General features: G+C 38.1%; 1 protein-coding gene across 3 annotated transcripts; it reads left to right on the forward strand.

Moving 5' to 3' along the window:
* Positions 1–12,072: 12,072 nt before the first annotated feature.
* Positions 12,073–107,307, forward strand: LOC127658764 (zinc finger protein GLI2-like). Of its 3 annotated transcripts, none has more exons than XM_052148255.1 (14): positions 12,073–12,171; positions 29,152–29,273; positions 65,932–66,034; positions 75,652–75,854; positions 80,116–80,295; positions 92,871–93,072; positions 93,207–93,393; positions 94,252–94,362; positions 96,980–97,108; positions 100,296–100,445; positions 101,894–102,058; positions 102,188–102,460; positions 103,177–103,513; positions 103,885–107,307. In XM_052148255.1, the coding sequence occupies exons 2-14, from the start codon at positions 29,159–29,161 to the stop codon at positions 105,984–105,986; spliced, it is 4,257 nt and encodes a 1,418-aa protein (XP_052004215.1). In that variant the 5' UTR covers positions 12,073–12,171; positions 29,152–29,158; the 3' UTR covers positions 105,987–107,307. The 3 variants fall into 3 exon arrangements, with proteins under 3 accessions (XP_052004215.1, XP_052004214.1, XP_052004216.1); XM_052148254.1 differs by having other exon boundaries at positions 12,086–12,485; XM_052148256.1 differs by having other exon boundaries at positions 12,086–12,485; positions 80,119–80,295.
* The last annotated feature ends 12,669 nt before the right edge of the window (positions 107,308–119,976 follow it).

The raw sequence follows: 119,976 nt of genomic DNA on the forward strand, positions 1-119,976 counted from the left end.
ATTAAATTACAAATACATAAAAAATGCAATTCACACAAACCGTTTACTTGAAATGAGACCTGTTCTATGATGAGTATATTTTCAATTTCTGAGTTTAATTCATGTTGATATATTTACTTAAAGTAAACAATGTCATGTGGTGTCCAGAGACAGTAAAAAAAGCAGCATAATATTTAATTGTTATTTCTTAAAAAATAAACAGTGAAACAATTGTTTTAAAATATGATTCATATTTTAAAATGCTTTTGTCCACCAAATCAAAATCATTGAGTGTAACAACATGTAGGTAGCGATTTTGTTGTTTATATTGACCATAAAATCTACAAAACATAGTCAAATAGTGTTTTATCAGTATTTAGTTTGCTGAGATAAACATTGTTACTGAGACTGTTTGGTATAGATGGGCTACTTCTATTAAAATAAAGGGGAGAAATTGTAACGACCAGCAGTCAACAGATGTAGAAAGGAAGATGCCTAAAAAACATCTGATATTTATTTTGACATGTTTCTGAAAAGGCACATGTGGTGTACCACATGTCTAAAAAAAATCAAGGTATTTATATAAAAAAAAACATATATATATATATATATATATATATATATATATATATATATATATATATATATATAATTTTTTTATTTATATAAATATCATGATTTTTTGAGACAGGTTTTTTTTAAAGGTTTTTCAAAATTTTATGAAAACAAATTGGACAAACATTACATTTCTGAGAATATGACATTAGTGTTTTAAACATAAATCGTTAATCAATTGTTCTAAATTGGAGCCAGAGTTTGTCTACCACTAGATGGCGTTATCTTCACTTCAAACTGCAGCATTTGAATTGTCAGATCGTCGGTTCATTTCAAATTTAAACTTCATAAGAACATGAAGAACACTTTTACTACGGTAGGTACCTCTACCACCAACATTTTAGATCAATCTGGTAGAAAGTTATCAAAAAATAAAATATTTTAATTCCTCTGAGATGTATTTTACGACAAGCACATAGGCTACACGTAATTGTACTTTGCTTGAGAAAATATTTGATGCAGAACTCTCAATGGCATAATCATAATTAATTTTATAAAGTTACAAAGGACATAGGCAGTGTCCCCATCTGTTTGACATCCAAACGTCATAATGATGCCTTCGGAGGGCACTTTGAAGTGAGATCAATCATGTAGATCCGTTTCAAATTGTTTCAATCAGAATTTTCCATTAAAATGACTTTAAAGGTGAGATCAGAATGGCCGTTATTTTTGAGACCACATGCCTTTCACGAGGCTAAGTCCAGCTCTTTATTCTATCACAGTGGACAGTAAATTCTTCGAAGGGAATTGGTCATTTGTATGATCACTTGTGAACGGAACGCACCCTCCACACCACCACAAATATAAACCCATTAAGAAAACAATGCCTGCTAACAACACCCTTGGCATACTACTACTTAAATAATATAACTTACGTTATATGCGTACAGATACAAACCTTTGCTTAACTTTTTGAATGTGACGGTTGAGCCAGTTTGTGCGAGCACATCATGCCAATCTGTGGTTCAGTCCCCGTCCAACAAAGCAAATCATCCTCGATCCAACTTGAGCAATAGGCCTACTTGCTTTTAAAGCAAATGTTCACCCAAAAATTCAAATTCTGTCATCATTACTCACCCTCATGCCATCCCCGATTTGTATGTCTTTCTTTCTTCTGTAAACACAAACGTAGATTTTTAGAAAAATATCTCAGCTCTGTAGGTCCACACAATTCAAATTAATGGTGCCCAGAACTTTGAAGCTTCCAAAAACACATAAAGGCAGCATAAAAGTAATCCTTACGACCCCAGTAGGTAAATCCATACCTTCAGATGCTATATTATAGGTGTGGGTGAGAAATAGATAAATATTGAAGTCTTTTTTTTTTTTTACAGTAAAGTGTCCTCCCTGCTCAGTAGATGTCAATATGCATGACAAATGTGATTCAACAAAACAAAAGAAGACTGTTGAAGTGAAAGTGTCTCATTAGTTTCACAGGATTTTACATGTTAATTTGCAAGCACTTCTGAACATTCAACATTCTGTGGATGTGGTTTGTTATTTAACGGTGCACTCAGTAACTTTTTGCTCGTGTGATCTTGGATTTACAGTGACACCTAGTGGTGTGGATGCAGCATCATTCAAAATTAGTATTTTTAAGTTACAGATGCCACAGTTGAACGTCACCATTCACAGTTAGCCATGATTAATTTAATCCAAGAGTAAACGTGTCCAATAACAAGATGGTTACTGAGATTAGGCGAGTAATGTTCAGCTGGTCATGCGATTTTAAAATGGTAGGGCCAATGAGGGTGCCCCTGCCCCATGTAGAATACAACAGCTTTTAAAAGGTTACTGACATGACTGGAGTCCTCATAACATGTGAGTGGTCATAAGTTTATACATATATTTCAAAATTACAATTTCTTTAGTAGTAAAAGTCTTTTAATATAGAACATTTCTTTAACTTGGTGCATGTGAATCCATATTTAATGTATTGTTTGTCATATTCCCATAGATTTTACCTTCACGTAGCAGTTCTTCATTCATGAACGAAACGCTGGTTTTGAATAAATATTTTTAGTAACAAATCGTTCTTGTTCCCTGTTGTTTTTGCTCATGAATGACTCAATGCTTTATTACGAATCAGTTGCATCTATGATTCACTGATTCTCTCAACTCATTACATTTGTTACAAAATTACGTAACGATGTGATCTAGAAATGATTACTGAACGCATCCATGAACAAAACTTTATTTATTTATTTATTTATTTTTATTACATTTTTTATTATTATTTATGTCTTGTTGCTGTTTTGTAGTGTTGTGGACTGGAAGCTCCTGTCACCAAGACAAATTCCTTGTATGTGTAAGTATACCTGGCAATAAAGCTGATTCTGATTTTTGGAGAACAAATTTAAAACACTTGAGTCAATATCACGCCCCCCACAGGTTGAAAATCCCTGTTGTACTGTACAGAGTTGCAACACTGCCATAGTCTTCTCTTGTAATTGGAGAATGTGGAAGTGATGTTTGTCGAGGGGCAATAGATAGTTCCAAACACTGAATAGTTCCAGCACTGAACCCCATTAATTTCAGTATTTCTCAAGCACACTCACTGGATGTTGATGAAATGACTGCATTTTATGACCTCTCATTAATCTTGTCAATAGTGGTATTTTATGTAGCCAGCTTTAGTTAATAGCTAGTTAGATTCTAAATGCAGTTAGCTAACGTGAGTGTGACGGTCCTGTTCTACCCGCTCTGTACGGGACTCAAACTGGTGTCTCTGGCATGGGAGGTGGGTGTGCTAACAAGGAGGCTAAAGGCTACAGCCTCTGGCGTCAGTCGCTAGTGCACCTCTTGAGGTCAGGAGAGTGAGGTTTATACTCAGTGCACAGCTATCTACCAGCTGGCCACTGTTACTCTCACCCCCCTAAACCTCATTCCCATCCAGGTCGCAGCACCATTGTCACTCTCCTGTTCTACGCGCTCTATACGGGACTCAAACCAGCTCCTAACAAGGAGGCTAAAGGCTAGTGCACCTCTTGAGGTCAGGAGAGTGAGGAGAGCTATCCATCAGCTGGCCACCATTACATGAGCAACACTTCACTAGCTACCATAACCAGATGTCAGGTGGCCTACATTTTACCTCAAATTAATTGCAGGTATTGGTGGTCATTAACAAACAAAATTTATCTTCAGTGATTAGATTCGTTGTTAAAGTTAGCATTTCTTAGTACAAGACCGTACCATATTAGTACACCTAATTTCAATGAATGGTAGCAAGCTCAACAAGATAACATGGCTAGCTTGTATCTGGCAAGGTTGTTCCTTGGTTAATTCAGTCATTACACGCATTGTTTATTAGACAGTGAATCAGTGATGGGTGATAAGATCAGCATCATAAAAGCGGATAATCATAGTAAAAAGAAAGTATAACTGCAGATAGCTAAATATTTCACATATTTTTCTGTTGAAGATCTGACATGTGAAACCATGGGAGACTGACTTTGATGACCTAGCAAGCCAGTTACCTACAAATGATCCAAAAAGTAATAAGGTATTAAATTGTCAGAAACAGCTCTCTGTATCCTCCAAAATAATCATAGAGTTGAATCAATGCCTCTAAACAACAAAAACGGAACATTAAAACCTTCATTAAGGTAGGATTTATTGCATGACTGTTAGACTATTAGTTTTTGCTCAGTGTACCTAATAAACTGACAGCTATATATGCATATAGGCTTTATAGAAACACCAAAATTGTATATTGTAAGAGTAGTGGAGTGCAAATACAAAACCCCACCAACAATAACCCAGACAAGCTGTCTTCCACATTATTTTTGCAAATATGTAAATAGTGTACATGGGACATACAATTAATTTGAGTTACAGAGGCATTTACACATCTTTGGGTTTGGGTGGTTTACGAGGAACTTTTTTAGGTTACAAACAGGTAATTACAAGGGTATTATGCTATAATTGTGGTTTACGAGCACAATTCTAGTGTCCCCATAATACAAGGGTTAGGTTTAGGGGTAGGGTTAGGGTATAGAATCTATAGTTAGTACAGTATATAATTATTATGTCTATGGAGAGTCCTCAAATGGATAGCCGCACCAGCATATGTGTGTGTGTGTGTGTGCACGCGTGTGGGTGTGGGCAGGTTTAAGTGGTTTACGAGGACTTTTTATAGGTTACAAATTGGTAATTACAAGGGTAAATGTACATTTCTAGTGTCCCCGTAATTCAAATTGATTAAAAAAACATATTAAACGATGTTTTATTGAAAATGTAAAAATGTAGAAAGTTTTTTGTGATGGTTAGGTTTAGGGGTAGGGTTAGGGGATAGAATCTATAGTTAGTACAGTTTAAATCTGTATCATTATGTCTATGGAGAGTCCTCATAATGATAGATGCACCAACAACGTAACATAAAGAACAAGTAGGCTTTTAGGGTTTATATGTTTATTCCCATTTCTATTTAATTGTTCTGTTCATTCTAATTTATATATTTCTTTATTTGATTTGGCAATGGTTTATTTACTGAAATTAAACTGCTCGTTTCCATTAATTGTAAAGTTTGACATGGAAAATGCTTGTTGGCAAAGTTTGTTTTTTCTTGGGGATCTTTGGTTTGATTTTCTGTGGCATTTGGACTTTTACTTCCCGACAGGATCATGTTCCGTTGCTTTCTGTCTTTTGCCGAAGGTGCCCAGTAGCATCTCAGGCTTGTTTAGCAATTTTGACATGATCTGCCTGCTCTCCAGCACTGCCTCTGACAATATTTGAACTGCGGTGCTTCTCAGGGAATGGTTGGTGTATCTTTTTGATAACCCAACTACCTCGCTGATGCGTGGAAGCATGTTTCCAAGATAGTTCACACCCATCAGATCGTGGGAGTACCAGTACGCTCTACTGTCAAGCTCCTCCTGTGGGACTCTCAGTGAATGAAGGGAGAAGGATGTGGCATCAGGTGGGCATTTTGTGATGTACTTTTTCAAACTTTTAACTGGGTAAAGAGGGTCACCTGGATTGGAAAACATGAATCCTCTGTATCAGTCTTTGTTGGGATCACAGGCCTTTTTGTGGTTTACATTCTGCAATATGAGACGAGCAAACGTATTCAACACCATCTTCGTCTTTTTTAATGATGAATGAATGTTTTCTTAACTCTCGATTTCCTTCTCGCCCCCTCCTCACCAGGTTCAGCTGAATGTCAAACCAGACTTTTCGAACCAGCACGGTTGCGGTGTTTTGTGACAGACTATGGAGAGTTACGAATGTGCTCTGTTTCAGCAGTGGCGATTGGAGGATGATGAGAGCTGACATCATTCCCTGCCTCACAAAATTTTTGAGAATGGCCCTGAATACATCGTTGGATGATTTGAATTCCGTTTGCCCAATTATGTAATATTTAGAAATATGTGGTTCTGTCCAGCTCTTTGGGAGAGAAAACTTGACACTGAATACTCTGTGCCGTTGTGCTTCTGACTGTGGCGTGGAAAGCTCGCAGCTGGGTATTTAGAACATATTTCATCTGGCCTGTCCAATTCAGCTGCCGCCCAGTTGTTGAAATTCTCATGCTTTCCATAAATATTAAAAGTTATATCTGTAAAATCGAAATTATCTGTCATTTTGTTTGATCTTTTTGTTTTTTGTTTAATGCTGTGGTGTACTGTAGGCTAGCCTATAACTTTTCCATTATTTCAGTTAACTTGGCGGAGTGAGATGGAACCGTTATGTGGTCAAAACCTGGAACTACTTCCTAGCCGTGTGTTTCCTTGAAAAAAAATTGCATACCGTAGAACCTCCGTCAACCAATCAGAATCAAGCATTCAAAAGCCCTGTGGTATAATGCAACACAACCACAAACTCACCTCTACAAACATCAGACTGGTCTGTTATTATAAGCAGGTATTGTGCTGTTTATGAAGGAGATTAAAATTACCAGGGCTCATTAATTCTTCCCTTTATTTCTTAAACAAAAGTGGCTTTTGTGAGTGTGTGTGTGTGTGTGTGGGGGGTTGGGGGGCATGATTATGTGGTTTACGAGGACAATTTTCTAGGTTACAAACTGATAATTACAAGGGTATTATGCTATAAATGTAGTTTATGAGGATATTTCTAGTGTCCCCATAATTTAAATGGCTAAAAAAACTTATTAAACAATGTTTTTTGAAAATTTTAAAATGCTGAAAGTTTTTTGTGAGGGTTAGGGTTAGGGTTAGGGGATAGAATATATGGTTTGTACAGTATAAAAACCATTATGACTATGGAAAGTCCCCATAAAACATGGAAACACAACATGCGTGTGTGTGTGTGTGTGTGTGTGTGTGTGTGTGTGTGTGTGTTTTCTTCAACAAGATGGCTTATGAGTGGAGAATGGAGTGATGATCAGGCTGGTAGAGCTTGCCATCCCTGTAAGCGTTGGAGTGATGAAGAAGGTGGTTAGTGGAGCTATTGGAATGGTGGCCTGCTAGAGCTGGTGGGGTGATGATGACACAATTTTTGGTTATTTGAGCTCTGTCCTTCAGCACATTTTATTTGAAATGATACAATGATTAGGTGTTTAAAATGCAGACTTTCAGCTTTAGTATGAGGGTATTATTTGGTCATCAAATTCAAAGAATCTGCAACCAAGTACTAAATATGATCATTTTATTTAGGTTTATAGGAACTTGCAATAACGTTTGGTCCTCTGAAATTGGTAGTTTGTCAAATGGTTATAATTACTACATGGTAAACTTGATACATCTGAAAATACTCACAAATTTAAGCTGAGAGTTTGCACTTGAAGTCCATAGTCATTATTTAATTTCAGATTCAATGTACTGGACAGAAATCCTGCCAATGTCCAAATACGTATGGACCTAATTGTAGGTGTGCACTCTCAATTTTGTAATCTTTACCTCATTAAAATCTTTGGCAAAACATTGGCTTTCGATGTGTATTTAATTTATTTCCTTCAATGTATTAACCTTAACACAGTTTCATCTTTCTTTACTACTCAAAATTCTCTCCAGCAGCAACAAGCTCAACTCGACACAAGGTCTCCTCTGGGGCCTATGACATGATCTGCTTCCAGTAGTGGAATGTAACTAAGTATATTTACTCAAGTACTGTATTTACATATTTGAGCTACTTGTTCTTTACTTGAGTATTACTTTTATATATAAATTAACTTTATACTATATACTCCACTACATTTGTCTGACAACTTTAGTTACTACAGTAGTTACTTTTCAGTTTACAGTTTTTCATACCCTTCCTGTCCAGTGAAAACTGTGTGTCTCCAAATGTGGTGATTTTGAATGTTTGTGATAAACTGAAAGATTAAGTGTTCCTTTATGGGTTGAGAAAAAACCAGCAGCGACACTACAAACATATACTGATAGAATATGATGCATTGCTTTTAACTACCCAACAGTACATAAAGTAGTTAAAATGAGCTCAACCTTAAACATCTACAGCAGTAAAATGCAACATACACATTAACGCATTAATTAGTACTTAAGTAAAAGATATGAATACATCTTCCACCATTGTCTAATTCTGGGATTGGAATGTAAGTAACTGTAGCATTACTTGTGGTGTGGAGTTTGAATGTTTTTGCTATCATTGTATGGATAAGAATTTGACAAATCTATGACAAATCAAAAGGGAGGGAGAAGCGTCAGTTGGTGCTGGACGAGGTGCGGGCAGAGGTGGAGGAGGACCGCATGACCAAGATGGTCGGTATGAAACAGCAAGGCGCCTGGACTAGGTGGGAGAACGCCGAGCAGCGCAAGATCGGGCAGAGCTGTGGAGCTCTGAACCACAGCGCATCAAGTTCCAGATCTGTTCGGTGTACGATCTTCTACCTAGCCCATCCAACCTACACCGCTGGGGCCTGGTAGACTTACCAACATGCCAACTGTGCCAAAGGAGTGGCACACTGGAGCACATCCTCAGCTGCTGTCCAAAGGCTTTGGGGGATGGGCGGTATCGCTGACCAGGTCCTCAGGGCTCTTGCGGATATTATCACCACAGCAATTCAGAGCAGTAAGAGTCAGCAGCCCTCCAAGCAAACCATAGCCTTTGTCAGAGCTGGAGAGAAGGCACATCAGCAGCCACGCTCCCCAGGCGGGCTCCTGGCCAATGCAAGAGACTGGCACCTTCAAGTGGACCTGGGAAGGCAGCTCAAGTTCCCGAATCACATCACGGCCACTTCACTCCGCCCAGGCGTGGTGATTACATCGGAGTAGACCAGGCAGGTGGTCATAGTGGAGCTTACTGTCCCCTGGGAAGACAGATTGGAGGAGGCAAATGAGTGCAAGAGAGCCAAATATGCAGAGCTGGTGGAGGAGTGCAGGAGCGGCGGCTGGAAAACACGCAATGAGCCAGTGGAGGTCGGTTGCCGGGGCTTTGCAGGACAGTCGTTACCCCGAACACTCAAACTCCTTGGAGTTAAAGGACAACTGTGCAGGCGAGCCATAAAGAACATCTCTGAGGCTGCCGAAAAAGCCTCACGATGGTTGTGGATCAGGAGGGGGGAACCGTGGAGTAGCACGCCACTTGGACACAGGCCGGGGACTGATCACCCCCGGCTGGGTCGCCCGGGTGAGGGTGTCTGTTGATTAAAGACCCGAAACACCTTTTGACCCCGGGTTTATCACTGATGACGTGTCCAAGTAGCACCAGAAGGTGTATGTTAGAACTGACTCTGGTTCTTGCATGTGTGTCTGGTTCTTGCATGTGTGTCTGGAGATGTTTTGAGCAGTCATCATCCAGTGAAGTTTATTGAGCGATCATGGCCAGGTATCCAGATCTCCATTTTTTTCCTACTTTTGTGGTTAAACAAGGAATGCAATGGCTATTTTGAACACTTTCATGCCTTTCCTGGCCTGCTTTCTGCCATCATTCTCTCCCTGTAGGAGGCTGAATGAGTTTCTATGAACCCTGTCTTTCTTGGGTTAAATGGAGCATTTGCTTGCCTTCATTGAAATTCACTTGTTGTGCATGCTTATGTGAATGCCTTAACATAAGAAAACATTAGGATGTGAGTAATTATGACCATCGAATCATGAAAAAAATATGAATACATACATACTGTAAATGTATTCTACGTTGTGGGAGCAATCCCCCTTCCCTCCAAAATGAAACACAGAAAAACTTAAATGTTGTCAGCGTAGTAATCAGTGCACATTATCTGTTAATTTTTAGCGAAACATTAACTGATATAAATATAGTCACTGATGCTGTCTGTCCTGCTTAAACCCATTCAAACAGGTTGACAGTGTGGAATTGTTTGGATCTATTGAGAGCAACATGAACCACGTAGTGGCGAAATCAAATAGTGTAGCAACTCTTTTTCAACGGCTCTGGGCATAACGTAGTAACTAGCCTGCAGTCTCAGATAAGATCTGAGACTGAAGGGTTTGGCTATGCTCACGTTCAGAGAAAACAAGTCTACATCTACATGTATGCTGGAAAATACAACAACAACAAAAACTTAAGGCATTTTACCTTTCAGTGTGTGGTTATTGTGTTTTTGTAGCCCAGTATAGTTGGGGCTATGTGAGTCAATAGACTAATGTTTGACTAAAAGACATTTTAAGATGGCTAGATATCAATTTTAAGCCATCTTTACACTGCAAAGGTGGCACAAAAGCTGCATCTGAAGTGGTCATGTTTTAAATATACAATTATGAACATTGAAATATGACTTGAATAATCTTGAAGTATGAAATTATATTTTTAAATATGAAACTCTAAAATAAAATATATGCTCTGTCATGACAACAACAATGAAGCTAATGCTGCATTTCATTCATACAGAAGCAAAGCAGGGGCTGAGATGGGTCAGAGGCCCGGCATAACTTAGTCTTGCTTTTATGTGTCATGGTGTCTTACACCAAATTTTGAGCAGGCACTGTATAGCCGTAACTCAGCTGTGTAAAGATGCTGAGTAGTAACTCTTAAAACAACATTTTGTATGTATTTCAGGATAGTCCCTTGATTAGAGCTGCCTTTTCAGTGGTATGTTATAGTATGCAATTGGAGGAGAAAGAAGAAGAATTATAAACATCTCTAAGCAAGGCCATAACCATCATGGATGTTGGGGTGTATCAATGACTCATTTCTAAAGGGAGAGTTTAAGAATCACCCCCCAATCCTTAATCTTGAATTTTGTCATGCATGCTTTTTGGAATTTCCTGAATTTCTGTACAACATCTTAAGAGGTCCTTTGTCTACTCAGTGAGAGTGATGTTCAGAGAGGACCAACTTGCTCATTAACATTCCTGCCCTTAGGGCATGCTAGCACAGGAACAAGGCAAATGGCTTGTGTGCAAGCAAAGCAATGAGCTGGCTACACTCTAGCACTCAAGCATGGCACACAATAGTGACAATAGCTTGCCTTTTTTTGACCTCAGTCTATATTATATGTCTTTTCTGGCTGTAGGTAATGGTGAAACAGATATAACAGTTCTTCTGACTGATAGGCCTGCTGATCACTGCATAATTGTTTTAAAGGACGCCACTGCGGATTTAACCCAAATGATAAGAGGTATAATTTTTTTTTAGACTGCTTACTACAATTACGTTAATACAGAAACATTTGTTATAGCTAAATTACAGATGATTTGGAATAATTTGAGAAGTGTCTCATCCTAAATAGCTGCTTTAAGTAGTACTATTTTTCATCCTTTTATCATATAGTTTTTGGTTTTAGCTTTTTAGACAATATACTTTACACAATAAACTATTGCAAAGATGCTGTTAATACCAGGACCTAAAAATGTCAAAGATTAAACGTTTTGTGTGTGACATTTTTAAAATTCCACCAAAATTGGAGACAGAAACCTTCCACTCTCCACTAGATGTCGTTGTATTGCGTGTATCTCCAGAGATTGTTATCATGGGTGATTTAGAAGCCAATGATTGCGTACAGAATATTGTGCTATGAGAGAAAGTTTACATAAAACGACAAACAAATAAACACATTTTTTTTATTTAATTTGATTTAAGATAGTTAAATAAAAGGGACGCAGTAATAAAATAAATTCGTTATTCCAGAAAAAAAGGCTATAGAATTACTGAATTCGAATCATCATTGTATTATTTTATTTTCAGAAACAACCTAAAGTGTGAATATTAACATTTGTTGCTTTGATGAATTTCATTATTTTTGTTTGTTTTTCTAAATAATAATAAAAAAAGTTGTCGATTTCGTTTCTTTTTATTTATTTTTTATTCTGTTTTGCAGTAACCTCAATAGTTGCATTGTCCATGAGGTACTAGAAGCTGCATATTTACTTGAAGCTGCATATTGCCAGATTACTAATGTAAACTTAACCAACTTTAACTTCAACATTTTAAACTGCTTCATGATTTAAACGAAGCCATATAAAATGTTCTTATGCAAAAGTTTTGCTCGGTGAAACTTGAAATCAAACTCCTCGTGAGCCTGCCCTATACCTTTGCTTTTTTTTTTTTTTTTTTTAACCCGGCCCATCTGGTGAAGAGAGTGGGCCAAAACTGAAAGAACTGGGGGGAGAAGTGAAGATACAGGGGAGGGCAGATCGTATTGAAAACAACTCAACAGATCTCCAACCGCACATCACAACTGACGACTGAAGAAACTTGCTTTGGGTAAATTCTGAAGTTTGATCTGCCGTGTAGACAGCAAAACTGCGTTTTAATGTTAGAATAACTCAACTCGTTGCAAGTCAGCGCGCGCGTGATGGATCGCTTAAGTTCGCGAGATGCAACTGTAGGCTATAGCTTCATAACAGTCAGTGATGCAGTTTGCATCTAGTTCCTCTGGTAATGTAAACATCTGCTTGTGCTTAAGAAAATAAGACACTTATGGAGTTTTCGAGCGTTATTTTAAGTAAAATTGCGTTGTTTTTCGGGTGCACGTTGTTGGACGACTGATCAACAAACTTTACAACACCATCGAAAAGGTAAATACGTGTTCCGTTATGGTTTACTGTAAAGTTCACGTTAAGTAACATTAGCTAGTTTGTATATTTCACCAGGGATACTTTTTATGAAGGAAGTCTTTTTAGTGTTTACATTTTCCGGTTGTTTCAGGCGAAATGTTGTATTTGAACGGTGTATAGGCTAAAATATAATACGATTTTCTGACGAGAGGAGGTTTTGTCACTTCACTGTACTTAGCTTGGTCGTATATTTAAGTGACACTGGCATTTTCAAACTTTTGCCGTGTCCCAGGTAAAGAGTCATGCCAGCTTGAGCATACAGGTGGCGTTGCAACTATGAGCAACTCTGGATTTGGACTATTTTGTGACTTTGTGATTCATATTGGCTGCTTTAAAACTTTAAAGTGCGTAAGTGATGCACAGTTCAAGCAAACTTTCCAAAGAACCATTTTTTTTGACCAATTGCTTTAGGCTATTATACAACTTTGTAATTTACTAAAAGCAACATCAATAATCATGGACAACCGTATATGTATTGTAGTTTTTCTTTGTTTTTCTGTTGACATACTTAACAGCCCAAGTACTCAATCCTAACTTCTAAGAAGTCTATCTGAACTATTTTAGATGTCCTAACAAACAGGAAAGATCTTTCTTGTTGTTGTTGTTGTTGTTGTTTTTTTTTTTTTTTTTGTTGTTGTTGCTTTTATTATTGGTTTTACTGGCTAATGGAAATGGGTTTTTATGTTTAGTCACTGGTTGTTTACAAAAATCAAAATATTCAAACTTTGTCCTAAATGCACAAATTGTCCATAGCTTTTTATGCAAACGTTTACATTTAGTGATTTAGCTGACACTTTTATCCAAAGCGACTTGCAAAATGGGGAAGGATACAGCATAAGCAATCCATCTTATGGAGACAGTAACACTAAAAGTGCTGCATTACAAAGTTTCAATTGTATCAGGAAAGTACTAGCCAAGACAGAGATTAGAGTGCAACAAGGTTTAAACAAAATACATTTAAAAAAAAAAAATAACATCATTGCAACCAATTTAAGGTGCTGTGAAAATTACATTTAAAGGATTGGCAAAAAGTGCTGCAAGAGTGTGCCTTGTTTTCCCGAAAAACAGAAAAGTGTGTGTGTTCAATTTAATGTGATGCCCAGTCAAGGGCATTAGCATAAGAATAAAAGGTCTTACTGAGTTTGCCATTGTGTGCAATGAGAAGCGCCAGCAGTCAGGCAAAGCGAGTGAAAGGATTCCAAAAAGAAAAAAAAATACAGGCCATTCAGATTATTCAGCCTGGTTTGGGCCACGGTCATCAGCTTCTGAAACATGGGTCGATCGTGTCACTTTCATCTTCCTGTCCTGCTGTTCACCACCATTTTCACACATTTCCCTCTTGTCCCACTGCCTAAATCAGGATTCTTCAGCCTTGGAATTCCACGGGACACTTTAACAAACACTCTCAAAAGGGGACCTTGAATGACATTGAGCATGGACTGGACAAGGAGGAGATGAAAACCCAATCGGGAAAACGTATTAATGAGAGTACTACTACAGTTAGGACAGAATGTGTAATTCTGTTAAACCTAGCAGGATGAATATACATGTTTTAAAGTAATTCTTCAAAGCTGGAGTTCGAGATAACCCCAGATGGACTGAGGACCACTACTGCAATGCGGTTGTGTGTGGTCAGATCAGATAAACTAGTTCTCCAAAATTGAAGATTTTTTCATTTTATCACCTTTATGATGTTCTAAACCCATGTGATTTTTCTTTCTTCCATGGAACACAAAATATGGCTGTCAGTCTGACAACCTCACTCACCATTTACTCAGCCTTTTTTCTGTACAATGACAGTGAATGATAACTGAAACTGCAAGTCCCTAACATTCTGCCTAAAATCTCTTCCATGGTTCCAGGGTGGATAGAAAGTTACAATGGATTGAAACAACACAAGGGTGATTAAATTACAATAGAATGTTAGTTTTTTGGGAGAACTATCGATTAAGAAATGTAAGAAATTACAATTCTGATGCACAGCCTCTGAACTAGAACTAAACTTGAACTAACATGGTATGTCAGCCAGGCATTGAATCTCTTAGACAAGGAAGAGCCGTGAGGAGTGTCTGAAGTACACTTGTGCCTCAAAGTGAATTGATTTGATTTTAATGGTCGTTAAAAGTGCTATGAAAGAACAAGATGTGTGTCGAGTTTCTAGTGTGAGATGGAGTGGTGTGAAAACAGTGAGAATGTGAAAAGTGGTAGCTGCTTACATTCATTTGGCCCTCTAAAAGGCTGTTCTTTGAATCTCATCTCCTCAGCTTTGGCCTTTAGGATGCGGGACAATCCCTCCATTTTAGTAGCTGGTGTTGGACACCCCTCCAGACATCCGCCTTATTCTCTCACAAGTGTCTGGGGTTAATTAGGATCACATCACATCCAGTTTATGAGTGTGGATGGGGTCCTTAAAAGTTCTCTCTCTCATGCAGCTATGGAGGGCATTGTTAAAGTCTATCGATGTCATCAAAGAAAACCATGAAACCACACACTCATCTATGTAAAAAAAAAGTATTTAATAAGCTATTACAGAGCTTTTGGCAAATCAGTGAAAGGCATTTGATTGATTGACCTCATTAGTCATTGGAAACTGTTTCCTGGTGTTGAGGAAATATGGCCCATTACAAACGGTTCTAGTGCCTTAGATGAAATGGCAAGTTTTTAATTTGAGGGAGTTATAGAACTTTTACATTTGCTGGAGACTATTTTTAATAATGAAGAAATGCTTGAGTGATTTTATATGAATTCCAGATCCCTGTGGATTTAGGATAAAGAAAGTGAGATGCATGTTCATGTAATACATACATGGCACAGCATATATGTGTGCCTTATGTGTAGTATGTATTCATTTGAATTTATATACACCAATATAACAATGCTTATTATTAAACAGCAATATTTACTCACATATTTTTGCACAAAATCATATTTTTTATATATGAAAAATGCCACAAATGCTTCTGTGAACATTTTTGAGCCATGATGCAAGCAAATCATGCAAATGGTATCTTTCACATTTAAGTCGTAAGACAAGGAAACATCACAAAACAAGTCTGATGATCTGATGAGACTTTAAGGAAGCTTATTGGCAATGAAAAGCACATTAAAATTATTGTGATATTCACAGTGTAGCTTAATCTTATATTGTCAGCAAAATCAGGAATATATCATGAATTTTCAATATATTGCATAATATGTTCAACTTCTTCAGATATAAGATGTAAGCCTTTAACTCTGTTCTCTTTCTGTTATTCTTTCTCTCTCGCATGGACGGACACTTTCTTCATTCCTTTCTGCTGTAGGCCAGTAGGCCACCATTTAAAGACAGCTGGAAAATGAACAGTTGAAATGTCTTTTGCTTACATTAAGTTATATTTGACTTGTCATAACTGTGCAGGGACTTTGTACACAGTGTACTCCTAACATTTCCCAAACCACACGTCCACCTGTGATTCATGCAAACCACCAGACAGAGTGTACGGAGAATGGACCTAAATTTATTTTATTAGCTGGCCAGGAGTAAACATTGTACTCAACCAAAATTATACGTTTGTATTTGAATTTTAGATGAGGTGTAGTGACAGCTGCTAAGAGCAAAGAATTCCTTGGAATATCCAAAAATAAAAATAGTGCTGGGAACTAACGAGGAAACTAAATGAGTTAGTATAGTGGTTATCAAACAAGTAAAAAAAAAAGGCTGTTATAGGTATCGGCAAGTACAGAAATGGAATTATCGGTTCTCAGCCTACTCGTTCTCCAAAAAATTATCAGGGCATCCCAAATTTTGTGTATGGCATCAATAATGTAACCATTCCGACAGTGAGTGTTCCAAGTGTTTTATTTTACAGATAGAACATTGAGACTATTTACAATATTGCAAACTATGTCACTCACTGACAGTCATTTACTTTACAGTTTGCTCAATGCTAAAATGGGAAACATTGTTGTGATGATATGGAATTTTGATGTTCTGATTTGATCTAAAGTGGCCTCAAACATTTGAGAAGTTTGAGAAGATCGTTTCACCTGGCATCCTTCTCAATGAGAGAGAGAATGTAAACCCATCTGTGACTGGATAGGTATTATGTGCAGCTTACTATCAAATTATTATCAACTGTAAAACATCATAATTCGACAGTCACCATTAAATCAAAGTACCACGTGACAACTGTGCTCTCTGAGGGTAATCTTTGATGTGCTTGTTAATTAATTCCCGAAGGGCTAGTGACAGGCTATCCAATGCTACATTAGGGGAATCTCTTCACTCATCATTATTACATTTACTGTATCATCTTCACAGCTTGCAAGTCACCTCGCAGTTTACCCTCTCCCTGTCAGACAATAGCACAGTGTTCCAAGTGTTTGTTGTCAGAGCTAATCAGATGCAGAAACCGAGTTTGCACTGCTTCGAGGCCACAGGCAGTTCGTCAGAGTCGCCGACATAGTTTTCTGTTTCCGCTTCCAAGACGGGGTTATTTGAAACTGAGAAGTCCATGCAAAGGAGTTGTGATTTATCAGACAGCCTCCATGCTCCTGACCGGGCTTGCCAGGAATGGAGTGGGCAGATTGATTGTTTCATGGCATTCCATAGGACGAACAGTAAGATCCAATGAGGAGCACTGCATCCCTGCCAGGCCACAGACTCCTCTCAAACAGACTGGAAGAAGAGCTGGGTGTGTTGAGCAAGGAGAAGCCATGTGATAATCTTTAGCAATCAGCTAGCTCCATTCTCTGACACACATGTCCACGCCCAGCTGTGGCCTCTCCCTGAACGCCGTGCTGACCCTTGGCCAGGCTGAACTGTGCTCACTGTGGAATTCTCTCTCTACGCTGTGCTGAATAAGGATCATGTGTGTCCCTGTCATCATCTCGTAATTCCTGGTGTAGATTAAATATATGACTCCCCACATTATGATGTGCAGAACAGCAACACGTGCCTCAAAGAGGTAACACAATGGGGGGGCCTGTGTAGCTCAGCGAGTAAACACAGTTGACAGCAATCTGTTTTGCATTGAGTTCATCAGTGATTCCAGTTCTCACAGTACGCGTTCTTGAGTTCCGTCTGCGCAAATTTTCCATGTACACTTGAATGCCTCAGACGAACACGTTTGGAGCGTCTCACTGGTATTCAGCATCATCAACGCCACATTTTTAGGATGCTATTTAAAGTGAAAAATTACAAAATCATGTCTTGGGGCCTGGGTAGCTCGGCAAGTAAAGGAGCTGACTACCACGCTGAGCCTGCTACTGTACACCCTGTTCACCCATGACGTGTTGCCAGATTCAGCTCCATTTCCATCTTAAAGTTTGTTGATGACACCACCGTAGTAGGCTTGATCACAAACAGTGATGAAACAGCCTACAGGGAGGAAGTGAGGCTCCTGGCAGAGTGGTACCAAAGTAAAAACCTTGCAATATCAGCAAAACAAAGGAGCTGGTAATTGACTTCTGGAAACAGGGAACAGTGCATGCACACATCTACATAGGAGACTATGCTGTTGTTGGGGGTGAACATTTTTAAATTTCTTCGGGTCACACTCACTTCTACCCTCAAGTGGACTGAATATGTAAAGACTGCCATCAGAAAAGCTCACCAATGTCTTCACTTCTTTAGACGTCTGAGGAAAACTGACTTCCACAGGAGTCATGACCAGTTTCTACATGTGTGCTGCTATATCTATTATCACCAGAGGCATTACATCCTGGTACAGCAGCTGCTCGTCACAGGACAAGACTGCTCTGCAAAGGGTAGTGAAAACAGCTCAAGATAAATAGGCACACGTCTGTCCGCAATCAAGGCAATACACTCTAAACGATGTCTCAGTAAAGCTGAACACATCATGAAGGTCTCTAGTCACCCTGCATGACCATTTTCCTCCTTCCTCCCTTCTGGGATGCAGATCAGGTGCATCAGCACATGCATATCAAGATGCAGGAACAACCAACTGCCATAAGACTGGTCAATCATACTGTTACATCAAATACATAACTTTTTAGACCCCTTCACATACACACTTAATATAAATTAGCACTCGTTTCAGAACACTTACATCAACCTTTCTGCACTATTATTTCTGTTCAGCCTGCAACTGCGTTTTTTTGAATATATGTAACATTGCTCAACTGCTGCTATTTATAATTATTTATTACACTCTTATATACATATATACATATTTACATTGCACATTAATATATGAATGCATGTATGCATACTCATTTTACATATACATTACACTACATATTCTCCAGGGGCGGGGTTGGCTAGCCCTGCTCTATACATGTTTGCACTACACATTTTCTATACACATTGCTTTATTGTGTAAACTTATGTACATTTGTTGTCTGTCACTCCCTGATGTCTTACTTTCTTTGCACATACCTGTTGTCTCAGTTTTGCAAGAAGCACCTAAGTAAGAATTTCATTGTACTTAGTACTTTGTACACACGGCAATAAAAAGCTTTGACTTTGACTTTAATACAACGAAGGGGAACTGGAGCTTTCATTCTGCGAAAAGTTCACAATTCAAGAGAGGTTGTCAATATGACTTGTGCACTAGATTTCAAGTCTTCTGAACTCTTACAATAACTTTGTGTGAAGAACGGACAGACAATTAAATTCTTATTCACTGATAATATTACCCTCAAGTAACCTGTTGAACCTTACTTGAGAACTTCGAATCATTGTTGAGTTGAACTTGATTACTTTTATGATAATTTTATGTTGCTTTTGTGTCATTTTTGAAGCTTGAAAGCTCCGAGCTGCATATATTGTAACTGCATGGAAGAAAAGTAAGCAATACATTCTTCAAAATCTCTGCTTTTGTGTCCCACAGAAGAAAGTAAATCTAATGGGTTTGGAATGACATGACCATTACTAAATGACATTTGTGGGCAAACTACTCTATTAACATGATTTCGTAACTGTCAACTAGTCATACACTGTAAGTGCTGATTGATAAACAGAATGTGTCTAATTGGCCTGTAGTTTATCACTTACAGTTGGAGTAAGTGTCAGCATGTAAAGCAGCTGATAAAGTCATTAAATCCTCACAAACACAGCAGCAAGTTACAGATAACAGTGTGTATCTGTCCACCAGACCTCTGGACAACTGACTTGCAAAATAGACAGCAGAAAAAGCAGTAAAAAAGCTCACACATCCTGACACCATGAAGAAATCATGACAGAAACCAATATGAGTAAGAAAACGGAGCCTTACACTTTGAATTTAGGAGATTGATGTGAAGGGATCAAAGATGGCTTGCTCTGTGAGCATGATACTGTTCTGATCTTGGAGTTTAGAATGTGAATGTAGAACATAAACCAAACAATTAATTGGTATAATAAAACTGATAAATCTGACTCAAAATGTTAATTGGATAAGTTGCATTCGAAGCCATGCAACATGCCGATAAACTTTCTATATTAATGCGGCAAGTTGCTATATTGCTTGAAAACCGTAAACTTCTTAAAGTTAGGCTTGGTTAAAGATTGTTTATTCCAATGAATTTAACAGTTTATTGAAAATTAGTGTCTTGTATGATAGCCAAGTCATCACCATCAGTTTGTAATTGTAAAAAGCCATTAGAGGCTGTACATTACAGTGATGTTTCCACTGTTAATGGGTTTCAGGCTCTCCACTTTGTGTTGTGCTTATTCACCCCTTATACCTGATGTGAAATCACTGTAACATAGCCTTTAGTGGCTTAAAGGGATAGTTCACCCATAAATGTATCATTTACTCACCCGCATGCCATCCCAGATGTGTATGACTTTCTTTCTTAAGCAGAACTCAAAAGTGGAGAAAAAAATACTTTAATTTTTGTCTCTGTCTCACCCACACCTATTATATTGCTTCTGAAGATATGGATTTAAACACTGGAGTCTTATGGATTACTTCTAAGTTTCCTTTATGCAATTTTTTGGAGCTACATAGGTCTGATCACATTCACTTGCATTGAATGGACCTACAGAGCTGAGATACTCATCTAAAAGTCTTTGTTTGCATTCTGCTGAAGGAATAAAGTCATCCACATCTGGTATGGCATGAGGGTGATTAAATGATGAGAGAATTTTCATTTTTGGGTGAACTACCCCTTTAATGCTTTTATAAAATGACAGCAAAATATGCGGTAATAGATAGCATTTGTGGTTTAGGAAAACACGTTGTACTATAGATGAGAGCTGCAAATGTAACAATCAATGCATTTGTACATGAAAATTTATTTGTGTAGATGACCCTTGTTCCATTAGGTTGGAGGTTTAAAAACATTCAGTACATAAACTGCACCAAATCTACATCTTTGAACCACAAAATCTATGCAGTGTGCTGGTTTTGCGGTTGGTTTCATTAGCCTAAATGATATTTACTCTTACTGATACACTACACCCCTGAGCTACTGAGCCAAACTGAACAATAAAATACATCCTATTCAGTAAATACTAATTTCGTTGAAACTACATTACACCACAACTATAATTGCCATCAGAGGCGTGTAATTAACATTTGTGTCTGTTTCTCTTTGGGAGGACAGACAGAGGCATGACAGCTGGGTCTGTAGCGAGAGAGTGGCATTTGGTTTAGTGACCCGAGCAAATGGTGTGCAGAGAGAGCAAATTCTTTCATGAGCTCTGTGATGTGACAGGCAACAGCTGTGCCACACTCTGTTAAAGTATCCTCTCAGTAAGCCTCACCTTATTTATAAACACTTGTAGTATAAACACAGCTCTCATAATGATTTAATTAGGTGCACAAACATATACAGCTACATTTTCTGTGTGTTCAACGGAGCTTCGCTTTGACCCTCACTGAGTGAGTTCTTCAAATGATAGACTGAGGATTGTTCAAATGGTTATGTGTTGGTTGTAAAGTCAACATCTGTTTCAGATTTTGAGGAGGATAAATAGATGAACCACAGGATATTGCATGTATGTGTGGGGTTTTGGGTAGGGGGGAATGGAAGGTCAAACTTTGGTCTGTGAGGCATTTTCCCTCCTGGTAAATGGTGTGCATAGCTATGCCTGTAGTCAACTGCTAGCTCATCAGGTTTGTCAGTGTAGAGAGGAGGATGTTATAGTGTTACTGCTTAGGACTGAAACATCTGACCTCTATGGCCATTCATAATTTTGAGTGTCAGTTTGTTATGGACTTCACCAGTGCGAAATTATGACTCCGGCATTAAAGCAGTGTAGCAACATCATCTTAAGAAAAAAACAAAAACAAGCTCCATTTGTGTTTGACAGAAAATATATGCACAAAAAAAAAAAAGAAAATGCATTTTTGCTCCTTGTTGAATTTAGTTACTTAAAATAAAGTAAAATAACACAGTTCTTGAATTTTTGTCACAACTTAATTTCATTGTGTGCAATCAGTTTAATCCTTTTTTGTTGGGACAACTTAAATAAATTTAGTCGACCATAACAACATGTACATGTGAAGTCAGTTTCCCAGCATGCACTGCAGCATATGTATAAACCTCAAGGACTCTGCATGCCCGTTTGGAAGGCTTGACGTAAAACTCATCGACAAGATGCTATTCTCTATTGCTAAGATCACAAGCTCACAGCTTACTAAAACAAATGTTTGACAAAAATAACAAAGTTGTATAAATGAAGTTGCCTCAACTTAATTAACATTGTGATTTTGACTAATTTTTATCAAGCATATGCGACATAATGAATTTAAGTTCAAGTTTAAGTACAACAAAAAATGTAATAGAATTCACTCAAATAAATTAGTCTTTGATGAAATTTTTTTTATTTAACTGCATGGAACATTTTTCCTTAACTTTATTAAGATCATTGAATGTTTTTATTTTTTGAGTGAAGGAGCATCTGAATTACTTCTAAATAGTACTAAATGTAAATACTAAATATACTAAAAAATTAAAATACATTTGAATATTTCTGTCAGGCAGGCAAAACTGTCAGAGATTAAGAGAACAACTAAATTAAAAATCTCTCAATCCATAGTGAATTTAGTGTCCTCAAGGAGAAGGTTTTTAGAGTAATTCACACTGTCTCAACAATCTGCCAACAAACACCAATATCCAACACTTGTTGGGTTTTGTCGGATTAGTGTGAACGCACTGTTGCCGTTTGGTGGCATTTGTTGGCATTTGTTTTTACCGATTCAACGTGTTTAATCACTTATGTTGGGTTTTGGAATGTTTGAGCAGTGTGGTATGATTTTCCAACAAACTCTGACGTAATCTGACTTGATCGTGAACCGTCGCCATGACAATGAGGTAAGCGTCCTTGTCAACTCGCAGAAAATTAATGCACGCGACCACCTGCATTGATAGAACAGGAGAAACAGTCAGTCACGAATAATCACGTTTTTATTGCAAACTAGATAAAGAATTCCATTTCTTTCTAAAGAAAGCATAATTGTATGTTAGTGTTAGGTTTATAGCTGTTTGTGTGGATGACACGTGAAGGAATATGTACAAATAGGCAAGACACGGATGGAGATTAATTTGTGCTGAAGCGCTCTTTTTACTCCCATGAAAAACACAGATCCTTTACTTCTCAAAATAATGTTAACTTATATCTACGTAATATAAAATATTAACTTTCCCCACAGTTTGTGGACAAACCTTGTGTGTAAATGTTGTTATTATTATTTTTTATGTATTTTTTTGGCTCTGGATTGTCGTCCTCCGACTGAACTCTTTCAGAATGAATAAGTTCACAGCAAACACAAAACGTTTTAAATATTTTGTTGTGTTTAATAGTTTATAGCATAATGTGTCTACATGCAGAACATATAATCAAATGCACATTTATATATATATATATATATATATATATATATATATATATATATATATATATATATATATATATATATATATGTGTGTATGTATTGTTGTTGTTCACATTTGCAGATGACTGACAAGGAAGAGGTTGCATGATAAGCAAATCATGCACGATTATATATATATATATATGTGTGTATGTATTGTTGTTGTTCACATTTGCAGATGACTGACAAGGAAGAGGTTATGTATTAAGCAAATCATGCACGATTATATATATATATATATGTGTGTATGTATTGTTGTTGTTCACATTTGCAGATGACTGACAAGGAAGAGGTTACGTATTAAGCAAATCATGCACGATTATATATATATATATATGTGTGTATGTATTGTTGTTGTTCACATTTGCAGATGACTGACAAGGAAGAGGTTACGTATTAAGCAAATCATGCACGATTATATATATATATATATATGTGTGTATGTATTGTTGTTGTTCACATTTGCAGATGACTGACAAGGAAGAGGTTATGATTAAGCAAATCATGCACGATTATATATATATATATATATATATATATATATATATATATAATACGTGCATGATTTGTTTGCTTAATTCGCAACCTCTTCCTTGTCAGTTGTCTTCAAATGTGAACAACAACATGCAAAGACACAAGTTTGTTGGTGTTTGTTGGATCAGTGTGAGCACGACAGTTTAGTTTCTGGACATTCTAAATACAACAGCCAACTTTAGAATGTTGGAAGTATTGGCGTCTTTTGCCGTTTGTTGGGCAGTGTGAACTGGCATACATAGTGTATTGTTGTCTAACAATTCCATAAAATAGTGTTTCTAAGAACTGTTTTGACTTTAAATTACCAAGATCAAGGCAGTAGATTACTGAACTGTGTCCTGAACATTTTATTTATTGGGGAAATTTACTTTTAGGTTTTAGATTGTTTAGTTGAGAAGATTTCACCCTCCTGATTGTACAGAGACCTCCAGTGTTAGGGGTTGATGCTTGACTTGTTTAAAAAATTACTTGTTACTGTACAGTATAAATTGATTATTCTTTCCTCGTAACAAATTAATGTAAGATATATTGTACATGCTCGAACAGTGTGGAAAACAATAAAGCTTAACCACTGAGAAATTAGCTTTGCAAATGAAATATGAAATGGCATAAAAGTTTCAAAATCGATGGCATAAAATCTGACGCATTGTCTGTTGCTGTTACGTTACTAAATGACTAAATAAATATACCTTACTCAATATACTAAATATCTAAATAGACTTTTGTAACTACAGTTACTAAATATACTCAAAGTGATGTAATGAGTAGTGTAAGTATTGCTCACTTGGTGTAATTTGTAAAGGAAACCCATTATAATCTGGAGAAAGAAATTAGTAATTTGTTATTGATTGCCTTTTTAGAGTATCTTCCACAAGACTGCTGACCTCACATTATTGACATTAGAACTAGTCCAAAATTTCATGTTTATAATATTATCTGTTCATATATATAAGACAGCAAATCACACGCAAACTTACACTTAAAGCAAGATTAAGATTGTGATTAGATCATGTAAATAGATAAGGAGAAGAGCTGCAACGATTTAAGGCGTATTCACTTTGCTCTACATTGTAAACATTCTATCTGACCTTGAAAGTAACCTAATGTGGACTTTAGTTGATTTAGTCATATTGCAGGAAATGTTTGAATCCAACTAGATAATTTAGATGTTACAGGTACCTTTTAGGTTACCTGACATATAGCATTTTATGCTGTATGAACACATTTGTATTGTCCTCTTAGAAACTACTGAAAAGAAGATAATTTGAAAGCTATTTGAAAGAGGTGAAGACAACAGTTTAAAAAGACAAATGAACATGGTATGCAAGAGATAGTCCTAAAGAAAACTAGACAGATCAGACGTCTTCAAATAAGCGGAAGTTTTGAACTATGTTTGCATTCCATTGTGTTGTGTGAAAGGCAAGCCTTAACACAGTATTGGCAAAGAGGATCACTTGAAATGGAATGAGGCTCCAAGGCAAACACATGTTAGTTTTCATGTCATTAACAGTCTGGAAAGTGATTATTTGTTAATTTAGCATTTTGTTTATTAATCAGTTTTCTGCTTAGAGCCAATATGACCTTACCGGTGGACTAGAACTGGAGAAACACTTCTTGACTTCTTGAATGATCATGTGTTGATAGAATATATTCAGTACTATTAGATTGTATAATGTGATTTTTTTTCAGCATCCATTTGATTGTTCAGTCTCTCTTTTTTATCTCTGGTTTTTGTCATTGTGCCCCTATTTTCAGCCTCGTTGTCCTGTGGGGTGGATGGTCCTTTTCACGCCTGTTGCGTCCTTTCAAATGATTACAGGCACAAAAGGAAACAGTCAAAACTGTCATGCATTAATGGAAGAAGTTTCCCGGAAGAAAAACACTTAACACTTTGTGAGTCCACATAATTGCTGGTAGTCGGAATAATTACATTCTTTAAAATGGAAGGAAAGTTGCATAGAACACCAGATAAAGTGGATTGTGTCCAGCTGTATTGCTTGACAAACTACTGGCTGCAAGGGAAATCAAATTTAGAGCATGTATGAAGGGAATGAAATGGGCTTCATCTAGTCTATTCTTGCATGCCCATCTTAGTAGAAATGGTCAGGCCCGTTCATTATCTTTGTAAAATATTGGTCTGCATGGTCATTCTTTGAGCTGGATTGTTCAGAAGGGGAATTTGATGAGAAGTCATGGCTGAACTGGTTATGGAGGATTAGCACACAAGCCCTGCATGATCCCGTACCCCTCGGTCATGTGGACCTGAGATTCTGATCCGTTTCACACGCTGCACTTGTCAGAGCAGCCACGCAGAAGAACAGAATTGCTTTCTCGTCGTATTTCACCCTCACATCCACCTGTCCATTTGGTTCCTCACACCTGCACGGTCCCATCGGTTGTTCTTGTCAAAGGGTCAGTGCTAGGCTTGGTCTACAGATCTCGACAAGAAAGGGCATGCACTTTCATTGAAATGATCCTGTTTGACAGACATTTATGAGTCATTGTTACTATGCTTCTGTTCCAAGACAGATTTGGCTGTAGTAATAAGTGTTACTGGCAAATTAAGATGACCAGTGCCAGTATAAGCATGTGTGAGTGTGACTAATTTCCTCAACAGGGATTAATTTAATTTAGTATTCATTTAACACTCTGTTCTACAATTGTGGTAATGATTTGGAACAAGAAAAACCTTGAATGGGTTAAGACCTGGATGGTGGTTTCCATATGAGAAGTATAGAAATGTCCCATTTGTTTCAGGATTGGAATCAGAATGAACTTTATTGCCAAGTATGCAGACACATACAATGAATTTGTCTTGGTGACAGAAGCTTCCAGTGCACAAACAATACAACAACAAGACAGAGATAAAAATAAATAAAAACTGAATAGAAATTCAGTATATATAGATATATATATATATATATAGACACAATAAGAGAATATATATACACATGTGTACAAATACATTTCAAATCTACTACTTTTAGTTATATCTCCAAACAAATTCTGAAGATGTGTCAGTGAGACAAGATAGCAACTAGCAAATGGATTATTTTGGCTAAACACTGAGACAGATGCTGGCCAACTCCAACAGTCCACCTCTAATCGGCTTAAGTTGGCATTGAGGCGTTTGTCTGGCACAACCAAACGGTGATGAATTTGTCCACAGGTAGTCTTACCAGATGCTGAATATAAGAAAAATTATATTTTAGACTAACATGTTAAAACAATAATCAAAAGGATAAAGGTGAAGTGTCATTTAGCTTGCATGAAAAATTGTCCTATTAAGTTAAATGCTTTAAGTAAAAGTTATTTTCCATAATTGGTACATAGGCATTAATGTAGGCATTTGGTGTAATTTGAATGGGTATTTCTGGTTCTTTAAATTTTAAAACCAGAAATAAAAATAGCTACTGTCAATTTTATAGAACCCATTACCTTTTATGCAAGAAATCATCATAAAAATATGGCAGGGTCCTGGGTAGCCCAGCGAGTATTGACACTGACTACCATCCCTGGAGTCGCAAGTTCAAATGCAGGGCATGCTGAGTGACTCCAGCCAGGTCTCTTAAGCAACCAAATTGGCCTGGTTGCTAGGGAAGTTAGAGTCACATGGGGTAACCACCTCGTGGTCACTATAATGTGGTTCTCGCTCTCGGTGGTGCGTGTGGTGAGTGGTGCGTGGATGCCGCGGAGAATAGCGTGGGCCTCCACACGTGCTACGTCTCCACGGTAACATGCGCAACAAGCCACGAGATAAGATGCGCAGATTGACGGTCTCGGACGCGGAGACGTGGATATTAATTTTGCTTATCAGATAAGCCACATTGTCAAGCTGAAAGTATAGTTGCCCCCATCTATGTGTTTTTCATCAAGACAAAATTTAAACCTGATTGCATACTTAGTGCAACCTGACTGCATGCAAAGCAGAACAGAACAATTACATTTGGTTGAAATATAGACCATCATACTGTAATTTAAAGGGATAACTCACCCGTAAATGAGAAATGCCATCCCAGATGTGTATGACTTTCTTTCTTCAGCAGAACACATATAAAGATTTTTAGGAGAATATTTCAGCTCTATAGGTCCATACAGTGCAAGTGAATGGTGATCAGACTTTTGTAGCTTGAAAAATGTCATAAAGGAAACATAGAAGTAATCCATAAGACTCCAGTGGTTAAATCCATATCTTTAGAAGCGATATTATAGATGTAGGTGAGCAATAGATCAAAATGTAAGTCTTTTTTTACTCTTAATCTCCACTTCCACTTTTCCACTTAAACATTTACATTTAAAGTCATGTGGTGCCTGTATAATTTGTTGAATTGGATATTATGCTAAAAATGTACTTAAATATTTTTCTGTTTCTCACTCACACTTATTATATTGTTTCTGAAGATATGGATTTAAACACCGGAGTCATATGGATTACTTCTATGTTTCTTTTACGTGATTTTCGGAGCTACAAAGGTCTGATCATTTTGTTTGTGTTCCACTGAAATAAAAAGACATGCACATCCGGGATGGCATGAAGGTGAGTATATGATAAGAGAATTGGAATTTTTGGGTGAACTATTACTTAAAGTCTGTGTTAAACAGACTAGTTCATCTGCTGAAGAACAAACAACATGGGCAGCCACAATCAGAGTCCGAAGGGCCTCAATTTGGACCTCCTTTCAATCCTAAACCACTTGCTGTTTGCTCTGAACCAAGGATAATCTTGTAGGTTACACAAAGTTAAACAAGCAGCGTGCTGCCAAGTCATCTGCCTTCAGTGCAGGCCCTTGAGTGCTCTGACAGAGCTGCCGTAGAGGAGGTACTCTGCACGCTCTCTGCTTTGTTTCTTCTGGTAACATGGCATTTCTGCAATGGCTCTTCTAAGCTCTCAAAACAAACAGACAAGTCACGAAACGGGGCAGGGGGAAGTGAAGGATTTTCTTTAGAATAAAAGTTTATATAATGTAAACATTTCAACCACCCGTCCCAGTTGCCATTTGGAAGATGTTATGCATTTACAACAAGGACATTTGAGGGGCGCATTAATAATATGAAAGAAATTTAAACTTGATGTTGTAATTATCACATTTTGTGTGTAATTTGTTTTGTGTAATAATTTTGAAAACCTTTCAATATTAGTTTGTGATATCAGGGTGTAAGTTTATCATGATGCCACTTTTTGAATGCTTGTGTACTGCGCAGCATGTTAATGTTCTTAGACATAATTTTTTTTTGACCTTCCACAAATTTGAATTCATTGTTATTCTTTCTTTTAATGGCTTGATTAGTCTCATCATGGAGACCACAAGTCCAACCACCACAGAGAAGAAGGAGTGCAAGAGACCCACCCTGGATGGCAGTAGTTTTACAGACCTCCCCAAAAAGCCTTCACCGACCACAGCAACTCGAGGTAAGACACACTCCTCAAAAGTAAAGAAATGCAATAGATATTTTAAACCCTTCCCTCCTACCCAATTACATTATAAAGGTGAAGTGTGTATATTTTTGCTGTTCTGTTTTGTGCTGTCTAGTGGCACAAAAATTACACACTTCAAATTATTCAAATGCTTTTGTAATTACTTGCTTCAGACATTATTATCTATATAAGTTCCAGCTCCATAGTACACTAAACAGTGTTGCACTAAACAGTTTTTAACTGTTTAGCCAGATAATATAAAAATAATGTTCTTAGCGCCATCAATTACATGATATTACGAGATCGGACTTGTTAAAATTTTGGTTGAGCTATGTAAAGCCATTTAGTATAAGAAATAAAGTCAGGTTCACTCTCATATCACTTGTTGACTGAAGGATGCAAAAGAACGAGAAAAGAATGGAAGAGAAGCTCCCCATGTTTAAAAGATGTCAGTGAATGTGTGATGAAAACCCTTCTCTAACTAGGTTGAAAGTCCTTGTTCTTTCCTCCAGAGTGTAAATGTTATAAATTTCTTAAAGCTTCGGGGAGAGTAGTGGACCGCGCTGTCCATCGGAGTCCTCAGACAAACATGAAGATGGTAAAAGACCTTTGAAATGCTAATAACCCTCTCACATTATGGCATTTTACTGTTTAATGAGGGGTTTGGTGGCCTGCCATAAGAAAGCAACCATCATGAATTGTTTAAGAAAAAAGCAAAAATAGAGCATCTGGGTGCACAATGTCTAAAAAGGTTTTAAATTTGTTCTTTATGGTGATTAAACAAAAATGATGTGCATATATAGAAAGGTGGATAAAAGTTTGGAATGTGGATTCACATTGTTGTGCTGTGTTGTTTATCAGTTGTTGCAATGGATTTTGAATACAAACCTCAATAATGGCGAAAGACCTTGTTCTCACCACTGCGGCTAGAAGATATGTATTACTAATCATAGCTATCTGAGTTTGTTGCCTTCTTTGGCTATCAGGGCCTTGGCTGATATGGTAATGTGGTTTACCATTGTAGAACATAACTGAGTTGGGTAACACCAATAGAGTTTGTTGGCCTGCCATAGAGAGCTAACGTAAACATAATTGTTTATTTATATATTAATTTTTTCATTTGAGTCTTCGAAAGTAGACCCTTGTCACCACATAAAACGTATCTTTTCTAATAATACATTCTGGTAATTGTTGGAACTGTAATTCTATGTGTAATCATATCCCCTAAACATGAATAAATCAACAAATCTGTGTATTCATTATGTATTAATTAAATTATGAATGTATGTATTAGGGGTGTAATGGTACATTTCTCACGGTTCGGTTTGTATCATGGTTTTAGGGTCATGGTTTTTGTATGGTTCGGTATTTGTTATGTTCAGGGAAAAAGTAATATTACTGCCAAATCCAAAATAAAATATTCTAATTGGTAACAAACATTTCAAGAGATTTGCCCTCACTACAAATCACCAGGATTTTACTACATTAACCATAGGATATACCATAGTTTTGTATTTGTAGTAAAATCATAGTAACCACAAAATTAACATGGTTACTGTCATGGTTACAATACTATAGTCAAATGAAGGTTACTATATGGTAACTACAGTATTACTGTATCAAAACTATGATTTCTGCCAAGAAAACAATGTTGACAGCAGTCATTGCTACTTCAGTCATGGTAACTACAATATTACTATAGTAAAACCATGGTTAATTTTTGTTAGGGTCCTTAACTAAAAAAAAAAAAAAACTTTCTCTAATTACTAAATCAACGTTTTAACGTAATACCTGCATTATTACGGCACATGCATCAACATAAAGTGCATTTCAAACTCAACTCAACGTATATTCAACATTCAGAATCTGTACATCACTATAGATGAAATAAACTTAAAAAATTTAAGCTATTAAAATGTATATAAGAATGGCTGTTGTAACGCGACTCGAGTATTTTAATCATATGCGGAAATCCCACATCTTCATCAACGCAGTAAGGGCAACATAACTTTGGCTATGAACACCCCAAATGCTTTAGTTCTTGTTTCATGTCTGTCTGAACTACCACCAAGTGCCTGCATAAAGATGTAAGGGAGTGTGTCTGTGTGCCGTTTCGGGCTCACCTGCAGCTCTGTGTGAACCAGGTGCCATATATATTCTCGAGTGATGTCAGCATAAATAGCTAATCAAATATCTATGTATTACCAGTATACGGCACTCGCTTCGAACAATGTCTGCAAACAGTGGGCCTGTTTTGTAAAGGTTTTTTGACCATCGCTGTTGTAATTGACTGCAAAATGGATAAAGTTCCCAGACAGGAGACTTAAATGACGCAGAGGCTTCTCTCTTGCAGCTTGTTTTCTCCGCTTGCAATTTTGCCAACTAACACGTGCAGAACTGTGATGTCATCAACTGATTTAACATACTAACAGTTAATAGGACAGCTTCTCTCTGTAGTAAGTTGACCCACTTGAAACACAAGTGTGGTGTGTCCATCTACAGAGCCATACAGGTGCATTAGCGGAGGTTACAACTGCACATGTCTATTTGCCGCTTTACTTTCTTCGCCAAACTGTATGATCCAGATGCGTTATTAAACTAGAGATGAACCGCGGAGCAAATGCTTACTGAATCGTGGTTGGCGAACGGTATGGTTCTGTGTTTTACCAAGAACCGTTACACCCCTAGTATGTATGGTCCACTAAAGCAGAAAGGTTGACTGCTTGGTAATTATTACCTTAGAACTAAATTTTCTGTAGAATTAGCCTGTTAATTTAGTTTTACTTGCCTAATAATTAGCATTAACTTATGTTTTGATAAAGGAGATCTAGACATGGTTCTAGATCTAGACTTTGAGTGCAACTTAAAAGTTTACACTCAATTTGTTGATCTGTGGAAAAGCCATGGAAATGTAAAAAAGAAATGTTCTAGTTATGCTCAGTGCTAATATATTTCACTAGAAATTGCTGTTTGTGGGTGCAGTATCTATAAAATCCTTATTCCGTAATTATAAATGATAGTAAAAGTCTTGGAAATTTATTGGCCAAAAGGTGCCAGAACCCTGTACTGTATATATGAACAAATTATTTGTCTGCTATAAAAATGTTTGGACATGTACCCATATTTTCCTCTCTATTTAGAAAGTGTAGAGCAGGTGTGCACCATCCTGTTTCTTGTGATCTGCTTTCCTGCATGTGGTTGTCAATGAACCTTAAGACCTTGAATTGTTCATTCAAGTGTGTTTGATTGGAGTTGGATCTAAACTCTGCTGGAAGGTAGACTTGCAGGAGACCACGTTGAGCATGGTCTGGTGAACTTATTTAAAGTGTTTCTGAGCCATTCCATGCCTTTTGTTACATCTCACTTTTAGGTCTATTTACAGCTTTTGTTCAGATTTTATGGTGCTGAATTAGTTTTTATTGAGGTCAGTATAGTTACAGGAGATCTGGAGGATTTATTAGCCATTTGGCCCAACTTTTTGTTCAGTACCCATTCCGAGACAACATGTGCTTAGTGTAGGTACATGATACAGACCAGGAGTAGTGAAAAGTGTCCGCATTTCAAAGGAAAATCTGAAATTCTTCCGATCACAACACATTTTTTCCTCCAATTTAGGCCAAATTTGAAACAGGCGTTCTCGTCATTAATGTGTCCTTACATGATCCCTACCAAAATCCTTTTTAAGCCAGTCAGTCAACTCGGCAGCCAACTTTGTAATCACCAATAAAATCTGACAAACGTGATTAACAAAATTTTTTGGTTAAGTGATACAAATTTGGCTAAAATATATTTGCTTTGCCAGCAAGGCTGTTGGCAATTTTAATTAAAATGTGCAACTAGGGATATAATAGTATCAAATTTTCATAGCACGATAATTGCTGAAACATTTGTCATGGGATACGGAATTGTACTAACTTACGAAATGGGTTGAAAGATAAATAAACTTTATTGTTGTTCTTAATTACAAGATTTAGTTTCTTGTTTTGTACTTTTTAAATTAAACGATCACAAAGAAAATAATTTTGCAAACATCAAACCATATATGATTCAAAGAGACATGGTGGCTTTCAAAAGTCTTAGTCCAATGCTTCTATTTTGCATTTAGGCCGATCTAATATATTATGGTTTATTTTAATTGCAAATGAACAAGTAACGTCAGTGGTAACATTTGGAGGGAAACGTTTAATTGAAAAAGAGTAATTTTGTATGCCTGAGTGTTTGAAATGTTGATTTATTGATGGAAATGCTAAAGTGCATTCAGAAAAATCTAAACAATTTGGTTAATGGGTTATCTAGAAATTTTCACTGTAGTTTGAAGTGCTCATGATAACAATATTGTGCATGTAAATTATCACTGTATACCTTATTATTGAATATCGACAAATGTCTAGGCGCAACATCCTTTCCTACAACCGCACTAATGAGCAGTGCGATCTGTCCCATTCATTTATAAACAAGTGGCCTGTTTCTTCCTTATACCAAGCATGTTTACTTGCACAATGTTACACCGATTATGCATAATAAGACAACAACATCTGTTGTCATGCAAACACATTATAAGGCTTTACTTTATTGGAGTAAGATAATAAACAGTTCAAGCAAAAACGATTGGCACATGTAGATTTTTGCCCAGCATCCCCAATTTCACATTGCATGTAAACACCTTTACCAGTGTTCTTACTGGCTTATCCAATGAGCACATGAGTGTTTACGTTTTGATGTTAAAAGCAGAGAATAATGATTAAATTATTTTTAAGATGCTTATGTTTGGTAGTTTCAGCATATTAGTGTCTCTGGAGACTTGTCCCACTCAAAAGCTGAAAATGCTATTGATGATAAAAAATTCACATAAAGTTAAACCTAAATGAGTTCATAGACAGCAGTGAACATCACATATGTTTTCAATGGTGGTGGGTTGTGCTCTACAAGTGCTTTCAGTTAGCAGTGAAGACACTTCCTCCTGAGTAGGTCTCTGTAGAGATGGTGAAGAATGGGTAAGGAGGTTAGGTAGGAGGGGCAGAGAACAGTACAGCAGACAGCCCGAGGGAGAGAGGGAATGCACCATGGGTCAAGCCACTGGCAGAGAAAAATGTGGCTTAAAAAGCCGCTCCATCCTCAGCCCATTCTAAAGGGACAGCCACTAATCTTCCTGAGAAAGGGATTTATTCTCTTTTTTTTTTCTTCTCCACCATGCCTTTCTGTTTCTTTAAATGAGGCCCTACCGCTGCAGTGGGTTTTTTTTTGGCCCAGTGAAAAGTAGTCAGAGAATGGCGATCTCTGTCAGTTTAGTCTGAACAGGCCATATTCATATTGGTGGTGGTGTTGTTGTTTTTTTGAAACCGCAGGTTGTAGTGTATTTGAACGAAAGAGATGATACAAACTTATTCCCCCTTAACTTCAATTGAATCAAACAGTGAAGGAATAGATCACCCAAAAATGAAAATTCTGTCATTATTTAGAGGCTGTTCACACAGAATGCATTTTAACAACCTTCTGCCCTGTTTTTCAATTGTAATCCTATGTAAACAGGCTCTAGATGGACATCTTAGACTGTTGCACCACTTCTTGCTGATGTTGTCGCACAATTTTTGGATGCCTTATCAGGTCTAAAAGAATGGCAATCTCAGACACCTGTGCTCTGTTATTTTCATTCTGCTGTCTAGCTTTGTTAGCACTCTACAATTCATTCTGAATGGCCCCTTACCCTTGTGTCACTCCATACTCCTATGACTTTCTTTCTTCTGTGGAACACAAGTTTTTTTTTTATTAGAAATTCCTGGCTGATCTTTTCCATATAATGAAAGTGAATGGGGATTGGTGCTGTCACACATCTAAAGGCACTATATTTTATTTCAAAGCTACAGCAGAGGGCAAGGTAAATAGCTAGATAAATAGCAACTTAAAGAATTTGTTTGCCCAAAAATGAAAATTCTCTCATAATTTACTCGCCCTCATGCCATACAGATGTGTATGACTTTCTTTCTTCAGCAGAACACAAATAAAGATTGTTAGAAGATTTTTTCAGCTCTGTAGGTCCATAAAATGCAAGTGAATGTGTGCCAAATTTTTGAAGCTCCAAAAAAATCACAAATAGCCATTATAAAAGTACTCCATTTGACTCCAGTGGATTAATTAATGTCATCTGAAGCGAAACACTATGTGTGTGTAAGAAATAGATAAATATTTAAAACTTTTTTTTGCTAAAAATTCACGAGGGCCGAGGTTAAGCGCGTTTGCAAGTTCACGCGAGATCTGACACGTGAAAGACTAAAAAACAGAAGCACAGAGTTGTTTACAGCAGAGGAGTATAGAGAATCACATTTATGCCTCATTCGGCTAGTTAGATACATCAACTGCGGCGCCATCTTGGAACAGTGGGAATGGAGAGCTGTTTGAATCGGTTTTAATATAAGTGAGTGAGTAGAGGAGATGCCTCAGACTGAGCTCCTTGCTCGGACTGCTGCATAAACTCCTTTTGTGTCAAAAACAAAATGTGGTCTATAGAAACAGCTGTTAATAAGGGATCTATGATCTACGTGCTGAAGAAAGAAAGGCATACACACTTTGGATTGCATGAGGGTGAGTAAATTATGAGAGAATTTACATTTTTGGGTGATCTATTCCTTTAAATTTATGTTCCTCACAAAAAGCTATTATATGACTTCAGAAGACTTTAGTCGGATGGACTACTTTTATGACACTTTTATGATGCTTTAGGAGCTTGAACGCCCCTTTCCCCTTTCACTTTCATTATAGAGAAAAGAGAGGCTAAGACATTTTTCAAAATGTCACTTTTTGTGCTGCAGAGAATAAAAAACGTCCTAGGGGTTTGGAATGGCATGATGATATTAAATGATGAAAATTTTCATTTTTGGGTAAACTGTTTTAAAATTAATGAAGTTAGTGCACTGGCAGAAACACCTGCCATAACACTACAAATTCAGCGTATAAAACACATAAGTTTCCCATCTTTGTAATGATTGTAAAACCATATCTTATACACCTCGCATAGAGTGTATCAATACTGACCCTACCATTGCCTGACACCTGAGAAGTCCTGCAGGCAGCTTACAGGAAGACCTATTGACTGAGTCTAATTTTCTCTTCCTGTCAGAAGTACGATCACCCTCTATCTGGAACAGACTGCTGTCTTTTGCAGAAGATTGATATCATTTTAGTGTGGGAAATACTTTCATGTCAGTGGCACTCTTTTCCCAGGACTGTGCAAAACTATTTTTAAGAAACCTAGTCTCAATCCTTCCTTGGCTAAACAAACTGAAAAAAAAATTGTTTTCCAGGGCTTTAGTGCTTTAATTGTTCTCATGTTCTTTGCTTGGTTCACACTCTGACAGATCAGTTCTATTTGTATGGAAACTAACCTCTTTCACCAATGGTTAAAGGGATTTATTCAATTTTTCCTTCATGTTGCTTTTATAAACAGTTAACCAAATGGGTTTTCAAGATCCCCCTTCTCTCCTCATCTTAAATTTCACATGGGGGACTAACCAGCCTCAAAAGGGGATTTAAAGATTAGAAATGGTAAGTGAAAGCAGGGGGATGTCTTTATTTTGTGTTTTTGGAGAGCCCACAGGCATTTGATTATGGCGTAAAGTCTACTTGAGAAACATGAGATTCTGAACAAGAAGTTGAAGTAACTCTGCTTCCTACCACAGTCATTAAAGAAAGTGAAAGTCAGAAGTTGTGCCCTACATAAAAAATTAGATCGGAAAGACGAAGTCCAGTGCACTTTCCTCAGAGTTTGCTTAAATTCAGTCACATGAGTTTTAGTCTTTTTCCTCTTCTCAACATTTTGATGTCTGATCTTTCAAATATCTGGTCTATTTCTGACATTAGTGTGCTTGAAAATAAAGAATAATTTATGTATACTGTTCTGAAGAATATGTAAAACCGCTCTGGAAATACTTCTTTTTAAAATGCGCTCTTCCACATCACAAACTTTGTGTGAGAGAAAGAGATTCTTTATTACTGATTTTGGCCCAGTTCTTAGATGTTGTATCAGTCAGACATAACTCACTGAAGGAGATACAGCCGCCACACAGAGATACAATGCAGTTGACTAAGAAATAAAAAAGAATGTGCCTCTGATATTACTTTAATGCTGGAAGGCTTTACCCTTGCTTCAAAGACCCTTGTTAAAAGTCAAAAAGAGAAAGCTTTAGGCAACGTCTACACACATAAATCTCTCCATATGGGAGACATCCAAACACATGGAGTCCAAAGACAACATGTTACATTCCAAGCCATTTACAAGTAGTGGGAGAGGAGTAAGGAGCAATATATGGATGCTTCAGGGGATTACCCCCCCCCTCCCTCTTCATCTGTTCCTTCTATTTTTTTAACGCTGTGCCATTCCCAGCATGCACCATATAGTCCTGGCTTCAAATTCAAGAGATTGTTCCTTCCTGTTTTTGGTTACTCGTGTGGATTGATTGGTTATGGAGACTCATTCCTCTAGAGGTGTCCCGATGGCACCCGTGCTATAATTTCATCTCCCGTGAGACTTAGCTAGTCAGCCTGATCTGCGTAGCTATTTGTAACATTTACACATATATTTTTGTACATTTGTATAGACGCTGAAACGTATGATGGGTGTATTGACAGCATCTAAAACGTATTTTTTTTTCTTTATGTATTTACAACTTTAGAAACATAAAAATATTGATTAATCCTTATATATTGATTATACATATGTTTGTATAATTACCCCTAAATCTATCAACTTTTCAACCAAAAAAGAAATAAAAACCTTACAAGCAGATACATGTACAGTGGCAATAATTTGAGTTCAGATATACTTATATATATGCATGTTTATGTATATATTGTGGTTTGTGTTTCGCTGTCCCCTTCTGCATATCATGGGCCCACTTCAGCATACTGCGGCCCTGCTTCGCTGCCGGCCCCACTTTCCAGGTTCTCCCAATGGCTAGTCCACCTCAGCTTTCGGGCCTCCATCTCACCCTGGGTCCCAGTGAGGCTGCACACCCTGCATTGCTGGTAGTTACACCACTGCTGAACACTTCCAGACATCTAGAGAGGATAAACAAAGAAAATATTCTCTTCATAACACTGCCTCATTTTTCACAATGCAAACAGAACCTACAATCACAATTTGTTTCATTGTCTAATGACACGAAAACACTTTTAATTGGGATTTGTTTTTGGGTTTTTTTCTCAAAAAATGCAAACTGACACACAAGTTAATACCATAATAAAAGTATGGATTTTTCCTACTGTAAAAGCAATTCAAGCTTGAAGTACATCTGTTTTTACGAGCCACGTCAATACATGACAGTGCACCTCAACAAATCTCACAAGCAGCGTAGCCACAGAATGAGAACCATTCACTGAGGAGGAAGCACAACAGAATACAGGAATCTTGAGACATGATTTTTTCCTCCCCTTTTTTTTCTCTACAATTTGGAATGCCCAATTTCCAATGCGCTCTAAGTCCTCGTGGTGGCGTAGTGATTCGCCTCAGTCTGGTTGGCGGGGGACGAATCTCAGTTGCCTCCGCATCTGAACTGTCAATCCATGCATCTTATCATGTGGCTTGTTAGGGTTAGAAAGTGCGACTATAGTATTGGAAACACTGGTCGCGTAATCTGTTTTTAGCAATCAGGACTCTTCAAGCTTTCAGGAATATACAGCAACTTCAAATAGTGTGCAAAAAATGCCCAGAAATGTATGATAAATATAATGAGAAGCACCTTTACTAATACAGTTTAAAGCACAGCTGGAAGGTCTCTAGAATATGCAAATTTCCAGGAAAATGTTCCCTCAGATTGGCAGTTGGTGTGTCAGCAGGATGTCCTGCATTGAAGACAGAGGGAGAGAGGGTCCGACAGCAGTAGTCATTATTGGACATGCTCCAAGGACAGGACCTAGAGTGCTATAGTAAACTGTGCGACCAACAAAATAAGCTGCAGGGGTTGACTGTGTAAATGCAGTCAGCCAAATGATAACAAACAGAGGAATCCTTTGACCGCTGGTGGGCAGACAGTAACACAGAAGCATGTGGCATTTCCCTTGGCCATTCATTCAAGTATGACTGTAAGTGACCAGTGCTACAGTAGCTATTGCTTAAAAAGTGAACTAAAATTCTAAAAGTTAATAAAAGTTTGTTCATCATTTACTTACCATTGTGTTATTTTAAAGGAATGTTCCAGGTTCAATACAAGTTAAAGCACAATTGACAGCATTTATGGCATAATGTTGTTTACCACCAAAACATTTTTTTTATTATAATTCTACTCATTCCTCCTTTTCTTCAAAAAAAAAAATCGAGGTTAATGAGGCAAGTTAATGGAGAAAATGAAAGTGAATGTGACTAATTTTTGGAGAGTTTAAATAGAAATTTGAAGCTTATATTTTAAAAAAGCACTTGCATTAATTCCTCTGTTAAAACAGTGTATTATTTGAGCTGTAAAGTTGTTTAAATCATAATTTTACAGTCATTTTATGGTTTGCTGACATTACATCGCCATGGTAACAAAGTTGTAAAACTAGCTATAACTTTACACAGAAATGGTTAGTAAGTGATTTTATTGCTCTAAATCATGTTGACACTTATATTGTTTATGTCTTGTGGCTCTAATTTTTAAACAGTGAGTATATTTAACGTTTACAGTTTAGCCCCATTCACTTCCATTTTAAGTGCCTCACTGTAACCTTGATTTTTGCTTTTTTAAAGAAAAGGTGAGATGAACCCCTGGAGTTCGCTAGTTTGAATCCCAGGGCATGCTGAGTGATTGCAGCCAGGTCTCTTAAGCAACCAAATTGGCCCGGTTGCTAGGGAGGGTAGTCACACGGGGTAACCTCCTTGTGATCGCTATTATGTGTTTCGCTCTTGGTGAGATTTGTGTGGATGCCGCGGAGAGTAGTGGGAAGCCTCCACACATGCTATATCTTCGCTCAACAAGCCACGTGATAAGATGCGTGGGTTGACGGTCTCAGACGTGGAGACTTCTGAGATTTGTCCTCCACCACCCGGATTGAGGCGAGTCACTACGCCACCATGAGGACTTGGAGCACACTGGGCATTCCAAATTGGGAGAAGAAAACAAAAAAGGAGGGATGAGTAGAAATTATTATTGTGGTTATCAACATTATGCCACAAATGCTGTCAATTGAGCTTAACTTGTATTGAACCCAGAACATTCCTTTAAATCTGTATGACTTTAGGGCTGAAACAATTAGTCAACATTATCGACAACATTGAAAAAAAAAAATTGTCGACAAATATTTAGGTTGCCGAACAGTCGTTTGACGTAACATGGGATCACATTAAACTGTAATGATGGCGCACGAGTGCAGCACTGCAGAGGAGAGGAAAAAATACACAGATCACAGTCCAGATGATAAACTAAAGAAAACTTTCCAAACAGCTTCAGCTGATGTAGATCACAAAGTATGAGGGAATTATACAAAAAAAACAAATAAGTAAATTCAGAAGCACTCTTGTTGTGGAATAAGTGAAGTCAGAGCTCTTTAAAGGAAACACCCCGGCGTTACATCTTAAATGCAGTTATAGCTTTATTGAAGTTCAAATAATAACTACAAACTCTGAAACTGGCATTTCTCTGTGTGGTCAGCGCCTCTTCTATGAGTTGCGCAAATGTCCCGATCTAAGGGGGAGAGATTGAAACTGCCCCCGGCTGAGACATACTCTATTGTGGGGACGCTAAATGCAGCTAGATTATAACTTGATGGCTCACGACTTATTGAATCATTATTTATGTCATTGTGCATTTCTTATCATGATGAAAATTGGCAATATGCAGCTTTATTAATAAGAGACTTAATGTTTTTTTAGTGAGTTAAAGATGGATTGAAGTGAACAGAAAGGTGTGAGAGAGTCTTCACCCTATTATATACTGCAACAAAATATGTTTTTGATTTGATTTTGGCTTGATTTCCAATAACAATATGTAGAACTCCTTTAAAACAACCTACATTTTCTTTTTAATGTTGAATATAATATTAAAAATGCAAATATTTTAAAATATCTATAAATCCTTTAAAAAAAAGATTCATTCACCTGAGAAGCAGCATATAAGATATTTAGATGCTTTTAGAGAATAGATCTTGAATATACATATATTTTGTATATTAAGTATAACCAAGTGAAAAAATACACTTGAATACAAAATACACTTATATTTAAGATACATTCTCTTAAAGCAAGTCTATATATATTATATGTTGTGTCTCAATTAAATGTATCTTGTTTAAGGATTTTTAGACAATTTTAAATGGAGAACAATAGAAAAACACTTGATAACAATAGGATTTTTTGCAATGAATTTCTTTACTGAATTAAATGTAATAAAAAGTATTTGTTTCCCATTAATTCAGTGAATGATCGGTTAAGAGCTGCAATAATCTGCGAATAGTCGAATAATCGTTCTAATAATCGTTAGATTAACCGATTATCAAAATAATCGTTAGTTGCAGCCCAATATGACTTCTGTTGTTAGTCTTAGTCACCATTCAGTTTCATTGCATCTTTTTGCCTTTCTTTGCCTTTTTTTCACCCCTCGGGAAAAAAAAAGTTTATGATCATAGAATGTTTATTTTTTAATTAACTATCCCTTGGAGACTTGGTTATGATCTAGCTAAGAGACCCTACCTGAAGAAGAAAGGTCTGGGGTTTTTTTCACACCTACGCCATGCATCATGCTCTTTGATTTCAAAGCAGAAATGTTAAGCTTTATGTGAGGCTCGCCATATTAGCTAGCTGGCTGTTTGTTTGATTAGAAGTGCTTGTAAACCTGTTGGGCAAAATGTCAGAAAATAGTGTCAAGAAAATAATACATGAATAAGCTGTTAAATCAAATTTGCTGAAACATTGGCCTCTGGATATACAGTATCATATGTATTGCTCACTCCTGTCTTTCTGTGTGGCCTGTGGGTAGTAGGGAAAGGCTGCCAGAGACCAAAATCTTTTGGAATTTTGAAAGCTTGTACATGGGAAATGGAATCAAAATGTTTCCTTACTCATTTGCTTCTTGTAAAAGCCAACTCAGACTTTTGGCCACAGCATTCAGTCTCAATCATTCTCAAAGCAATTTTCCCAAAATAAGTCTGGCTTATGTTAAAAGTAAAAAAAAACTATAAAAAAAAAGCCAAGCTTTCAGTAAAATAGATATGATTTCCAAGGAAACCCATGCTGTTGGAATACTTCTTCGGCTGGAACCACCGCCTGCACACCAGTCGATTCAGAAAGTAGTTTTTTTGCCATGCAAAGGATGTGTTCAAGAATGAAGTCCAAGTTCAAGGTCAAACCAAATCTCCAGGTATTAATAGGTGTGAATGTAAAACTCTGTTGTGACTTAGGTAATTTTTCACAATGTAAACTATGCATTCTTGGCATTAGCTTCAAAGAGAAAAATGGTCATCGCCTGGCACCAGCAGATACGGACTTGTTCCTGGCCCCAACGTTCCTTCTGCCCCCTCCTTCTCCTGGAGCCGAGTGGTTTAACATGGATCCAGTTGGATCGAATCTTATCTTTGACTCAGACGGCATGAAACTGAGGGAATAAACAAGTCATTCACTTGAAATGTTGTGGCACGGAGCCATGTAGTCCTACTCAGATAGACAAAATCCAAATGTAACTGAAAGCAAAGTAAAATCAAAGTATAATTTCAATTAATTTTTTCTTAATCAGAATGTTTTGATAAATTTAGAAAGTAAAATAAAATTACAGAGTAATTAGCATGTCATGAATGAATAGTGAAGGTGTTCCTTAAGACCCTAAACAGTAGTCGTGCAGGCCCTCTACCAGAGTTTGTTTACATGCATGCATACAGTATATTGCATTCATCTTCACTGTGTCTTATCACTTGAATTAATATTTATTAGTATTTTTTGTTGAATATGACTTCGAAGCTGCCTAATTTTCACAGGATTTAGGGGCTTATTTTTACATTTTTACAGCACATATTCATAAGGGAGGTTAAACAGCTGGCACATGTGCGTGTATTTATGTATTATTATTTGTATTTATTTATTTTATTCCATTTATTCCACCAAGACAAATTCCTTGTATGTGTAAGCATACTTGGCAATAAAGCTGATTCTGATAAGTGGCGGCTTCAGACCCTCTGAGTCGAGCCCTGTTTCTGGATGATTAGCTGTAAAGGACCGCAGTAACTATCTGGCTGCTTCTACCTTTGTTGGTGTTGGAGGTCAGAGAACTGAATAAGAAGGCTTAAAGTTTAATCACATGAACAGGTAGTACGTTTACATGCACATTAAAAGTTTGATTTCAGTCAGACTAAAACATTTTCTTTGTCTAATATGTCATGTAAATGCTTAAGTCTGACTGAAATTAAGCCCACTTTTTGCAGTCGTATTAACAGACCTAGATAATGTGATTGTAGCTTGGCTTTGTCCAGCATGTAAACAGGTTTACCGCACCACATTTGGCCTTGGCACTGCGCGCATGCATCGAAAGATAGCAATGACACAGCTTATTTTTAACCTGCCGTATTTGACGTCAGGTATACTTGGACAGACAGAGGAAAACTATAGTTTGACTATGCAAAACCCGCTGTAGCTCGATTATAACTGCGCATGGAACGTACTGAATGATTTGTTGTCAAAATAACCAGAAATCATTGATTTCAATGAGCGTTGGCAATTTGCAGCAACAGGAGTGACTGCTAACGATGCGATAGAGTTGCACGAAGTTTAACTTTATGCAAACAGGCTGTAAAGCTGTTTTGGCGTCTATACCAATGGTATAGTGGATCTCACATGATCGTGATACAGTTGGATGCTGTTGTCAAGTAGGAACACTTGCTAACAACTAATAGTACAAAAACTGACCAAACTCCAGCATTGCCAGTGTGAACACTATTAATTTGTTATTTTTATTTATTAGCTCTACATTAGAGTTTTGGACATAGCCGATTAGCAGTCTGCTCCAGGTAAAGTTTTTTTTTCTTTTTTTTCTGTCAAGCGAGTCTTGTCCTGCTGGTAGCGACATGGTGGCGTCTGGAGCCGGAGGGAGCTGTCCTGGCCCTGCCAAGAACAAGAGGGAGAGGGAACTCAATTTTTCTTCCTAAATCAGCCACTTCAGAGCATAAACTGATATAGTCTCCTGTTATAGTTCCAGTGGTTACTCTGCCTCAATCTATTTTACTGACATACTAAGTAGTAATGTTAAGTATTCTCATTCTTATCTGATTTAACCAGTCAATGAATACTTCATGCACACAAACCAGGCCTCAACTGTGTCATCGCACAGATATTATCCAGCAATGTTTTGATTTGTCTTCTATTCTGCTGATAGATTTCTGTGGGAAGTCATTTGACAAGGCAAACTAGGTTCCCCAATAATTAATGTCAACTACATTACCCAAAGTAATATTATAATAATTTCAGAGAATAATAAATTAGATTTTTTTAACCACAGAGACTCCTGTACAATCTAAATAATTAATCCAAAATGAAAATAAATGTCAATTCTACTCACTCTCATGTCATTCCAAACCCACATATATATGTATTCTTTCTTCTGTAGAAGTTTTGCAACAGAAGAAACTTCTACAGAAGTTTCTTCTGTAGAAGTTTTTGTAGCTTAACAGCCCATGTTCACTTTAGCTTACATTATAAGAAAACGAGCATCTTTTTGTGTCCCTCAAAAAAAAAAAACATACACGCGTGGAATGACATGAGTGTGAGCAAATAATTGCATATTTTTCATTTTTGGGTTAACTATCTCTTTAAAAGGGGATTTTCATTTTGTTTAGGCTTTTCATTCGATGCAATAAGCTAACTGCTATCAGAGGCTATCTTTGGGACCCTATGGAAACAGGTACACAATATGTATTTGGGATGAATAAGTCTGTCTGAATTATGTTATTGCAGGTGGGTTCATGCTAACTATGGAAAATGAGCCCACAGATCCCCTTAAATAGACCTTATGTTCTCATCTGTTTGTGTAGCCCAATTTTGACACCTCAAGAGACCTTCAGCTGGCAGCTTGTCAAATGGTCTGAGAGAGAGTATTTGGCATGTAACTGCCAATGTTAATGGGATCCAATAGAAGAATACTCAGTGTGACACTTTCTTGTCAGTCCTAACAAGCTGGTGGACATTTGGGACTCAGAGCGTGGCTTATACTATAGTGGAGTGTAAAATCCATCCATCCATTCAAACCATATCAATAATCTAACTATACTAGAATATATAGGTCTTTAACCATACAGGAACCATGTCTTTTCTAAAGAACAAACAAAATACTAATGCTGGAGCACCATCTGTTACCCATTGAAGAATCAGCTTTTGGATGTGATTACATCTGTGGCACATGTGTATCTTCATCATGGCGACAACTGTTAAACTTCTATGCACTTTGAGATTACTGTTTGAGAGGAGAACTGCTTTTTAATCTTAGTAAAGCATGGCTCTGGTTTGCGCCACTGTTTCTATCGCAACAGAGGTTTGAAGACCAGATGTTTATTTTTTGTGTGTGGATGTAGGCTCCTCTAATTAACATCTTCTTTTACATTGGTAAACATGGGTTTGGATTTAATTCAGTGTTACAGTATAGCTCTCGTAACAGTGAACAGACACAGAATCAATCCTGAGACTAAAATTGTACCTGCAGATACAAAAGAAAAAGATGACTTGAGTTGACACGCTAACTCTAAATGAGAAACATGAACTCTTTGATGCTTTGATTATACTGTCTAAATATCTTTGTACGGGAGAACTCCTGGTAGTCATTTAGATTTTTGGCCTGAACACAAAAACTGATTTAAAACCGGGTTGATCAAAGGCATCATGAGTGATGATTACTAAATGTTGTTCCACACCCATATAAAGTTGTTGTTTTTGTTGTTGTTGTTTTCTGTAGAACACAAAAGGAGAATGTTTGAAGACTCTTCTCATGGTTCTTTTCTGGGCAAGTTCTGTGCATGGATAAAGCCACATTCCATATTTATTCTCATTGTTAGTCATTTCATTCCGGTAAATCACCTGGTGTTGCATTTTGTGGTTTAGTTACTGTAGAAAGCGCAGGCAGAACCGATTCAATGTATTTTGCTGGCTAAGGGCACAGCAGACTTTTCTCTGTCTTATTATGTCATCCTTTGCTTTAAGAGTGCAATTTTACCTGTCAGTAATTATCAAATTAAGGTGTCTAAAGTGACACTCCTCTCTATTATGTGTTAATGACCTGCCTCTTAGCTGAGACAGAGTGTATTGTATTGCTTTTCCTCGCTGTCAGCCTGTGACCAGTCCACCATCGGCTCTTAGTCTCCACATGTTTTAAGTATTCACAACACATAGTCTCTCATCTTCACTTTCTTTGGACTCACCCTCTTACACGTCTCATATGGGGGGCATTGCATAACGTATATTGTTACTGAAACTACTTTATTTTCTCATTCACATATTTCAAAAATGTTGGCTATTAAATTAACAGCCTGCAAATCAAATGCACAGACACAGTAGATGGAGATGACAGCATTTCTCCAGATTTGGAATGAGGAGCTTATAAAAAAATATTATTGTATCATTTAGGGCTGCACGATTTGGAGAAAATGTCATATTGCGATTATTTTTGAAAAATATTGTGATTGCGATTTGAACTGCGATTATGATGATAATGTTTTCCACATGTTCAACTTCAAAAAGGCTAGTGGGGTTTTCACACTTGAGCCCTCTTAAAAAGAACAAAACTGAGACCTTTTTTCAGTTCAACCACAAACAAATAAATATATAAACAGTGAAAAAAAGTCTTCTTCATATTCAAACCGTCCACCTGTTTTGTCCATTTTGTGACAGGATCTCAGCCCACTAATCATCGTCATTAGTTTTTGAAACAGTTAACTTGAATATTAGTGATGCTCCAATCAGGATTTTAACATCCGATACCAATCTCCAATTTTATTTTCATCTCATCAATCGATGCTGATCATTTAACTTTTTATCAGCAGCTCTGTCAAAACTGGTTATATGTAAACTTTCTGCCCAGTGTCACTGTTAGCTGAATTTCGCTGTTGGTAAAAACATAGTTGTTGCCTAGTTTATGCTGTCAAAAATAATGTTGGTTGAATAATGCAATAAACACAAAATATAATTTTTAAATATAAATGTTACTCTTTATTCTAGGCCTTAAAAACTAGTTGGCTTATACAATTTTTTTCTTTACTGCATATAAGAAAGTCCTAAAGAATGAGGCTTAATGTCAAACTGAAGTTGAACTGATAACCCATTGGTGTAATTCAATTGAAAGTTATTGTCACCATTTCATTTAATAATTTGTATTCATTATTTTATTATATTTCATTTAGTAATGCATTATAGTAAAGTAACTACATATTTGATATAGACTTATTATATGTACGTTCCTTCATTTTCATTTTGTTGGGTTTTGGTAATATTAGTTCTGCTTTCACTTGTTTCTGTGGGGAGTGTAATAAGGGCGACACGATCTCTTGTGAGGTAAACAAATGACAGGAGAATGAAGAGATGTTTCTGTACTCTACGGGTGTTCTGTTAATGCTGTTTGCCGCTCAGAACCGCTCTTAAAACACTGTAACAATGCTCTAGCTTAATATAGACTGGACAGAACAGTGCAAATAAACTTTGAGGAGAGCAGAAAATTTATTTAATTAAATCGCAGCCCTTTGCAATTTAATAATCGCACAAGGTCATATTGCGGTTTCGATTTTATTTTGATTAATTGTGCAGCCCTAGTATCATTAATAATGTTTTATTTAACATCAAGGCTATTATTTTTGTTAATATTATTATTAACTACATTGTAGTATTTGATCATTTTAACACGTGACACCGAACTACTGTATAACAGAATAGCAGGGGGATTTTTTTTGGCCAGTGCCTCATTTCTGATCCTGGATGGAACTAGAGATGGAGATGAGAGATGTAACAGGTATTTACTCTCTTCACCATGCAGCTAGTACATTACACACATGTTTTTTGCTATTTCTGTCTTTCTTGCAAATGTGCTGCATTATGAATAATGAGGGAGCACCAAGATATGAAAGGCGCACGCGCTTGCAATGTTAACAGATTTGTTGAATATAAACAGGAATATAGTTTTATCACATTGCTCACTTACGGAGATGTGATATAACACCGATTGCATGTTGAATTAGCAGGTTTAGAAATGTTTATACATCTGTAACATCTTAAATGTAGTATCTATGCGACAAAGCACTTAGAGCGCACTCACACTTCTGAAACCGCTGACAACTGCACGAGAGAAAGGGAGAGACTTATGGAATTACAGTTTGATACAAAAACAAGTTTATTGATATGATTTGTTCATCTTTATCTGTTTGTTTACAAATTTGCAGCTGCACTGTAAAGTGAATAAAAGTTTGTGGGATTTTCCCGCAATATGAACATGGTAATGGCAGGAATGTGCACAATAGATGCAGTACCGTGCCAAATTTCAGGCTCTGCAAACTGTTTTATATTAAATTATTAAAGTTGCCCTGGTTCCTCTTCTTTATAATTTCATTATACAATATATATATATATCTGTATATGCAATCTGCTAAATTAATGCAATGAAAAGCTATGTCAATAGCATTTTTTGTTTCACTCTTGTCATATAAGTCAGGCCAAATCAAAGTAGAGCCCTAGTTTGGGCATCTCTAGCCTAGAGAGTATGGCTGGGCAGATTGACAGTTTATATTGTGCAATGATAAACACGCGCTCTACCGCTCACTCTAGATATATCTGTGTGGCTATAAGAAGGACTGCTTGACATTATTTATACATGAGAGAATTAAAGAACATGGAGGAATACGAGAATTCAGAGCTTGTGTGTGTGTGTATGTGTGTGTGAGTGAGAGAGAGAAAGAGAGAGAGCATGTATTTATCACTTTGTGGGGACCAAATGTCCCCATAAGGATAGTAAAACCTGACATTTTTGACCTTGTGGGGACATTTTATCGGACCCATGAGGAACACAGCTTATAAATCATACAAAATTATGTTTTTTGAAAATGTAAAAATGCAGAAAGTTTTCTGTGAGGGTTACATTTAGGGTTAGGGGATAGAATATATATTTTTTACAGTTTAAAAACCAGTATGTCTATGGAAATTAATAACGTAGTTATTAATGTGATTATCTAATCAGCCAATCGTGTGGTAATTGTACAGCAGTACATACAATCAGGCAGATACGGGTCAGGAGCTTCAGGTAATATTCACATCAACCATCAGAATGGTGAATTTTTTTTATCTCAGTGATTTCGACCGTGGCATGATTTTCAGTGCCAGTCAGCTGGTTTGAGTATTTCTGCCCTAGTATCATTAATAATGTTTTATTTAACATCAAGGCTATTATTTTTGTTAATATTATTATGAACTACATTGTAGTATTTGATCATTTTAACACGTGACACCAAACTACTGTATATCAGAATAGCAGGGGGATTTTTTTTGGCCAGTGCCTCATTTCTGATCCTGGATGGAACTAGAGATGGAGATGAGAGATGTAACAGGTATTTACTCTCTTCACCATGCAGCTAGTACAAAGCTAGATAAACACGAGCTCTACCGCTCACTACAGAGTATTTCTGTAACTGCTGATCTCCTGGGACTTTCATGCACAACAGTCTCTAGAGTTTACTCAGTATGGTGCAAAAAATAAAAAACATCCAGTGAGCAGCAGTTCTGCAGGCAAAAATGCCTGGTTGATGAGAGAGGTCAACGGAGAATGGCCAGACAGGTTCGAGCTGACAGAAAGGCTACAGTAACTCAGATAATTATAATGAGTAGAATAGCATCTCAGAATGCACAACATGTCGGACCTTGAGGCAGATGGGCTACAACAGTAGAAGACTACGTCAGGTTCCACTTCTGTCAGCCAAGAACAGAAAACTATCCCTTCAATGGTGTGCCCTGGTGCTGTAAATTACAGCTCTAGCTTTGGCATTTCCCCCTCGACCTATTTAGCACAGCAGGCTCTATCTTCCAACAATTGGCTTGTTCCCTGCTTTGTCTCTGTCCTGTTTAGCACCATGCCGTTGAGTTGTGAGGTCAGTCACTGGCACTTTTCAGCAAAGTGTTGGAGGGCTGTCTCAGACCTCTCTGAAGTGTTTACCTAGACCCCTGTCCTCTGGTTTAGCCCACCCTGCAGCCTCACTAAGATAAATATTGCCCTGTGCAGAGAGCACTCTGAGAGGCAGACAGAGGCATGCTCCTGCTTGTCTGACAATATTTACAAGAGCTGTAAGATGACTTAAATGAGTGTGTGAACAAAACGTAGTGGACTTGGAATTGACTTTTGAACCGACATTAAACACCTTCAGATAAATTCTTGTCCCATGGGTTTCAACTTTTTCATTTTGTCATATGGAGGTCAGATCCTTTGGATGTATAGATTTTATTATTTTGGAATTGTCCCAGTCCGAGTATTTAAATCTTAAAATATGAAAATTCATGCTAAGATGTAAATTAGCATACACAGGGTTAATAAGTTTTACCTTTTTTATCACAAAGAGTGAAATAAACATTAATCACTTCAATATTTATTGAATAATTTCTAAAAAATGCAGACTACCCTACATTTGTGGTATCCTTGCCACCATAACAAACAATTTTGACCCTAATAAAGGTTTTATTAGTACACAAACTTCGAAAGTAAGTGTACTTGTCAAACTAGGAGACAACATTGTCAGTGTTTTTTAAAGTCCACTGTGTCAAAGTATCCAAAGTTGAAAAAACACCAAGAATAATTTCTTATATTGAACTTTTAACTTTAATACAAGATCCTTCTAAATTCTCTCTGTGGAATACACAGACAAATGTAGGACACTATGTTATAGATATAAAGTATGAATAAAATAGCTAAATGTAATCAAATTTCAAGCCCTGTTTTAAAATGACCAAACACAGTGTGCATTGAACTATGTGGAAGGGCTTCCCCACACAGTAGCAACATGTAACATGTTGTCAGGTTTGTCCAAGCAAATATATTACTTCAGTCACAATGAGTCACACATTAATTTGTCTTGTTGGCTTTCTCTCATTTACGCTTGAATGAAGAGAGACGTATAGACTAACAAATCCCTACTTCTCCTTTCTCTGACCTCTACTACCAGTGTTGGTAGGAAAAAAGCTACATGTGTTACTCATGGCTCCTTGTTTATTTAGTTTAATGCTTGCATTACCGCCAAGTAAACATTTCAGTTGCAGTGTGTTTGAAACTCATCTTAGCAGACTGTGGTTTCAGAGGAATGGGGGAATAGCAGATTCCTCTATTTGCCACATTCAAGAGACCCTTACATTTGACCATGTCTCTACTAGTGCCCCTTTACCTGGGTTCACCTCAGCAACCACCAAAACATAGGTGTAGTTTATTTACTGTAACATTTTTGGCTGTAAACGAACATGATTTAAAGCTGACACATTTAAACATTAATTAAAATTTTGACTGAACACTAATTCATCCTGTACATGGGATCTTGGGATTCATCCTGTACATGCCCTTTGTTCAAACCACTTAAATTATATTTAAGCTTTCAAAATATCTTGGTTAGGTTTGGCAAAGCCAACTGAAGAAACTTTTGCTGGTAAGGTCCTGTGTAAACATTTAGAACACTAAAAGTGGAAAGCAGGTGGACACCAAATAAGGAACAATGGTGGGAAAAGTCTGATTAGACTAAAAATGTTTCCCACAAGAAAGGGCATTTCACATTGGATAACACAAGGCTACTATAATGATTTATGATGTGTAGGCAGCAATGCACAGAGAAACATGTGTTTCTTGGGTCTAATTCATCACCGGAAAGGACCTAAGATCAAAAGGTGTCACGGTCCTGTTACTCTGTCAGTCTAGGTTCTGGTCTGACAGGACCACGGCATCGTCGTTCCATGTCTGTCTTGTGTTTCGTTGTCTGTCTTTGTGTGAGCGTGTGGTTTCTGGTGTATTCCCTGCCTTGCACTCTTGTTTCATGTCGGGAGTACAGTGTCTGGATCCTGACTTCTTGTCCCGGTTCGGGACAAGATGGGTGCTCTTGTCCCCAACGCTCCCAGGTCTCTCGCGAACAAGGGTGCGCGTTGCGTGCTGAGGTTCGGTCACTTCGATCTAAGGTGTCGGGTGTGTGTGTAGCTGAACTCTCGCACAGGTGTCTTGTCTTGTTTTTGTCGCCTGTTGTGTACATCGCGTGATGTTTCCCTTGCTCATGCTTAAGGTGCGTACACACTGCCAGCGACATCGCGCGCGACAGCGACTCAGTATCATTCATTTTCAATGCGAGCACAGCGACTTCCGGCGACACGAGCTGTCGCGACCGTTGGCGCTAGATGTGGGCGTGTCCAGCGACGCGACAAAGTTGAGAAAAGTTCAACTTTGGAGCAACTAACGGAAGCGACAGCCAATAGGAGAGACGACGGGAGAGCTCACGTGATCCTTCTCTCTCTCTCTCTCTCAGCTCCTGCAGTAACGGAAAGATGGATGAAAGGCTAATTCTTGCTGTTAGAAATTTTCCAGTGCTCTATGATATGTCTCTGCCCACGCACAAGGACATTTTTAAGAAAAATACTGCGTGGAAAGGTGTATCTGAGATCGCGGGGATTTTATGGACCCAGACAGAACGGCATTTGCATTTTCGCCGCAGATAAACAGCCGCTCTGGCAAACAGTACGCCTGGTTTCTCATTCATCTTTGATATAAAGCATTTTATGTACTGATTCCATTTATATTTAGTCTTTTCCCTCCAAAATGTTTGTTTTTATTGGCAAGAAAAGAGATTCGCTGTCAACAGCAATGGAATGACATCCGTGAATGTCATTTATAAACTTTACTAGGCAACCAGTAGTGGGAACACCCACTAGCGACTTCACCGATAAAGTCGCTGGCAGTGTGTACGCACCTTTATGTTTCGTTTAGTGTGAGAATGCGTGGCATCGCTTTTTTGTCTTTGCTACACATACTCTCGTCTTGTTTGTCGGTTGGCATGGGTTTATATTGCCTCATTGTTCTGGCGATATGAGAGCATGTGGCTTTTTATTTTGTTTCTGTATCACCACGTGGCTCTCTGTCTTGCATTATATAAAGCCTCCTTGTTTGAATTAGTTTATTTGTCGCACCTGCCCTGTCTTGTTAACCTGCTGATATTTCTTCCTATTTTAGCCTACTCATGTGTGCTGTCCAGGGCCAGTCTGTCTTGTGTGTATTCCAGTTGGTCCTGTTCGTTGGTCTTGTTAATCAGTCTTGTTCCCAGTCTCGTGTGTTCTAGTCGATCTTGTTTGTTGGTCTCGTTCATGTCGGTCCTGTTTATCAGCCCTGTTCCTATTTGGTCTGGTCAGTACTGATTACCTGGTACCCTCTACCCCAGCCCTGGATTAATTACTTTACATTTTCCCCTATGGGATAGTTTATGTTAGTTTTTTCCCCCTTGTGAGAGCTTTATGTTGGAATTTTGTGGGGGGTTTTTGTATTAAATAAACCTTTATTTTTCACTCTGCAATTGGGTCAGGGTTAGGTTTGCATCCGTGACAGAATGGGCCCAGCAGAATATAATTTTTCTCAAACTGGTTCTCCTACTCGCTAACACGCCAAGAGGCTGAATGGGGTAAGTCAGAAGGACAAGTCTGTGTGGGTATATGCCCTAGAATTTTTGGCACTGTCCTCGAGTCTGCTATACAATCAGACTTGCCTAATTTATCTTTTTTGGGCAGGGCTGAATGAACCTATTAGATCCTGTGTCCCAGAATGATGTGAGGATGAGTACTTTATCAAGGCAGTCAGGCAAGCCCTTAACCTGTTGATACGCACCCCCTTTTTGAGCTCAAACCATGAAAAGGACATACCTGAACTTAAATGGTTGTATTTACTGGACCCTTTGGAGTTTGGACACAGTTGTAGTATCTTTTGAAAGAAGACACTTTGGGACAGTATTAATATATTTTGTTATTTTTTAAAGTTAGAGAAGCTGAAGTTTATAGTAATGGAAAGTTTTTGTGCTGAACATGTTTTTATAATATAAACAAAAAACAATAATAAAAGTGCCAAGACAACCCAGAAATACAATGTTTTCAAAGCCACAAGTCTAAAGAGGTTACGTTTCAACTTCGAAGATGATCTAACAAAAAAACTTTTTTCTCTGAAAATCGCTGCTGGTCTACAGAGTAAAATTAAGGCTCTGCCTTTCAAGACGACACAAAATCTGACTGCACTGCTCAGATATTCTGAATAAAACTATGCCGCATTTTTAAAAATAGACTTTGAAGATAGGCTCATTTTGTTTATGAGACTCTATCTCTAGATAGATATCGCTAGAAGATAATGTACAGTTTTACAACATGAATAATGCTCAGATTGCATAGCTTGTTGAAGAACAATGATGAAGGGTAAATCTTTCAGGCGAGATCTCATGTAAACAATGGAGAATATGTCAATATTTGTCAGATTGATCACTTTTATGGACAAAAAGTGCTATTGGATGTTTTTCAATGAATGCTTGAGATGGACAATTGACCCAAGTGTGGTGAACTGGATTCAACTGGCGATCGCATTTTCATAACAAAGGTATGAAGTCCCGTTTTGATATTCCATGTTTTCATTTGTACTCCTGGCACAAATAACTAAATGGCTGTTTCTGGAGCATTGCTATCGTGAAACAGAGATCGGATATCAATGTTGAACCCTTAGACCTTTGAAAAGATGTATAATTTGTTAACATTAATTACATTTATAGCCAGTAAATTATATTGTAAATGTAAGCAGAGTGACGTCACTCCCGAGTGCGGTGAAATTGCGTATCAACATGTTAAATGGGAAGAATTTATCACAGCTGGTGCCTCGGGAGACTTCCCATCCTCATCCAAACTCGAGGACCAAGGCACTCCTACGGAAGTGGACGCCTTACCCAAGCCCATGGCTGCAGACTGCCAGGAGGCTGGGGCTACTACAGCAGCATTGCCCCTTACCGCTCGGAAGAGGAGGAGGAGTAGAGGGGGACCTAATCCGCATGCATCCATGGCCACAGAGGCCGTTTCCCTGCTGCTGCTAGCGTCCATGGCCACAGAGGCCGTTCCCCTGCTTCTGTCAGCGCCCAAGCCTGCCATGGTCAACGAGCTATCGCCCACGCCTGCCACAGTCAACGAGCCACCGCCCACGCCTGCCACAGTCAACAAGCCAGTGCTCACTCCTGCCACAGTTAACAAGCAAGTTCCTGGAGCCTCCTCCTTCCCAGAGGCAGCGCTTGAAGCCTCATCCTTCCCAGAGCCAGTGCTTAAAGCCTCGTCCATCCCAGAGCCAGCACCTGAATCCTCATCCGTCCCAGAGCCAGCACCTGAAGTCGTGTTCATGGCCACGGAAGATGTTTCCCTCCAGTGGCCCCCGCCCAGTCTTCTGACCCCTGGCCTGCGCCCGCCGCCCAGTAATCTTTCCCCTCTGCCCTTAGGCCTCCTCCCAGGCTGCCAGAACCTGCCTAGTTAGGGTGGTTTAAGGGTAGGGAAAGGTGTAGGTTCCCTGCCGGACTGCAAAAAAATAACACAACAAATGCAATGTATGAATGTTGACATCTTACTACTGCATGCCATAACCATTTCGCTGGTTATTTGAAAGGAGGCATAACGTGTAGTAGTCATGCCTTGTAGTGTGTGTGTGTCTTGTAGTAGTCTTGCAGGACGCAGACAGACCCTTCTTGTCTGATACACTTCTGAGTTTCACGTACCGCTTCGCTTTTTTTCCACCATGAAAGCAGATCCTGGTCTGTTGGTTTGCAAGGCACCAAAAAGAACCGAATACCATAGATTAGAATTCAATAAGAATTTACATTTTACAAGTATGTCCACACTTGGCTTTGCTTTCAAAAGCACAGACTCCATCATATCTTCTCTCAACCAACAACTCGATGACACTCATCCACAGCTCCCCCCAGTGGGCTCGATTGCAACTGTGAGATGTGGTAAGAGATTTAGAGGGAAAGTATAGAGCAATTCAGTGTTGTTCATGGCAGGCAAATGTGGAAAGGAAAATCAATTTGCGATATTCGAGTAGCATTTTTTATATTTGACAAGCTGTTGCAGAATGAGTGCTCAATAAATCAATTATTGTGCACATCAAAATGCAAACATTATACATGTACATGACAAACGTGTGATGTAATCCCTTACTAACCACATCTGTGTAAATTATATCCATTATTATAATTTGTTGCCATGATGATGTAACACCGGTACACCCTGGAAACAATGTTAACACACTAAAATCATGTTAACATGTATAATGTGTATGTCTTCTGGCTATACTTTTGAAACAATGTGTATTTTAACATTTATGAACTGGCCCCTTTCCCTTCCGTTGTAAAGTGCCTTCCTGTAACTACAATTTTAGCTGTTTTAAGAAACACGTGGGACAAATCAAAATAAACATTAATAAACATTATGCTACAAATGCTGTCGATTGAGCTTAACTGGGACTAAACTCAGAGCACTGCTTTAACTAGCATAACCAGCCTTGGACCTTGGTCATCCAGCATCACCAGCTATTTTGCCTTTTGTTAGTCAACAAGAATAGGTAGACAAGCAGCAAACCAGCACAAGACAACCAATATCATCATAGAAATTCATGTTGGTTTAAGCTGGCCTTTTTAAACAGGGTAGAACAACAATTTGAGTGTACAATTATTTGATGTCCTTACCTCATACTCATGGGTCATCCAGGTTGCAAGACTGTGCCTTCAACTTTGTGAATCATGGTACAGGCGGAATGCCCCCCTTTTGTTTGGGAGAAATAACCTATTTTAATCCCTTCCCCCGTTCTGCTCTGTAATAGGAGGCCCCCATTCCAGCCTATTAGACATTATCTTTCGCCCTTCCCCCCACCACTCTGTTGTTCTCCTGTAAATTGAGCTTTCCCTTTGGAGGCACTAATTAAGAGCCTAATCCTCTCATCTGCACAAAAAGAGGGTGGCTGATGGGAAATGTTTCCTTGCAGTTCATTATCTACATGTCCAATGGCACTGATGGCAGTACTGCTCCAGGTTGTAAATGCTTTAAAAATTACAACCCTCTACAAATCATCTTACTTTCACAGCATGACTGCATGAGATGGCTATCTGTAGCCAAGACAGTTCTGGTTAAAGAGAAGAATGCTGCCAATTTCTGCACTGGTGGTAATGATGGCTTCTTTGAACAATGTAGAGTCCAAACGGCTGAGTAAAAAGCAATGAATAGCACTGAAAGGCATGAGCTGTGGGGATATGGCAGTGAGAGGGGAAGCTTCATCCATGGGAAGTGATGCGTTCACAATGGAGAAGAATTTTAATGAGGGGTCTTATTGTCAGTGGCATTGAGGCAAAGCATTTGTGATCTGGAACGCCACAAAAAAGATGTTGAATGCTGAGTAACAGGAATGAGTGTTTTGCTACAATTGCTTACTTTCATTCCAGCCTGCCAGAAAGTCCACAGCTGTATGTAGAAGAACAACAAAGAGGGAAGGAACAGAGAATGGACCAAAGATCTTTTGGTTTATGAAAAGGATAAAATTGCTCTGTGTTTGTGGCCAAAGGCATTATAAGCTGCAATGCAAACAAAAAATTGGAGAACCCCCTAGAGGGCAAAGGAGAGGTACCTCAACCAGCCTGTCTGACCTCTGACCAAGGCACCCACATGTCCAATAACTTTGTGCCTCCACAGCTGTTTTGAGTTTGAGGGTTAACAGCAAATTCCTTCAGATAATTCCCTCGGAGCATTTTGAAGTCAGAGCCATGGCTTGATAGTCAGGGTCCTTTTTTATGTAAATGGTCTATTATATTTATTGTCCATCACTCATGGAAACACCTTTAACAGAGGTTAACATTCATGTCTTTTAAAAATTGGAGAATCTAAATGAGCAAGATTCAACTAAGATAATATTTCCCCTATGGAATTACTGAGTTAGGACTTATATTAAAGGAGTAGCTCACCCAAAAAAGAAAATTCTGTCATTATTTACTTAAACATTTTGGGTTTTATTACCATTTAATACCATTATCTCACCATTTCCAGTGCTGACTGCTTTCCACTGTTGCTGTACCAGATATTTCAGATAACAGGGTCTTACCTCCATGTGAATCCCAGCAGGGGTATTCCTCAAATGAATCACTGCAGCACTTGAGCCCCTGCTTTGTCTTGATGTGAGAACACTTCCCCCCACTGCCATCATTCCTGTTGTAAAAGGCATTTTGGTGTACCAGTATTGCTGAAACAGCACTGGCCAGTCCACTGCAAGGCTGTTGTACATCCATTGTGTTAATGGATATCCTTTGTATCAGCTGCAGTGCATAGGTCAAAGGGTGGTATGGAAGACCAAAGAGGCCAGCGTTCCCAAGAGAAGCTATTAAAATTAACTCCCTTTTCCGTTTTTAGATCTGCGAGAGCTTAAGGGAGTGCTCAACCATGAGCCTGTATTGGAAACCCTCAATCACGCTAAGCTCATGCTTTCTGTTAGGTTTGCTCACTAGTTTCATGGGTAAAGAAAGATAGAGTTTACTCTAGGAAGCAGTAAATCACTAATTCAAGTAAGCACCAAAAGTGCAAATTAAATCTTAAGAGGATGTCCAAGTGCCATTTTGAAAACCACAAATATCAGTGTTGTGACCCAGTAACATTCATACATTGAAATTTCGAGGTATGCTTTATGGATGGCAGATCTTTAGTACGTTTTATGTCTATATATTTTAAATGACTAACTTCAGTTTTTAGGGCTTTGCCACTTTAAAATCCTGCTTGGCAAATGTTTGAACCAGCCTAAGATGGTTTGATGGGCTCCCAGCCTGAACAGCTGAAAGGTGCCCAAATGTCAGCCAACGTACCAATCTGAACAGGCTTGGAGATCAGTTCAGACCAGCAAACCTGTTTTATGCATTTTTCCAGCAGAAAACCTCATTACATCTACAGCCCTGTGGAAAATACACCTCTTTGTGCAAAAGTACTTATTTAATCCTGACAAGACCTATGCATAGTGTAGTACAATTACAGACTTTATTGATAAATCAGGGCATGGCCAGGTGGGTGATTAGCTTTATGTGAAATTAATCTTGGTGAGATCTTCTGAGTGCAGCAAGACACATACTCATATGTGTATCACACTCAAACCTGAGTTCCAGCTTTTCCCCGATTTCACTTGTTGAGTCTTGTATAGATTTTTCCTGTGCTGTGATGCATTTGGGGTTATTTGCTGGTGACCCTAGGCCACAACTACCCTGTAGCTTTTGTTCCAGGACTGAGACTGTGTGAAAGTATCGAGACAATTAAGGTTACTAGTCCAGTGCCTCAGAGAGGCTTAATAAATCACATTGAAGTCTCTGCTTGGCTTATATATATATATATATATATATATATATATATATATATATATATATATATATATATATATATATATATATATATATACTATAGTTACTTATTTCACAAATACGTAACTCTTAAAATATCCTAACCTAAATATATGTAAAGGATCTACAGATATGATGTATTCTAAAACCAGACATTAGTAGGTATGTTTTAACAGTCATACACTACTCATACATAACAACAGATATGCCAGTTATGCGTTTTGTATGGATGCCATAACTTAATCTGTTTGGCCTTTGCCTGAAATGTAAGAAGAAATGTATCATTTTACAAAGCCCCTGAAAAGTCATTCACTTAATACTTCCTTTCAGTACTGGAAGCAGTTTTTTTTTGCTCTCCCCTAAACCCCTAATCCTTTTGCTGCCACTACTAACGCCTTAGGAAAGAACCATCAACACGGACTAAATAGGGATGTTATGCGGTGTGACATTTCCCTGGTGCAGAATGGATAGAGAAGACAACCCTCTTTTTTCCCCTAAGCGTTTAACTGTTGCTCATGCACATTGATGGGTGACATGAAGTAAAAAAGGCCTCACCAAGTTGTTTTAAATGGGAACAAATTGCATGTTACCAGGATCCAATGTATCCACTGGTGGCTACCACTTGGCCTGTGGCTTCTCAGGGTTCAAGGCTGCTTAGGGATCTGATGTGGAGCGGTTTGCATGGTGCTGTGTAGTTAGGCCCCTTGCCAGCCTATTCTGTTGGAATTTCCTGTCTGAATTGACTCCCTCCTGCTCGCTCGCTCCCTCCTTGTTCCTTGAGTGAGACAGAAAGCTTTTTTAATTACACTACTCCTGCTGGCCTCTCAGGATATTACTATTGTTCTTTAGTGCTTCATCTAAAGATGAGCCACTTACAGCACAAAGCCGCCCATCTCTCGGCTCCGTTCAGACATGAAAAGTGAATGTATTCCTTCTCTACTTTGAGTACCCTTTGGTAATGTTTAACACCTGCCATTGGCTTTAAAAGGACATCAAACCCCAACTTAATCCTGCAACAGAACGTGGATGGCTGGTTCTCACCAAGTCCTGACAGGATGTTTTCCACAGGTTATAGATCATTTTTGGGACTGAAACAATAATATTTTACACTTCCTAAACACCATCTGAGTATTACACTATGTGGTGTATTAAAATCTAGTATGTTGCACATGGCGGATCATCATGAAGGATGAGTTCTGTTTCTGTAGCTCAACTGGCAGAGTATGATTCTAGCAACACCAAGATTATTGGTTAGATTCCCAAGGAACACACATACTGATAAAATGAATCACTTTGGATAAAGGTGTCTACTAAATAAATGAATATAAATGACAAAAGCTGAAAGAACATTCCTTTACAGAAAATTATCTTTCACATTTAACGCTGCCTTCATGTCGTGTCTGAATTACTGTAATTACGAGAACTCCGGGTCATGCAGATCCGCTGACATTTAAGCTTCCACTGAAGTTATTTGTTCCTATGACAACACTAATAATGCCAAAACGGCTTTGTTGTTGATAACAGGTAAATATTTATCAATTCATTCATTCACCTTGACATGTTGTTACAAAATGTCAAGTCAATTCAAGTCAATTTTATTTGTATAGTGCCTTTCACAACACACATCGTTTCAAAGCAGCTTTACAGAAGATCAGCATTAACAGACAATAAAACTGTAATGTCTATAAAGTCGATGAATCATCATTGTGCAATTTAGATAAAATACGATTCTTAATCGTGTTTAAAAATAATTAAATAATAATTGTATTAATATCCCCAGTGAGCAAGCTGTAGGCGACTGTGGCAAGGAACACAAAACTCCATAAGATGTAGAATAATGGAGAAAAATAACCTTGGGAGAAACCAGACTCACTGTGGGGGCCAGTTCCCCTCTGGCTAACATCATGAATATAATGTAAATATTACATATGTATAGTGAAAATCATGGTTTAAAATTATTAAACTAAGTAAGGGTTAAGGGTCAGTGTTTAAACATCGATTGTGTTTGAACTGTAAGATTAATGACCAAAGTCTTTGAAGTCCACCTTGATTAACTGCAGAAGTTCACAGATGCAATTGTCCTTGTTAACTGGCTGATGAAGGCTTTTGTTGGCAATAGTTAATCTATGCATTCCATTTCAAGATCGTAGTCCATCAATAGACCGAGGTGATGCAGGTTGGAGTTGGCATCAGTTCATCCTCTGAAGTCCATCATAATAGACTGAAGTGATATATGGCTGGCACCGGCTGCATTTAGTCATCATCATTCAGTGACATGTATCAGTGGAGTCCAACATGAAGCAGGAATGGTGCTGGATCCAGACGGTTCTGGTGACCTCAGGATAGGAGTCCCGAGGTTGAGACAGGGAAACAAATAAAAAGATGTAAGCATAGATGCCATTTAATTTATTGCAGAGTTAGAGATCTTGATCACTGTTTCTGGTTTCTGGTTCCGGCAGACCCAACTAAAGCAGCCTAATTCTGGGTTGGAGGATAAATTAGGTGTATGCCTGGCTAAAAAGATGAGTCTTTAGTCTCGACTTAAACTGAGAGAGTGTGTCTGCATCTCAAACAGTGTTTGGGAGACTATTCCATAGTTTAGGAGCCAAATATGAATAGGATCTACCTCCTTTTGTGGATTTTGATATTCTAGGAACTATTAACAAAATGTTTAAGAACAAAGAATATGCTCCAGGTGACATTCAGAGTTTACAACTTGTAATTACAAGCTCTACGAAGACCTGAATGCTTTTTACAAGTTGGAATCTCATAATTACGGTAATTCCAACATGACGTGAACACATCATAAGAACCAAGTTTAGATAAAAATGTTAATGAATGTTTTAAATAAATAACAATTTGTAACATTAAACTTGATTAAATTAGCTAATAAATATTAAATAAATAAAAAAATTCAAATATACAGATTTTTAGGGCTGGGTATTGATACACATTTCCCGTTTCGATTATGATTCATAGGGTATATGACTTTGGGTTTAAGAATCGATAACGAGATTGTTCAAATATCGTTATTCATAGGAAAATAAATATTTTTACCCACCCCAACATATTTACTCAATGTTAGCCCCTGTCTCTTTTCACACGTTGTATGGAGAAAAAAAAAAAGATTAATGGTGAAAGCAAGGGAAATGAATGGTGACTGAGGCTAACATTCTAATAATGCAAACAAAATAATACTGGATTAGAATGGCATGAATGTGAGAGAATAATGACAGATTTGTCAATGAATTATCCCTTTAAGAGGGTGTGTATCTTAGGTTTTGTTACTGGTCCCCAATATTGATCACCTTTTTGCCTTTACTATTACTATTACTATCATTTGAAATCGTTCTGCGGTGTAACAAAAACATTTTAAAAAGTACAAATATTCTGTTTATTATGTCACTTAATATGAGGTCATTAATGCTGCATGCACCATAATTATGAAAGAGTTAGGAAAATGTTGTTTAAAATAGGTCTAGATGGAATTTAGCACATCAAACTGCAGGATGAGTCAACTTTCCAAAAATATTTCATGTTACTGTAAATACCCAAATATGGTTGGTAGGAGGATGCCAGTGTTGTTCGCTCAAGGGAACAGAGTGGGACAAACCATTCAAGCACACCTGTGTACCCTCCAGAGCACTGGACTTTGGCCCAAGAACAATGGAGCTGTCTAAGTGATGGAATGAGCCCTCTCAGGCAATCCCTGCCTCGGTACATCCTCATGGCTTTTATCACCATTTGGTCTAAGTTCACTCTATCGCACTCCAGAATTTTTTTTAAAATTCTATCATAATCTTTTACTCACCCTCATGTTATTCTTAACCCATATGAGTTTCTTCAGTGGAACACAAAAGGAGATGTTAGGCAGAATGACATACTCAGTCTCCAATTTCTTTAATTAAATGGAAAAACGAAGCAATGGAAGTGAATGGTGACTGAGACTAACATATCGCCTAACATTTTCTGTGTTCTACGAAAGAAAGTCGTTTGGGTTTGGAGCAACATGAGGGTGAGCAAATGATGACAGAATTTTCATTTTTGGGTGAACTTTCCCTTTAAGTAATGTATTAACATTTCCTTGGTTGCTGTACTTGGAGTGTGTGTCATCATATGACATTTGATCTGTTGCAGTATGATATTTATGTGATGTTTAATGCGGAAACTTTCATTGTCTCAGAAAGAGAAAAAAAAAAGATTATTTTCTCAGTAATGAATGACTTTCTCTGAGATCTGACATCAGTGCCAGCATTGTAGAACATATATGATGTGCTTTTCAGCTGCGGTTCCCATCATTCTTAAATACACAGGCATCCCTTGAGTTTCCAAAGCCTTACTTAAGCGCTGTCATGCTACATGCTTGGCCGGAGCATAAATGAATATGTTATGTATATGCATGCTTTTTCTCCTACACGTACTCACGCAAGCCCTCATTATGCTGGCCCCTACACCCAGATTTGAGAAATGACTCTCAATATCCAACTCACCAAGGAAAGTCCACCTAATTGGCAGGGAAAACATTTCTACAGCTTGAAAGTATGCAGTCACTTTTTCCTTCAGGTCTCTAGATTTACGAGAGAGATTTTAAGCCATTACACCATCAAGCCCTCAGTACAGTTGCCGTTGTGAAGTTATGCATACCTGTCAGTTGTGCTTTCCACAATGACAGTGATGAAGGGATTAAAGGGTTGATCGTTTCTCCAGGACAAATTCCTCTGGAAATACCAATATTTCAATCTACTGCAAGCTCTTTTTGAACAAAGCCAGAGAATCTTTTTCTCAATGCATCAGGCTCCATCATGGTTTAATGTAAGTAGCGGAGTCAATCTCTCCTTCTTTCGTGTTCTTGAGTCTTGAAGCAGAATAATGCATGCTTGCGAGAGTGGCAGGTCTGGAATGCTGACTCACACAGGTCTCCTGATGGGCCCCTTAAAGGCCCCTACGGCCCTTCCCCACCCAGCTCTACCCTGAGCTCCTCTCAGGTAGAGATAGTTATCTGAGGACTTTACACCCACGGTCTCAGTTCTCAAGTCAAGCCTGATTCACTGATGCATGTGACGCCACAAGAATTTTAATTCAAGCAAGGAATGGACCTAAAGACATGGCCCCACTCTTCTAGACACGCACATTGTGAAATTAGCAGGAGAATGCATGATTCATATATTGGGCCATAGTTGTTCCAAAAAGAGACTTAGGAGCTCATTAAGAGCAAATAGTAACGATAAATGCAAATTTAAGACGCAGACAGTGAACTCTATATTTAGTGCTTAGTGCAAAGCTCTATAATCACCACCTCAAGTAAGTTCCAGTCATTAATGAAAGCATGTTGGTTTTTAACGAGAGCCTTTTAAAGCAATGAACATTTTTATAACAGGAAGAGCATGTCTTGGCCCCCTTTTTTAGCCCAGACAAATAAAAACTCATCACAAGATACTGTAATCCATTCATTGCACATGTAAAATCACTAATAGTGAGTGGGGTAGCTGAAGCGTCTGTACATTTTCAAATATACCGGAGAAGAGAGGGCTAGGCTATATGCGCATTCCTGTCTGAAGGGGCACAGCAGTTTGGCTAAATTGAGAGTGTGCTTCTACATGGCCTGGATGTGTGAACAGGACTATCGTGATCCATGTCTGATTGTGTTTTAGCAGTCTTTCTCCTCCATTTGCTTTATCTTTTCCTCATTTCAAAGGGAGGCCCTCACTGCAGTGGTCTGTGTGAGATGCTCAGCTCCATCTCTGTTATGTTCAAGATTCAACAGTTACAATTAATATAAAAACATTTTTTTAACACTGACTGTATAATATCTTTCATGAACAAACACTGATATAATGAAAGTTCTTCCGAGCCTGTATTGCTTTCCTACTTCTGTGTAACACAAAAAGATGTTAGCCTCATTCACCATTTGCTTTCATTGCATACTTAGCCCATACAATTAAAGGTGAATAGTGACTGAAGCTATTTCCTTTTGTGTTCCATTGAAAAAAGAGCTTGAGATGCATTTACTATCCCTTTAATGTTGCTTTTATGCTCGTTACAATCGACAGAACTGGATGATAAAAGATGTGTGTTCTTCTGTAACCACATTTTGTGTACATGCATTTTGAAATATGCACAGTATTGTACAGAAATATCTACATATTTGATCAGTCCACTGATATCCACTGATTTTATCAGTTCTGGCCCTCTGCAATACTTATATAGATCCTGAGGGGTTTCTCCTACCCTGAGGAGTCCCCACCATTTGAAAGTTCTGTCTGTAACTCATTTGGTTTCTTTTTCTCTTCTCTCTTTCACTCCACAGCTCCTCATTTATTCTCAACCTTCCACACGCCGATCCCGATCGACATGCGCCACCATGAGGGAAGGTACCATTATGAGCCTCACACTCTCCACCCCATGCATGGGTAAGTTTGAGAGCTTCAACATCCATTTTCCTCTTTCTGCACAGATGGAATAACAATTAAGAGAAAACCTGTTAAGTCATCTTCAGTTAAACGTTTGCAGATTCAGTGCTTGCTATGGCCAGGTCACGGTCCAGCACAGCCATTTGTCTTCTGCATGGGAGATCGTTCAACTGCAGTCATCAGCAAGCAGCTCATGGACCGCAAGAGTCCAAACAGTGAGAAACAAGCCAATGATTCAAGGCAGTTTCATATCACAGACAGATTAGAACAGGATGTGAAAAGGAAAAGGCTGATTAGTACAGAACTAACAGAATTTGAGCAATTCTGCCCTGGCGCATCCTTGTAATATTTAATTGTTTTGGACAACTGCTGTGCTTCTGACATATAATGAGACAAATAGTTTGGCCAGGTTTTGAGGTTTCGGTAAGAGGCTCTATCGTATACATAAATACATGTACAAAACCTGAACGTCACCCAGTCTGGTACGATGAATAGAAAGACCAACTCATGGTGTCATAGGATTAACTTTTGTTACTCTCATTCTGTTCCGGTATAAGACGTGTACGCTGGGGGACCTGGGTTGCTCAGCAAGTATTGATGCTGACTACCATCCCTGGAGTCACTAGTTCAACTCCAGGGCATGCTGAGTGACTCCAGCCAGGTCTCCTATTCAACAAAATTGGGCCGGTTGCTAGGGAGGGTAGAGTCCCATGGGGTAACCTCCTCGTGGTCATTATAATGTGTGGTTCTCGCTCTCGGTGGGGCACGTGGTGAGTTTTGCGTGGATGCCACGAGGAATAGCGTGGGCCTCCACAAGCGCTACATCTCCATGGTAATGTGTTCAACAAGCCACATAATAAAATGGGCGGATTGATGGTCTCAGAAGCGCAGGCTTCCACCCAGATTGAGGCGGGTCACTATGCCAACACAAGCACTTATAGTGCATTGGGAATTGGGCATTCCAAATAAAAATAAATAAATAAAAGACTTGTACGCTAAGCTTGTATGAATTGAAAGCTATGGCTATGTAGGACTAACTTGATCAATGGATCAATGATAAAATTGCAAAACTTGTAAGGTGCCAAATGAACAAACCCCCAAGCACCAACTGCGAGTAAAAAAGTAAACTAAATGCAGTAAAATTTACTCTGTAACTTTATTATGAACTGAAATGTAATACATGGTTCAAGTCAACAAGTATACATTATAGTCAGACCCTTGCTAATTGAACATACTAAACATTATGATTATTTATCTCAGCAAACTTTTGCAATCAGTGTCTTCGAATTTAATGATAGGTGCAGGTGATCAGTCCTGTTTGTCTCAAATATGTAAGGAAGAAAAACAGTTAAATTATACCCATTTTCATGGGGAAAAAATATTTTTCTATTAACTGCCTTATGCAGGAATGGCAAAAAGTTCAATTTGGATCCTGCTTGTAGGTTATGCTGTACCATCTTTATCTCAATTGTCCTGCTCACAAGGAAAAGTTTTGAGACACAATCAGTGTAACTGCATTTGCATTTAAATGCATTTTGATTTGATAGCGATACATATCTTGTGCCTAGTGGCAGGAGAACGATTTATCACATGAGCTGGAACTGGTAGAGACAGAGAATTCCTGCCTTCTCTCTCTGTACACTGGCTCCTTTGATTAATGTGACTCAGCCTTGACAGAGGCCCCCTAATTCATCAAGACCTTGATCAGGCTGTCTTTTCCACTGCCTATGCCTGAATCACCTAATTACATGTATGTTGCACAGCAAATTAAGCACTGTGTCATTTGTTGGCAGGCCTTGTGCTTTGTTATTCAGTGGATGTGTAGTATCAAGGAACTAGTTTCGGCAAGTTTGGGTTTGGCCCCTATATATAGGATTATTCATTGTACATGGGTTTTATGTTGTCATAAAGGACCAGAGAGGTCTAGTTTACCTGGAGAGAACTATTCCTTAGCATTTTTTATTTATTTATCAGAATCCGCAGCTATTGTTGAAGCTAAGCAGCCTAAACTTGACCCTCTACTAAGGACAGACCTATCTGCCACATGTAAGACTACTTTTTACAGGTTTTCACTGTCGAAATTTGCAAAAACTTTGCATATCATATTTTACTTTTTTGCTTAAAGCTGAAGTATGTAATTTCTGCGCCACCAAACGCAATTGCAAAAAAAAAAAAATTCTGTATACTCAAATCAGCCCGTCAACAATCATCCTTGCAATTATCTAATCAGCCAATCCTGTGGCAGCAGTGCGGTGCATAAAATCATGCAGATACGGATCAGGTGCTTCAGTTCCACCATCAACCATCAGAATGCTCAATGTCTCAAAAAATCTCAGTGATTTGGACCATGACATGATAGTTGGTGCCAGACAGGCTGGTTTGAGTTTTTCTCTAGCTTCTGATCTCCTGGGATTTTCACGCACAACATTCTCTAGAATTTATTCAGAATGGTGCCACAAACAAAAAAAATCCAGTGAGTGGCAATTCTGCAGACAGAAAAGCCTTGTTGATGAGACAGGTCAACAGAGTATTGCCAGACTGGTTCGAACTGACAAAGTCTACAGTATAACCTTAAATCTCAGATAACCGCTCTGTTCAATTTTGGTGAGATAAATATAATCTCAGAATGCTATTCTGAGATAAGGATTGGCATTGTTTTGGTGGAACGAGGGGGAGTAGCCAGGTGGTTTTAAAGTTGTGGCTGATCGATGTACAGTGAAGGGGAAACAATCTTTTGGATAATGTGATTGTAAATTGCGTTTTACACATAAATGGTAAATGGTCTGCACTTAAATAGGGCCTTTTTTCACCTTAGAGGTTACCAAAGCACTTTACACTGTGTCCCAATCACCCATTCACACACACATTCACACACTAATGCCGGCAGAGCTGCCATGCAAGGCGCTAGCCTGCCATTTGGAGCAACTTGGGGTTCAGTGTCTTGCCCAAGGACACTTCGGCATGTGGAGTTGTGTGGGCCAGGAATCGAACCACCAACCCTGCGATTAGTGGCCGACCCGCTCTACCACCTGAGCCACAGCCGCCCCAATTAACTTATTCTTTGTTAATTTGTTTGAAATTATTTCCTAACAGATCACACAGAATGCTGTAGATGCAGTACCGTAACTTTAACCCTTAATATTCCTTTAAATCATAAGTTCCATATCAAAGGTTGTTTCGTTTACAAATGTTCTCCTATTTAAAAATTTTTTTCTATCTACAAATTCTGCACCATATAGATGTAAAACAAGAGTTAGGTCACAACACAGGCACACAAACCAGTAAAACATCTAATGACTTTTTTTAAGTACATATTAACAGTACAAGCAAACAAATGCTGACTGTTCTCTGATACTATCAATATAACAAGCTCACTCTGACATTTCCTTTTGCAATACAGACACTAAAAAGAATGGCAAATGGAGACATTCATTTTGCCATGTTACCATGGGCAGGTACCACACATGGTGCTGTGATGGAAGCCTGCTAAAATGACAGGTAGCTATTTAGAAGCAGCTCTCTAGATGCACTATGACATACCATGTCTATAACTAAGGTCTCTTTAACAATTCATGTACCATCTTGTCAGAGAGTGGGCGTAACAACAAGACCTTGGTTATCATTCTTGTCAGTTGGGGGCCCTCTTTGTCTTATCCCCTGACAGGTAAAGTTGTAAATGATGGCTTATTATTGAGGGTTCAAATACCCTCAGCAGTTTTGCTGATTTATATATGTGTTGACATATTGTCTTGTTGTCTCAGACTGTCTGGAAAACATTGGGAAATGTGGGAATGTAACCAAAACAAGGTTAATATGTGTTTCTGTACGTTTTAGAGGTGTCTCTAATTTTTGTTTTCTTATGTCCTCATATTTGTACCATTGTGTTTCAAAACTGCTTTACATATTATTCTAAATCATTAGTTATGTGCAGAGTTAACTGAGAGTTCATGTGACCTTATCCTTAAAGTCACCATGAAATCTAAATTTATTCCATAAATAAATACATTTTAAGACCCCTTTGCTGGTCTTACTGTACACTATTCTTTGTTGTATGATATGTCATGTAATAATCATAATCTTTCATCGAAATGCAATAACTTGTTCTGAAGAGACTTTACTTTTGGCTGATATCACAAATCCCTTTTACTTTTCAACACTTAAAAACATTTATGCAGAGCTACGTTCCCACCAGAAGCCTGCGGTCGGCTAAGGAACGTCGCCTTGTCGTACCAAAACAAAGAGGCACCAAAACACTTTCCCGGACTTTCAGTTTCATCATACCACGTTGGTGGAATGACCTTCCCAACTCAATCCGTGAAGCTGACTCAATTTCTATCTTCAAAAAACGGCTAAAAACACATCTTTTCTAAGAGCACTTAACCAGTCACAATTTGTTTTTTTTTATTTACAATTCTGGTTGCACTTAAATCTGTTTTGTATACTATTCTGATGATAGTGAAACTTAGTAGTATGTCACTTTTCATACCACTGTCTCCTTAAGATGATTCGCTTATGTTTTTCTCTTTTGTAAGTCACTTTGGATAAAAGCGTCTGCCAAATGAATAAATGTAAATGTAAACACCTCCCCTCCAACCACTGGCTTCAGTTTTGTGTGTCACACCCACTTTCCACGATTCAATTCCCGCATTTTCTTTTTTATGTTTTCATGTTTCATCCAGAAATAAGTTTGATTACAGAAGCAAAATAGGTTGCGAATGGTATTCCATGTTGACCTCATTCTATGATTCAGTCATTGGTTTCAAATGTTGAAATACGTTTTTCATTTTGATATTTAGTTTAATTAATTAAGTTTTGCTAGTTTAGTTAAGTTTAGTTTACAACTGAAGTGTTAATCTTCAACTTCGGACACCAAAGTGCTTTTTGCAACCAAAAGCACATCTACTCAAACTTCAAGGTTATAACATGGTCACAATAATTACACCACAACAGCCATGACTTTAGAATGTTGTCAGTGTTTATACAACCAAAACGGTATGCTTATTGCCACATGTACAGATAACACATCTATATTATCAGTTTGCAAAACCGTAGCACTATTGGAGGCGAATGTTAATTTTGAGCACTTGCTCCAAATGGAGTGGAGAGATTAGTGTTTTGTGTATGGCGCGTCTGTTTTCTCTCAGTTCCTCTAGAACAGAGACGTCTTTATGGCTATCCTTTCAAGGGGGCTGATGGAAGAGAGTTGGCAATTGTACAAGCCTAGTAGTCTGCAGGCGTTTACTGGAAATTGAGCACGACTCAGGCTGGATGCAGGTTGGTCTCCGAACAGAGAGGGTATAAATGAGAGACTGAGATGAAGCCAGACTGTGCCAAGCATAATGCATCTGATACCCAGTGCACAGATAGCCACTATAGGCCTTGCTCATATCTCATCAAGCAGTTACAAACAGTTTATGCAATTTAGAAAAATGCATGTATTAAGTATTTGGTACATAACCAAAGACATATAAATTGATGGTGACAACTTTAATCCTCTTCATTCAGATATTAAACAAATCAAATTCCAAGTGAAGAGTCTCAGATTACATGACAACATTCATCAGTCACTATATCATTATGTTACTGCATGAAAATAAACCATGAAAAAGTAATAAAAGGCAGGGGAAGCGCAAAAAATGGTGTGCTGTTTCTCGCAGATGCATCTAAAATTGTATCTAAGCACAAACCCAACATTTCCAGCAGAATTATCCATTATTTAAGTGGATTACCTGTATTTAAAGTAGCTTTGGATGTTTGTTTGTCATCTGTGTCCATGCATGTTTTTAACAGACACTCTGAAGAAGATCTGTGAAGTTCTCTGGCTTGTAGATATACCGTTTTTTTTTTTTTTTTTTTTTTTGGTGAGACAGTTATTTCCTTTTAAAGCTGCTCGTAACAGGCAAATTTTAAACTCTTGTTTTAGCGCAGCTGTTGATTGACAGGTAAGTGGTGGCGCTACACTGATGTCCGTGATGCATTCAGGAAGGATTAGCGTTTTTACTTCAAATGTTGTCACATATGTTTTTGACTATCATTGTATGTGGTTTTTGTGATCTGATCACAAAACGTTTTAGACTCCGTTTAAACCTGTATTTAATAACGCTGACCAAATGTAATGGGATCACCCAAAACGCAACTTAATGTCAGGTGTATGGGGTCATAGTCCAATAAACCATTGTACAGATGGACGGACGGACGGATAGATAGATTATACTGTATTATTTTCTTTTAATGGCCATTGCTTTGGAAATAGAGAGAGAGAGAGAGAGAGAGAGAGAGAGAGAGAGAGAAAAGTAGATCAAGTAAATTAGTAAGTCATTCCGTCAATGTAAATCTATGGGATTTTCCAGATTTTTGATTGCCTGTTGTGCGAAAATCGTAAATCAGATCTGTTAGATAAGACATGGCATACTATTCAAGAACAGTCTGAAGGCCTTGCTTAAAAGCTCTAGGAGCAGTTAGGAAAAAAAAAAAGTAAACCAACTTTGCCAACATAACATTTATGTTACCAGTATATCGGCCAGGCCAATTAACTGTCATATATTTGGCCATTTTGAGATTATAACTGTGCTCTCTTGACTGATTAACAGAAATGGTCATTCTTCCTAAAACCTTAGAAGAACCCTACAGTACCATCCCCCCTACAATTTGCAGCCTGAGTGCAAACACACCCTTGTGGAACGCAGGCTCTGATTCATATGCATGGTCATTTCCTCTCCCTGTGGAAACTGAATGGAGTGTGGGTACATACACCGAATGGTCTGCTTTATTTAACAATGTCTGACATCTCCTCTGTATTCAGAAACACTCCATGTAGGGACTCTCATGTACTTAACTTCAATAAAAGCTCACATTAGATCTCTCAGGACTTCAGGGGCTGTATTACAGAAACTTCCTATGTTAAAGGGATAGTTCACCCAAAAAAAAAATTCTGTCATTTACTTAACCTTTATGTTGTTCAAAACCCATATAACTTTTTTTATTCCGGTGAACACAAAATGAGATTAAGCAAAATGGCAGCCTCCATACCCATTCCCATGGTATGGAAAAACAATTCAATGAAAACTGCTGCCTAATACAGGTGAAACTCGAAAAATTAGAATATCGTGCAAAAGTTCATTAATTTCAGTAATTCAACTTAAAAGGTGAAACTAATATATTATATAGACTCATTACAAGCAAAGTAAGATATTTCAAGCCTTTATTTGATATAATTGTGATGATTATGGCTTACAGCTTATGAAAACCCCAAATTCAGAATCTCAGAAAATTAGAATATTGTGAAAAGGTTCAGTATTGTAGGCTCAAAGTGTCACACTCTAATCAGCTAAACACCTGCAAAGGGTTACTGAGCCTTTAAATGGTCTCTCAGTCTGGTTCAGTTGAATTCACAATCATGGGGAAGACTGCTGACCTGACAGTTGTGCAGAAAACCATCATTGACACCCTCCACAAGGAGGGAAAGCCTCAAAAGGTAATTGCAAAAGAAGTTGGATGTTCTCAAAGTGCTGTATCAAAGCACATTAATAGAAAGTTAAATGGAAGGGAAAAGTGTGGAAGAAAAAGGTGCACAAGCAGCAGGGATGACCGTAGCCTGGAGAGGATTGTCAGGAAAAGGCCATTCAAATGTGTGGGGAGCTTCACAAGGAGTGGACTGAGGCTGGAGTTACTGCATCAAGAGCCACCACACACAGACGGGTCCTGGACACGGGCTTCAAATGTCAAACGTCTTACCTGGGCTAAAGAAAAAAAGAACTGGTCTGTTGCTCAGTGGTCCAAAGTCCTCTTTTCTGATGAGAGCAAATTTTGCATCTCATTTGGAAACCAAGGTCCCAGAGTCTGGAGGAAGAATGGAGAGGCACACAATCCAAGATGCTTGAAGTCCAGTGTGAAGTTTCCACAGTCTGTGTTGTTTGGGGAGCCATGTCATCGGCTGGTGTTGGTCCACTGTGCTTTATTAAGTCCAGAGTCAACGCAGTCGTCTACCGGGACATTTTAGAGCACTTCATGCTTCCTTCAGCAGACAAGCTTTATGGAGATGCTGACTTCATTTTCCAGCAGGACTTGGCACCTGCCCACACTGCCAAATGTACCAAAACCTGGTTCAATGACCATGGTATTACTGTGCTTGATTGGCCAGCAAACTCGCCTGACCTGAACCCCATAGAGAATCTATGGGGCATTGTCATGAGAAAGATGAGAGACATGAGACCAAACAATGCAGAAGAGCTGAAGACCGCTATTGAAGCATCTTGGTCTTCCATAACACCTCAGCAGTGCCACAGGCTGATAGCATCCATGCCACGCCGCATTGAGGCAGTAATTAATGCAAAAGGGGCTCAAACCAAATACTGAGTACATATGCATGATTATACTTTTCAGAGGGCCGACATTTCTGTATTTAAAATCCTTTTTTTTTTATTGATTTCATGTAATATTCTAATTTTCTGAGATTCTGAATTTGGGGTTTTCATAAGCTGTAAGCCATAATCATCAAAATTATATCAAATAAAGGCTTGAAATATCTTACTTTGCTTGTAATGAGTCTATATAATATATTAGTTTCACCTTTTAAGTTGAATTACTGAAATTAATGAACTTTTGCACGATATTCTAATTTTTCGAGTTTCACCTGTATCTCTTGTTTTGTTCCATGGAAGAAAGAAAGTCATTCACTTTTGGAACAGACAAGACAAGATAAGATTCTAGAGTTATGATGTTTCTGTAATACAACCCAAGGTTCTGATCTTCCTCTCATGAGATGTTCAACAGGCTCTCAAACATTAACAGGTAGTTCAGGGAGGAAGTGCTGGAACCACACACAGGTATCTCTTCAAATGTCTCTGCCAGACAAGAGCAGGCTGCATGCTCTACTTTCAGGAACTGTTAGAGTTACAACTGCCTCTTGGCTGATATACTTTGGTCTGGCACACGGGCGGCGTAGATACCTGCCAAACATGACACGTTTATAACCTCACCGTGACCTGTGGGCTATCTGTGAACTTCTGCTCCAATATTTTGTTCTTCACATCAGCTTCTTCAAACGGTGCCCAAGAAATTGGTAGAAGTATTAAAACAGTCTCTTCACAATGGAGGCTTGCGTGTCTGTTTGAGACACGTCCATCCCACCCAGACATTACATCTTACCATGTACTGCAGTGTTCTCAGTCTCGACTTGTTTACTACCTCAGGCGTAAAGGGAGGAGAAGCTTGTCTCGGTTTGGGAGTCATGAAATAAAGAATTTGATCAGTTTCATATTTGAGGTCTGCACAGGTATTGGGTTGAAGTTTGAACCCGGACCATAAACAAGACCCTGTGTCCCGACCGATACTGTCAAATGATCGCTTACCAACAGCTTGCTAAGTCAATTCAGAAGTCAAAAGACTTCTGAAATTCTTAAAGATGAGCATTGAGCTTGTCTTAGGTTGGATAATTAAAGCCTGTCATTAACACAGTGAAGAACATTGGTGACCGCAAACAAGTCTTCTAATGTAGCCTGAAGACGGATTCACATATTGAATCTCTAATTACTCTACGCTTAAGCACTTAAACTATGTGTCTGCTTGTCTTTGTGTTTAAGTAATGCAAGCGTCTACCCTATATTGTCTTTTGCTAGACCTCATGGATTAGCTGGCAGTCCAGTTATCTCCGATATCTCTCTGATCCGACTGTCGCCTCACGCTGCCACTACTGGAGAGTCTCCCTTCAACCCACCACATCCGTATGTCAACCCTCACATGGAGCACTACCTACGATCTTTCCACAGCAGCCCTACTCTATCTATGATCTCTGCTGCACGAGGACTGAGCCCTCCTGATGGTGAGTGGCATAGCTTCCCATGCATCTATTTGAATTTACAGAAATGGACAATTGCATATGTATAATTTTTTTATGTAAAAGTATATGTGTATATATATATGAAATGCATATATTTATGTGCCTTTTTGGCAGAAAAAGCTTAGAAATGCAGTTTTACTTTACGGTAGAAAATAATGAACTATGCCTTATTAATAATGGGCTAATTTCCAGAAATACAGAGATGATGTAGTGCATCCCTTTGACTGAGAATGGGTTTTATGTTTATAGCTGTGTCCCAAATGACACACTATACACTATGCGTATACAAAATTCACTATGCACACCATGTAGTTTATGAATTATGAAGTGTAGTGTCATCCAAAATGGAACATTGTTATGTTTTTTACTACTTGGAAGCATTCAACGTTATGAGCTAAGGAAAGTGACAACGCATGCAATGTGTTGCTGCTAGCTTTAGCACGTTAGCAAAAGTTTGTTCAGCACTTGTATCTCAAACAACTCACATATTCGTACAACGAAGGGTGGTGGTAAAGCATTAAACTTAAATTTGTAAGTTGCCGTCTTTACTGAAGTTTCACTAGTTGCTACATTCTCCAGAATTTACAAATGTTTTGTCAGGCCAGCATCACGGCCAAGTAACCCTGCCCCTTCCATAACGTACAGCAAGTGTCCAACATTTCACACTCAGTTTTGATGGTTGAAAATGCATCATCTTGGTACTTATGGTATACTTTTTGTTGCATTTTCAGTGTTTACATACTACTCGCACTACTTATACAACAAAAAGTTGTGCTTTGGGACACACCTTATGATACATAATGGGAGACAGCATTTGGGAGGAAGAATAAATATGTTGTTCAAGGAGGATGAATAGCTAATTGTTCCTCTCCTCCAAAAACACAACAGAAACACTCTATCTTTGTTAATCTCCTTTTTTATGGCCAAGTATGCTTAAATCAATCATGTTTACCTGCACTTACATGACATACAGTGTCAGTATTTCACAGCTAGATAATGGTGGAAAAGAAAACAGTAGAACATTTCCTAAAGTTTATCTGACTTGCCAAAAGTTTGATCCTCTCAGACTTGTTACCATAACAGGTTGGGATGAGTAGACCAAATCAGAGATAAATCACCCAGCACAATTGGTTGGCAGTTATGGCTCTGCACTTTCACAGTTAAATAAGCAATGTGGAAAAGATTGTGTTGGTGATTAAATGGCAGATAAAATGGAAGGAATTAAGCTTGAATGAGTGCATATAAAAATTAAAAGCCCCTCTCACTTTGTTCCCAACAGTTCACGAACACTTTAAAAGGTCTACAACAAAAGACTTAGTGGCAGTTAATTTAATGAATTGCATGTGAAGTGTCTCTGTAATCGTTGTTTCAATTTTATAAAAAATAAAAAAAAACAGCACTGTGAGTACAGGCATTATACGGTCAACTAACTTTGAAAAATCCTGTCAGCTTCTTGACTGAAATTTAAGACCCCATGAAATCACTTGGAGAGCATATAGATGGCCTGAAAGCTAATAGACATGGACTAAAAGCCACAAAATTCTGTGATTTCATGGGACCTCAATCATGTTCTCAGAACAGAAGGTCTTTGAAGGATCTCTGATTTATTTTGGTGGAGACATCCCCAGGCCAAGATCTCAGGACTCTGACTGCTGATTTGCCTCATTGGTCCACTGCCTCAGGGCTTTATCAGCCCCACTCTCTACCGCACCCCTCCTCACGCTGTCTCAGAGCCCCTCTAGAGACACAGTTGTATGATCCAGCAAGCATGGAGAAATAAACGACTTGTTCTGCCATGAATCCAGCACAAACACACACCTGTTCAGTTTTAACCTTGCTGGGGCCTAATTGTTCCTGATAGATGTGTTATGGCATGAATGGCCAAGCAGGCAAGCGAACAAGGTGGAACTTCCCCTCATCTTGAGTGTCCCATAACTTAAACAATGTGGACATGAATGGGTGATATTTCAACAAGTGTTACAAAAACAATGTAAGGGCCACTAATGGTTATCAGAGCTAGCCAGAAAAAAAAGAAAAATATTGCTTGCATGTAGTACCTTTGACACCTTTAGAATGTGGTTTACTAGGTGCAGGTGTTTTATTTATTAATAATAAATAAATCGTTTATCGCGTCCCTCAAGTGCACACGCTTAATGCAGCTAGATTAGAACTTGATAGATTATGACTTATTGAATCATAATATAAGTCACTGTGCATTTCTTCTCGTGAAGACAATTGGCAATAAGCAGCTTTATCAATAAGAGAGAGTTTGTTTTTTAGTGAGTTAAAGATGGATTGAAGTGAACAGAAAGGTGAGAAAGGTAGTGTTCACCCCATTATACACTGCAACAATATACATTTATGATTTGTTTTGGCTTGTTTTCCAATACAAATATCTAAAACTCATTTAAAACAATGTACATTTACTTTAAGAACTATTCTGCAGAAGAAAATGTATTTTATTTGAGTATGATGAATATAATATAACAAATACAATTATTTTAAAATATCTAAAAATCCTTTAAAAATAGATGCATTCACCTGAGAAGCAGCATATAAGATATTAAGACTTGCTTTTAGAGAATAGATCTTGAATATATGTATATATTTTTCTTTACTGCACTCGCAGAAGTATAACCATGTCAAAACAATACACGAATATATACAAAATACACTTTAAGATACATTCTCTTAAAGCAAGTCTAAATATATTATATGTTGCTTCTCAAGTAAATTTATTTGTTTTAAGGATTTTTAGACAATTTTAAATGGAAATCAAGACAAAAACACTTGATAACAATAGTTTATTTTTTTTTGCAGTGAATTTCTTTACTGAATTAAACTTAATAAAAAGGTTTTTTTCCCTTAAATTCAGTGAATGTCATTTAGAGGTATTTTAAAAAGATAATTTTGTCCTCTTTATTGTTAGTAAGCACGTTTAATACAACCTTTTAAGCCAGGGTACAAGCTGAATAATTGGTTAAGAGCTAATGATTAATCATTGCAATAATAGTCAAATAATCGTTCTAATAATCATTAGATTAATCGATTATCAAAATAATCGTTCGTTGCAGTCCTAGTGTGTGTGTATGTGCGTGTGCGGGCGGGCAGTTTGGGTGGTTTACGGGGACATTTGTTTTAAAATAAAATGTTTTAAACAATGTTTTATTGAAAATGAAAAAAATGCAGAAAGTTTTTGTTAGGTTTTGGGGTAGGGTTAGGGTATAGAATCTATAGTTCGTACAGTATAAAAACCATTATGTCTATGAAGAGTCCTCATAAGGTTAGCCGCACCAACGTGTGTGTGTGAGTGAGTGATAGAGAGAGCATGTATTTATCACTTTGTGAGGACCAAATGTTCCAATAAGGATAGTAAAACCCAAAAATGTTGACGTTGTGGGGACATTTTGTCGGTCCCCATGAGGAAAACAGCTTATAAATCATACTAAGTTATGTTTTTTGAAAATGTAAAAATGCAGAAAGTTTTCTGTGAGTGTTAGGTTTAGGGGTAGGGTTAGGTTTAGGGGATAGAATATATAGTTTGTACAGTATAAAAACCATTATGTCTATGGAAAGTCCCCATAAAACATGGAAACCCAACATGGGATGACTCGGCATGTTCTACAAATGTTGTCCAATCAAATGGTCTCTAGAATGAGAATGCCCCTCCCTCAATAGAGTGCAACAGTGTTGACCACCTTTTCAGCCATCTTTGTTCCGGAAGTGTTATTTCTATTTATTTACTATCATTTTTTCATAGAGATTTCATAAAAGTCTTCATTTAAATATCCAAAGCAATTAATCAAACCAAATAGCTCTGAGGTGAACCACAAAATTACAAGCTTTGATTTGGCAAAATAGTATTTCAAAATAGGATAAAAAAGTCAAAGGTACAAGACTGTGTGCTTAGCATCTTTCATGAGGGAGTAAAATACAATCCCATGAAGGATTGTGATCAACGGACAATATGACAATAAAAACAATAGTAAAATATAAAGCGATTGATTCAAGTTTTTATTTATTAGTATAGAAATAATCAAAATATTCATATATATATAAATATATAAGAAGTTTGAGAGTGTAGGGAGACTGACAGATGGCTGTAAAGTGAAAAGTGGTAAAAAAAGCGAGCGGGCCCTTCAATGTGTACCACTAAATCTTGTTTTAATAGGAAATACATCAACAGAGAAAAGAAAACTGTGCTTGTCAAAATTTCATAGGATCTTTCTCTTCCTCCTCTTAGCAGTGACCCATGAACACCTGAAGGAGAGAAGTTTGTTTGGCCTGCCTCCTCCCCCGCCTGGTGCGAACCCATCTGAGTACTACCACCTCATCGCCAGTCACCGCAACCCTTATGGAGACCTGCTCATGCAGACAGGAGCCATGGCAGCTCATCTCCCTGACTACATGAGCCCAGTGGACAGTAAGTAAACCACCACGAGTACTGCACTAGCCAACATGCAGTGTACACACTCTGCGACCTTAAAGCTGAAATGTGTAATTTTCTCAGTGTAGAAATACTTTCTCGTATCCCAGTTTACATTGCGGAGACAATTAGAAGTAAGCTGTTTGTGGGCTGTTTTATCTGAAGAGGGTAAACTGTGTCTCTTTGGCATTTCAACTTCTGAAGTTTTGGGTGGGGCCTATCTGTGTTTGAGAAGTGGCTGATATATTGTTTGGGGAAACCTGTTTGAAAACAGTGATTATTTTTGCAATTCCATTTGGTGCCGCAGAAATTACACACTTCACCTTTAAAAAAGAAAGACTAACTGGAAGGACCCAAACTGTATGCAGCCAAAACAAACAGCTAATTACACATTTGTTACGCTCAGCAAAAAGCGATTAAAACACATTGATTGTGTAAAAATTGAGGGTTTACAAGATTTCCACTTCAAAGGACTAGGCTTTGTTTCTTCACCCATATTTAAAACATGACTAATGTTGAAAGTGTATGTAAACATGAGAGATCTCAGCAATTTATGAGGTTCTTACGGCCTCCAATTCAGATTGGGCTGCAGGTGTGATGTGTTATTATAAGTAACATTCTACACTTCCCTCCAACCTCTCCTTAAAAGGGAGATACAGTGTAAAAAAGGGAGGCATATGTTTGCAGTGGATGTAATGCAGGCTATGCCAGGCCTTTCATCTCTGTATTTGTTTTCCAAGCAGTGTAATGGCAGCCATGTCCCCCCCTCCCCCGCTTCTTTGTAATGTTATCCAATTAGTCATGTAATGGGCTGGTGTGCATTCTTGATCTTATAAGGTACAGATTACTCCTTGGCTCAATAAAGTGCCATTGTTAAAAGATGCCCAGAGGATCATGATTGCATTTCCTCTGTCATCATGTAATATCTAGGGGTTAACCAGGGTGAGCAGGTTGTATTTTAGATCTCATGCTAGGATGGTGCCAAGCGGTTACATATTTTCTACTAGTCGGTGGGTTGCCTAAATGACTAGCCATCTAATGGGTTTTAAGAAAGCCCTGTGTAAATAAGGCTGGTTTCGAGTTTACCAGGCATGTTTAAAGCATGCCAGAAAGAGTGCAACAGAGTGTTGGGGTCTCGAATAGAAGTAGGGGTTTTGAGATGTGTTTTAGGTTCGTGAAAATATGTAAAGGAAAAAAAAAAAAAAATTATTTCACAAGTGAACATGCCAAGATGTTTTGAAATCCATTATATACTGTATATGACAGGTTGACATTATCTCTAGAGTACTTCAAGTAAATATTTTAGATCATAGGGGTTCAGATGACAAAACAGGTTGGGAATCCTTGGACTAGTTGGTTGTTGGACGACTGGTTGAATAGTCTTGCACTGAAACTCATATGTGGCCCTTATTCAAAGTTTTCAAAGGAAAAGCACAAAATAAATACAGCATTGTGAATTAGCAACAATTTGAGAGAGGATGAAGGAAAAATCTTTGAAAGTCAGTGTTGAGTGTCTGCTGAGGATATGCGTGATTGTAAATAATCAAGCACATAAGCTGGCACGTCCACTTGTATATATGCCCTGCTGCTTTGATCCAGTTCTGCCACCCACAGTAACTCTAAGTGCCATTCGTGCAAAAATCCATGCAACCTCTCAGATTGCATGTTCCAATTATTCCAATCACTTATTAAACATGGACCTTTGCATTTTTGTGACCGCTTTGAGTCGGTCGTGAGAGTTCCAGCATCTCTAACCACGAAGGCTGGCTGCTGCGGCGCTGATTGCCCACAGTTTGTGTAGTGAGTCTTGTTAGCTTAAACACCTACAAACAGCAGCACAGCACAGGGCTTTCTCCTCCGCAACCCATGTCTTTGGCCTTCTCCTCCACCCGAATTGATGTGGTCTCACTCTGGGCACTCAGGTGTTCAGGGCTCTCCACACCAACCCACAATCACAGGGCTTCCATTGAAGGTGAATGTCAGCTCATGGCACGGTGGCAGGGCCCATGAATAAAGCCCGCCTTCAGCAGAGCAAGGGGCTGATATATATGCATTGCAGAGCCTAGTGTTTGTCTTGGAATGGTGCACCGATAAAATTCATATGCGTATTTAAAAATCAATTCATGTTCTAATAAATTCAGTAGACCTACCACAAGAGTGAGCGTTCAGCGTGCACAAAGTGGCCCTCTTGTTTGTTTTTTTCCCTGACGATTCCTATTTGCACATTAGCTGACAGGGAAAAAAGTTTAGGTTTTCCTGTAAATGGTGATCGTTGTTATAAAGATGTTAAATGTGAACATGGAAAATCGGTCTGACTTGTCCCTAGAGCCAACATGTGTAGAACTGTAATTTTTTTTAGACAGTCTGCAATTTAAAATGCACAACTTGGTAAAATCCAGATGTTAACATAACAAAATAACATTCTAATTTGTTGCAGTATTTGGTCACTTTTTTTCTCAAACTTTGTGGAAAATGTCCATAGTTAATGGGATGAACTACACCTGTGGATACCTTGCTTGGACACCTGTGTGAATTTGAGGAGAACTGACTTCTTCAGATATCCATTAAAAAAAGACCTTGAGACCATTTGGTAAAAAGTCATTGCAAACACGGCCCAGAAAAGTGAACTTAGTTCTGCGATATGGTCTAGCATCCTTTGTTTGCAGATGCAAATGGGACTTAATATTCTGTTTCTAATACATTGAAATTCATACATTTTTTAATAGTGACTATTTTCAATGTACAAATACTTTTTGGAGCCACTGTATTTATTATATATTAGATAAGTAAATATTCCAACAATTGAAAGTGTACACATGCAGTTGTTCAAATGCACAGGCTTTGTTAACGGTATAATAACAGTATTTAAAACAAATCCCTTGTAATTAAATATGCTTAGTACACACCAATCAGCCACCACATTAAAACCACCTGCCTAATATTGTGAAGGTCCCCCACGTGCTGCCAAAACAGCGCTAACCCAGAATATCATTCTGAGATTCTATTCTTCTCACCACAATTGTACAGAACGGTTATCTAAGTTACCGTAGACTTTGTCAGTTCAAACCGTTCTGGCCATTGTCTGTTGACCTCTCTCATCAACAAGGCATTTCCATCCACAGAACTGCTACTCACTGGATGTTTTTTGTTTTTGGCACCATTCTGTGTAGATTGTTGTGTGTGAAAATCCCAGGAGATCAGTAGTTACAGAAATACTCAAACCAGCTCGTCTGGCACCATAAATCATGCCACGGTCCAAATCATTGAGATCATTGAAATAATGTTTCCCCATTCTGATGGTTGATGTGAACATTAACTGAAGCTCCTGACCCGTATCTGCATGATATTATGCACTGCTGCCACATGATTGGCTTATTAGATAATCAAATGGATGATTGTTGGTGCCAGACGGGCTGGTTTGAGTATTTCTGTAACTGCTGATCTCCTGGGATTTTCACACACAACAGTCTCTAGAATTTACTCCGAATGATGCCAAAAACTAAAAAACATCCAGTGAGGGGCAGTTCTGTGGAGGGAAATGCCTACAGTTGTGGTGAGAAGAATAGCATCTCAGAATGCTATTCTGAGATGTGGGTTGGTGCTGTTTTGGCAGCACGAGAGGGACCTGCACAATATTAGGCAGGTGGTTTTAATGTTGTGGCTGATCGGTGTATACCCCTACATCAGTCATTCATGACTTATAAGAGTCAACGCTTAAGACATAAGAATGATGGATTATCACCTCTGTCTGGAATTTAAACCCCAAAAACTTTGAATACATGTACTGTTGCTCATCCCTTTGGATACATAAGCATTCTTCTCTCACTGCTTCTCTTGCCAATGATGTGAACGCCAAGAGCATTTGCCCCAACAGGCCCCAAAATAACAAATGGCGGCACACAATGTAAGGAGTCAGCGTCGGCTGTGAGTGCATGTCTTGATGAAACGCTTCAGTGCTGTGCCAAGTGCATGTGCATGCCAATGCCGTGCACTTAACATGTTAATTATGGTCTGCGCCTGACAGGGCGACACGCCGAGTGAAAGCACAGTCTCCACTAAAAATAACACTGCAACAATTCCCCATCACACACATATGGGTTTCTACTAAATGTAGCATGTTCCTCAAAAGGTTAGTTCACCCAAAAATGTTATTCTGTCGTCATTTACTCACACTAATGTTGTTCCAAAATAATATGACTTTCTTCCGTGGAACTCAAAAGGGGATGTTAGGCAGAATGTTAGTCTCAGTTAACTTCGACATTTAATGTATGGAAAAAAGATGCATTGAAAATCAGGGCTGTTGAGTTCTGTAGTGCAGATGATGGGTTTTCGGTCACCCATTTAGTCATGCTGTCATGCAACTTTTGGCCGGGTGTAGTGTATTCACACTCAGGATCAAAGATTTAATCGCTGAGTTAAAGATGTGATTATTGGCTGAATGTTATAAACATATGAATCCCTGAGAAGAGACTTCCAAATCGCTTGTAATGTTTAATATACATTAGGGAGATATTAGGCCTAATCTGTGAATTAAGAATGTGTATATAACATGAAATCAGACAATCTAAAGACCAATACAGCCTGATGCACAAAAACAAAAATACCTGTACGGTCCAGAAATGAAAAATGTAACTGGTGTTTCATGAGGATGATATGAAGTAGACTGTTTTGAATATTCATCTTCACCCTGCAGCTAAACAGCTCTGATAATAATATCTTAATAGCCATAGCGATCATGCTTCTTTTCATATCAAACGCCATTATCATTTTGAATTACTGATTACGTTTTGAAACTAAATGAATTAAATGTATACTTACATTTTGGATACTGAGCAGCTCATGATTTCCAGGAACATGTATAACTGGGGTTTAACAAAGTTTATTACGTTTCATTTGGCGCTTCACCTCTAAAGGCGACTCAATGAGAGAAAATTAGCTTTTTTTTAAAGTGGGAATAAAACTAGCGCTATATCCCTTTACGAGAGCACATGCGCATGTGCGGAATGTGCATGGATACTTAAAATGTTGCGTAATTCATTAAGTGGGATTTTTTTTTTCCTTCCATTTTCGACACAGTGGTAATAGCTGATGCTAAGACACTTGGAAAAGAGCGAGGACAGTGCTAGGAGACTGCACTCGGTGTCTGCACGATCTTGTGCGTGCACGCGACTGTGCCTTGGCGCACGCGCATCTTTGCAAGCTAAATTGAATCACGCTCACTCGTTGGTTAGAGTACTTTGTTCGCTCAGTGTAATTGTTGTGCTCTCTCACTTGTTGTTTTCTTGCACTAATGTTATAAATGCAGCACTGGCCCAATCGGGCAAGTGACAGTTCTAGCAACTGGCCCGAAGCTCTCTCACACTGGCCCTGGGCCATCGGGAAGTCCTTATTTTCCAGCCCTGAAAGTGAATTGTGACTGAGTCTACGTTCTGCTTAATATCTCCTTTTGTGTTCCACGGAAGAAAAAACATACATGTTTGGAACAGAACGTTTTTGTGTGAACTGTCCCTTTAAGCCCTTTTTGTGTACTCTCAAAAATTTTCATTATTTCTCTGAAATAATGCTGGTTCGATCTTTTTTTTTGTTTGCATCCAGATTGATTTTTCATTTTGTATTTTTTCTGAAAAGGACATTATATCGTCCCTGGCCTCCTGATGTTATTGGTTCCTGGTTCGATACCAAAAGGCTTTTAAAGGCCCTGTGTAGAGCCAATTTTTTGGCCCAGAACCACCCTTTCTGCCATGGAAACATGGCGAACAGTTCTAGGTTACGCATCGGCTCTAGCACCCTATTGTTGGATAAGGGGCATGAGTGAATCTGTTGTGCATGCAATGTTAGAAGTACTCTCACTGAAGTGCTTCTCAATGGGTGCAATAGGAAATGCTGGCCTTTGGCCCTGAATGGATGAATGCATGAATAAATAAATTGGAGGCAGTCACTAACCACAGCCTTCGGCTCATAGCTAGACACTTTCTGATAGCCAAAAGAGCAGGATAATACGTTGAACAGACCTCTCTTTTAGCAATGGCTCAATTATCTGCTGCTTCACTCAGCGTTGAGGAAGTGAAGGGGCTTGCAGCCTCTAATGCTCCCTAATTGAGTTGCTTACATAGGAATGCTTTAAGAATTTGAATGGTAAAAGGGGAAAGCAAATGTTGAACTCATTTGTGTGGCATAGCCAGCGGGGAACAGTTCAGGGTCCCATGATAATAGCAGCTTCCCAGTTAAACGTCTGTTGTACTGGGATCAGGCAAGGGGGGAATGAGCCCAGAGGGTGTCAGGTACAAACGTTCCCATAGTAAACTTGATTATCTTATTATTAGTCAGATTTACTAGTAAAAACTCTTTTACCATTCTGAAAGATCTAGAATTGCCTATATGGCAAGCCAAATTGATTTTTAATCCTGTGCAGGACATGATTTATAGATATCAACCATTCAATGTTCACTAGTTAAAATGCTAATTCTTGCAATCAGGAATTTAATTGCTTCTAGTGAAAGTACAAATTTTGCACTAGTAAAATCTTAATTCTTTATATAAAAATTACATCATTACTTGCAGAAATAAACATTTTCTTTATATCAAAAATAGAATTTCAACTAGTAACAACCGTCATTTTTCTATATCTGTAACTGCGTTTTCACTTATAGAATTTCACATTGATCTGTCATACTATTGCAAGCCCTTTCGTCCGTAATTGAAGCTATTGAATGGAATAATGTCCAAACAAATGTCAATATTGTAACATGTTGATTATAACATATAAACCTGTAAATGCTACTTATTAATCACTCTTCTACAGACAGCATTCTGGGCAATAATCACACACAAATAATTACAGCTTTCAGTCGAGGGCTTTTCAGGCGTTAAAACGCCACTCATTTATGACACGTCATCACTAACACAAGGTAGATGACTTGGCATCGAGAGCTGAACATGGATGGGTGGATGCATGTATTACTTCACTGATCCCTCAAATTAAATTCATTCATATTAAAGGAGAAAGGGAACAGAGGATTAACACCTTCCAAATACATTTCTCGGAATCCACAAAGGCATCCTAATAAAAGCATCGGAGCAGATGCTTATTATTATTGGCTCTTTGGTAAATGTGTGTAATTATAAAGCCATAGATCAGTCCAGATCCTCAATTGGAAGCACCTCCTCCTACCCACCATTCCATATCCTACAGGGTCCACGGGGCACATCTGGTTTAGCGCGCTCGCAGGAACCTGTGCACCCCTAAATTAGCGCTGTTGCCTATGAAAACAGACCATGTCAAAGTATGTGGGACTCTGCAGCTGGGAGCAAGACAAACACCGCTACCCCCTAGTGTTCTGTTCACTCGGTGGGCAGAGGCCCATCAACGTGGCAGTTTCAAAGAAAACTATATATAATAGGCATTGACAAACAGATTTTACATAATTTATATTAATTAAAAAAAATAGTCAGATTAGCAAGATTCTAACCTACAACCTCTCGCACTTAAAGGGATATTTCACCCAAAAATTTTAATTATGTCATCATTTATTCACACTTATGTTGCTCCAAACCCATATGACTTTCTATCTTCTGTGTAACACAATAGCAGATGCTATTCAGAATGAGACTGAGAGCCTTAGTCACCATTCTCTTTCATTGCATCTTTTTTTCTCCATGGAACAAAAATATACTCATATGGGATTGGAACAACATGAGGGACAGAAAATTATGAACATTTATATCTTTATGTAAACTATCCCTTTAAGGCAAAAAAACCCCAACATATTCTGGGGTGTAACGTTTCTCTGTAAATAAAAATGAACCGTACAGTTCGCCAACCACGGTTCAGTAAGCATTTGCTCCGTGGTTCATCTCTAGTTTAATAACGCATCTGGATCATACAGTTTGGTGAAGAAAGTAAAGCAGCAAATAGACATGTGCAGTTGTAACCTCCGCTAATGCACCTGTATGGCTCTGTAGATGGACACACCACACTTGTGTTTCAAGTGGGTCAACTTACTACAGAGAGAAGCTGTCCTATTAACTGTTAGTATGTTAAATCAGTTGATGACATCACAGCTCTGCACGTGTTAGTTGGCAAAATTGCAAGCGGAGAAAACAAGCTGTAAGAGAGAAGCCTCTGCGTCATTTAAGTCTCCTGTCTGGGAACTTTTTCTTTATGCAGTCAATTACAACAGCGATGGTCAAAAAACACGTGTTACAACAGCCAGTCTTATATTAGTTTTAATAGCAAGTTTATTTCATCTATAGTGATGTACAGATTCTGAATGTTGAGTATACGTTGAGTTGAGTTTGAAATGCACTTTATGTTGATGCATGTAGCGTAATAATGCAGGTATTAAGTTAAAATGTTGAGTTTGTAATTAGAGAAAGTTTTTGTTTTTTTTAATTAACCATGGTTTTACTATAGTAATATTGTAGTTACCATGACTGAAGTAACAATGACTGCTGTCACCATTGTTTTCTTGGCAGAAATCATAGTTTTGATACAATTAACCTGTTGATATGCAATCCCCCGAACACAGGAGTGATGTCACTCTGCTTACATTTAATATATTATTTACAGTCTATCAATGTAATTTATGTTTATAAATTATACATTATTTCAAAGGTCTAAGGGATCAACATTGATGTCCGATCACTGTTTCACGATAGCAATGCTCCAAAAACAGCAATTTAGTTATTTGTGCCAGGAGTACAAATGAAAACATGCAATATCAAAACGGGACTTCATACCTTTGTTATGAAAATGCAATCGCCAGTTGAATCCAGTTCGCCACACTTGGGTCAATTGTCCATCTCAAGCGTTCACTGAATAACATCTCGCCTGAAAGATTTACCCTTTATCATCGTTCTTCAACAAACTATGCAATCTGAGCATCATTCATGTTGTAAAACTGTATATTATCTTAGATATTAGAGTTTCATAAACAAAACGAGCCTGTCTCCAAAGGCGTAGTTTTATTCAGAATAGCCAAGCAGTGCAGTCAGATTGTGTGTCATCTTGAAAAGCGGAGCCTTAATTTTACTCTGTATGCTTCCAGCAATTTTACAGAGAAAAAAGCTTGCAGGAACCTAATGTTTTGTTAGATCATCTTCAAATATGAAACGTAACTTCTTTAGACTTGTGGCTTTGAGAACATTGTATTTCTGGGTTGTCTTGGTACTTTTATTATTGTTTTTTTATGTTATAAATACATGTTCAGCACAAAATATTTCCATTACTATAAACTTCAGCTTCTCTAACTTTAAAAAATAACAATATATATAAATTCTGAAACTTGGGAAATAAAGCCCAAAGTGTCTTCTTTTAAAAGATACTACAACTGTGTTCATACTCCAAAGGGTCCAGTAAATACAACCATTTAAGTTCAGGTATGTCCTTTTCATGGGTTTTGAAAATGTAAAAATGCAGACAGTTTTCTGTGAGGGTTAGGTTTAGGGGTAGGGTTAGGTTTAGGGGATAGAATATAAAGTTTGTACAGTATAAAAACCATTATGTCTATGGAAAGTCCCCATAAAACATGGAAACACTACGTGTGTGTGTGTGTGTGTGTGTGTGTGTGTGTGTGTGTGTGTGTGTGTGTGTGTGTGTGTGTGTGTGTGTGTGTGGGCGTGTATTTATCACTTTGTGGGGACCAAATGTCCCCATAAGGATAGTAAAACCCGAAATTTTTGACCTTGTGGGGACATTTTGTCGGTCCCCATGCGGAAAACAGCTTATAAACCATACTAAATTATGTTTTTTGAAAATGTAAAAATGCAGAAAGTTTTCTGTGAGGGTTAGGTTTAGGGGTAGGGTTAGGTTTAGGGGATAGAATATAAAGTTTGTACAGTATAAAAACCATTGTCTATGGAAAGTCCCCATAAAACATGGAAACACAACATGTGTGTGTGTGTGTGTCCAGATCTTTCACTGTCCCTTAGGTTGTTTATGTTGATACATATTGGACAGCAAGATGTCTCCTTCTCCCATTAGTATTTTTAATTTTGAGGGGTCATTTAAAGTCTGAAGTTTCAGGGTTAAACTTGTTTAGATAAACATTCCTTATTTCACTGAATGTTTCACATTTTAGGAGGAAGTGCATTTCTGTCTCTGCCTCACCTGTCGAACTGTGACCAAATTTTCTTACAATTAATATCCTTAACAAATGTTATTTCTACATCACTGTTATATAAAGCTTGTTATTAGTTTGGCATTGCGTTTGTTAATAACTTAAAGGTGCTGTAAGTGATTCTGCAGTTCTGGAATTTCCTCCAGACTAGCCGTTGATTTAGCCATGGCCCGACATTCCAAAACTCCACTCTCCAAAGACGCTCACACTCAAAAACACAAACACGCCTGGAGACCGTTGTGTTTGAGCAGATGGGTCGACCTGAGTATTTCGGTGTCCGACCCTGAGCTTTTGGTGGGAGCAGGACACCGTACCAGCACTTATACAAGAATATTTTGGCTGCCCTGTGAACGCGCCCAGTAATTGACAGGCAAAACTTTTTCTGATTGGTTAAACAAACGATCTGACGGTGGCTCACGGACATCTTTACCTCCAATGTTGCCAACCCTAGGGCTGTTACAGAGACAGTTGTGATATTTTATGGGACCTATTTCGGTTATATATGTCAAGTAATAGAGACTTTTTATGCATGTCATTTCATAAAAAAATTATTTACAGCACCTTTAATCAATGATTCATATAAATTGTCACAGTAATTTTTCAGTTGAAATGTTAGCAATATAATTTAATGTAATATAGTGTAATATATTAAATATTTTTTATATATTGTTTAGAAAATTCTGCATGTCAGTTTTGCGTATCAGCTCATGGACACCCTTGCTGAAAACCTTGTCTAAACCTGGTCTAAAGAATGGCAGGGGAGTTGTAATTAAAAGTCAGAGGCTGGGGATTTGCAAGAGTTTGACAGGCCTCTGTTTGAAATATCATTGGAGGGGTTTTTTGTGACGTGCTTGTGTTTGTGTGTAGTTTAATGGACCCATTACATGTTTCCTGTTACTAGCACCTTTGGTGATACCCCGCTGAAAGGAATAAAACCCTCCTGCCCGACTGTTCTCTGTCCTCTTACACCAGGGCTAATGCGCAGCACCTGTTGAGTACAGAGCAGCTGGACATGCATGAACGCACACGTACATAGAAACATGGATAAGCCTTGTAAATTAGAGGCCCAACACTAAGCAATTGGCATGTAAGAGTGAAGTAAAACTTCTTGCACCAAATATTTGTAATTTAGTCATTTTGGAATAATTTCCTAATTTTCACCATTAAAGGGGTCATAAAATGAGAACAAAAATGTCCTTGATCTTTTTACATGTATCATTGTACTATACTTTTAAAACACACTGTAAATTTCAGAACTCAAAACTTCCTCTTCACTGCAAAATGTGCATTTGTTGAAACCAAGCTGCCAAAATGACTCATTCTCTACTTCCTATCACACTGTTTTATACATTTGCATATGACCACCTCCACAACAGCACATCAACGCCTACTTTACCTTATCATTACCATAGCCCTGCCCAGTCAGTGGTGGTGAGCAGTGCGATGGCAAGGAGAGAGCAGGTCAGTCAAGAGCAGAAAGGAGAAGCAGCACTTAAAGCAAGTGTTTGTGGCAAAGGGTCAGAATGAGGATGGAAATTTTTTTTTTTTTTACTCAACAACAAAAAAAAGACTACTGTTATAAGTGAACCTCGATGAACATGATAAAATCATTTTAAAAAGCATGTCACAACCCCTTTAAAGTAACATGCTGTTTTTTGCTACTGCGCCTTTTAGACTTATGCATTATATAAAACCCATATGGGTTTGGTTTGCTGTGGGGTCCAATATAGTTGGCGCTGCACCATCCTTCAATAACAGCCTTTTTGCAACGCCGCTATTAAATTGTAAAACAAAATAATCTGGGTTGAAATGTACAGAACAATCTCTCAAATAGGTCAAACTAGCCATTTTTCATATTCGTTTAAATAATTTGTCTTTTTAAATGTCCTTGTAGTAAATTGAACTCTTTACTTGTATTTCAGAATGGCAAAATAATATATACAATAAATAAATAACAGTTTTCCATGATTGTCAAGTGATGTGATCAAGTCAAGACTGAATATATAAGTGGGATGATAATCTAAAGAAATCTATCTTTTCTATTTTTTGAAGATAAATAGCATAAACAGACATACAGTTTGATGCTTATTTAATAAGTAAGTCATTTTAAAAATAATCATAATCAATGTTCTGGGCCTTTAATAAGGTTTTTAAGAATCCTTGAAAATAATTTCCAATGGAAAGACATTCTAAAAAGAATCTTATTCAAGTCTTCTCTCAGTAAAATGTAAACTCTTTGGCATTCCAAACCTATTTTGCTTGTATTACTCTACAATCAATGTTGCTAAATAGACTCTATTTGGCATGCTGTAGATCCACACGTTAGGTGAGATTGGTATGATTAGGCTGATAAATTATTAATTGTGATGCTGGAGATAAAGCAAGCTGTGCGTTCCATTTCCCTTGTCTAGTTCTATCTAAAGTGAGAGTGAATAAAGTTTCTTTTCTCCACAGTGTCCCGTTTCCCAAGTCCTAGACTGACGCCGAGGGTGAACAGGAAGCGAGCTCTGTCTATCTCTCCGGTCTCGGATGCCAGCATCGACCTACAGACCATGATCCGTACCTCACCCAACTCTCTGGTGGCCTACATCAATAACTCCCGTTCCAGCTCAGCCTCCAGCAGCTCTTATGGTCACCTCTCTGTCGGGGCCATCAGGTGAATTCTTGTTCTCCAGTCTGTGTTGATGTTCTTGTACAAATCTTAGTTTTTGTGTTTGTAAATGTTATTGCAGGTTGCCCATTGCTTGAACAAACTCTAAATCTGACTTTTTCCCCTCTTTCGTGTTTCAGTCCGTCCTTTGCTTTCCCACATCCTATCACATCGGTTCCATACCCCCAGCTGCTGTCCCAACAAAGGGGTCTGAATGCTTTTGGCCACACTCCCCCTCTCCTACAGCCTTCTCCCTCACTTTGCAGTAGGCAGCAGACGCTGTTGGCAGCTGCCGCCCTGACCAACACCAATACAGATTCCAAACAGGTGATTTAACAGAGATTTATGGGTTTGACTTATGTTTCTATATGTGTTCTAGACTCAGGGTTCCCACAGTCATTGTAAACCTGGAAATATCAGGGAATGCTAAGATTGTGGTTTCCAGTCCTTGTAAGACCGGCATCTCACCAGTGCTAATCAGCAAAACCTTGCCTGGAATTTCCTGCTGGTCTAAGATGTTCTTTTCAACTCTCTCACTAACCCATTTTTCCCCAACTGTAGCTTCAATACAAGTCTTTTCCCCTACACTGTGTAATGTTCATTGACCAACGATCCAAGAGCTGCTGTCACTGCCATGTAAACATTGTAGCCATCCAGAATATAAACTTCCTCTGCTGCTTTGACCTACTCTCTCTCTTTCCAAATACTTGCAAAAATCAGTTTTCATTCCAGTTTTATTTCTGATCTCCAAAGCTCATACACACAGTTATGAGAAACACATTTCCCACACTTTTCAGCAAACCATGTCAAGAGTTATTGAGTTATGGAAAACATGGGCCTCTGCGATACTGCAGTGGCTGGAAGAAACTGCTCAGTCTTCTCTTTACTGTGATCCTCTACGGAGAGCCTGCATGTTACGAGAGCCTCTGTCTGTTGAATTATGATTCCATCAGAGGATCAAAGTCTGTAGCCACACTCTGGGCATAATAATTTCTTTCTTTTCATATTTCCATCTGACAGATGCTCATAGTGCAGTCTAAACTGTTTAGTCTTTGCTGCAAGTTACTTTGTAAAATATGGCATCAGGTGCCTTGTAGGCGTGAAATCACCACTCTTGCCAGCAGCCAAACTGTCGACTCTTTTTCTTGTTCTTTATCTCTCACCTATCGGTGATTGCTCTTTCAGAATACTGGAGGAGACTCGGCTGTCAGCAGCACGGTTAACCCCATGATAATCAAGAAGTCAAAGGTGAAGACAGAAGCAGATGGACCCCACCCCATCTCACCAGGTTTTCAGGTTTGTGAAGTGGATTTCATGTGCATTTGCACATTATTTCATATCAGTTTGATGTTCTACAAACAATACCTCATAATGACAACGTGAAAGAAGTTTGTTTGAAATCTTTGTAATTTATTCAAAATAAAAAAATAAAAAACATATGTACATAAGTATTCACAGCCTTTGCTCAATACTTTTTTGAAGCACCATTGGCACCAATTACAGCCTCGTGTCTTTTTGTGTATGATGCTACAAGCTTGACACACCTATTTTTGGGCAGTTTCTCCAATTCTTCTTTGCAGGACCTCTCAAGATCCATCAGGTTGGATGGGAAGCGTCGGTGCACGGCCATTTTCAGATCTCTCCAGAGATGTTCAATCGGGTTCAAGTCTGGGCTCTGGGTGGGCCACTCAAGGACATTCACAGAGTTGTCCCGTAGCCAATCCTTTGTTATCTTGGCTGTGTGCTTTGGGTCATTGTCCTGTTGGAAGATGAACCTTTGCCCAAGTCTGAGGTCCAGAGTGCTCTGGAGCAGGTTTTCATCAAGGATGTCTCTGTACATTGCTGCATTCATCTTGCCCTCGATCCTGACTAGTCTCCCAGTTACTGCCGCTGAAAAACATCCCCACAGCATGATGCTGCAACCACCATACTTCACTGTAGGGATGTATTGGCCAAGTGATGAGCGGTGCCTGGTTTCCTCAAGACATGTCGCTTGCCATTTAGGCCAAAACGTTCAATCTTTTGTTTCTCATGGTCTGAGAGTCCTTCAGGTGCCTTTTGGCAAACTCCAGGCGGGCTGTCATGTGCCTTTTACTGAGGATTGGCTTCCATCTGGCCACTCTACCATACAGGCCTGATTGGTGGAGTGCTGCAGAGATGGTTGTTCTTCTGAAAGGTTCTCCTCTCTCCACAGCTCTGTCAGAGTGACCATCATGTTCTTGGTCACCTCTTGGCCCTTCTCCCCCGATCACTCAGTTTGGCCAGGCGGCCAGCTCTAGGAAGTCCTGGTGGTTCCAAACTTCTTCCATTTACGGATGATGGCGGCTACTGTGGTCATTGGGACCTTCAATGCTGCAGACATTTTTCTGTACCCGTCCCTAGATCTGTGCCTCGATACAATCCTGTCTCAGAGGTCTAAAGACAATTCCTTGGACTTCATGGCTTGGTTTGTGCTCTGACATGCACTGTTAACTGTGGGACCTTTTATAGACAGGTGTCAGACTTTCCAAATCATGTCCAATCAACTGAATTTACCACAGGTGGACTCCACCAAGTTGTAGAAACATCTCAAGGATGATCAGTGGAAACAGGATGCACCTGAGCTCAATTTTGAGTCTCATGGCAAAGGCTGTGAATACTTATTGTATGTAATTTTTTTTACTACATTTGCAAAGATTTCAAACAAACTTCTTTCACATTGGCATTATGGGGTATTGTTTGTTGAAGTTTGAGGAAAATAATGAATTTAATCCATTTTGGAATAAGGCTGTAACATAACAAAATGTGGAAAAAGTGAAGCACTGTGAATACTTTCCAGATGCACTGTACATGTGCGTACTAGAGAACAAAAATGCTATTTAAAAGAAGGCAATTGGCTGAAAAGCAGAATTTCCTTTACTAAAGTGCAGCCATATGGATTATAACGATTTTGATACAATAGTTACTGTACGATAGTTGAAGTACATTTTTCACATTGTATGGTTCCATCGGAATCAAATTTCAAAGAAACTATTATCAGTTGTTGCTTTAGTGCTCTTAACCTCATTGCCTATGACTGGGTATCACATGAATTAGCGTGTGGGAGGTGACATCAGATGTGGCCATGAAGCATTCCATTCCCTTGTCACTTTAGAGTTTTAGACCATTTGATTTTAAAGTTCATTAGAGCTCAAAAGCATTTGGAACATTTCCAGATCCCAAGAGAAACATGTTACAAAACTGCGTTGCAAACCTGAGTGCCAACAATAGTTCCTATTTGATTCCAAAATAATGAAATCAAGTTATAAAACTAAAACAGTATCAACAAAAATCATACATGGGACCTTTTAAATATACTATGAACTCTGCTTAGATTTGCCAAAGTAGCAAAGTCGAGATATTTAAATTTAAAATCTGATATTTCAATATGAACTCAAACACTAATTATTTGAGGTATGCTTGATTTTAACTTACTGTAAATCAGCATTTGTCTCATTTGTTTCCATTTTAAATCCTCCTAGGGAATTTTAGAAGCACCTGAGACAAATTGGATACTTAGATGACACTTAACTGAGAACTCAGGAATATTTCTCCCAAAACCCATTTGATTTTCTTTTTTACTTGGAACATGTAAGAATAAATGTTTTTTTTAAAGTCTTCACTGTCTTCAAACTCCAAAAAGGAAAAAAAAAACAAGCAATCAATACGATCCATGCACTATATTCCAAATCTTAATACATTCAATCACTTAATGTGGTAAACAACAAAATTCAAGTAGTTATTCACTCACAAATCAAATGATTAATAAAGCGCTGAAATCAAATATGGTTACTACATTGGTAACATCAAACCTCATTTGTTTATGAATGGAATAAGATATGCAAATGTAACATACTGCTCAAGTCAAGTTTACTGATGCTAATTTTCTCTACAGGATCACATGGAGTTAAAGGAGGAACTTGACAAAGATGAATGCAAGCAAGAGCCTGAGGCTGTATATGAGACCAATTGCCATTGGGAAGGATGTTCCAAAGAGTATGATACCCAAGACCAGCTAGTTCACGTTAGTCGCACTCTTCTACTGAACACCTATTTGTTCTTAACCCATTTTCTTTGATTTTGAAATTTAAAAAAGTAAAAAGCTTTGTTCCTAAGGTCTCTTCTAAAACCTAGTGAGCTCACTTGCTGTTTCTTCCCTAGCTGCCTTCTAGTTGGAACACTCTCCATAGGCAGCAAATCCCTCCGTATATACTGTATTGGGTAAAATGGTCAAGTTATAATTGGATTTAGATAAGATATATATTGATACTTTTTCAGTATTGAAAGAAAAATAAGTATATTTAAAATCAAAATTTCTCACACCTCGTCCAGCATCCTAGATGGCCTTGGAGCAATGCATTCTGGGATTGCCTTAACTGTACAGGATACATGTAAAGGTACCGGCCAAATATTGGCCAAAATGTTTCTTAGGGGCTGTTCAGACCAAAGGTGTGGTTGCACTAAATAAAGCTAGATGCAGCACAAAAAAATAGTCCAGAACGCAAGTGTCTGACGTGTTTTTAAATGTTGAAGTTCTTTTACATGTGACACGGCATCTAAAAATATGCTGCTCCTTTGCAAGACACAGAAAAAAACAGCAAAATACTGCCCCTGGTCAAATACGTCCATCTAGCGCATGTTTACACAGAAAAACAGTTAATGTACAGTGCAGATGGACACAAAATGTGTTCGTTGTCAATGGCCCCTGTGGCGGGGCGGGGCCGGGGACATGTCCATTAACGATCTCTCTCTCCCGTACCACCGTCTGTCATCGGCCTTTATCCCTCTCGGAGGCTTAATTAGCCTGATAAGGGACCGGGTGTGTATAATCACCCTCCGCCCTGCCACAGCCACTTAGAAGGCAGCTTAATTATACTGCATTACCTTTTGGACTGGCTTTGTGTTATGCATGCCTATGATGCCTTAACATGCTGTCCAGGTAGGTAGCTCACTAGATCACTACACCAGAACAAACATTAATTGCAAACAGCTTATCTCACAGTAAATAATGAGAAACAATGCTAATTTTGGACAAGAAACTGAAAGGCCAGTTTCTCACCGTTAGGTTTAGGCCGAGTAACTGACACATGTAGGGTTAATGAGCATGTTGATACCCACAGAGCTCCAGCCAATCTTATGGAATGCCTTCAATTATACACATGTACACACACAGACACTCACATACAGTATGTATGGCCCTGTCTCTGTATGCCCTCTGGCCTTTGACCTTCCCTGAGGCCATGTTGTAAATCCGTCATCATGCCAGCTGCTTTGGAGTGGCCCTCTCTATCTCTGACACCTCAGTCCGTCTGCTGGGCTTTATTAACAATCTGAGAAGCACAATGTGACAGATACACTTGGGCCTTGAGTCAGACTCACTGCCCTTGACCAGAACAAGCTGAGCCAGTCTGGCCTCTCAAGAGACTTGGACATGGAGCTAAGGAATCATCTGGGGTTATGGATCAGTGAGCCCCCACCATTCTCCAAATCTACAGCAAGTCCAAACCAGCCCAAGCTCTGATGCTTCAACTAGGAGATATTTTCATGGACACACATTAGACAGAGATAAATACCCAAACAAACATGTGGTCCACAAACAGTCAAAAGTTAATAGTAATTATAGTAATAATTAAGAATGATTTGGTGTGCCCAACTTTTTGACTGAGAGTGTACTGTAGTTTCAGATTAATGTTGTCCATCATTAATCTGAATTTTGAGAAGTAGGATAAAACATCTTTGGAAAGTGAGACCAAGTGGGTAAGGTACATAATTACAGCCTCAGTACACAGAAAAGAAGAAAGAAAGTTGTGGAAACAAAGTAAGGTTTAGAGACAAGAGCAGCACTGAGGGCCTGGACTTCCTCCTTGCACACCCTGTTTAGTCCTAAGGCTATAGTCTGTGCTCTCTCCTTGCAGACAAAATTGCATACAGTACCTCAAAAAAAAAACGAATTAAAAATACCTGAATGACCTACTACATTTACTAGAAATTTTTACACAAATTCTATCATGTGAAATCGATGTATTATACTACTGTTTGAATCATTGCATATTGCATACTGTCACACACATATAAAATAGTTGGCCGTGTACAGTACAGTTTACTCTGTTCAATATGCAGTACACTAGTATTCCAGTTGAATTTATATACACCATGGTACTGAATAATTTACCATTTAAATACCATAGAATTTATGTGGTACTCCAAGGTACTTCAAATCATGCCATATTATTAGCATGATCCAATGTCCAAACACCATGGTAATACCATTGTACCTAATGGTACTTTCTTCAGACATTTCTCTTCAAATGTTCCCAGGAATTAGATATATATACTCTACATCATAGAGTTTAAATCTCCATATTAGCTGGAACATGCAGTTACATTTTTTATGCAGACTAATTATGTAATAAAAGAGGAGAGATTTTAATTGCTCCAGGTGTTACAGAGTGTGACGCACCTCCACTTCTCTGACGCAAGTCCCAAAAGCAGCAAAATCACCATGAAAACATATTGTTCAAATGTGATGAATGGAAAACTTTGATAGATGATGGTTCTTTTCATGTCAAACTTGTAGCTCATATTCTCATTACTTAAAGGGTTAGTTCATTCAAAAATGTATATTCTCTCATCATTTATTCGCCCTCATTCCATCCCAGATGTGTATAACTTTCTTTCTTCAGCAGAACACAAACTAAGATTTTTAGAAAAATATCTCTGCTCTGTTGGTTCATACAATGTAAGTGAATGGTGATCAAACCTTTCTAGATTGAAGATTAAATCTAGAAAGTGGGGATTTAGAGTAAAAAAAGACTTGAATTTTGATCTATTTCTCACCCACACCTATTATATTGCTTCTGAAGATATGGATTTAACCAGTGGAGTATTATGGATTACTTCTGTTTCCTTTATGTGATTTTTGGAGCTACAAATGTCTTATCACATTCACTGGTATTGAAGGTATGGGCCAACAATAGGTGAGATATTAAAAAAAAAAAAATTGTTTGTGTTCTTCAGAAGAAAGAAAGTCACACACATCTGAGTAAATTATGAAAGAATTTAAATTTTTGGGTGAACTAAACCTTTAAGACTAAAACTGAAAACTTAAAGCAAACAAAAATCTTTCTTGACTTGCTGTTCACTGTATGACTGGTTAAAGATCTAAAGAGGCTATTAGAGATTTTGATGTTTTTACTTCTCTCTGCCTGCAGCATATCAATAATGACCACATCCATGGAGAGAAGAAGGAGTTTGTGTGTCGCTGGGAGGAGTGCTCTCGGGAACAGAAGCCTTTCAAGGCCCAGTACATGCTTGTGGTGCACATGCGCCGTCACACTGGGGAGAAGCCCCATAAGTGCACAGTAAGTGTCAAAATACAGCTTTATACCTAGTAAAAAAATATTAATGGCTGGTAAATTTTCTCAATTCACCCGTCACTAGCAAGAGTGGCAAAAAGTTAATTTTGGCCCATGCGCACATCTATTTCAGGCCCCACAAGTGGAGTGAGTGTACTTTTTTCACCTCTGCTACAGTGTTCATTCTTGTAAATCCTCATGAAGATATGCTGATCTGCTGTCTCACAGCCCATCTCAGTAGTTTGAGATCTTATTAAAAACTGAGCTTCAGAAAAGACTGTAGAGTGCTGATTGACAGGATGGAGAAATAATTAAAGTCTAGGAGAGCATGGCACCATGGGTCTTTATTAAATATTGCAGAGCCAGAGTTTCCACACACATCACCTTCAGTTAGGGCTGGGATAAACGATTATTTTTTAAACGATTAATCTAGCGATTATTTTTTCGATGCATCGATTAATCTAACGATTCATTTTTCCCAGTCCGATTCGATTTCGATTCGATTATCTCCCCATTAATTGACTAATAGCAATTTATACATGTTGATTTACATATCTGAATGAAAAAAAAAATGAATTCCTTAACATTGCAATATATGTTTATTTCTTGTATTGTATTGACTATACAAGTGCAAAGTAATGCATTCTTAGTCAGAGGTAGCATTCAATAAAACCTTGAAGCCTTGAAAACACATAGTCCTAGCTTACTGAAAAAAGTGCATCTTGTAATTCTTCTTTCAGATTAAAATAACAACAACTTGATGTCTAGCATTCAATAAAAAAATAAAAAGGTCACCCAAAATACTTGTTTAGAGCAATTGAAAGAATACAGTAACCAATGTAAACTTGAGGGCTTTAAGCTAATACAGAAAGTGCTTTTCCAACAAAAAATAAATAATGAAAATAAACATTCAGAATTCAACATTTATGTTGAACATACTGAAAAAAAGCATCTTCATTCACATGCAAATAACAACTTACACTCTGACACTTTCCTTTCACCTTAAGAATACTGTGTGTGTGTGTGTGTGTGTGTGTGTGTGTGTGTGTGTGTGTGTGTGTGTGTGTGTGTGTGTGTGTGTGCGCGCGCGCATCGATGACGTCGACGCGTTGTCCCAGCCCTACCTTCAGTATATATACAGTACAAATCCTAGTATGGAAATAAGAGGCACCTGTGACATTATAAAGCTCTTTTGGAGCTGCTCTAATTGTATTTATTCTTACACCAATGGCTAATTATTCACAAATAGTCATCAGAGGGAGAATACCAAATTATTATGAATAAGAATTTACAGGATTTAAAAACACAGGGGGATGGATCATAACTAATGATGACATGGTCTGAATGAGCAACGTTTATTATGCTATGAAAGTATAAAAGCATCAATAACATTGATTCATTTTGGGTTTGAGCTGATATACTGCCTTGCTTTTCTCTTTCACTTTTCTGCCTAGTTTGAAGGTTGCTCAAAAGCTTATTCTCGACTGGAAAACCTCAAAACTCACTTAAGGTCTCACACAGGGGAAAAACCTTATGTGTGTGAGCATGAGGGCTGCAACAAGGCCTTTTCCAATGCTTCAGACCGGGCCAAGCACCAGAACCGCACACACTCTAATGAGGTTTGAGCTTTCAACATCTGTTTCATTAGGGGGGCTTTTTCCATCTCATCTCAGCGAGACAAAGAACATGACATTTGATTTAAATCAGATTTGATTGCATACTGAAAGCTGTATATCGCTACTCTGCAGAAACCATATGTGTGTAAGATCCCAGGCTGCACAAAACGCTACACAGACCCCAGCTCTCTCAGGAAACATGTAAAGACTGTTCATGGGCCAGAAGCACATGTCACTAAGAAGCAGCGTGGTGATGCGCCACCTAAACCGCACCACCCTAAAGGGAACGGGGAAAACGAAGCCAACACAAAACATGCTAGGGGAAGAACAGAGGGGTCAGTAGAGGTCAACAGCACCACTCGTCACTGCCAGCATGTCAAGTCTATCAAGACGGAAAACACAGTGGTAAGAATACGAGTTCAGCATCCTTTTTTTCTTTCCTGACAAATTACATCAACGATTAAAGGTACTGTCAAAGTTTTAACAAATGTCAAATTTCAAACTAAAGTACTAATCATTGCCTCAACAAACATACTTACCATTTCCTTTCCCCTTTACTAACTTGTACTTACCATTTCTCTGGTTGACCTTTCAATGCTTCTCTTTGAAAATAATGGACAGACTGTACTGAGGTAAGCACTGTAGTAATGTTGTCTTTGTATGTCTGGCAATGCCAATACCGGTACTTAAAAAAACAAATTAAAACCCAGCTTCAGTTCTTATGCTCTGTTCAGTTGTCTTTCCAATCTTTTGTAAGCCTTAACTAAATAAAAGCTGTATTGAATAACCGAATAATTTCAGGCTAGAGCATTCATTAGAACAATTCTAAAGAGATACTATACACTGTATAATGATATATAGATACAGTATATAGGTTGCAGACAAAGGAACTTGCTATGTTCCCTCACACAACTAAAGTTTATTGCATATTATATTAGTGATGTTTTAGGCTTAATACTACTACATAAATATTAGATAAAACTACATGAATATAAAAAAATTAAAACTAATTTGCATTATCCTTTTTTTCTTAATTGCACAGAGAATTAAGAATTACAGAGATTCTATGATAAAAGTTCTATGAAATTGACCCTATTTATTTCATTACCGTTTCTCTGTAGTTGTATCAGTCCAGCCCTGGTGGTCAGTCGTCATGTAGCAGTGAGCCATCGCCACTTGGCAGTGCCACCAACAATGACAGCGGAGTAGAGATGGCCATGCACAGTGGAGGCAGTTTGGGGGACCTGAGTGCTTTAGATGACACTCCTGTTGTTGATTCTACCGGTTCTCTGGGTACTTCTGCAGGAGTTGGTCTCCAGCTGCGTAAAATCAGGGGAGGTCTTCTACATCTCGAGCACATCAAAAAGGAAAAGCTGAAATCTGTAAGAGATCCCTGCCCCTGGGCGAATACAATGCCTCAAGTCCGAAATACCAAGCTGCCTCCAATGCCATCCATCGGTGAGTACAAAAACAGTAAAGGCTAGGGTTTACTTTATTTTTCTATATGCCTTTACATCTTGTGCATAGTTGGTCATTCAAACCTTTTAATTTGTACACTTTTGGACGTGAGCCTGTATGGATGCATTTGACACATACACAATATGAATATTTTGTGATATTCTTTAGTCAACTCAAGGCGTATGCTCAGAAGATGTGTTCAGGTTTGCAAGGCTAGAAAAACTGGGCTGTACGTGGACAGTATGCATGGACTGTGCTAATGATGAAACATAGCGACATACGGAAATCCAAAGTATACTTTAGCCTTAATTCACTGTAATAACATAAAAGTGAAGAAACTTCCCATCAGTAACATTCTTCTGTTGTTGTAGATTCATTGCTGGAGACTCCAAATATAGGCACTCAAATGCATGGGCCAACAACCCTACGTTCAGGAGACTTGTCCTCGTGTGAGATGACAATGCTAAGTCAGCTTCATGAGCGCAGAGACAGTTCGACCAGTACAATGAGCTCAGCATACACGCTCAGCCGTAGGTCCTCCGGGATATCACCCTGCTACTCCAGTCGTCGTTCTAGTGAGGCTTCACAATTTGGAGTCCGCAACAACAACGTTAGCTCAGCTGACTCCTACGACCCAATCTCCACTGATCTGTCTCGCCGTTCCAGTGAAGCCAGCCAGTGTGGAGGTGCAGGTGGACTCCCAGGTTTACTAAATCTCACACCGGCTCAACACTACCGTCTTAAGGCAAAATATGCTGCTGCCACAGGGGGAGCTCCACCCACACCTCTGCCCAACGTGGATCGCATGAGTCTTAGAACTAGAATGGCCTTGTACAATGACTCGCAGGAAAGTTCTCATTTGCACCATGCCCCAGCTGTAGGCAACTCAAGACGATGTAGTGACACCAGCTATGGTGCCCCTGGCATGATGCCTCATGAAGTCCCTGCCAGTCTTCCACGACGTGCCAGTGATCCTGTTCGTCGTACAACTCTCGACCAATTCTCCATCCAGAGGGTTCAACGGTTCAACAGCATCGGTAACATGAATCTATCGTGTCTGCCTGCAATAGATCGCCGTATTCTCAATTTGCAGAACAACACTTGGTCTGATGGTAGCTTACACAATAATCCCTTGATCCAAAGGCCACCAAGTATTTCAGAGAACGTTTTAATGGAGAATATGGCCACTGATGGTGGTGATCAGCCCGAGGATGATTTGGTGCTTCCAGATGATATGGTGCAGTATCTCAATTCCCAGAATGGTAGCTCAAATCATGACAATGGTCATACACTAGACTTCCATGGTAATATGTCCTCTCAACAACATCAATTCTATGGACAACGACGAATGGCCATGGCCACAGATCAAATGGTAGGTCCGCAAGGCAGCATGAACAAGAACAGCATGCCTGTGCAATGGAACGAGGTCAGTTCTGGTTCTGTAGATACAACTACAAGGCTTCCAAAGCAACAGCAGCTCAGAGGGAACCTGACAGCGGTACAGCAGAAGCAGAACTTTGGTGCTTACCAAGGCATTGGGCCTAATCAGCAGATTGTACCAATGAGCCAGAATCTGGTGAGCCTGCAACAAGGTTATCCACAGAGGATCGCCCAGAGGATGAACTCTGTCCAGCAGTATCGGCAAGCAGTTGCCAATCCATGTCAAAATCTCAGTGAACAAATGGACCCTCAACAGGGTTACAGGCAGGACCTCAATTGCAACTCTTCATCAGTAAATGCTAGTCAGCGCCTAACTTGTAATGGAATGGGTGTGCCCAATGGGAGAGCAGTGACATGGCACAACCAAGATGTGCAGACTTACCGAAACTTTGCACACATCAATAAAGTTAATCAGCAAAATAATGTGCCATTTTCTCAGACAGCCGTTCAAAATGTAGGCAGAGGACTGATACAGCCCAGACCTCCATCTGGGCCCAAAGCTTTGAACAGGCAACACGCAGGGTCATGTGTGGTCCAGCAAAATGAATCCTCTCTGTCTGGGTTTGGCACCTCAGAAGCGAGCCCAAAGAGACCAGGTGACATAGGTCAACATAATAACAAGGACGGCAGCATTTTGTACTATTCAGGTGAGATCCAAATGTTGGACACCAATATGGATTACATTACTCCATGCACAAATCAAGCCCCTGTTGCTTCAGTGCCTACATTGATGGCATCTCCTGGGGTTAATCAGGTCACCAGCACAGTGGATTCTTCTCAAACACTCGAACACACTCAAATAGACTTTGATGCCATTATGGATGATGGAGACCATTCAAGCCTAATGTCTGGCACATTAAGCCCTGGACTTCTACAGAGTCTCTCGCAGAATTCCTCACGACTTACCACCCCACGTAACTCTGTTACACTGGCCTCAGTACCAGCAGGTATTGGCAACATGGCCATTGGTGACATGAGCTCAATGCTAACTGCCCTTGCAGAGGAAAGCAAATTCTTAAACATGATGGCTTGAGAATTAAAGACAAAAAAGGTATTGAACAATAAACCACGAAGAAAAGAATATGTTAAAGAACACTAAATTGTACTAAGGTACTTTAAGGGGAGAAAAACTTGTTTATGCATTTTTTCATGAGCAAAGGCACTGATGTACAATATATTATATTGTAAGCTTTTCAGGTGCAGCATTTCAGGTGAACATTGTCAAAGACTAGCATTAAAATGCATAATCAAACATTCGCTGTTTTATACAACTAGATTGTACCTGTAATTGGTAAAGACCTCAAAGTGACATGTAGCTATATCACAAAGCCATATGTTGTACGTTAGTTTGTTTGTTACTGCATAAAGGTGTGCATTGGGTAATGGATATTGGGCTATTGTAAGTCTGATTCCCCTTTTCTCAGCAGTGCACTGAAATTCACTAAGTGCCTCATTTAAAAGAATAGAAGTAAGATTTTAAACTCATATAATCTGGTATTTAGCTATACTTATAGTTATGAATATTTCTTGCATTTTGCTCTGTTTTGTTTATAGTTATGACATAACCTTCATATTTTAAATTGTGTATTCATATTAACTGCATAAGCTTAATTCTTTAATAATTTACAATGCTCTGATGTACCCCCTTGTCATTTCTAAGGCATATTAAAGTAGGAATTCGCTCAAAAAGGAATAATGTCATATTTTACTCACCCTCATGTAGTTCCAAACTTGTATAACTTTTTCACATGCGGAACAAAAAGTTAAATGTGAAAGTTTCACTTTCTTTCTCTTGTGAATGTGCAACAGATTTAAAAAAGAAAAAAAAACTTGAATTTCGTGTGTGTGTGTCGTGTGTGTGTGTGTTCTACATCAGAAAGTCATATTGGTTTGTGCAACATTAGGGTGAATAAGTGTAACACATTTCTCAGTTTTGGGTGAACTATCCCTTTAAGAGAAACTGGTTTAAAAAAAATCTGCCCAATTCCAAGGAGATGGTCAGTTTCATCTATATTGTCAGATTCCTTCAAAGCACCCTCCAGGAGTTCCACATCTCTGTAGTTGCATCTCATCTGCCTATGTGTGGGTGAAGGACAGCATTACATCTCTGCGCTTGAGTTTGCGGAGGCCTGTCAACCGTTATGTCCCTTTGAGATATCTTTAAAGGAATATGCAAGTACTCTCTGTGCTCTCAGCATAGATCGCATTCCAATTAACAGGTTCATCACCCTCTCGAGCTTGTGATAAACCACAGGCGCATACTAAAATGACTTCTGCCTTTGATTTAGCAACATTACAAGATAGTCCCACCAAGGTCAGAGCGATAACGGTTTTCTGAAGGTCTGAATTATATGAGGGGGAAGGAGAGGTTGTTGTTTCATCATGCCAATTGCAGAACTCTGCGTATGTATAGCTTTTGTAAATTTTTAAATACAGTATCTTCATTTTTCTGTTTTAACACTGGATTTGTGTTGTTTCTTGAGAAAATAACATGATCTGATCCCTGTAGAACATATTAAAGCAGGTATTGCTGTGGAAGCTCTCTAGCGCACTAAAAAAGTGCAAATGTAAGTATATTCACAATAAATGCAGTGGATTACTCATATATAGCATAAAAGCCTCCTTTAAGTTAATAATTAAGTAATACTAATAATAAGCATCAGCATGAGCACTGTCATAATACAGCTAGACCCTTATTCATTTACTTAAGTTTATAAATAAGCTTCAACACTTTACAGTAAGGTTGGATTACAGTAAGGTATCGTAAACTAACATTGGACAATATTTTTGCTGTATTTATTGATGTTGAAAAGTATAAATGTTTACAAACTAGTATTAAATTCATTATTAGTTCATAATGTATTTACTTATGTTAACGATTATTCAGTGATAAAAATATATTAGTATATGTAGAAATTGACATTAACCAAGATTTTAAAAAATGCTGCAAGTGTATTATTGATTGTTTGATAACGCAACAGTTAATATGAACTCATGTTAATGTTTACTACCTTATTAAACAGTAAGTGTTACCAAATTTTTGATCATTAGAAAGATAAGTTATATGAGTGGACATTGCACTCTCAATTAACTACCTACATTTTTTAATAGCATGTAATATTCCTAATTATGTAGTCACAAGCACTTTGAAAGATGTTCTTTTCAGGAAACAAAGTCTTGTATTTAAACCCACACTAATGCATACTGAGCACTTTTTTTTTAAAGTTAGCTTGCTTATAGTTCATGACAGAATTTCCCTATAAGAATTACAGCAGGAACATCGTAAAACAGTCAGTTTAAAGGAGAGAACCGGGGACTGGCTGATGTGCAAAGGGAGCAAATTATACCAGCCTTACAGCAAATATGGTTGAGGATTATTTGATCCACATCCAAATGATTTCTCTTGCTTGTGTAATGCTTTATTCTCTCAGCGAGATGATGGAGGAAAAATAGCCCCAGGGTAAATCTCAGAAGTGCAAAGAACAAGAAGGATAGCATGAAAGTGGAGTTGACGAGCAGCTGATGAGACACCAATCTTGGCGAATCCAGAAATGTTGCTGGAAATAAGATCATAAACTGCAGAAATACAGAAATTATTTTGTTAAACAGATCAATGAGACCATAGAATCGTTAAATTGCACATGCAGATTTTACACTGTGTACAGACAACAAAACTAGAATATGTTTACACCTTTGTGTCTATTTAACTATACAGTGTTTCTTTATATCACTGCATAAAAAATAAATCCTGGAGGTATTTAGGTGAAGTTAATATATATTTCACTTAACTTAGAAAAGCTCTTTATGACATATCTACATGAAATTGTGTCACATCATAACAACCCAAGGCTATAAGTGATATTTCAATGTATTAAAAGGTCTGTCTGGCTTTGACCTATGGCTTGCAGGAGCAGCTCATCACATTAAATTATATCACTTTACTACAGACTCTTCTTTGAGTCAGTTAAGACTTTCCATCAAAGGATGCTGGCAAATAACACAGGCTTTAGGATCAAAGCGACCTGACCGAGGTCAGGGTTTGAGGCACAGGCACACCCTCCTCTCCTTGCCGGCCATGCTTTGGGTTGTGAGGGGCTTTTGGCTTAAAAGATATCCATGAATGGTGACTTTGTGGCCATAGTGTAAGCTGAACAATGAGAGCCCTCACTTTCATCTGTGACTTGTTTTTGCGCATGGCACTACACCAGGCAAGTGAGATTTGTTGTCCATTTTAGGTCTGCGAGTAAGAGTCAAAATTAAAGTAAATGCTGATAAAAAAGTGGATATTAACTAACTTACTAAACCTCATGTTATTACACACCCTTATGATTTATTCCTTTTCTGTGGAAGTGGTGATTTTACAAGAAAGATTTTGTGAAATTAGATTTTAGGCAGTCTGTTAGCCTAAGTCACCGTTCAGGTTCATTACATCTTTTGGGAATGCACATGCACACATTCTGCCAAATGTAAAAAAAACTAACCCTTTAAAGTGCTTTTTAGTGAACTTCCCTTCAATTTTGTATTTGTCATAATCTCAATGTAGCATTCCTCCTGTGAATAAGCAAGTGATGTCTTTATGACAGTAAGGCAATGATTACTACCATATGGTTGGGTCAAGATTGTGTTTTGCCAAAGACAATGTGTTATGATGTGTGAATGGCTGTTGGGTTGAGTAATCAGACATTCGTTCCCTTAAAAATAATCTCAAACGCTTTGAATTTATAAAGTTTTTCCTAGGCCCACGTCGAAACTCAACACAATTAAGAATCATACATTGTGTGTAAGCTGAAACACTATGCCAAAAAGTCAGTTTTACCTTCCTTTTATTACACATTAACAATACTAAAAACACACTTGTTACCAGAAATCAGGCAAAGACAACAGATATGTGAGCTTTTTGTGATTAAACATTGGAGACTGGGGCCAGTTGTCATGCAGGGAAGTTGTCATAAGGGCTATTATGTCAGTATTTATTAGATTTAGTCAAAAGCCCAATTACAAATGATTGTTTTCTCTGGCAGTGGTTTTCTATGATAGTTTAATACATTTCTATGTTACCTTGTACATATTTGCTGTTTAATGAGCACACTGGTTCATTATTAGATTTGGTGTGCTTTCCTAATGGAGGGCCTCGAACACTATCTGATTAAAGCATGAAATAGACAGATCATTTTAAAATAATGATTGGCATAGGTGTTATGACATATAAAGGTGGAGAGGCGGAGGGATGCCGAAAAATTGTCACCGGTGCGAGGGAAGCCGCCACTTATACACTCACGACCACTTCATTAGGAAAACTATGGGCCTAATAAAGTGCCCAACATGGTCTTCTGCTGTTGTAGTCCATCCGCCTCAAGGCTCGATGTGATGTGCATTCTGAGATACTATTCTGCTCACTACAATTGTAAAGAGGGGTTATCTGAGTTAACGTAGCCTTTCTGTCAGCTCAAACCAGTGTGGCCATTCTCCGTTGACCTTTCTCATCAACAAGGCATTTCCGTCCACAGAACTGCCGCTCACTGGATATTTTTTTTTGTTTGTTTTTGGCAGCATTCTGAGTAAACTAGAGACTGTTGTGCGTGAAAATCCCAGGAGATCAGCAGAACAGAACTATTCAAACCAGCCTGTCTGGAACAACAATTATGCCACAGGTGAAATAACTAAGACACATTTTTTTCCCCCATACTGATTGTCGATGTGAACATAACCTGAAGCTCCTCACCCGAATCTGCATGATTTTATGCATTTCACTGCTGCCACACGATTGGCTGATTAGATAATCGCATGAATAAGTAGGTATACAGTTTTTTAAAGTGGTTGGTGAGTGTATATCCTTGGGATATGATTGCCAGTCCCAGATGAACAAGCTCCCCCCAAACTTGCATTTAGAACTTAATTTCATGAATAATTTGGTGCTTTAGAATTTTTACTTTAAAAAGCTAGCTCAAAACAACCTATGATCGGCTGTTTAATGGCAGGTTCCCAATGGGACATCTTTCCCCATACAGTGTGAAAACATACCCTGGTATTGGGGTCAATGTGTGTTCAATGAAATGTACCTTTTTTCCTGGACAATATCGGTGAAAATGTTCAATAGTTTTTTGGAGGTAGTACCCACATTTCAAATGTAAACCTGATAAATATGCACTAGAATACACCAGTCTCCTCTGTTTATAACCTTCTATTTTAACAGGTGCTTTAAAAATCCACTGTCAATGCAACATGATTAATAAAGCACTGCACATTCATTAAGATGCTGATTTTTACATGTTATAAAGTATCTCTTTGTGAAAGAAAACCACAGCATATTAAACAAACAAACAAACAAATGCCTTCAACTATCATGAATTTAAAAAAGGCAGTGTTGAGGAAAGGTCATCCTACGTTTCACAGGTATCATGTATTAACAGAACCCCCGGAGACAGGAAACATGAAGCAGTTTGGAAACAAATGAAAAAAAGAACAAAACAATCCCTGTTTTCAAAAATGCTACAAAATCGTTGGTGCAATGGCTAGACATATTGTCTATTGTACTATTGAACTAGTACTAGTTCAGAGAGAAGGCATATTTGAAGATTTGATTTAAGTGTAGGCCTAATAATTTCACTCACTGAATGAAAAAAAAAAAGGTTGATGCTAACATTCTGCCTAACATTTACTTTTGATTCTTCGTGTGACAGAATGTACAGCCTTGCAACTGAAGCAATTCGGATTGTGAATGTTGTGATGCCCAGGAAACACAAAATAGGGTCAGATTTCAAGCACAAACATTTTCATTGCAGTATTTTAATGGCCTATATGTGACAAATTCACAATAAAAGGAGATCTTTTCTGGGATCTTGGAAACCATTTGCTTTTGTTTTGTGGGTTTGGGTGGTTTACAAGGACTTTTTAGGTTACAAACTGGTAATTACAAGGGTATTATGCTATAAATGTGGTTTATGTTTTATTGAAAATGTAAAAATGCAGAAAGTTTTTTGTGATGGTTAGGTTTAGGGGTAGGGTTAGGGTATAGAATCTATAGTTAGTACAGTATAAAAATAATTATATCTATGGATAGTCCTCATAAGGATAGCCGTGTGTGTGTGTGTGTGTGTGTGTGTGTGTGTGTGTGTGTGTGTGTGTGTGTTTGAACAGGACCTCTGGGGGCAAAAATTCTCTAGTGTAGAGCCAGCAAAGAGGGGAAGAGCTTTGAAAAACAAGGAAGAGGGGGCAGAAAAAATTAGGCTTGCTCTTTAAACGTGATCCAACAAAAGTTTTGAAATCTGAGGAATGCCTAGATCAGAGAGAAGATTCTTTATGACCCTGGTGGTTTAAATACATATATACTGTATATTATATATTAAACAGTATAAAAATCATGAAATAACAGTTAGGTTATTATTGGCATAGTCAGTCATATACATTTGTGTGAGGGTAAATAAATGAGAAGAATGTTCATTTTTGGGTGGAACCATCCATTTAAATAATATATTAAGCGCTGTTATCATTTATAAAGCACTTGCTGCAGTTTTTCCAGACTAGATCTGTGATTTTACATTTACATTTATGCATTTACAGTGCACTTATTACAGGGACAATCCCCCCGGAGCAACCTGGAGTTAAGTGTCTTACTCAGTGACACAATGGTGGTGGCTGTGGGGCTCGAACCAGCATCCTTCTGATTACCAGATTACCAGTTATGTGCTTAGACCACTACACACTTTTCTTTCTCAAAGCTCTGTATAACAACTTCAGTGAATCATAGCATATCCTCAAAATAAGCATCTGAAAATGACAAAACACCAGATTAATTACAAAAAGCTTAAAATAACCAAAAGCAAACATTTCAAACTGAATTTTAATTTTGCTTTTCAGGATCCTTGCAGGATTTTGAGGTCTTTTATAACTCAAGGCTGAAAAGATGTAAAAGCAGATCAGAGCAAACCCAATAAATCTGCTTTGCTAAGAGAACTCATCTTTTGTGTGAACTCAGACTGTTGTGCATGAAAATCCCAGGAGATCAGCAGAACAGAACTATTCAAACCAGCCTGAACAACAATTATGCCACAGGTGAAATAACTAAGACACATTTTTTTCCCCCATACTGATTGTCGATGTGAACATAACCTGAAGCTCCTCACCCGAATCTGCATTTTAATTTTGCTTTTCAGGATCCTTGCAGGATTTTGAGGTCTTTTATGACTCAAGGCTGAAAATATGTAAAAGCAGATCAGAGCAAACCCAATAAGTGTATACATACAATACTCACATTGTATGCCACAATGGCCCCATCTATAAAACTTTTATTCAAGAGTACTTTGAGGAAAAGGAAAGGGAGGAAAAAAGCATGCATCTATGTTTTATCTATGAAAATGTAATTTCCTTATTTATTTACTGCTTGTAAAATGATGAAAACACAGATTTTTAAATATATATTTTTTATTGCATTTTATATATATATATATATATATGTATATAAAATGCAAGGCACTAGCCTGCCATTGGCAGGAACTTGGTTTTTACTGTCTTGCCCAAGGACACTTCAGCATGTGGAATCATGTGGGCCAGGAATAGAACCACCAGCCCTGCGATTAGTGGCCAACCCGCTCTACCACCTGAGCCACAGCCACCCCGGTTGTGAGTATAAGTATATATATATATTTAATATATCGGATTGTAAGTATATATATATTTAAGCAATATCACATGTGCAAGAGTGCGATATGGCCCTACATCAGCACTGCTTTATGATTGCGAGTGTGATATTGCATATATCCAAAAGTTCAATGAACAAGTAAATATTTTAAATTGGGAAAAACTGAGTACAGTCATAAGCAACACATTTGTGCATGGAACTACTTCCTTACGCAACAGATCAGAATCTGCCGTTGCTGGTTCAAAGCAAATGATGCGTCCAAGCCTCCATTAGTAATTCAAAAATATCACTTCAGAAATAGTGTCACGGCTTGTGCTGTTTCGAACAAGTTATTGGATAAACAAGGATGGGTGTGTGTGTGTGTGTGTGTGTGTGTGTGTGTGTGTGTGTGTGTGTGTGTGTGTGTGTGTGTGAGAATTAGGCTACATGGTTCTCTGTTGCAAACAGACTTTTGTTTAATGTGATTGTTGCTTCAGATTTTAAGTTTTTGGGAATGTTTTCTTTATAGTCAGTGTTTTAAGAGCTAATTCTTATTCATTTGTATTTTTTCTTGAAATATCTCCTCATATAACGTCACAATCAACACCACCCACTTCTGAGACAGCAAATACAGATATATGAAAGCTACAATTACTAACAGTCTTAAATGGGATATTTTTGTCTTTTTTGGCAGACATGTCATTCCAAATGTGTATGAATTTCTTTCATCTGCTAAACACATGAAGGTGTTTAGATTAATTGTTCAGCTGTGTAGGTCTATACAATGCAAGTTAATGGGTGCTGAAAATGTCAAGCTCCAAAATCCATATAAGGGCAACATAAAAGTACTAAAGATGACTCTGGTGGTTTAATCCTTTTCTTCAGAAGCCATGTGATAGGTGTGGGTGAGAAACAGATCAATATTTAAGTCCTTTTTACAATAAATTCTCTACCCTGCTCAGTTAATATCCACTTTCACTTTTACATTTTCCTTCTGGTGATTCACATTCTTCATGAATATTACCCCCTGCTGGGTAGGGAGGAGAATTTATGACACGAAAATGACTCAAATATTGTTCTGTTTCTCCCCTACACATATCATATCATGTTTGAAGTTATTATTTAACCACTGGAGTCTAATGGTTTACTTTTATACTGCCTTTATGTGGATTCTGCAGCTGCAAAGTTTTGGCACCCATTCACCTGAGATATTATTTTTAAAATCTTAAATTTGTGTTCTGCAGAAGAAAGAAACAGATCTGGGATACCAGTAGGGTGAGTAAAGCATGAGATTTTTGCGTGAACACATTTTTGGGTGAACTATCCCTTTAAGGTGAAAGCTTGAAATTGAAATTGACTGAAATTGCATATTTAACATATCTTTTTTCTATTAACTGTTTAACTCTTTTTTCCTATTAACCTTTCTATAACTGTTGCCACATATTGATTCAAAACATCTAAAAGTAAATATCACTCGACCATCTTAAAGGTTTTATCTTGAACACATCAAATGTGGCATCAGTAAACAAACGAAACCGTGAAAGGTTTCTTTTGTCTCTTTAAGTGTAAAGTTACTCTCGAGTCTGGTTCGACGGATTGCGTCTTCAATTTAACTACAAGAGCACGCACACCCGCTAAACTAGGAAGCGCCGGAAATTTTGATCTGAAATCTGACTGGGTTGCACTCGTAAATCAGAGTTGTTAAAAAGCCAAGTAAAACAAGACTTACGACGCCCTCTGCTGGTAGAATTGAAAAAATACACCAGACTGGTAAAACATTTTCCCGCCAGTGTTAAAATATGTTCTACTATCCCAACTTAATGTAAACAGACAACCAATTTAAGGGTTCCCACACCTTTTGACCAATTAATTTCCATGCTTCTCCACTGAGTTGTTCATGGTTACTGTAAGAGGACTTTTAAAAATAATAATTCTTACAAAGTCTTCCGAAGCAATACAATAGCTTTGTGGAGGGAATAGACCAAATGTTTTTGTCCTATTCGTGAGTCATTATATATTCCCCTTGTAAATGCACAGTGTTTTAATCAAAACGTAGGCCTGCGTGTAAATGAAATGTCAGACAATATGGTGACAAATTATGAACAATTCCTTTCATTAATAGGCTATTCCCCCCATTAAAAATGCAATGTTCAAGTATTTCGTGACTTATTGAATAATATTTTTTTTTCTAAACATGTAAAGTACTAAAGTGCTTGTTAATAAGTTCAATCCAGTGCATTCTTATGACAAATGATACATTAAACACTAAGTTGGACAAAGACAGTGGATCTAAAATGTTAACAAAATGAATTAACTCCAGTGACGAGCCACGTTGCAAACTGTTGTATATCTATTTACATATTTAAAGAACACAATCAAGAATTGAACACATACATCACTGTTTGGTTTCTCATAAGAATGATGGTAGGCTATCTACTCTTTTCTTGTCATTGCACAACTTTCAGTCCACAACAACCTTCATTTGTCTCTAAATAGGTCCATTCCATCATTGTAAACCATTCATGTTTTAAGGCCTGCACTGTCTTCTGCGTCATGAGTGGGATAATTATATAGCCTATGTTAATCAGGATTAAATGACACAGCAGTGTTGTACACAATGAGCTTCTGAAATTTGCAGTCAATGTAAGCTCACAGAGGCTGGTCGATAAACAATTAGGAGTGACCAACTGTGTTTGGTACTTTGCAAATTCGTCATCTAGATTTCATACTGTGACCTAATATTTTTTAGCCATCACTGTCTGTTAATTTTCTCATATATTAAAAAAAGTGAAACAGTTTAGAACATTCATAGATTGTAAAGAGACTTTGTGTGTTTGCTAATCAATGTTTTATCATTGTGTTATTATTAGTGCTGTTGTCTCACCTCTCGATAGATCAGCGGCTTGAACACTGAAGGTCAAGTGAGAATGTCCATTCACCATCTTAGACAGCAGATCTCCCAGAGATATGACTGTTGCTCTGATGGCCTTGTAAAGATCTAGTGTCCATGATAGGCACTGTGAAGGACTCAGATGTTCCTATAGTTAAGAGACGTTCAGTGCTCATTTTACGACAACTTTAGATTGTGCTAAAGCACATCCCTTACCCATGGTAAAAATCTGTATAACGCACACCTTCTTGTGGCATATTTTTTTTTTATTTTATTTTTTTTTACATCAAATCCACCCCTGTAAATTCTATTCATGTGCTACTAAAATAAAGAAAAATAAGATTGGATCTGACTGGATCACAAATGTGCAGAGTCCAATATTTTTTAAAAGGTAGATCATAATTCATTACATCACTACACAAATGCTTTCACACTGCCATTATGTGTGGGCTTATTTCTACTGTAACAAGAAAAGCTCTCCTTTATATTTTGAAAGAAAAACACTTGAGAAAGTTTGTTTTCTTGAATTTCAAATAGAAGCAAAACTTCCAGAACTGGCATTTTTTTCCACCAGCCAATTTGCTAAAAGTTAAAAAATTATTGCTTTGAAAAATATAAGCAATTCTGTGATAAGATTTCAGAGTAATGAATTCAAAAGACCAACCGTCAGTGGGCTTGGTATGGGACCTGCAGTATCCAGGTCAGTTGAGGTTTTAGATCAAGGCTGGATCGACAGGGATTATAGTATATTTTTCAATATTCTAGTATGTTTTTATATATCAAAATACTTATATGAGTTTCCAGGCCTTTGTGTGACCCAGGAGAGAGCATATGAGGTTACTAAAAGTGTTGATGCTGCAGAAAACACAAAGAATGGCTGATATTGGTTGATATCCTTGAACAACAGGTGTATACCTTAAAATCCCTTTAAAAAACCTTCAAAAACAAAATGTGTTTCTGTTAATCAATAGTATACTGATATGAGTCCTTGGTGTGTTTCCTTCATGCTGGCATGTATCTTTTCAAAGATACTTTTAATCAGTTATTATATGAATGGTGTCTTGTCCTAATGAGCTGAATGTATGATATCTTTGCAGCTGGTGTTTTCTTTCATTAGGTTATTATATGAATGGTGTCTTGTCCTAATGAGCTGAATGTATGATATCTTTGCAGCTGGTGTTTTCTTTTGATAATGTGTATGAGCAAACAAGACCGCTTTATTGTAAAAGGTACATGGTGAGGACAAGGTTGTTTTCTCTTACACAAATGTTTCTAAGTTGAAGTGTTCTTACCATGAACTATAACATATGTTCAAAATATGTGAAGTTACCAGCTGATGTAAGTTTTTTAAAAATAGATAGATGGGGGATTTTCCACCAATATTTAATTAACGAAGGAAATAAAACATATTGGTGGCGAGGGAAAGAGATGGGGGCAATAATCCCATTGGTCAGAGATAATGGGTAAAAGATAACAAAAAGTATATAACCAGAGGGGTTACCAGGATATCATGTTTGGGGGGCATTTGGCTTGTTTGGGGGGGGGCAACATAAACAATTGAAAAAATCGAGCAAAATTAAGCTATACTACACACAATCTGTTTTAGTGCATATCTTTTTCTAAGCCAGGAACCCAGAGATAGGCACAGGGCCCCTATTAGACTATAGGGCTTAAACTGGATTTTTGTTGTGTCAGACCTCACTCATCTGCAGGCGATGGAAAAATATGCACAAAACAATCCACTTTTAAATTGTAATTTATCATCAGATAAAGAGACGTTTCCAGCATTGAAGGACATCCGGGGCTTAGCCCAGACAATTTTATTTTCACACTAGCAACCACTTCCCTGTAGTCCAAAGCTGGTGAGAGGGTATTCTTTGAGTTCTGCTCTTGCTGGGCCTGTTTCTACAGTTCCTAAATCTTCCACTCTAGTACTATCCTCAACATCCTCTCTCCTCCCTGAATCATCTGTATGCAAAAGAACAGATATAGCACATAACTTATTGCAAATCAGCTTCAAACAACTAATTCATCAAGTGCTACATATGTCAAATTGTAGACCAATACCATTGAAGAAAATGTATTGGGAAGAGCAGATCAGTGGGATTGCCCTAAGATCTATCATGATTCTTGAATTGTCATGTACATTAACATAAAGTCATCACAAAAGAGTTATATTATAGTAAGTAAAGTGAGGTAAAAAAAATATTTAATATAAATAATTTATATTTTTTGACATAAATAGTCAAAATGATGTATAAAATCCTAAGTTAAAGCAAAATATGAATGACTTTAGTCTAAGTTCATTGACACACTATGGCATCGAACTGTATATAATTCTCATCATCTCTATGAGAATAATTGATCTGTCAAAATCCTTTCATTAGGATCATTGAGATAAACGATGTTTAACTTTTAACTTTCTCTAAAGTAAAGTGACTTATGAATTGTTACCAGTTTCCATGCCTGATTCTGGCACAGCTGCTGCTCCTCAGTCTGTTGCTCATCTTTGCTACACTCTACAAAACCATTTAATCAAATCAAAGTGTATATTCACTTCAGACTAATATCACAAAACAAGTCACACATACATTTTATGTTAATGCTTATTGGTTATCCTTAGCGAAAACAACACCTGATAAACAAGAAAAGTACACTCCGAAAGGGGCTTGAACCGCAGTCTCTGGCGAGTGAGGCGACTGCGTTACCTCAGAGCTACCAAGCTGCGTCAGTCTAAACAAGGAGGTTAGAGGCTACAACTCTTGAGGTTTAGCCTACTGTGGATGAAAGCCAGCTAGATGATGATCTTAAGACTTTAAGGACAAAAACAAATGTGAATTCTTACCCACTGACTTCTTTTGGAAAAATCTCCAAAGGCTCATTTGCTTAATTTTTGCTGTCTTTCCTGCTAATTGGCGTTAACTCGCCACTAAGTAACGTTAGTTGATGTCAACGACTGTGCAAGCTCCTCCTTTACCTGCTGCATATTCAACAGAGAGGAAGAAACGGAGTCGCCCATAGGCTACCGACTGCAAAAGAACTTATTCTATAGGCTAGATTATGCCTATGTCTATTTTTACAGGCTGTATGCAGTATGTGCAAAGCCAAAGCACAATGAAATAAGGCAACTTATGATTTCGGGGGTTTACATAGGCTTTTGTCCGGTTTCATATTTGTCAGTCAACTATTCAAAATACATTCGGGGCTACACTCAAAACAACAGATGGACAGATTATTTCTCAAATTCTCAGGGGAGGCAGAACTTATCCTTGTGGAGGCACTGACTCCCCCAGCCTCCCCCTAGACACGCCCCTGTATATAACTGAGAACTTAGGAGAATAAAGGCCAATAAGGCCAGAACAGACAGCTGACCGGTCTCATGTTTGTTGGTGTTCAATAAACGACAACTTTGGCATCTGGAACTCAAGGCTCTGAGAGTTTTCTTACAACTTAGAGAGATTCATCGTGATTTTCCACGACAGGATCAGATCAGTTTTCAATAATCAGTTTTGTATT

Source organism: Xyrauchen texanus, chromosome 18 (genome assembly GCF_025860055.1).
Source record: "Xyrauchen texanus isolate HMW12.3.18 chromosome 18, RBS_HiC_50CHRs, whole genome shotgun sequence".
Taxonomy (NCBI): Eukaryota; Metazoa; Chordata; class Actinopteri; order Cypriniformes; family Catostomidae; genus Xyrauchen; species Xyrauchen texanus.

Coding starts and splice junctions, on each gene's coding strand:
- LOC127658764 (XM_052148255.1), top strand. CDS start 29,159: ATGGAGACCACAAGTCCAACCACCACAGAGAAGAAGGAGTGCAAGAGA. Junction 29,274..65,931: donor ACCGACCACAGCAACTCGAG/GTAAGACACACT, acceptor TTCACTCCACAG/CTCCTCATTTATTCTCAACC. Junction 103,514..103,884: donor GCCTCCAATGCCATCCATCG/GTGAGTACAAAA, acceptor CTGTTGTTGTAG/ATTCATTGCTGGAGACTCCA.